Source organism: Carassius carassius, chromosome 43, assembly GCF_963082965.1.
Source record: "Carassius carassius chromosome 43, fCarCar2.1, whole genome shotgun sequence".
Lineage (NCBI taxonomy): Eukaryota > Metazoa > Chordata > Actinopteri > Cypriniformes > Cyprinidae > Carassius > Carassius carassius.
In genome coordinates this window covers 1,669,739-1,813,917 of record NC_081797.1, presented here as the reverse complement: position 1 = coordinate 1,813,917, position 144,179 = coordinate 1,669,739, and the positions used below count along the sequence as shown (strand labels likewise).

Genomic DNA, 144,179 nt, shown 5'->3' with positions numbered 1-144,179 from the left:
GTAGATATAAGTAATGATCTGCAAGATTAACCACAATCTGATGTGATCCGACCAGTGATGGAGTACTCGAGTCCTGGACTCGGACTCGGACTCGAGTCACTATTCTTTGGACTCGAGTCCGACTCGACACTCCATTCTCTGGACTCGTGACTCGACTTGGACTCACGGACTGATGACTCGTACTTGGACTCGGACTCGAGGATATATAAAATCGGACTTGAGCATTCATCATGTTGTTTTTGACTAAAAATGTTATTAAAAAAATTATATAAGGTGTTACACTTTTTCTGTTTCGTGCCCAGGACCGGCCGGGATCTATTCTTTTCCCTCACAGACACTGCTACCACTCGCTCTCTTTGCATGACAATACACTCACTGACGTCACTCACTTTACTTTCACTTTACTTTTTTTCCAAAGCGCTCGGGCACTTGCGGGAAAGGATGAGGCTGATTGGTTAGTTCTTGTCACATGACCCGCGGTGCGCTTGCGGCATTCTGAAAAGTTGAGATGTTTTTAACTCGATGCAGTGCAGACGCGATTGGAAAAAACGAGCGTGTCGCTTCCATTATGAGCGCGCATACCGCACGCTTACATTGGAAATAACGAACTTGAGCGTGCAAAAGACGCGATATGTGAACGGCCCTTATCGTTACACGTTGCTCTCTGACCAGTCACGTGCCGTCACACACACACATTCACTTGACACATACAAACGCACTCACGTTAAATCACTCGGTCACTCACACACAAACGCTCTCTCTCTCTCACACACACACACACACACACTCACTCTGTCTCTCTCTATCTCTCTCTCTCGGCATATCGTATTGATTTTTATGATATCATATTGATTTTTATGTTTTAAGTATCTTTTAATTACAGTGTCCTGTAAAATGCACATTTCTTTTTTTCGCCGAGTGTATTTCTATAATACAGTGTTAAAGTTTTAGTTCACACAAAAATGAAAATTTCCTAATCATTTACTCCTCCCAATGCCATCCAGGATATCCATGGCATTTTTTTTCTTAAAATATGTTAAGGAAAACATTTCAGGATGTTTTCTTCATATAATGGACTTCAATGCCTACCACCTCAGTTGGTTGCTATTGTTTCCTCAAAAAACTTACATTTTTTTCCAATACGGGACTCAAGACTCGACTCGAACTCGAACTCTGAGACTCGAGACTCGAGACTCGACTGGGACTCGACAGTTGGTGACTTGACTACAACACTGGAACATTTGAGTCAGTTTGGGAATCGTGAATCATTTGAGTCATTTTGGGGATCGCAAATCATTTGAGTCAGTTTGGGAGTTCGGAGCAGGATCGCAAATCATTTGAGTCAGTTTGGGGATCGCGAATCATTTGAGTCAGTTTGGGAGTTCGGAGCGGGATCGCGAATCATTTGAGTCAGTTTGGGGATCGCGAATCATTTGACTCTGTTCGGTATTTCGGAGTGTGATTCATTTGAGTCAGTTCGGGAGTTCAAAGCGGGTTTGCAAATCATTTGAGTCAGTTCGGGAGTTGGGAGCGTGAATCATTTGGATCAGTTCGAGAGTTCGGAGCGGGATCGCGAATCATTTGAGTCAGTTTGGGGATCGCGAATCATTTGAGACAGTTTGGGAGATCGGAGCGGGACCGCGAATCATTTGAGTCAGTTCGGGAGTTCGGAGCGTGATTCATTTGAGTCAGTTTGGAAATTCAAAGCGGATTTGCAAATCATTTGAGTCAGTTCGGGAGTTGGGAGCGTGAATCATTTGAGTCAGTTCGGGAGTTGGGAGCGTGAATCATTTGAATAAGTTCGAGAGTACGGAGCGGGTTCGCGAATCATTTGAGTCTGTTTGAGGATTGCGAATCATTTGAGTCAGTTCGGTAGTTCGGAGCGTGATTCATTTGAGTCAGTTCGGGAGTTGGGAGCGTGAATCATTTGAATCAGTTTGAGAGTTCGGAGCGGGTTCGCGAATCATTTGAGTCTGTTTGAGGATCGCGAATCATTTGAGTCAGTTCGGTAGTTCGGAGCGTGATTCATTTGAGACAGTTTGTGAGTTCAAAGCGGGTTTGCAAATCATTTTTACCTATATAAGACTATCACAAATCATCCATCACTACTTGCTTTTTAAAAAGGAATGTTGAAATTTGAAAACTAATGGCTCTTTTGAACAATTTTTCTCATTATTTGCTAGTGAATCGCTTGAATTTAATGATCCAGCATAAATGACTCACTCAGTTGAATAAATTATTACTTATAATTACTTATAAATTACTCATGGCGATAAAAATGGCCATGAATAGTGTCATACACAAACATGCAATCAAATGCTTGAGAATGTGAAAGTCTTAGCTTGATCTCTATCTGATCTCCTTTCAGAAATAGTCGAGATACAGTGTGTGTGTGGTATTTGGTTTCTGTGAGAACTGATTTTGTGGAGATACAGCTTGTCCTCTAGTGACTCTATCCGTGTGTTACCCTGACAAACACTGCTATAAAGAGCTGCTTCATCTGTGTGTCAGATTAAATAGCTCTTCAGATCCTCTACGGATGCATTACCAGGCCTTTTCTTTCTCAGAGGGTCACATCAGCTATTTTTACTACAGCTGTGAATGTGATGCATTCATTTACTGCAGTCAATTATATATCATATAAAATACATGATTAATCATGCCCTCTGGACTGCACATAAATTCAGTTATTCTTCTACCTCTTTTAGCAAAAATGACTAATTGACTGTAAATTGTCCCTTTAAATATATAAAAAAAATAAGAATTACAAACTGTCATAAAAATTACAAAATAATTACTTAATAATATTAATGTAATACTTGAATGTATTAAAAAACAATACATATTTTTTTAAGTGAAAAATAATTGTATATGAATATTTTTAGAAATAATGAAAAGTAATTTTTATTAAATATGATTAATTTAATTTAAATGAATCATTTTTATATTATTTGATTATAATTATTATGGATATTTTTAGTAATAATGTTAAATATTTACAATTTTTTTTATATATAATGTAAATTTTATAGCATTTTGATTTAATACTAATTTTTATATTGATAATTTAGTAATAATTTAAAATAAATAACATTTTAATAATACATTTTTATTATATAATAATGCCTGTTTATTAAATGTAATGTTTTATAGAAAATGTGAAATAAATAATTGTATAGAAATATTTAAGTAATAATCCAAAATTGTTGTAATTAGGTAATTATACGTTTATCAAATGTAATATATATTATAGAATTTTAATTTATACTAATTTCTATATGAATATTTCAGTAGTCATTCAAAATAACTTGAATTATTTAATAATACATTTTATAAAGTATAATATATTTTTATTATTTTAAATTAATAATTTTTATATAAACATTTTAGTAATCATTTAAAGCATTTTTAACAATAATAACATATTAAATATATATTTATATTATTTTAAATTAATAATTTCTTTATATATATATATATTTCATTAAATATATTTTTATATAATATAATACTAAATTATTAAATATTTAATAATTTTTTATCATTATCAGTTTATGCATGGCAGTAGTTTTATTGAACCTGGAATTACTGTAAACTACTGTAATTCGACACATTCTGTGTTCATTTCCTGGCTGAATTCTGCATGTTTTACTCTTATTGTGCACAAACACAATTTTCATGCTGCACTGCTGTGAGTTCTACATTCTGGGATCCCACACACACACACACACACACACACACACACACACACACACACACACACACACACACACACACACACACATACACACACACAGTCAGAGTCTCAGCCGGTTCAGAGAGAGTCAGGCATGAATGAACACAGTATGTTCAGCACATAAATACAGTACAGGTGGCTGCGGGGCTCACTGTGGCTGTTCTTAATGTTTTTAGCCCTCATTTGTTTCACGGTTGCAGATTTGTTGTTGATCTAGTACACACATGCAACATATTCTGTATTCTAACATTATTATCGTGTTTCTGATTAGAGGAGGTTTTGTTAATGGTTCAGGTTCAATAAAACTATATCAACATTCTGATTACCATTAATAAAATCTTTGTTAATCATCATGCAATCTATCCATGTAAATCTTAATTTTACATATAATATTTCATAAAAATGTATTGTTAATTATTAAAACAATTTCTAAGTAATACTTTAAAATCAAATATATATATGTACATAATTATAATATTATATATATAAACTAACAAGCCCCAATATAGTGTATACGTTTTATCAATAATTTGTTTAAATTTTATATAATTGACATTATATACAGTCAAGAATTTATATTTTCGAATTTGTTTTATTCACTGCATTACAATATATAGTCAAATAAATATTTTTAAGCAAGTTTTCCTTTTGTTTTGTTCATTAGATAACTATTTATACAAATAAATATATTCCAGCAAATTCCTTTACTCCCTCCTTTGTTTTTCAACATATATAATTTATTAATTTTCAGAAAGTATTTATGTTTTTATTTTATAGGACTATTTTTATAATTATATTAGTATTATTATAAAAATTCATTGCATAATTTAAATATACTGCCAAAGAAATTATAATTTCTTCCTATTTTTAAATGTATTTATTTACATTATAATGTAAAAAAAAAAAACATTACAAACATCGGTTTAGATTTTTGTCCATCATGAGGGTGTATTATTTTGTTGTATTTAAAAATGGTATGACTATTAATATTGAATATTACTGTATAATATAATGTTATTCAGATAGTATTTTATTACTTTAAAATCACAAATAGCAGTTACTTCATTTATCTCATTTGAATGTTAATATAACATCCGCATACCTTGAAGAGTATGAATGTTATGAATATTCATAACTAAACAGCAGGCATCATTAGCATGCAGTGATGAGCAGTTGTGTGTGTTTGTTGGGCTGAAATGCCAGAGACGGTATTAGGAAGCAGGATGAGAGTATTATGGGTAATTATTGTGTGTAGGTGTGCTGTCAGAGTAATTACCGCTGATGTGCTTTACTGTGAGGTGTCAGAATCCAGAAGTGTCACCATGTTCTCACAAACCCTCCACCTGCATCAGCCAATCAGAACGCAGGATGGCCTTGCTCGTGTCATTAGTTTGGGCTGGCAGACATTCGCTGTAACACAGACCAGGTTTGTATCTTAGAGACCTCAGTCAGAGTTGTTCTTCGTGTCTCGAGCACAGAAATAAGATTTTGCTGATGTTACTTCTGAATGTTCAGTTCTTTAAACGATTTACAAACATTCTTTCTTGGTTGAATGAACGTTGTGGGAACATTCCATTTTAGAATATTGCAAACATTTTGTGAATGTTACTTTTAAACGCTCTCTGAATGTTCTGAAACAAGTAACATTTAAAAAAAATGTTTTGTGACCGTCCAAATAAAATGTTTGAATAAAAAATTTATTAAGTTTTAAAATAATTTTAATATAAAAAGAAACATTTATAGATATAGGGATATTACAGTTAACTAAAACCATAAAAATAATATTTTTGTTAATTGAAATAAAATAAATAAAAAATAATATATGTAAAAATGTAACTTATTTTATTTCAGCTAATTGACAAAACCTTTCTAATTTTAATTAAATTCAACTTGAAGTACTACAATTACTAAACAAAAACAAAAAAAGTGAACTATGAAAATAGTATTTCTCAATTTTCTCTGAACATCCATTTGTAAAATGTTTAAAAAAACAAAATGTTTCTTGGTTGGTTGTATGAACTTTCCTTTTATTTTTAGAATTTTGCAAACATTATGTGAACGTTACAACTAAATGTTCTAAAACAAGAACGTTTTAAAAATGTTATATGAATCTCCAAATGAACTGTTTGAATGAAACCATATTCAAGGAGGAAATATGTAGATTTTATTCACAGGGAATTCATTTTGTGGTGGAAAGTTGGCACTTTATAACATTATTTCCTTTTAAAGCTCAAATTTTTTATGTATTTTTTCATAATAATAATAATAAAAAAAGAAACATTCTCATACACGATTATTATATTTAACTAAATTTATAAAAATAACTTATTTAATCATTTAAATAAATTAAATGTTAACTGAAAATAAAATATTAAAATAAAAACTTGAGAACCTTGAAAGGTTCTGATAACATTCCCTGCTAGAGTAGTGTTCACTTCAGTTCGACGCTCCCTATGTAGGCTGTAATGTAGACAGCAGGTCGCTCACTAGGTTTATGAACAGAGTTGTGTGAGTGAAAAACGAGCAGAGCTCCACACACACACACACACACACACACACACACACACACACAGAAGCAGGATCTCTGAGCACATATTGAACTGATTTCACTCTAAGGCCGCTGCAGTCAAGACTTTCATTAAATCTTATGTTTCACATCTCAGCAAAGGTTAAATGATATACTTCCTGCGTGTGTGGTTATGCTGCCAATTCATAAAGCCAATTGAGTTTGTAGCTGTATATGTTTTCAGTACAGTTTTTTTTATATCATTGGGTTTGGATTTAAACATTGAGTTCACATGAAAATACATCACATTACATATATCACTAAAACAGGTAGCAAAATATATATAATTATTCAGTATGCAATATTGCCTATTTGGTTTTGATTAATTTTATTTATGGAGAATGGATTTGATGGTGAAACATTGACACTTTATATCATTATTTGCTAATAAAGCTTCAAACTTTATTATATCTAGTTTTTATTTTATTTTTTTACAGTTCAATAAAACTTAAAGTTTTAACCTCAATTAAAAAATATGTTTGTTGATTTAAATTAAATTAAATTTTAATTAAATTTTAATTTCAGGTATTTGCCAAAGCAACATTTCTCATATTCAGGGTTTTAAAATAAATAATAAAAAAAACTTTAAATAGCCTAAACTAAAATGAATGAATACAAATTAAAACATTAAACTATATAGACATATTTAAAATAACAAAAATCACAAAAACCCTAAAATTACTAAAATTTTTATCAAAATTTATGTGAAAACAGAAAATGGATTAAAATAATATCTAATTCAAAATATTTATAAAAACTATAATAGTCTGTGAATGCTGCTAAACAAATAAATAGTTGTGTAAAATAATTTTTTTTTAGTTTTAGTTTATATTAAATTATTATTCCTTAACAAATGTTTTTTTTTTCTCATTTAAACTCTTCTGAATGTCTTTCCCCATAAACATCCATTGCTATAAATGTGTTTTTTGTGAATTATTTTCAGTGGTAATCCACAGCTGTCAACAGAGTTGAACTTGTTATGAACCTGAACTTTCCTTTAAGTCTGAAACACATCTGGATTCAGGATGGCATGAATCTCCAGTTAAACCTCACACTTCTGCCCAGAACAGGAGACACCTGTCATTAAAGCACACGTCACGTGCGTGTTTCTGTTTCAGACCCGTAACGCATGTAAAGCGTCCATAATGCACATTTATCACAAATGCCACGCGGGTCATGAATACATTGCAACACATCATGGGATGAATTCTCTTTAAGACTTTCGAAAGGTCATTGCAAGCCCTAAATCAGTGAAGAATCCCTGGAGATCTCCACCTTAGAAAGCAGACTGTTGCCTCTGAGAGCCACTCCAGAGTTTCACTGTGGAAATCTCTCAGGACTTGGTTTGACTGTTTTGACCTGCGGTTACTTCTCTCATTAAAGTCTATTACAAAGGCAGTGAAGACGTGTTTTCCACCTGCTCTGTTCATCAGCTCCTGTGACTTGAGTGGAAAATACATTCTCTGTGACAATCAAAACACCGTGACGAATATCCACAAGCCTGTGAAATGTATTAGCAGCTTATGTTTCAAGAGCAAAGCACGAACTGTGGTAGGCCATTCTCTCTTTCTCTGTCTATTAACGGCATATTCCACCCAAAAGTGAAAGGTCATTATTTTTTCTTAAAGGGACAGTGCACACAAAAATTCAAATTCTGTCGTTCCAAACCTGTTTGAGTTTCTTTCTTTCGTTGAACACAAAAGACGATATTTAGAAAAATGTTGGGAAACAAACAGTTGCCGCGGAGCTGGGTAATAACTGATTACATGTAATATGAATCATGCAATCAGATTCCAAAAATTAAGTAAATTACATTTTAAAATACTTGTAATCATACTACAGTATTTTATTGATTACATGATGACATATTATTTACACAATAACAAATTATTCATATAAATTATAAATTATTCATAGTTTATTGGTTTCCCCTTATTCCCATGTTTAATTTTATTATTTTTATATCAATATAGTATGAGATTATCCTATTTAAATCAATGTGATAAATTACTTATTTAAAAAGTAATCCAAAAGTAGTCTGATTACATTACCTAAAATGTGTAATGTAATTGATTATGTTACTAACTACATATTTTGTCATGTGATTTTGAATCAGTAATGGACTACTTCTAAGCTATCTACCCAGCTCTCAGTTACCGGTACCCATTGACATCCATAGGACTTTTTTCACACATTAGAAGTCAATGGCTACCGACAACTGTTTGTCACTGAACATTCTTTTTTTTCGCTGTTCTACAGAATGAAGTAAGTTTTACATGTTAGAATACTTAAAATTAGATATTATTAATTGAACTTTAATTTATTTTCTTTTTTTCTCATTCTCTGTTTTTTGGGAACCTCACCCAGTCACGACAAGTACAGATCCAATGGAAACATCCGTCTGGAATGAGATCAATCCTGATGTCTGCACTGCATGTTGAAGCATCAAAACATCCTCGCTATTGCTCATCCTACAGCGCTCGCATTCCAGACATGATTCTTCAGAAAGTCTGTTTGAGGAGAGTGTGTTTGATACTTCACTAACTAATTAGATTCCCCATTATCATCTGCTGAACCATAAAACAGGCTAAGAGAAGTTAGTACTTGCTTGTTTTTTAAATTACTTATATTTCCTGTAAAATAACCTTTTAAGATGTTCCTCGGAGGAATGCATTGCCTCAAAATGCTTCTCTCAATAAAAAAAAATTGTTCTAGTGCAACACTTTTTCATTCAAAGTATGATCCTGGCGGCCAGAGAGATGAGCAAACTGATTACATGTAATCTGGATTACATAATTAGATTTAAAAATACTTGTAATTAGATTACACTACTTGTATCTGGATTATAAATACTTGTAATTAGATTACATTATTTGTATCTGGATTATAAATACTTGTAATTAGATTACACAATTTGTGTTTGGATTATAAATACTTGTAATTAGATTACACAACTTGTATCTGGATTATAAATACGTGTAGTTAGATTACATTACTTGTATCTGGATAATAAATACTTGTAATTAGATTACACAACTTGTATCTGGATTATAAATACGTGTAGTTAGATTACATTACTTGTATCTGGATAATAAATACTTGTAATTAGATTACACAACTTGTATCTGGATTATAAATACGTGTAGTTAGATTACATTACTTGTATCTGGATAATAAATACTTGTAATTAGATTACAAAACTTGTATCTGGATTATAAATACGTGTAGTTAGATTACATTACTTGTATCTGGATTATAAATACGTGTAGTTAGATTACATTACTTGTATCTGGATTATAAATACTTGTAGTTAGATTACATTACTTGTATCTGGATTATAAATACGTGTAGTTAGATTACATTACTTGTATCTGGATTATAAATACTTGTAGTTAGATTACATTACTTGTATCTGGATTATAAATACGTGTAGTTAGATTACATTACTTGTATCTGGATTATAAATACTTTTAATTAGATTACACTACTTGTATCTGGATTATAAATACTTGTAATTAGATTACATTATTTGTATCTGGATTATAAATACTTGTAATTAGATTACACAATTTGTGTTTGGATTATAAATACTTGTAATTAGATTACACAACTTGTATCTGGATTATAAATACGTGTAGTTAGATTACATTACTTGTATCTGGATAATAAATACTTGTAATTAGATTACACAACTTGTATCTGGATTATAAATACGTGTAGTTAGATTACATTACTTGTATCTGGATAATAAATACTTGTAATTAGATTACACAACTTGTATCTGGATTATAAATACGTGTAGTTAGATTACATTACTTGTATCTGGATAATAAATACTTGTAATTAGATTACAAAACTTGTATCTGGATTATAAATACGTGTAGTTAGATTACATTACTTGTATCTGGATTATAAATACTTGTAGTTAGATTACATTACTTGTATCTGGATTATAAATACGTGTAGTTAGATTACATTACTTGTATCTGGATTATAAATACTTGTAGTTAGATTACATTACTTGTATCTGGATTATAAATACGTGTAGTTAGATTACATTACTTGTATCTGGATTATAAATACTTTTAATTAGATTACACAATTTGTGTTTGGATTATAAATACTTGTAATTAGATTACACAACTTGTATTTGGATTATAAATACTTGTAGTTACATTACTTGTATCTGGATTATAAATACTTGTAATTAGATTACACAACTTGGATCTGGACTATAAATACTTGTAGTTAGATTACATTACATTTTAAAATACTTTTTTCAGACTACAGTTACATTTTATTGATCACACAATGACAATAAATTATTCATAATCTGTTGATTGTCCCTAATTCATCTTTTAAGCGTTTCTTTATGAAATACTGCTTATATACATTTATATAAGCAATAGACTATTTTATAAAGTAATATAATAAGTCAAGTGTTTTAGTGCACTTCATGTTGTTTAAAACAATATGTGACACAAAATGTAATACGTGACTCTAAAAGGATACCCCTATGTGTCGGAATTGGTGCTAAAGGGTACCTTGAGCATCAAAAAGTGATCCCAAAGGGTCCTGATCAAGTGTCAATATTAGAACAACAACATGGGTTCAGTTCAACAGTAATGTATGCCATGGAAGAAAAAAACCTAAAGACATTTTCAACTCCTGATGAGAACATTAAAGTTGTGGAAATGCAGTGTGTATGTGTGTGAGAGCGTGGAAGAGAAGCAGGGACTAGTGGATTTGTCACTGGCTATCTCAAATGTTTGAGTTGAACTCTTCTGAAGGCTTTTTTTATATTCAGATTGTGAAAAAGCAGCACGAAAGCATTTCTGTTTGATGTGCTAATATCAACAGCTTCAAAGGGAAGGTGTCACTCGCTCCGTGTCTCTCTTATCTCCCTGCTCTTTGCGAAATGACGCCAGACTTTGGTTATACCTCTGTCTCGTTGGTCTGTCAAGGCCGTGATGCGCCGGAGTCGTTCTCAAGCAATACAAGACAGTGTCGTCTTCAACAGAGAGCAAGTCAGGTGAAATACTGAAGAAACAAACATACTGCACACTAGTGCACATGAGTTCATATCAAGCTCGTTTGTTCTTGGGTCACTTCTTTAGAGAGTTCAATTGAAAATAGCATTTTTGAAAGCAATTTATATTTTCCTTTTTCAGCAAAGAAGCATTAAATTAATCTAAAGTGGCAGTAAAGGCTTTTATGGTCTTAAAAAGATTGCTATTTCAAATAAATGCTGTTCTTTGGAAACTGTCTATTGCTTAAAGAATCCAGAAAAATTGTATTATGGTTTCACGGTTTCAAGGACGTAGCAATATATTAGATTAGATTAGATTAGATTCAACTTTACAAGGCACACATGTTTATATATGTGTGTGTGTGTGTGTGTGTGTGTGTGACTGGTATTCAAGGTTAGTATGTGAACTTTTGAACACCTGGGGGCTCTGGGTTTTCTGTGATATCTGACAAGTTTGCTTTACTTTGAGGAGAACACACAGCTGGGGAGGACGAGTGTGTGTGTGTGTGTGTGTGTGTGTTAGGCTCATCTCTCTACACGCATTTAATGACTCCAAACGTGTCCTAACCCAAAGACAGCTGCATTGCTGCCCAGTTAGTCAACGACTTGTTCCTCCAAGCGAAACTGCTCTCAGACTGCCATCCAACACACCATAATGTCACGTCTAATGATGCAGAACGAATTCAGCTACGTTTCAAAAAACTTTTTTTTTTATATTATGTCTATTTTGATGGCTGTTCCATTAGGTAAGAAAATAATTATGCTGCCTTCTAGCATTATGCACACACAAACACAAAAACAAAAAAACAGAAAACAAACAACACAATTACTGAAATAATCTATTTCATGTTTTTTTTTTCTTGCCCATTATTTGTGTCTGCTGAGTATCATCATGCTGATTATATTGCATTGCTACCACAAATCATATGTGATTAAACCAATGTTCTTAAACAATAGTTTGTTTCTTCTTTAACCAATATCAGTGTTTTAAAATCATAGACTGACGTGGATCTCCAGGTGTTCTGATTTCACACCTGGTCCTCCCTGCTGACTGTGTGTGTGTGTGTGTGTGTGTGTGTGTGTGTGTGTGTGTGTGTGTGTGTGTGTGTGTGTGTGTGTGTGTGTGTGTGTGTGTGTGTGTGTGTGCGCGTGCAGACGCTGTGTTTTGAAGTCCGAGTTTCCCTTACGCTGCTGTCTGTCAGGGTGACGACTTGTCTCCGTCTGTCAGCACTTCCACCGGATCGGCCCTATGATGCTCGAGCGACGAGAAAGATTGCTCTCCACACCACAACTCCTGCAGAACTCAATCTTTCTTCATTACAGGCTTCCTTCAAGCAGACAAGAGGAAAACCTGAACTATTCAATTCTATTCAATTCAAGTTTATTTGTACAGCGCTTTTTACGATACAATCATTACAAAGCAACTTTACAGAAAATTACGTTTCTACAATATTTAGTAGCTTATAAGTGATGACTGTCAGTTTGTGTGCGTATGACAGGATTTTTCAGAAACATTTATACAAGACATAGTCAGCCGGACGATGAACATTATTAACAACAATTACTATATGATGACTTGTATCAATATTTGTTAGTTCTGTTTGTTGATTTCAGGGTAAACATCATCTGAGGTCCTCTGAGGGTCAGCATCATCTCTTCTCAGGTGTTCTGGATCCAGACTGGAGCTTGTGGAAATGTAAATCCCATGGCATAACAGAGAAGCAAATAACTGCTGGATCAGGTCTTGATCATTTCATTGGATGTAAATAATGGCTTAGTTTTAGAAAAAGAGTCAGCTCCCCATTCAGAAAGAATCATCATCTCATTGACTGCTTTCTGCTCTGTCTTATTTTCATTAGTGACTTTCTCAGCAGTTCGGAAAAAGTAATTAAAATATGTATTATCCCCAGACATTTAAGAAATTTGAAGAAAGATGAAGCCAGCTAAATTAAATCATTAAATTTTTTTACTTTAACAGGTATAAAACTAAATAAAATATTTAGAAATGTAATTTTCTTTCATCTAGTTACCAAGGCAACATAGACATGTTTTTAAAAATAAATAAATAAAAATAACAGTAAAATCTAAAATTATTAAGAATGATTAAAATCCAATTCCTAAAACTGTCTAAAATAAAAATGAAAATATCACAATTTAAAAATAAACAAAAATTAAAATATTAATAAAAACCATAGTAGTAGAGTAGTAAAATACACATTTACATTTATTCATTTAGCAGACACTTTTATCCAAAGCGACTTACAGATGAGGACAGTGGAAGCAATCAAAAACAACAAAAAGAGCAATGATATATAAGAGCTATAACAAGTCTCAGTTAGCTTAACACAGTACACGTAGCATGGGATTTTAAATAATATAATAAATAAAAAGAAAACAGATAGATTAGAAAATAATAGAGCAACCTAGTGTTAGAGGTCTTTACACACACATATATATATATATATATATATATATATATATATATATATATACATAGATACAGACACACACAATTGCATAATAAATGAAAAGAAAATTGAATAGAATACAAAAACATTAAAAAGGTAGATAGAATTTTTTTTTAATAGAATTAGAATAGTGAGTGTTAAAGTTAGAGGGACAAATAAAGATGGAAGAGATGCGTTTTAAGCCGATTCTTGAAGATGGTTAAGGACTCAGCTGCTTGGATTGAGTTGGGGAGGTCATTCCACCAGGAGGGAACATTTAATTTAAAAGTCCGTAAAAGTGACTTTGTGCTTCTTTGGGATGGCACAATCAAGAGACGTTCACTTGCAGAACGCAAGCTTCTAGAGGCACATAAGTCTGAAGTAACAAATTTATGTAAATGGGTGCAGAGCCAGTGGTAGTTTTGTAGGCAAACATTAATGCCTTGAATTTTATGCGAGCAGCTATTGGAAGCCAGTGCAAATTGATAAACAGAGGTGTGACATGTACCCTCTTTGGCTCAGTAAAAATTAATCTTGCTGCCGCGTTCTGAATTAATTGTAAAGGTTTGATAGAATTGGCTGGAAGACCTGCCAAGAGAGCATTGCAATAGTCCAGCCTGGACAGAACAAGAGCTTGAACAAGGAGTTGTGCAGCATGATCCGAAAGAAAGGGCTTGATCTTCTTGATGTTGAATAAAGCAAATCTGCAGGATCGGACAGTTTTAGCAATGTGGTCTGAGAAAGTCAGCTGATCATCAATCATAACTCCAAGGCTTCTAGCTGTTTTTGGGGGGGGAAGTCGTGGCCTAATGGTTAGAGAGTCGGACTCCCAATCGAAAGGTTGTGAGTTCGAGTCCTGGGCCGGCAGGAATTGTGGGTGGGGGGAGTGCATGTACAGTTCTCTCTCCACCCTCAATACCACGACTTAGGTGCCCTTGAGCAAGGCATCGAACCCCCAACTGCTCCCCGGGCGCCGCAGCATAAATGGCTGCCCACTGCTCCGGGTGTGTGCTCACAGTGTGTGTGTGTGTGTGTGTGTGTTCACTGCTCTGTGTGTGTGCATTTCGGATGGGTTAAATGCAGAGCACAAATTCTGAGTATGGGTCACCATACTTGGCTGAATGTCACTTCACTTTTTTTTTTTTGAAGGAGTTATGGATGATGTGCTTAACCTGTTTGTTGTTGGCGGCTGTACTGCGTTTGAGCTCCGTCACTATATTCTTTTCATTGACTATTTTTAACTCAAAAATCAATTTTATACATCATCGTTTCCGTTTATATAACGTGTGAATATATCCTCTATTGTATTCTACAACAAAAACAATCAGAGCGCCTCGCTATCACTAGTTTTATTTTGATCTCCCGGGTCCGCTATTAGCTTTTAGCCCGTTAGCATCAGCGGCGTGGTTGCAGCTAACTGCGCTAACATTGCTAATACTCTATTCACACACATTACCACTGCTGTACTCACTGTTACTTGCTTTAATGGCGGATGAATGTCTCCACTCTGTGCAGCTCGAGCTCGAGGCCGTGGGAAAGCAGATTCGCGACCTGGAGGTGAGGCAGGCCCAGCTGAGAGAGCGGAGAGCCGCGCTGGAATCATCCCGGGCTGACGCTCACAAGTCCGGGGTAAGTATACAGTGATCTGCTAACAGTCCCACCACGTCTACTCCGTGTGTTTCTCTGCACAGGCCCGGTGCACCCAGGACGCGATCTTCCCAGATGTCCTTCACTGCGACGCCGGGACACCACGGACCCTGGGTGCATCCACAGCGGAGGACGCGAGCCGGGTCCCGGGCGACGACTTCTCCCCCCCCTGCCTTCGACATCTCCATCCGGAACCGCTTCGCTCCCCTCCGCGAGACAGGACGCGACGCTGTGATCATCGGAGACTCCATCGTCCGACACGTAAGTGCTACGTTAGCCGAAGGTAAAGTGCACACTCATTGTTTGCCTGGTGCTCGTGTTCTCGATGTTTCTGCGCAGATACCCGCGATCCTGAAGGTCGACGAGAGCCCCAGAGCGGTCGTGCTTCCCGCCGGGGTTAACGACACCACGCTGCGGCAGACGGAGACGCTGAAGAGGGACTTCAGCAGCCTGATCGAGACGGTTCGCAGCACGACGCCCGCGGCGACGATCGTCGTGTCAGGACCACTGCCCACGTATCGACGAGGACACGAAAGGTTCAGTAGACTTTTTGCTTTAAATGAATGGTTGTTGTCATGGTGTAAAGAACAGAAACTGCTATTTGTTAATAACTTGAATCTTTTCTGGGAGCGTCCTAGGCTGTTTCGCGCTGATGGATTACACCCCAGCAGAATCGGAGCGGAGCTGCTTTCTGACAACATCTCCAGGACACTTCGCTCCTTGTGACTAGTAAGACAATTCTCTAATAACTATTATGATGAGTTTTGTTCCACCCGCTTAAATGATAAAAGTACTTGTGCTGTAAAAACTATTAAGACTGTGTCTGTTCCCCGAATAGTGAGGTCAAAATATAATGTAGGATCTAGAAAAAATCTTATCGTAATTAAACCAGAAAAATGTAAAGTAAATGAACAAAAACAATTTTTAAAGTTTGGGCTCATAAATATTAGATCACTCACACCCAAAGCAGTTATTGTAAATGAAATGATCACAGAAAATAGTTTTGATGTACTCTGCTTGACTGAAACCTGGCTAAAACCAAATGATTATTTTGGTCTAAATGAGTCTACTCCACCAAACTACTGTTATAAGCATGAGCCCCGTCAGACTGGTCGTGGAGGAGGTGTTGCAACAATATATAGTGATATTCTCAATGTTACCCAGAAAACAGGATACAGGTTTAACTCTTTTGAAATACTTCTGCTAAATGTTACACTGTCAGACATGCAAAAGAAGTCTAATGTATCTCTTGCTCTGGCTACTGTGTATAGACCACCAGGGCCGTATACAGAATTCCTAAAAGAATTTGCAGATTTCCTCTCAGACCTTCTAGTTACAGTTGATAAGGCGCTAATCATGGGAGATTTTAAAATTCACGTTGATAATGCAAATGATACATTAGGACTTGCGTTTACTGACCTAATAAACTCCTTTGGAGTCAAGCAAAATGTCACCGGGCCCACTCATCGTTTTAATCATACACTAGATCTAATTATATCGCATGGAATCGATCTTACTGATATAGATATTGTACCCCAATGTGATGATATTACAGACCATTTCCTTGTATCGTGCATGCTGCGTATAACTGATATTAACTATATGTCTCAGCGTTACCGTCTGGGCAGAACTATTGTTCCAGCCACCAAAGACAGATTCGCAAATAACCTGCCTGATCTATCTCAACTGCTATTTGTACCCAAAAATACACATGAATTAGACGAAATTACTGACAACATGGGCACTATTTTCTCTAATACATTAGAAGCTGTTGCCCCCATCAAATTGAAAAAGGTTAGAGAAAAACGTACTGTGCCATGGTATAACAGTAATACTCACTCTCTCAAGAAAGTAACTCGTAGTCTTGAACGCAAATGGAGAAAAACTAACTTGGAAGTTTTTAAAATTGCATGGAAAAACAGTATGTCCAGCTATAGACAGGCTCTAAAAACTGCTAGGGCAGAGCATATCCACAAACTCATTGAAAATAACCAAAACAATCCAAGGTTTTTATTTAGCACAGTGGCTAAATTAACAAATTACCAGACGCCACCTGATTCAAATATTCCACCAACGTTAAATAGTAATGACTTTATGAATTTCTTCACTGATAAAATAGATAACATTAGAAATACAATAGCGAATGTAGATTCTACAGCGTCTAACACTTCAGTTTCATCCATCGCACCCAAAGATAAACTGCAGTGCTTTACAAATATAGGACAGGAAGAGCTAAATAAACTTATCACTGTATCTAAACCAACAACATGTTTATTAGATCCTGTACCCACTAAATTACTAAAAGAGCTGTTACCTGTAGCCGAAGAACCGCTTCTCAATATCATTAACTCGTCGTTATCTTTAGGTCACGTCCCAAAACCATTCAAGCTGGCGGTTATCAAGCCTCTTATTAAGAAACCAAAACTAGATCCTAGTGTACTGGCAAATTATAGGCCTATTTCAAATCTTCCATTTATGTCTAAAATTTTAGAAAAAGTTGTGTCTGCTCAATTGAGCACCTTCCTGCATAAAAATGATCTGTATGAAGAATTTCAGTCAGGTTTCAGGCCCCACCATAGCACAGAAACTGCACTTGTTAAAATTACAAATGACCTGCTTCTTGCGTCAGATCAAGGCTGCATCTCATTTCTAGTCTTACTTGATCTTAGTGCTGCGTTCGACACCATAGATCATGACATACTCATAGATCGATTACAAAACTATACAGGTATTCAAGGGCAGGCTCTAAGATGGTTTAGATCCTACCTGTCCGATCGCTACCATTTTGTTTACTTAAATGGGGTGTCATCTCATTTATCATCAGTAAAATATGGAGTGCCACAAGGATCCGTCCTAGGTCCCCTTCTATTTTCAATATACATGTTGCCCCTTGGTAATATTATTAGAAAATACGGAATTAGCTTCCACTGTTATGCTGATGATACTCAGCTATATATCTCAACGAGACCAGATGAAACTTCTAAATTATCTAAGCTAACAGAGTGTGTTAAAAATGTCAAAGATTGGATGACAAATAATTTTCTCCAATTAAATTCGGATAAGACAGAAATATTAATTATTGGACCAAAAAACACCACACAGAATCTTGTAGATTACAATCTGCAACTAGACGGATGTACTGTTACTTCCTCTACAGTCAGAAATCTGGGTGTTATATTAGACAGCAATTTGTCTTTTGAAAATCATATTTCCAATGTTACAAAAACCGCATTCTTCCATCTTAGAAACATTGCCAAGCTACGAAACATGTTATCTGTTTCTGATGCAGAAAAGCTAGTTCATGCTTTCATGACCTCTAGACTGGACTATTGTAATGCACTTCTAGGTGGTTGGCCTGCTTCGTCGATAAACAAGCTACAGGTCGTCCAAAATGCAGCAGCTAGAGTCCTTACCAGGTCAAGAAAATATGATCATATTACCCCAATTTTACAGTCTCTGCACTGGCTACCTATTAAGTTCCGTATCAGTTACAAATTATCATTACTTACCTATAAGGCCCTAAATGGTTTAGCTCCTGTGTACCTAACTAGCCTTCTACCATGCTACAATCCATCACGCACCCTAAGGTCACAAAACGCTGGACTTTTGGTAGTTCCTAGGATAGCAAAGTCCACTAAAGGAGGTAGAGCTTTTTCACATTTGGCTCCCAAACTCTGGAATAGCCTTCCTGATAATGTTCGGGGTTCAGACACACTCTCTCTGTTTAAATCTAGATTAAAAACGCATCTCTTTCGCCAAGCATTCGAATAATGTATCTCTTAAATTGTGAGTGTAGTTGCATCTGCATTTTTATTCTTTAGCTTGGGTTAAACTAATTTTACTTTGTTGGATCAGCAGCTATGCTAATTATGTCTCTATTTTGTTTCTATGTTTTGCCACGGGATTTACATCCCGTGGTAACTAGGATTTACACAAGCTCCAGTCTGGACCCAGAACACCTGAGAAGAGATGATGCTGACCGTCATTGGACCCCAGATGATGCTAACCTTGAATCAACAAACAGAACTAACAATTATTGCTACATGTGTGACTGCATCCTATAATTACTATTAATTAATAATATTGATAGTTCATCATCTAGCTGACTACGTCTTTTATTATTATTATTATTATTTTTATTTTTCTAAAATCCTGTCAAACGTGCACAAACTACTAGCTACTACTAAATATTGTAGAAACATAATTTTCTGTAAAGTTGCTTTGTAACGATTTGTATTGTAAAAAGCGCTATACAAATAAACTTGAATTGAATTGAATTGAATTGAATTGAATTGAATTGAATTGACGGTGAAATTGTGATGAAACGATGGGTTTGCTGGAATCAGCAGTTCTGTCTTGGCAAGGTTGATATGTTTGATATATATATATATATATATATATATATATATATATATATATATATATATATATATATGTGTAACATATGTTAAATGTGTAACATTTAAATAAATTTTGAATTTAAAAAATGCAAAACTACCATATTCTATGATGTTTTTCATTGGTTTTCAAACCATTCTAAAATATTTTTTAAAAGTTCAAAAATAAATATAAAAAAAATTATATTTTTATATATTTTTTTCTTTATCAGAAGAATACATCATCATTTCATAACCTTGGGCCTCATGGTGGGTCTGTCTAGAAAAATGATTGCTTAAAATCAATTTCTCTCTCCATGGAGCCTTTGAATGGCATTTTTACCTCCGGAGCCCTACTGTTGCGCTGTATTAAGGTCAGGCGAATAAATCAGAGTTTCTTCTCATCTTAGAGTTAAAAAGGCCACATGACCCCTATTTCACAAGCCTTCATGTGGATAAAGAAGAAGCCCTCGACCTCATCATTTACATGTTTCCCCGCAGGCCTCCGTAGACATTTATTGCAAGGATTAAGCAAACTATGAAGAATGTTCAGAGACTTGACCGGTTACATAACACTATGCTCACATGCACTTATGAGGGCCAGCGTGTTGTAATAACAGGTCTGAAGGTCAGTTATTTCATTCTGAAGAATTGTGCACATTATAAGTACAGTTAAAATGCAATCATCAAGAACAATCACAAACAATTACAAATAAAGTGGAATCTTTGTTGCAACACCCCTTGAAGAAAAATTTAAATTTGCTGAAAATGTCATCACCCTCAGGCTAACCAAGATGTAAATGTGTTTGTTTTGTCATGGGAACATATTTGGAGTAATGTAGCATTACATCACTGTTACCAATGGAAGTGAATGGGTGCTGTCAGAATGAGAGTCCAAACAGCTGATAAAAACATCACAATAATCCACAAGTAATCCATACCACTCCATCTCTTGTGGAGTATAGAGCTGCGTGTTTGTATGCAACAAATTCATCAAGATGTTTTTAACTTTAAACAATGTTTCTAGCTAAAACGCAACTCCGTAATCCATAATATTGCTTCTTTCAGTGGAATAATCCATCTCCTGTTGTCTCTGTTTTAGGCTGTTTTCACCATAAACTGTGCAGATTTCTCTCCTAATTCAGATGAGATGACTTTTTCACTGGAGGAAGCAATAGTATGGATAGAGGACTCATGGTTTAGCTGGCATTATTATTCACCCTCATGTCATTCCAATTCTAAATGATGGATTTGTTTCTCATAAACACATACCTTTTGTCTTCTCCGGAGGTTAACTGATGGACTGGAGTTCTGTGGATTACTTGTGGATAATTGTGATGTTTTAATCAGCTGTTTGGACTCTCATTCTGACGGCACCTATCCACTGCAGAGCATCCATTGCTGAGACACTGATGCAGTGCTACATTTCTCCAAATCTGATGAAATCTCACACAAACTCATCTTGAATAGCCTGAGGGTGCAGGCAGTTTCAGCAAGTTTTCATTTTTGCTTTGGGTGAACTTTTCCTTTAAAAAAGAAAAATAACATTGGTACCGCATAAAAAAATAAAAATAAATAAAAATAAAAAAAGAAGTTATATTCACGGAAAAAGAGGAGAACAAACTATTTTTTTACTTGCAAATTGCTAGTAAATTTCATAAACAATTACAAAGAATTGTAAAAAGTAACAAATTTAAAGATGAGTCAGAGAACTTTGCTCTTGATGAATAATACTTTCTTGTAAACATATCTAAACATACTTAAAACATGAAATACTGCATAAGATATTCTCATCTTTTAGTTCTCGCATTGATTTTTGCTGTGTATACAAGCTCGATTTCAAGTTCACGTTACATTCTCATCTCAAGAGGCGCTAAACTGTCTGTTTTCTTTTTCACACTATGTGGAGGTAAAGTGAATTTAGTTAAGCTATCCATGTTTATCCGGCTAACCTAGTAATATTACACATCTGGTTTAATGACACATGCATTTTGAGGAGTATGTTTTTGCATGTGTAGAATGTGTGCATTCTAATTAAAATGCACTTCTTCTGAAGCACATGTGCATATGCATCAGCTGATTTGTATATTCACTATGAGGTGCTGTGCTCATGCACCTGTCTGCAGCGTGTAACCTGGCACAGGGGTTGAGTGCTGCTTTCATTCTGTATAATATGTAGGTAATTTGAGGTCTGTCAAAGCATGCTTTTGATTCTCTCCCCTCGCTTCACGTTCCACACGCCAGAACCCAAGGATACGTTCTTTTGTTGCCATTCGCCGTCAAATTAGGCCGCGGAGGAGCGAAACAATGCCACATCTGTATGGCATCTCCGCACAAGGGAGCTCCAGTTTACCATCACAATGCTTCACAGATGGCAGTGAACACAGGAAGAAATCAAGCTTGTGTTTTACCCCTTTGTCTCACCTCATTAGCTTCCCCTCCACCCCCACATCAACCTCTCGCTGCTTCCTCCCACATCTCACCGCAATTACCCATTAATTAGCATAGCAAACGGCGTGCTGACCACGGCAAATAGAAATGAGAATGTACATTTATTTTGCCCGGCCGTGACAATTATGGATTGATTAAAAAATGCTGTGCGAGAAAGGCAGAGGAAGAACGAAAGGCTGTTTTGGTAAACGTGATTGATTTGATTTCTGATGTGCCACAGGCTGATATCAGAGTCAAAGCCACTAGAAGGCAAGCCTGCAACCATTAGCCAAAAAAGCGTAAAGGCTAATGATAATGGAAGGGAGACCAGAGGCCATTTTTTATGGATGTCAATGGACTCTTTTTACACAACTGTGATGAAACATTTAACAGTCATCAGCAGCGTAAATCCTAAAGCCATGACCCGGATGGGAGTGAGCTTTAGGGGGGTGTATTTAAAAGTCATTTAGCCTCCTTGTTAGTGCATCCGCCTCCCATACTGGAGACCTGGGTTTGAGGCCCACTCGGAGCAAGGAAGAGGTGTGGCAGTGAGGACCAGGGAGAGAGGGGTTTCATTGGTGCCGTGACCCGGATGGGAGTGAGCAAGGACGAGGTGTGGCAGTGAGGACCAGGGAGAGAGGGGTTTCATTGGTGCCGTGACCCGGATGGGAGTGAGCAAGGACGAGGTGTGGCAGTGAGGACCAGGGAGAGAGGGGTTTCATTGGTGCCGTGACCCGGATGGGAGTGAGCAAGGACGAGGTGTGGCAGTGAGGACCAGGGAGAGAGGGGTTTCATTGGTGCCGTGACCCGGATGGGAGTGAGGTTTAGGGAGGTGAGTGTAACAGTCATTTAGCCTCCTTGTTAGTGCATCCGCCTCCCATACCGGAGACCTGGGTTCAAGGCCCACTTGGAGCAAGGACGAGGTGTAGGAACCAGGAGAGAGGGGTTACACGCATTGCAGTTTCTCACATTCATAAGTATAGACAGTTTTAAGTTAACTTCCGGTCTGTGTTTGTTTATCATTCTGGCTATAGCAGTTAAAGTTAAGGTGATGAGTAGACTGAAGTTAGGCTCAGATGGTTGTGATGTGGTATGTGTGTCCCATACATTTATTTATTTGTGAGTCTCGTAATCAGACTCGTAGATCTGTCGCCACTAATGAGTGATTTACAGCATGCTGCATTGGGAACGTGTTGGACATCGCCTGTTCACACGACTCTTCAGCGTGTCTGTTTGACAGACCTGACAGGTTAAACGCTCCTCTTATTGCCAGACATTATGTGTGCATTTCAAACATGCCTTCATTCCACTGCTAAATGACATCTCTGAAATTCATTGCAAATTAGATTGACATCATAAAATAGATATACTGTAGGCCATTTTAATTGGAAAGTACAGAGGCCCTTAAAGGCAATGATTTAGAATAATTTTTCTTTTTTGTTTTCTCATCACAACTTAATTTTAGCATTATCTCGGTTTTCTTATTTCGCTTATTTCATGATCATGACTTTATTTTCCATTGATCTCAACATAGAAGTTGTTTTTTCTCATTATCACAATAAGCTATTTTTTTCGTAATCTCAACATAACAAAAGCTTTTTCATAATCTCATCATAATAAAAGTTGTTTTCACATTATTATGACATAACAAAAGGATGAGATCTCATGATCGTGACTTTATTTCTGGGATCTCAACACAAGTTGTTTTTTTAGTTATCACAATTACATTTTTCGTAATCTGGACATAAACATTTTCTCATAATCTCAACATAATGAAAGTTGCTTTTGCCCTGATTATGATTTAACAAAAGTTGGTTTATCTTTATCACAAATAATTTTTTTTTGGAATCTTAACATAAAAGTGTTCTCGTAATTTTAACATTACTAAATTTGCTAATGCATGATTATGATTTAAAAGTTGGTTCCTCGTTATCATGATTGATTTTTTCCGTAATCTCAATATACATTTTTTCTCGTAATCTTAACAAAACAAAAGTTTTTTCACATGATTATGACTTGACAAAAGTTGGTTTCTAATTGTCGTTATTTCATTTTTTCGTAATCTCAACATAAATGTTTTCTCATAATTTCTGAAAGTTGTTTTCTCATTATCATGACTAAACAAAAGTTTCTCGTTATCACAGTTTAATTTTTCAAAATCTAAACATAGAAAAAGATGTTTTTGTGATCTCGACATAATGTTTTCTCATGATATTGACTTAATTTTCATTGATTTTGACATAAAAGTTATTCTTGTTATCACGATTAAATTACCTTGTGATTTCAACATAAAAGTACTTTTTGTTATCATAACTTAATTTTCTTGTGACCACAAAATAAAGGATGGATGGATGGATGGATGGATGGATAGATAGATAGATAGATAGATAGATAGATAGATAGATAGATAGATAGATAGATAGATAGATAGATAGATAGATAGACAGACGGACGGACGGACGGACGGACGGACGGACGGACGGACGGACGGACGGACGGACGGACGGACGGACAGACAGACAGACAGACAGATAGATAGATAGATAGATAGACAGAGAGATAGACGGATAGATAGACGGATGGATAGACAGATAGATAGATAGATAGATAGATAGATAGATAGATAGATAGATAGATAGATAGATAGATAGACAGACAGACAGACAGACAGACAGACAGACAGACCGACGATAGATAGATAGATAGGTAGACAGACAGACAGACAGACAGACAGACAGACAGATAGATAGATAGATAGATAGATAGATAGATAGATAGATAGATAGATAGATAGATAGATAGATAGATAGATAGATAGAAAGATGGATGGATGGATGGATGGATGGATGGATGGATGGATGGATGGATAGATAGATGGACGGATAGATAGATAGATAGATAGATAGATAGATAGATAGATAGATAGATAGATAGATAGATAGATAGATAGATAGATAGATTGATTACCATCTCATGTTGTGTGTTTTACTAGAATCTCCATATTGAGATCATGTAATTATGATAATTCCAGCATCATCATTCACATTTCATGAGGTAATATTCCCCTCTAGTTTTGAGGGATGGAGATCCGTGTGTGTAAATGAAGGCTTCTGCTGTTCCTGAAGGTTTTGATCTGTTGGCCAGGAGAAGATGAAGGAGCAGGACGATTGCCTCCCTCACAGTGTGAAAATTATCCCATTAATTCACTTCCCCCGGCTTCTCTGTCCCTGAACACAACAGCACTCCATTCTCTCTCTCTCTCTCTCTCTCTCTCTCTCTCTCTCTCTCTCTCTCTTGTCAGAGCAACATTATCATATCCTGGTTGCCTCGGCAACTGGCTTGGAATGCCTCAATTTTCCCGTCACTTCGGAGACCTGAGTAAACAGAGGAGATTATCATTCCGTGTTCTATTACAAACACAGTGTCACGTCTGCTTGTCATAACGCTTGTACTCTTGCTTTCTATGTTCCAGCTGCTGCATGACAGACATCAGATATGACATCTGGCTTCACAGTTATGCAGCGTGAGGTTATCAATGAAATAGATATAAAATAACAGCATCTGCTGGGAGTAATAAAAACGCTGCTTCTGATATAAGATGGTCTAATGGTTTAATGCTCTGTATTCTTCAGCCTTAGTGAATGAAAATCTAGGAAAATATAAAATTATAAAATAAAAAAAATGAAAATTGTACATACATGATGATGCATGTTATAATAGACTTTCTGTCTATACTTTTGTGCCAATATATATATATATAAATATATATATAAAGTGCTTTGTTACAGAGAAAGTATACACTGTGTATAAAATATTCTCTCTATCTATATGCATGAATTAATATTTAATTATATATATTTATTATATATTTATTTTTTGAATTACCTATATTTTTATATCTGTATTTTCTTTTCTGGACCAAATCAATAAATAAAAATGTATAAATAAATTTAACATCTAGATGGGAGATTTTTAAGTGCTGTTGTTAGAAAGAAATTAACACACACACACACACACACACACACACACACATCAGACAGTTTAATTATTTCTGATTTGTACCGGTATGTCACTGCAAAGACCTTACATGATTATTATACATTTTTAATGCTGAAATGTTAGTTTTTTAAAACATGCATAATTATACAATTATATAGATTGTACAGACGTATATGCATATAGTATGTAAGAATTTTCTGACATTTATATTGGTTATTTTTACCTCTTGATAAAATAAATACACCAGTAAACATTGCTGATTTTCATTAATGAGAGTGAACTTACACATACACAGTATGTTGGTGCTGTCTTTTTTTTAAGATTACACAAATAAAAAAATAAATAATAGTGCAGTATGAAGAATTTTTGTGTGTTTAATGAGTACATTTATGTTGTTGTTTTTTGAGCTCACATAAACGAATAATAATTGTTGCATGAAGTATATTAGTGTGTGAAGTTGTCTTAAACTTCCCTAGTCTGTTCCCTGCAGCTCTGGCTCCAGCTCCGGGTTTTCCTCTCAGTTGAACCGCTCCAGGTGGACTCGTGCATCCAGGCTGTGCATGAGCTCGTGCTGGCTTGCATTGCTTCAATGTCTCTCAGTGAGAGATGCAAACAAGCGTAAAGAGCCATCAGAGCTGTAGTGCGCGCCTGCAGCTGATGCTCTCCGAATGTGTTTGGGACTCTGATCGCTGGGATCTATTGCGTTGAGAATCGAGGAGACTTGCTGTATTTCAGCGAAATGTCGTGTTTCCAGCTGCTTTCTCCGCAGGTTGTCCTGGATCTGGATTGGATCTGAACTGTTCCGATGGATATAGTCCAGTGAAACCGGACTGTCTTTGGATCTCTGTGTGTGTGTGTGTGTGCGCGCGCGCGTGCATGGGTCTATGTGTGTGTGTGCATGAGTCCGTATGAGTGTGTGTGTGTAACCCCAGCACATTTCCTTGGAGGGGTATTTTTTTGTTTTTGGGATCTAACGTTATGTGATGCATCTAGATCGGGCTGGATCTTCTGGGGGGTGAGTTGCATGTTTATTATTACATTTTAATATCTATTTTGTGCAGGAATTTTAGTATTCTCTAGCTTTAGCCGTCAGGATTAGCAATGCATTGACCTCATGGCTTTATTATTCCATGTTTGCATACCTGGAATGTCATTTTTCAGTTACGTATTTCATTATGTTTACTGAAATAGTTATTAGTGTGTAAATCTTTTGTTTTTGTATTCTCTATATTTGTGTGCGTTACGTTTCGCTGGATTTGGTTCTGTGAGCTATCTTGGCATGTTTCAGATGTGTTGTTGATGTTTAATGTGTCAAACGTGTGTATTATTGTGGAACTTGTTGTTGTTTTGTTTATATATGTCTGTACAAGTAAACCAGTCTGAATGCTAATGCTAACGCTAACGTTACTGCTCTTTGTCATATCCGCCGATAGCTCTGCTAGTGCACCTCGACTGTTTTGGAGCGCTATAATCATATTTGACATCGACAGAGGTGATATTTGCGTTTGTATTGACGAGAGGGTCGTGATTGATCTGTTGGGCTTGATTTGTGTGACGGTTTGATCAGTTAGCCGAGTGTGTGATGAACTCGTGCTTGCTAAAGCGGCTAAACAACGCGTGTGTGTATGTGTGTGTGTGATGAGCATAAAAGCACAAGATTAACACACACTCACTGTATTTCTCAAAATAATATGATAATACCATGGTATTCATAACGTACTTTCGAATTGCTTAAGTGCGACTTAACTAACGCTACCATGTTTTTGGACATTTACAATGGTTGTGTAATGGTATTATTGGAAGTGCGTTGGAGAACCCTTTAAAAATACCATTATACACTCATTTTAGGATACCATAACTGTACCCTGGTGCAACCTAGTTTTTGTGAAGGAAGGCACCACCTTGGCATAATCGTTAGTGACTCATATGGGTTTTAAAGGCTGATATAGAGAGCAAGTGGTTGATTTGTTGAAAGCAATTCAATGGTAACTAATGAAAAGTATATACCAAATTTTTGCTGCAATATTTCACTAAAATCCGGTATTATAACAAATGCTGTCGATGCATATTATATAACATTACGTTTATGTGTTATGCGGATGATTTTATCTAAAGTAGCCAATATTGCATTCAAGGTCTACATTTTATCAGTTTATGCGTTTTCTGGGAATTGAATCCATGACCTTGGTTTTGCTGGTGCTGTGCTTTACTGTTGCACAACTCTTAACTGTTATGATGCTTTTAATACTCTTAAGGTGTTTTTGTCATTTTGAAGCTTAAAATCTCCTGTCCCTATAGAGCTCAACAGCGTTTCCCATTTTTTCAGCCACCTTGGTTCTGGAAGTTTTCCCATAGGGATTTTCAAGTCTTTGTTAAAGAGTTGTAATCCACAAACCAAATTGGACAAAAAGACAAAGTTACAAGGCTGTGAACTTAATGGCTTTAATGAGAGAAAGGACTGCAATCCTATGAAGCAATGATATGTTCAAATTAAAATCAATAGAGATTTTATTTAAAGTTTTGAACAAATGGATTTTGGCAAAAAATGTGTTTATATTTGGTCAATTGCAAGCCTTCCTGGGAGTTGGTGGTTGTTTAGGTGTGATTTAATTGTCCCTTAAATCAATATTTTTATAGAACCATGGTTAACAGTTTTTCTTTGCAAATTTTAATGTTAAACATGATTATTTAAAAAATCAAATATGTAGAAATATTGCTGGCTGATGGCTTTAACGGAATTGATTAACAACCTTGTATCTCACAGTAGGTCTGTCCTTAATGGCTTAAAATCATTTCCACCTTTGGAGAAAATGAATGGGGTTTTTACTTCTGGAAGCAAACTGTTAGAGTCAAAAAAGTACATCATTCAAAATTTCTCTGAAAAGTCATGCCCTATATGTTTTGTTTGAGTAAATAATGGCAGAATTGTCTTGGCTGAGTGAACACACTGACAGATCAAAAACTTTGTTTTCAGCAGTACTTTCATAAAGCTGTTTGGTAGAGCGAGGGTCATTTATCAGGAAAGAACAGCAGCTTGATTTGTTTTGGTGTCAGTTTGTCATCCTAAGGCAGTAATTATTATGTCGCGATTAGTTTGCTGAAGGGCAGAATCATCCCTCGAGTGTCTTTCCTCATTCCTGCCGTCAAACCACACAAGTCCTCTCAGAATCTTTGTGGAAAAGCCGTCCTCTTTCTTAACGTGAGCCAGCATTGACGTTTGCACTGTTAGTGATCAGAAATTCAGCCACACATGCATGAAAGCCATGAAAATGTACACTTTGCATTAATAATTCAAGGTCTGTCAGTGCTCTTGGCGTCGATGGAGTGGTCTGAGGTGCTTTTCTGCAGGTTCAAAGACTTCGAGTCATTACAACTAATGTAACATAATCAAGCTCAAATTGCGCAAATTAATGTCTCTTGACATTTGGCAGCTTCTATTTCCATTAAGTCCAAAACAACAGTTTCTTCCAGAATATCACAGTGCACTGCCAAAGATGGTCTGATGTACTGCCGCGGCTCCAAGACTGTAAATATTCTTAACGGATAGTTGCAGTCCTGGATTCTGATTGGTTGATACTGCGTTCAAAAGCGACGATCTTCTAGCAAAATGATGCACCTCTACAACTTATACTTGAGTATATCCTTTCAATGCATGTGCAGAAAATAATAATCAATATTTTTGATGTATGTTGCATTTCTTGTTAGTTCACTGTGGTAGTTGTATTCTTTGTGTGCATTAATCGAGGATAAAAACAAACCCAGAAATCTACCAAAGCAAACCGAAAGTGCTAATGTGGATGAGGGAATGCATTTTGCTTTGCTGTCGAAAAGCTTTACAGTTCTAGAAATAAAAATTCAGTTCCAGAAATGTGTGTATGGAAAGTACCTGACATTTTGGCATGTTTTTAGGGGTTTATGGTTCTTTTTATGAATTGTGCATAAACGCTGATCATTGTGGTGGCTCTTGGCTTAATGCTGTGTGCATTCGAGAGTCGTTGCTCAGTTTATTTTCATCTTAGTTCCTCATTTCAGTGAGTGAAACTGTGCGTCGTTTGACTCTAGAGGTTATGTTACCTAGTTTTCCTATTTCGCTCTTGGCTTTGTGTGGATAAGTGCTGAAAAGCACCTGAAATGTGAGCTTTATAACCTGCCTTTATTCAAGATATAGCCTACACAGGGTTTTTATTCTGTCCTAGGCGCCATCTTCGGTTGTGTTAATGTGAATTGTTTATGATCTTCATTGAGTCACTGGGCTCTTTCATTTAGTCATTTTGAGATTATTGACATCTTGAAAATGCTTATATTATAGTAAAATAAATCTAATTAGTTATTGAACCGTGGTGTCTTTTATTGTAGTGCACTTGGTTCCGTTTTATTAATGCAGTAAATTTCTGAAGCTCAATTTTGAATTGATTTGAAATGAACTGTTCTTTACAACCTTAACCTCCACGAACGTAGTGACTTAATGTCTCAATGCTTAGTAGGGCTGTCAAAATTGCTCAAAATTGACGTTCGAATATTCCCTCTATAAAATACACGAATATTCGAACTATTCGAACATTTGGTTGCGCATGTTATCAATGACACGCATTACGTCAATAACAGGCAAAAATAATACAAAGAGACATAACTACTTGTATAGATAGTCTATTTAAATTTAAACATATATGACAACGTACTACCTACACAAAAACAAGGAAATCAACTAATGGCCAAGACTGCAGACCTCATGCTCTCTCACCCTCACGTTCTCTGCGCATAATGGTTTAAATGAACAAACAAATTTTTGTGCAAGCAATTTAAGGTCGCGACTGTTGTCTCAAATATAGCAGGCTTCATTCAGTGATTGAAACAAATATTATTAATATTAATTGAAGTTTTACAGCATATAGAACTGACATTGAATGCTCCGAGCGAGCTGTGCTGTGGTAAACATGGAACTTTTCCTTGACAAGAAACGATAAATAATCAAACCTCGGATGCATTGCTTGACAGAACTCCCCGAAGCCTGCCCCATCCGCGATACTGATCGGTCTCATGTCCTTACAAATGAACGAAATTATTTTATCCGTTATGGCCTCTTGTCGTGTTGCAGCCAAAAGTGCTTGCGGCGAGCGTTGCAAAGTAACGTGAAGTGTCAAGAAGTGACTGTTTAGCTGGAGTTCCACACATTATGCCATGCTCATTTGGGTGCACATTTTTGAGATGTGACCTCATGTTGCTAGTGGTCGAATGGTATGCTAACTGCTAACTGTATCTTAAATAGCTTGCATACAACTTTATCTCGCGGGTCAACAATTTTACCTCATTTTCTCTGCTGCGGTCAAGTTGGGCTCTGCACTTGCTGGCATCTTCCATGAAGATTCGTCAACTTTCAGCAGTGATGCTGTGCCAGACAGTGCGACTCCTGTGAGGCTGTGACCTGTCCCTGAACCCTCAGGTGCGCTAGCGCGCTCACTCGCAAAGCAGACAACCCTGCCTCTACTACCGCAGGCCTTGTTTCCACATTTTTTTTATTCAAATAATAATTTTCAACTTCGAAATTCGTTTTTTTTAAACTATTCGAATACATATTCGAATTTAGAATATTCGTTGACAGTCCTAATGCTTAGCTATACATATTTGACCAGACAGCTTCATAATGTTTCTTCAGCTTTTAATGCATGTCAGTTACATCAATGAACAGTTTTGGAGGTAACGCATTACGTAAGGAGAATTGCGTAATCATGGGGTGTGCTAGTATGAGTATCGGTACCGAACGGTTCACGGGCAAATTCCAAATGGAAGTGTCATCCCTATCCCCTTAAAGTGGGGACACTTTTAAAAAAAATATAAAATATGTTTATTTGGAACAGTTATGCTAACAACAATAAAAATGCATTTATGACAATAAAACAGTGACATCTTCTTTTTTCTTTTTTTAACATTAGTAAACTATGAAATAATTTTAATGAGCAATATAATAATATTATTATGTTTATTCATCTACAAGGTATGGTTCAGTACTGCCACTGTGTTTTTTTTTTAATAGTAAAGCACTTTTAGTTTTCGTTTAGTATCCATTTGAAAAACTATCGGTGGATTAATCGGTATTGTCCAGTGTGGACCAACCTATCTATTGGTATTGGTAAAATCCACTATCGGATGACTTCTTTTCAGTATTAAAAAAGTATAAAGCATTATAAAAACAGTTAAGCAATATGCATAAGCAATGCATTACTTTCCATATCCATCCAGTATTTTAGAGAGTTACACAATATTGTAATGCATTACTTTTAAAAGTAACTCCGCACAACACGGTCAATTACTATTTTTAAAATTTGACTTACGACTTGTAATGTTGTGTATATTAATTGATGTAGATTTACATTTATTTATTTATCGGTTTGTTGTATTTATGCCAATGTGGAGTGCAACAGCTAAAACTATTCCAATAGTAGAATACCAATTACCTCAGCCATTCCAATTAATCAGACTATTTGGCCGTTTTATTAAAGTATGTCTCTGGAGGCCATGTATCACAGTGATTTAACCCAGTTTTTTAATTGATTTTGGGAAAAACCCATTTGACTGTTCTGCGGTTGGATGGATAACCTGCTTTCAGTACGATTTGGTGCATGTTCAGGATCCAGCAGATGCCTTTTTGGCATCAGGTGCTGCTACGGTCTGAGTTGTCCTGATCCCCAACAAAGCCTCCTGGAGATGAATGACTTGCTGGGGATTTCTTTTCCTGCGGCGAGCGTGGTGAGGTGATTGCAGGATATGTCTGCTAAGTCACTCTCTCCCTCGCTCTGACATTTTGTTATCGTGCTGCCATTTGGTCGGAACCCAAGTGGATTCTAGTGCAGCGAAAGACGAACGCTTTGCTCATCCAGCCTGGAGCAGAGTGTGTTGAATGACAGGGGTGCGGTACGAGTCCTTACACACACTCCAGAGCGGGACGCTGTACAGGATTTTACACCCCTCATAAAGCTTTGTAACTGTCTTGAATGGCAGTGAGTTACGGCCTTGTCTTCAGCTCGCTGTTGGGGGCCATGTTTTGTGCTTCTGTCTTGTTTCCAATTCTAGTGAATGAGGGGGATTTTAGATTGATTCAGTCTTTATTTGGCCAAACTGTGCTCGAATTGGACTTCATTCTTTGCAGATTAAATTTGTCTTAAATATTTCATCATAATCAATGGAAGTTGCATGGAACTGTACTTTACTGTGTTTTTAGGTACATTTGTAAGTTTTCTTTGTCTGTTACCATTTTGTTGGTACTCCTAAAAAGTTTTTAAATGAGCTTTCTTCTGTTTTTTGTCTTGTAAAGCCTGTGTCAACTGCTTCTGTCTGAGATTAATGTTAAAGCTGTAATGCATAAATGGATCTGAAGCTTTTGAATCCTTGTTAAACCTCTTTTAAGGTTATAGACATGCTTTTACAGCCAGCATTATGTCTTTCTTATGTCTTTCTAAGTGTTGTTGTTGTATTTTATTTATACATGGCAATTATGTTAACAGATATTCTTAAAATTAAATTTATAGCTTGTAATGCTGCAACCACCCCCCCCCCCAATATTAATTTACATTTATTTATTACTGTGTATGAAATCAAAACCTTTCAGGTGAATTTTGAGATTATTGCCATCTAAAAAATAGTTTATTGCAATAACTGTTAAAATCAATTAAATATGTAAATAGTTGTTTAACATTCGTATATTTTATTCTATTGCTCTTGGTTCCATTTTATAAAAGCGATGCATCTCTCAAGCCCAATTTTTAAAATTGATTTTGGGGAGTTCTTGCTAAACCTCCACTGTTACAGCTTGTGCTGTTGAAAATCTTGATTAATATAGATTTACTTTAATTCATTTTCTGCATTTATGCCATTGAGGAGCACTATAATGAAAACAAGTCAGATAGTAGAATACCAATACATCAGCCAGGCCAATTAATCAGACGTTATCTGGCAATTTTAAGAATATTGCCATTAGCTGTATCCAATTGGCCAATTCACAGAAGTTCATATTTGATAACTTTTTCATTTAGCAGATGCTTTTATCTAAAGCACATTTTCAGGTGTTCAAATAGCCAATTTTTATTTGTAAATTGAGTAAATACTGTGTAATTTATTGTGCATATGAAATAAAAATTGCATTAGATATTGGTATCGGCATTGGCCTAAGCTAGTTTTATTCTAATTTGGCTCTTGACAAGCATTTAATTTGCATGCTGAGATTTTTGTCTCCTTGTCATTTGCAGATGGTGCTAATTTGTGTCCTTGGGTTTGTTTTCATTGTACCTTCGTCAGTTTCAGGCAGATGTGCTTTTGTTAATGTGCTAAAATCAGACCTGAATGTGTTGGATCTGAAACGCGCAAACATCAGCAGCAGCAGATTTGTCTGTCTATATTTAATTACACCGTTATTTCTGCACGGCTGCACAGTTGTTTTCTTTCTCCATGGTAGTGCAGTCTGACTTGATGGTGTTAATCTTTATCGACAATTTATTTGCAGATGAAATTTGTTTGTGACTTGTGTAAAAGTGCTGTCAAAGGCTGGAAGAGCAGCATTTCTGCTTCACCGCTGGTCCTGTGCACCGTTCATAATCTCAAGATCGTGTGATGATGCCGCCCGGGACGCCCGTCAACCAGCCAAGATGTGAAATGAGCACCTGTCACCTGCTAAGTGCAGGAATATTTAGCCGGTAGACAGCGGGTGTTTTTGTCAGAGGTTTCTAGCGCTGTGACAGATGACTGCGTCTGCATTCATGAGATGTCAAAACATGTCAGGTACTGTGATTTTCTGCTGCAGTTTCATCCTCGTTCAGACCTCAGCCCTGTTTGGTGGTTAAAAGTGCTGTTTGTTTGAAGACACCTGAAAGATAGATTAGCGGGGAATGACTGAGATAAATCATCTGTAAGAATAATGAAAGGAAGCCATTATGGGATTTGTTAAAAGAGAGATTAAAGGATTTCTGTATGCAGTCTTGATCTTAATATTTTTGAAGATAATAAAATCTTTTTAATCTTTACAAATATTTAATTCATTTAACCAGATTTAAGATAAATCAATTCACTGCTTCAGTTTGAATGAATGTTCATTTTTAAAATGAGCGGACTGCACAATGTGACTCTGTGTTGTTACAAGGTCATAAAAATGAAGTTGTCTATATGTAATAGATTGTGTTTAACACACAAAAGAGTGATGATCAGGTCAACATAGAGAAGTATAGAACTTCTACATTGATTTACAAAAAAAAAAACTGCGCTGGTATCGGATTAGATCGGTATCGGCAGATACGCAGAATTTTGTCATCGGATCGGTTCTGAAAAAATGGTATCGTTGCATCCCTATTAATTTTTTTAAGTGAATTGATTTAAAAGAATTTCACAGCTATGGGTTAAATGGCTGTTCATTTTTGTCATGTATATTAGAGTTGGGAAAATATTCTGAGATATTATTCAGATTCTGAGATTTTCCAAATGCATCGCGATTCTTTCTTGAATCGATTCTGAGCTAAGTTTTGAACGGCAGATCTGCATCAATTTATCGTCCCAGCCCTATCAAATATCTTGTATAAAAAAACTGGAAATTCATTCCAGAAATTCAAATATATATAATTAAATTATAATCAAACACATTTTAATATCAAATGACTTAATTGCTAATCGTTTGAAACTTCACTTTAATATACAAAAGCCATTCGACATCATCCTCCATGAAAGAACATTATTTTGCAGTAGGGCTGGGCAATATATCAAACGATATGATCATGCGCATCTAGGCAATACGCAATATCGTGTTCATTATCCCAGATGAATCGCCTTCGTTAATGAATGCGATATTGCGTAGCTTGTCAGTGATCTATGGCACTGTCTATTAAATGCCTCTCGATTTAAAAGCAGGTGATGGCAATTTGGCGGTAATCATGGAACGAGATTTACTGATTAGATGCGCATGATCATATCATTAGATATATCGCCCAGCCCTATTTTGCAGGGAGAACTTCTCATGTGTTTATCTTTATATATTAGGTAAAAAATTTAACTTGTAATTAATAAAAAACAAAAAAATTTAAACCACAATTTTATTTTTTTTAATCTAGAACTTTCAATCCTGCAGACGTCCATATTAATTTACTTAAAGTTAGATTTGAACATGCACAGCAGATCAGGAATGAGCCAGGAGAACTTTAAAGTGCTTTGATTTCAGATGATCTCTGTAGCTTCGCTCACGGCTGCACGTTTGTATGCAGAACGAGTCGTTGGCGTGATCAGGCCAGCGAGGTTGCAAGCTGTCATTGAACTGGCGAGCTGAATTTAAATGTTAACTCAAGCTGTCACGCACTGACATACCATGCACTTAGTAGTCATCACGACAGCTTGACTAAATAGTTTATCTTCCTTCTAGCGCTGATGTTTGAGATTGGCTTCGTCTGGATCTTATCTGCACAGGATCACGACCTTAAAGAAGCACATCAGTCCGGTCAAACTACATGTTTACATTGAGAAAACTATAGAAAAGAAGCACAGTGGAATGCAAAAACCTGTTAAGATCTGATACATGTCTGATATTTAATATTTGCATGTTGCTGACCGGCTGAAAGCTGCATTTATTCTGATTTACTGTTAGTTATAGCTTGCTACTGTGTTATACTTCGTCATTTTGATTTTGAGTTGTCTTTTTGAGTTGACCACTAAAACTGAATGTCTGCATATTTAGCATTTCTGATTATATAGGATAGGGCTGTGCCGATCATGATCGGCCGATCGTTAATGCGCATCTCGTCAGTAAAGCCGGTTCTCTAATCAGCTGTAAATTCCCTCAGGTGCGTGATTTCACATAGAGCAGCTGTTACTACACAGAGCCGTTGTTAACTGAGAAGATGCGCAAATAAACGCTGAAAATGAACGTGGATTTGCGCATCTTCTCAGTTAACAATGGCTCTGTGTAGTAACAGCTGCTCTGTGTGAAATCACGCACCTGATGGAATTTACCGCTGATTAGAGAACCGGCTTTACTGACGAGATGCGCAAAACGATCGGCCGATCGTGACCAGCACAGCCCTAATATAGGATGTTTAAGTCAGGTTTGTACAATATTTTCCTTCATATTTCATGCATCTTTTTGGCAAAGAAATTTAACAATTTGTTTGTTTCACATTTAAACCATGTTGGTAAAATAGTTAATTGGTCCCGCCGATTTCTTCAGCAGCGCTATTCTGGAAGTATTTTATCCATTCGTATATTTCATAGGGATTTTTAAAAACTTTATTATTATTTTTTAAACATTATAACCTAAGCGATGAATCAAACCAGCCAGCTACAAGGAGCATCACAACATTACAAAATTCGATTTGTTGCAGAAAATGATGTGAAAATTGGACAAAGAGACAAATATCCAAAACTGTGTACATAACGGCTTTTGGAGAGAAAGAACTACAATACCATGAAGCATTGCGAATGACTTAATCTAATTAAAAACATAGAAATTTAAAACTATTATTTTAAAATCGTTATAGAAACTATACAAATATGTAAGTATTTTGTGAGTGACCCATTCGCAATACTTAATGGAAGTGGGCGGAGCTAGATTTCTCTTTGGCGCACAGCGCTCACAACTGATTGGTGGAATTTTCTGTTCAGCATTGTGGGCAATATAGTTTTTATCCAGGAATTACACCATTAAACAGAATTATATTTAAAAAGTTAAATTTAATGTGAAATGATGGCTACATTCAAGTAAGAACCTCAGAGCTCATGACAGATTTGTCTTTAACGGTTTATTTGTTTTTAATAAAAATCACAAAAAAGTGTTGTCAAAAGACCTGGTGATTCGGTATCAAGTCGGTACTAAAAAACTATAAAACTGTAGCAGGTTTCTTTAAGTACCAGTGGAACCGAGGACCCAGTCAACCCGGTTCTTGACGCATACAGCGCTATGATTTCCGCGAAGCAGAAAACGCGGACGGAATCTCAAAATCTAGTCATGAAAATTAAACTTACATTTTAATATGGACAGTCAATGAATTTTGCAAAGTTAACATAAATTAATTATATCAAATCTCCATATGGACCAGTATCTGCAAATGTTGGTTGAAATATGAATCCTGCATGTTCTGCACGTCTCTGTGTGAATGAAGGAATGGTTTGTTTACTACATACTATAGACTGAAGTGCGCGACACTTGCAGTAATTTCAGCATCTGCCGTCTCAATGAGGACATAAATACATCAACAACATCACCAGAACTGTTCTGAGTCACTTCACAAGCATTTTACCCTTTCATTTGAGCAAAATCAGTGTCAATTTAATTCACGGTAGCCCGTCAAAATAAAAGTTCATTTTTACATAAAGGCATTGTGCTAGAAATATTACTATATAAAGTAGAATGTATGTGATACTTCTACTACTGTTGAAAAAATTTATAAAACTTTATTTTTTAAAGAAATAAATCACACAATATTTCTTCCATGTTTTAGTTTTAATAGCAAATCCCTTTATTTACCAAAAAATAAAATGTTTTTAAATTTCATTAAAAGAAAAATTAAATTTGGGTGAAACTCGTTTACTGTTTTTCATAATTACTGTATATTACTTGTAGAAAAACTTTAAACACAATTGTAAATAAGTATAAAGAATGGCATCGGTTTTATTTTTAGTAATACAATTTTTAAAAAAAAAAATTTGTGTTTTGCTTTGGTACCGAAATTGGTACCGAGAACCGTGGATTTTCACTGGTATCGTACCGAATACTGAAATTTTGGTACCGTGACAACACTAGTTCAGATAGTTGCCCAGGCAAACATTTCTTATTTTTATTTAGTTCTAAATTAGTCTAACTAAAATTAAAAAAACTTAAACTTATAACTTCTAGCCTAGATATACAAAATATACAAGTAAAGTTACAATAACGTTAACTGAATTAAAAAAGTTTTTTTTTCAATATTTTAACAAACTGATACTAAAATAACTCTTTTTCTGAACAGAAACTTGATCTAAGTTACGTCTTTGCTGAAGGGATTTATCCGAAACCTACGGCGTTCCTCAAAGAGTTTTCTCATTTCTCCTGTCCCCAAGGGATCGTTCTAATTAGAGTATAAATAAACCAGTTGTGATCTGGCATATGTTTCTGTGAGCGAACGTTTTCTGAACTCCCTCTGCGACCGAAAGACTTTCCACAACACGACTCACAGATAGATACCAAGCGTTGCTTTGAGGAAATTCGAGCAGGATGTAAATGAGATGGAAGAAGGACCCAGATGATGTCGTCTCCCTTCTGACTCTCATTTGGCTTTCAGCGGAGAGTAATTTAGGTGAAGCGGAGAGCAACTGCTGGAGGAAATTAGATTGAGAGGGTTTCTGCTGCCGCATCCACTGACCGCCAACTGAACCTGATGACTGACAGGAAAGTGACAGTGAGGGAGAGGAAGTCTAAAGGAAAGGTGCAGAGGTGAAGCGAGGGATAGAAGGAACAGATCTCAGATCACTTTATCTGGCTCTCAGGACTTTTCTCCTGGACTAGACTAAACAGTTTAATGTGGGCTTCATCTGCACTTCATGAATTGCACACAGCTGGTTGTGAATTCGGAGTGCTGACTTCGAAGGCAGCGTCTTGACAGTCTTGATATCTTGTAAAGTGATTGTGCATCACTCAAATAGCAACTTCGCTACATATTTTAATAACAATAATGAGCATTCGTCCAATTTTTTTAATAAGTTAGCTTCTTCTAATAACGGAATTAAACGTTCACTCAAATTAATTGTAAAGATAAAATAAACGATTTCCTTTTTTTTTCAAATTTGCGTTTATAAATGTAGATGTACTTCATAACATTATTTTATTATTAAGAATGCACACATATTTAGTATCAACATTTTAATATCAATATTTTATGTTAATTAATGAAGCAAATGTTTCTAACCCATTTTCTTTTGCTGTGACCTCTGAAATCGTTTTTTATTCATATTTATTACAGTGCCCTCTAGGATTGTCTATATAGTACATTTGAACAGTCAATTATTGTAAATAGTTAATTTAATTATTAGGGATAAAATAAAAGATTAACATATTTAAAAATTGTACGTTTAACATTGTATGCATTATATTAAAATATATATATATGATGCGAAAATGTACTTCATTCTAATGAGCATAAAAATACACAACTTTTTAAAACGGTATTTTCATTATTGAAAGAAAAAGATTGCTTGTGCCTTGTCCACCATCTTTTTTTTCCACTGACTTGTTGCAGTGCTTTTTGGGATTGACTATATAGGCAGCTGAATAACCGTCATGCTATCTATTAAGTGTTGCCAAGCTTTTAAAACCAAGCTTTGACTTCATTAAATTTCAATGGTAAAATGAACTATTTACATCTTTAAAATTAGTTTAATATCTTGTCCACTATATTAACACATAGGCTATGATGTAGAAATGCTAATTTGTTGAACTTGAAGCAAAAAAAAAAAACAGAGCACACACATTTGGCAACATAATCTGTTTTAAATAAACTGTACTTTTACTGTGAATATTTTTCATTATTGAAAGAAAACTAATAAATAAATCTTTTCCACCATTTTGGGCTTGATATTTGTTGCAATTCATTCATTCTTGGATTGCATTCTCCATGAATGCATCATGACATTGTCAGTATTTAGCTAGAGTAAGAAATGTTAGCAGTTTTCAGGAACAGCCAATGGTGCTTTAAATGCTGTAGGCAGCACACCAGATTTTGGGTTTTATCTAGATTTGTGGTGCTTTTACTTCAGGGGTGACAGATTATACAGCCTCGCTTTATAAGGCTTGAAAGGATGGTTTCATTTCTTTGGTCCTCTGTCGTTCAATGCTTGACCCAAATATCCAGAGCTTTCGGCTCCTCTGATTGCTTGAGTACTCCGTTGATTTATCTGTCAAATACTCAGTCAAAATGAACAACATGCCCAAGTGATTCATGTAGGTCTTGGTGTGTTCTTGGTTTTGTGGTTAAGTTAAACGCATATTATATATGCATTCTGTCATATCCAGAATATTTACATTTATTTCAGTAAAAAATTTTAATTGATAATTGTTTGAGTTATAAAAAAAAGAAAAAAATATAGCAAGTTTTCAAATTATTTAAACTTATTCATAAACTTAAGTCTGAACGTTTTTCAGAAATTTCGGTACATCACTATTTGTCATTGCACCAATATTACGATATTATACTTATTTTACTAAAATATTTGAATTGTTCAATGTTTTTTTTTAGTTAAGACAAAAACTAAAGTGAGTTTTCAATTCATTGTAACGACAGGAAACTTAAAATGTCAACTTTGGTTGGAAAATGTGTTGCTTTTTTTTAGTGAGTTATTCAATTTTTTCACTTGATAATTATACAACATTTAAAAAATATCGTGGAATTGCTTTACTTGATGTCACAGCTATTCATTTTCCCACAGAAATCATCTTAGTAAATCCACAAGTTTGGATAACCGATTAGCATTGTGCATGTTGTTTATTGATTGAATAGTTGGCGTTAGGTGATGCTGCGATTATTGCGCGTCGTCGTGAGTGAATCTGCTCCAGCGGATCTGGGTTTGGCTCCACGCATCCCTCTCTGTTTCTCTCAAAGCCACCATAAAGATCCTTTTATCCGTCTCCTCCCCCACAGCCTCACAGTCCTTCCCGACTCAGAGACCAAACATGATGAGATTTTATCTTTCGCAGTCTGTTGAGGCTAGATTTAAGGTAGCTATGATTTTACGTTTCAGCCTTTGACAGTATTATATACCTCAAAAAATGATGTTAATGTATCTTAATATCTTCTTGCCTAAAAGTCACATTCAGCTGAATGGAGTTTGGCGATTAATATAGTTTATATTTTATGACAATACAAGCAATCAAACAGTTAAGAATTGGTATCTGGTGTATATCGCTTTAAATGAGTACACTGTCTGTATTTGGATAAAGTTGGACATCTATCATAATATTTATATTCAAATAATTTTACAATATTTAATAAATATAAAATATTTTAGGTGTTAAATGTCAAAGGCACTTCCATAATTGTGTTTGAGTTATGACAAAAAAACTGAAAATATAAAACAAAAGTCAAGTTTTTTTTAATGCACTTTTCACAGTTTGAACGTATTCACAGGCTTGAATGACATTTAAACCAGTCGCTGTATAAAATGTTGGCAATATCTATTGGTTAATTTTACATTACCAGCACAATCATTATGAATCCATTATGAATATTTGATCAGTCTAGCTGTTGAGGGTTTGTTTTCAGATATTGAGAACATATGCATGTCTTGTGGTCATGTGGAAATCGAAGAATCCTTCCTCTCCGTAATGGGACCAGATTTCCCAGAACCCTTTGCATTGATTAGCATTACTGCATTTATTCCTCATTTGGCAACAAGTGATCCATTCGTGTCTTTTCCCGTTTGCTTCAGGACCTCAAACTATGAAACGTATGATTGTTTCTGTATGAGGATGTTGTTTTGTGTGTAAATGAAGTAAAACGTCTCAGTCCTCAGTCTGGCCCTATAACTTCTGCCCTCCAGCTCAAATCTCTATCATGAATCTGAAGCCGTTTTAGCGTCAGATCAGACGTGTGATTGAAATGCCCTCTCAGTCATTGTTATGAACTCCTGGCGTATTCCCCTGTGGGAGGAAGACAATTATATGCTTCCTCTGAGCTAGGTTACACAGCAGCAAGGGTGGAGGCTACTGAACACAGCCTGCTGGGAGCTTGTTGGTTGAACACAGGAATCTTCCTGTTTGTGTCTGTCGTCTCTGAAGGGATGACTGCAGTAGATCCAGGGGACAGCTGGTCGGCTGGTGGGAACCTCTTTAGTCCAGTTGCCTTCAGGACTTTTGTTTGTAGTTACTGAAACGCTTGATCATTTTGAAGAAGCATTTCTATTGTTGTAAATAACAATCCAGTGTTCAAAAATTGAAAGGGATTCTAAAAAGTTTAAATTAGTGTCCCATAGGGCTGGGTTGAAGAATGCGGCAACGCAATGTTCTGTTGTTGTAGATAACTGACCTACATTCCAGTGTTCAAAAATCCGAAAGCGTTCTAAATATTTTTAAATTATAGGCCACAGGGCTGTTTTGTATCGGTGTGTACAAATCAAGAAATCGAAGTTGTTTAACATAAACACGTCTGCTGTGTAAGTGTTTACTATTGTATATCAGTGATTTTGATTTAAGAAAGTCCATCATCAAAAGAACATTATAATCTACTTTATTTTTGAGTGTTAAAACTAAATTTCTTAAATTTCTTCTTGTTTTACGCTGGGGTTGTGTGCCATTTAGGATTTAATTGACGATGTTTTTAGTTCAATTCCTGCATTTGAGTTGAGGTACCAAACCAGATACAGAATTGCAATTCCAATTTCAATGAAAGGAAAATTCAAATGAATCCGATTTCATATCTTTGAAAATATCTTGTCCTGAAATTCTTTCAATTAGTTTGATGTTTTAAAGAAAACAATTAAGAAGTCTAGAAGTTTCAGATAGTAATTTTTACTGTATTTTACAGAATTTAAGAACTAAGTATTAAATAGAAAAGCAAAGTTTGTCTTTGAAAGCTTTTATTTATTTATTAAATCTTGAAAGGCTTTTCATAAAAAAATATTAATATCTTGTTCTTGTTTAATTTTACAGAACCATATTTTTTTTTACTTTTTAAAATGCAAAGTTTGTTTTGGATTATTATTATTATTATTATTATTTTTTTTTTTTTGAGAAAAATCTTTACCTAAGAAGTTTGAGATGTAATAGTATAAGTGAGGTCTGTCTTGGAAAAACCGTTTGTTTGATAGTTTTAAGAAATGTAAGAAGCCTTGATGATTCAGAGACTGAAATTCCAGCTATAAAATTAGAATTTTATCATATTAAATAAATTAATTAGTGGAGGATAACTTCATTACCCAGAGTACATTTTCTAGATTGAATTTCAGTAAATTCCTCTTCTTGTCATTCCCTGGCAAAAGAGAAATGTTCTAGAAGCAGTTTAAGTTTTCAGTGTAAAAGATGTTTACAGTATGAAATGTATTTATGTCTTGGTGATTTGTCTATGTGGTGCTTTCACAGTGGATGTGTCATCTGTTGTTGGTTTGTCAGAATATCTCGACAGTGCAGCTCTCTTTGTAGTGCCATGATCGAACACAAACTGATGAGGAACTCCAGAGCTGGCAGCAGAAGGTCAAGAGACGTTCTTGCAGGGAGCAAGATAATGAACAGCAGTTCTTCATGAGAGACATTTCTAAAAAGACGTTCCTTAAATTCACTCAGCACCTTTGTTGAAGCTTTGCTGACATCTAACAGCTCAATACCGCAAATCCTGCTTTTCCTTTCACCGTATTTCACAGATGCTGTGCCATATTTCTGCTAGAATGGACAGGAAGTAACGCATGATGGTGTTTTTTTGTGAATGGGTTTTTTCAGGCGTGGCTCTTATGGTTAGCTGATTCACTCTGATTAGCTTTAGCTTGTCTTTTATCAACAGTGAGTGTTTAAGTGTATGAATTCTATCATTATCAGTTGTGAAAGTTGCTCTCGACTGGAAGCTTGTTTTGAGAGTATCATATCAGCAACGACTGTGTCTGGATTGGCATGTCCATCTCAAGATTCAAGATTTTTTTTATTCGTCACATACACAATTATATAGAGCGTATATAACCAGCAGTGAAATGTGAGTGTTATGTGTTATCCATTGTTATCCATCTCAGTTATGCGTGACCGGCCTGTAGATTGGGTGGAATGTAAATCAGTCTTGGTTGTAGAATTATTTCTCAAATGCCAGTCAGGCTCATGCTAGAAAAAGGGCTTTGACTGGCTTCGTTTTGCATTTCTAGCATAAAGACTGAAGGTTCTTTTGATTAGTTATAACAGTTTTGGCTTCAGGTCCAAGTACGCCAACTGCCCCCCCACTAAAATCTATTTCAGATGGCTTAATTTTTGCTCTACTTTAGCAAGCAATGCTTCCTGTTTTCTCACTTTCAATTCTTGGAAAGTACATACAATTTGTGCAGTATTGTTTTTACTGTTAATAGTACAGTTGAAGACAGTTGAAGACCATGTGCAATTTATGGAGCTACTTCACTCATAATGAAATTTCTGTTGTTACTCCCCCTCAATTTGCTAATATGACCAATTACATGGAGAATGTTGAACGGACCAATTTGATTATATTTTATGGTGTTTTTAATCCAATTAGAATGAGCTGTTGGTTAATGAAAATTGGTATGTATAAAGATTCCTAAGTTATCTTTCGTTTTGCACAGCATAAATAACAACATACAGGTTTGTAACCAGTTAAGACTAGTTTCTTTATGAGTTAAATAGGCACGGTTTTGATCATTTTACTGACTCTTGGTAGATGGGCCAGATAGATGCAGTTCTCATAGATGATTCATTCTCTCGTCTAGATGGATCGTAGGAAAGCCGTGTTTTTTTTGGTGCCATTTTTATAATATTTCCATTCTGGTGTCAGTGGGATGGTGGAATACATCCGTCATGGCGCAGCTGCACTTATTGTTTTGTTGGCTTCATTGCCCCCTGTCACCATCCAGCTGGGATTTAGTTTGCCAGCCTTTCCCATCTCCTTGTTCGACTGCAGGAAAACAGTTTTCTTTCTCCGTGCCAGCCGGTTAATAAACCATCAGCCAGAATGTCTCTTTTCTTTTGTTCAGGCTATTGACCTTGGGTGGGAGATTGGCAGAAAGAATTGCACAGTTCGCAAGATTGTGGTGATAACTCTATTTATTACAGTGTGGGCCTTGTGTTAAGTGTTTTTAAAAATATCACAGCTTCGGAATATAAATATATAAACACTGGTAATTGTGGTTGGCATTAGTGTTTTTTGGAATCCACCATACCAAAACCTAATGATTGCCCTTACAACATGTACATTAATAAAAACTGTGAAAACTGTGGTGAAAATGCATTATAATCAGTGATTCTTTGAAGTCTTTGAAGTTAATTGTATTATTTTAAACACTGAAGTCTGACATCTTAAAAAACGTGGAGAATTTTTTTTTTGAGTAATCTTCTGAAATATGCTGTTGGATGTGTTACTAAATTAGTTATTGTAGTTATTAGTTAAACGCTGATAGTCATTAATCGTAACTAAATCTTTCATAGAGAAGTTGAGTCCAAGTTCATCCCATTCAAAGTACTAAATCCATTAAAGATAAGAAGATAGAAAACTCAATCTCAACAGACTGGTTGTTTTTCATTCAGGAGTCGTGTGTAACCAGATCAGTTCAGTAGATCTGTTGTTTGATGGGGAAACACTTTCATTGGTTGTGTGAGCGTTTCTTTTGGTGGATGTTGGTTGAAGACATTCCTCAACAGACCCCTGACTCCTGCTGGGGCCCCACAATCTGTATATCATTTGTTTGTTCGTTTTTTTAATTCAATATTGAAATAGGGGTGTGCGATTATGATGATTTTGGATCTTGGACGATTTAATTTGACCAGCAAGTGTCCCTCACAATAGCGGTTATGATCGGAAGAAGAAACTCATTCAGGTTTAGATCCACTTTTGAGTAGGGCTGCTCCGATCACGATCGGCTGATCGTTATGTGCATCTCGTCAGTAAAGCCGGTTCTTTAGTCAGCGGTAAATTCCCTCAGGTGCATGATTTCACATAGAGCTACTACACAGTTACTACACAGAGCCATTGTTAACTGAGAAGATGCGCAAATCCACTTCATTTTCAGCGTTTATTTGCACATCTTCTCAAAAATGACTCATGTTGTTCCAAACCTGTATGAATTTCTTTCTTCTGTTGCAAACTGAATTTCATTACCATGTTAGATAGATTACATTTTGTTTCACCTGACTGTAATTCAAATTTAGGCAAAATGTGCATAATACTTAAACATTATGCTAAAATGTAAAATCATTTTAAAGATAAGCTTAATTATCTTTATGCAATATTTCTTTCTTTTTTTTGTTTTCAGTATAGTTGAACATGACTTCTATTCTTAGATTTATCCAAATAATGGCTCAAAATTTGTGCCAAAACCTTTGCATAAAATGCATTATATAAACTTGTTTTGCAGTTTGTAATTTACGTTTATCAAGATATGAAATCTACATTCATGTTACCCATTTTTCTGTTCCATTGTTCCATTAGTTTCCAATGAATCATACTGGAAATTTCTTTTCCAACCTTGTGCTTTTTATTCAAGTGCTTGTTTTAGCCTCAGCATGAATTAAACATGGCCTTGTAAAGGCAATGCTTTGCAGTACTGAAACACTTGGAGCTGATGCTCATGCACCTCAGAACTCACTTTTTGGAAGTTCCCCTGTGTTTTGGGAGTGTTTTTATTTTTGACGGCATGACAAGAGAAGTTTGGAATGGGCTCAGCTCATGATCTGCAGAAACAGTGTTTGGAGGGGTAGAAATTGGTTGGGGTGAACCTTGGCTTGAGTTTTAGCATGTGTTCATCATAAATTTATTGGCTTGAACAAACACAATTGAGCACACAGCTTAGCTGCCGCCCATATTGTGGTTTGCACAGGCACTTTTTAAAAAGTAAATTTGTAGAACAGAAGCTAAAGGTGTTAAAAAGAGTCCCTTTCTCTAGTAGAGCGATGGTTATCGTTCTTTTAAAGCATGCAAAGAAGCATGGCAAGCTATTTTCAGGAACTCAAAGGCCCATCGTATCCCATGCATGACACGTCTGCGACGGTATTTCGGAACTCAAACATGCGTGACTCTGAAAGGTCTTCATAAATAACACATTCTCGTAATCATAACAGATGGCAGTCTGTTGTGGTTTTGGTTTTGTGTGCCTGAGATTCTTCTGGAAACCACATCTGAACCCAACTCCATATCCCACCCCCCCCGCTGGGCGTGACCCACATGACAAATCCCAATTGCTTCCTTATAGTGACTGCTAGGCATATGCAAAACTGCATGTTTTTTAAATCTGCCAGTCAGTGGATTGTTTAAACAACAGTCTTGTAGAGTCAGACTCTTTCTTAAAAATATACGTTCTTTATCTCTATCAGTGGTTCCTTGAAGAACATCAATTGAACTACAAGAGGTTCTATATGGTGTAAAAAGTTTCTTTAGATTATTCAGATGTTCACTCTTTAAAATAGGGATGGGACGATAACCGGTTTTATTGATAACCGTGATAAAATGTGCTGAAGGTTAGTAATATCGTTTAAAAATGATTTATCATTAAAACCGTGTTTGATTATCGCGGTTTTAATAACTCACTATTAAATCATGTCCAGCCAGCAACAGTCTGACGCAAGCGCAGCGCACAATGTTTTTTTTTTTTTTTTTCGAGAAGGAATGGCGAAAGTCAGTGACTTTTCTATGCTTTTCTATGCTTCTACACTTTTCATTGTAAGGAAGGAAATGCCACAGAATTTAATCTTTCTTTAAATTAAGTGCATAGAGTTGCTTGTTTTATTAGTTGTTTGTTGATTATTAAATATAAAACTTGCTGGAATGTTTTCAGTGTGAGCATCAACTATTTTTGAACACTTTCATCTCGTTTCAACAAAACCGTGATAATATTGATAATCGTGATAATTTTAGTCACTATAATCGTGATATTAAATTTTCATACCGTCCCATCCCTACTTTAAAATAAATATTTCAAAAGGGGATTTTGCAGAAATGCCATAGAAGAACCATTTTGGGTTCCCCAAAGAACCTTTCTGCCATTTTCTTAGGATAAAGAACATTTTAATAATCTACTTACCTTTTACCACTCTAAAGAACCTTTTGTTCCAGTAGAAAGATTTCATGGTTGTTAAAGGCTCATCTTGGAACCATCAATTCCAATAAAGAACCTTTATTTTGAAGAGGGTAGAAGAAGCCTTTTTGGTTCGCAAAGAACCTTTCAATGAACACTTCTCAAAATATTAGTTTTGTATATATGCATGTGTGTGTATATGTACTTTCCATTGAAAAAATGTTCTTTACACTCTTAAAAATTAAGGTTGTTTATTGGCATTGATGGTTCCTTGAGAAACTTTTAAAATCAATGGACTCTTTCCAATGGACAGTATTGGAAAACGTTTCCTTAGATTATTAAAATGTTGTTCACACTAAGAAAATCATGGTTCTTTTAAGAACTGTTGACTAAAGGGTTCTTTAGGGAACCAATAATCGTTCTTTTTATGGCATCGCTGTAAAATCACTCTTTGTAAGTGTTGTATTGTCCATTAAATAAGAGAAATTGGCTTTAAAAGTTGGTGAAATTGTCATTGTTTTTGGTGTTTGTGACTGTGCTTTAAAATTCGAGAAACCTTTGGATAACGTGTTTGGTAGCATGCAAAAAAACGTCATGCTGCATTTCTAAATTTACAGCTTTGCACTAATAGTTTTACGGTACTAGATAAACAAGTCCGTCTTTACCAATCCACCATCCTGACTCATCTTAGCATGAATTGGGGTGAAAGGGTTGGTTATTATGCTAATTTACAGTGAGTTTTTACAGTGAACTTATCGTTATTTAGAAATTAGCTGAGAGTGTCTGACCCTAAAGGCCTAAGCTTTTCTCATCATCATTTGAATAATTAATTGATTGATGATTTGTTTTCAGAAAACAAAACTGATTGGAAGGACTGAGTCAGACGAGGCTTGTGTGTTTGTGTAGCCTGTCTACTCAAGTCTTCTCCTGCTGTGTTTGGTGTATATTTCTGTCAACATGTTATCTCTAGGCCTCCGCTGGTGAACTGTCTTTAATTGCCATCTTGGCAACAAATGGCTTCACTTCACCCAGAGGGTTATTTTGCAGCAATTACCTTTGTATAAAGCATGGCACTTTACACCTTCCTCAAATTACTTTAAATTAGGACCTACACGGGACTTCAAATTAGCTTTGTGTTGTCACTTTTTGCAGCAATGAAAGATGCAACCATTATTTAAGAACATGTTAAACATGTTGGTATGAACTGCTACAACAACAAAGTTTTGTTTGATTGGCAAATAATGCTTTCAGCCAGAAATGTAAGTGTGAACACTAACAGGGTGAAATGGATTTGTTAAAAGAAAAGCTTTCTTGTGAGGTACAGTAGTTTTTCTCTGAACTATAAATGTGACACCCGCAGTACACACTTGACTTTGCCAACGGAGGCGTCTTTGGCATGACATTATCTTTCCACCTTCAATAGACCGTTGTCACACCATGATTGCTCACTTTAACTTCCCACACGTTTGTACACTTCACCTTTGTTGTGCATTAGGTTTATGGCAGATGACTTGGCAGTCTATTGGATTTGACTTCAGAAAGTCATTTAGTCATTTTCAGAGGCCCAGCTTTTAATGTTACAGTTGTTATTGTAAGCATTAGCTTTGTTTTATTTATACATTTATTTGTAATTTTTTTTATAATTTAGTATTAGTATTTTTTTTAATGTATGTATTTCTATCAGATATTAAACACACATGGTTGCAGTCTTGCAGTGCGTTTCATAAGCAGTCTGCAGCAGTGCAGCGATTGATTCCACAATCACTTAAGTCACAGCGCATGTTTTATGATAAATATGAATACAAAAATATAGTAATTACACCATAAATGCATTTAATTAAAGTCTACTGTGTTTCACAGTCAACATAGGCTATGGGTTTTTGGCTAGGTTTAAAGGAAACGAGCAATAATAGATGGCACTCGTGGAGGTAGGAAAACAAAGTTCTTTATGAACCACGGGATTGCTTCTAATATAGATTTAAATGCAAAATAAAGGCAATAGAGCTGAGTGTTTCTGTCAATGGTAAATTAGAATTTAGAATGTTTGTGATAACAAGATAAGTATTTGAAATGTTTTGCCACTTGCTTGTGCAACTGTTTTGTGCTGTGCGTGAGCTATTATTGTGCAACAGCTGCATGAGTGTAAAGCAAAAATGCACGGCATGATTGAACGTTTAGGTGAGATATATATACATTTTTAAATGTTTAAAAAATGCTCCCCTCAAATAAAAATGAAAAAAAAAATCTGCTCTCACAAGAGTCACATATAAGAGGGAAATTCCCACATTTACAAAAATGAAATCAGCAAATATATATATAAAAAAACTTTTTAAACTTAAGAAACATTAAACTGAAAGATTTTTTCGTTTTACATTTTGTTACAGGTTTAATATTCTATTATGTTTTTATTGCTCTCTTGAATATGTTGATCAGAAAAACATAAGTTCTTTAATGTTAGAATTTTCTTTTGAATATGAAGGATTTTATAGTTGCAACTGTAGCAGCTTAGTTTAATTTCATGTTTAATGTTTAATGTATTTTGAGACTTCTTGTTGTGTTTCTTACATTGCTCAAAAGAGCAGCGTTAACATTCATCAGAATTTCTCCTTTTGTGTTCCCCGGAAGCAAGTCCATCAGGGTTTGAACTGACCCGAGGGCTTTGACAAAGTTACCGTGAACTGTTCTTGATTTTGTGGGATGAGAAAGCTGCTGAATTTGCCAGGAAACCATGCTTGTGAATAGTAGCACCATGATGTGGCTCCCCCAGCAGCCTGTTCAATCCATCTGGGAGCTTGTCAGCCTCCACAGCCGGGTACACAGTGTGCCCTGCGAACAGTATTTCTGTCCTCTCTGTGAATAGGCTGGAAATTATCTGTGACATGAAGCCAGCGCACTCCTTTCCAGAGATTTCACGTACCATGGGAACTGTCATTCGAGGTGCCAGATAAGTTACTCTTTCACACAGGCTTTTGGAGTTTGGAGTTTGGAGTGAAGCATCTCCCCTGCTTTATTGGTGCACAGGGGAATTGAGATGGAAGGCTAAAGATGTTTCATTATTTACACACAAGGGTGCCATCAAAGCTTTGCTATCTGACAAAAACAGCTTCTGATTAGAGAACCGTCCAAGCGAAAGGTCAGTTGCAGGCCGGGTCTTCAGGGCATGTCTATAATCGACGACTCATCAGACGTCTGAACCCAAACGGGCTGCTCTCGGCCAAGGCAGAACGGTACATTGCGTACGTCCACAAATTGAAGTCCCATTGCGTTTCCAGACTAGATGACATTTCGCTGAGATGGAGTCTGGCTGGCCCTGCAGGATGCTTGATTCCCGTCACCTGAAGCTTCCTGCACTTTTCTGTTTCAGTCAGCAGTTCAAGCACACAATCCAATTACACGGTGGAACCTCGGTGTGATAGCTAGCGCGGAACAAGAGCCCGGCCCCCAGGCACACTCTAAGAAATGGCTCGTTAAGAAGCCCCCTTTTCCTGCCCCTGTAATTGAGTATTTGGCTTGGCTGAGTTTGGCAAAGCTGCAAAATGTTTATGGGTTGAGGTTGTGCTTAACTCCTTTAACATCTGGTGGCTTGTCATAAAGGCATTAACTGCTAGATGCATCAGTGTTGTGAGTAGTGTTTTGATAATGCAGCAGATCCGATCTTTTTTTTATGTTTAACATATTTGTGGTGTTTCATAGGAGGATATTATTAAGCTTGGTACTTGTTTTATATATATATATATATATATATATATATATATATATATATATATATATATATATATATATATATATATTAGGGCTGATAGTAGATTTTTCAATCTAATTACATGTGTCGGTTATTTAATCGAATTAATCACAAAATCAATTTGACTGAAAATACCCACAAAAGATTATTTAAAGCTATTTTTGTGTTAAATGAGAACGTTTCAAGTAGACATTACAAATTGTAGGCTAGTTTTAGGAAGGAATATTTAATTTGATTGCACACAAACATTTGGGCTACAATGGCCTAATAAACTATGGAAGGTAAAAGATAATCTGAGAAATATCTCAGTATTTTTGTTCATGTAATGAAATTGATTGGTGACTAAAATGGCTGTTACCAACATTCTTCAAAATACTTTCTTTTATCTTCCACAAAAAAAAGGTCTGAAATGACATAAGGGTGAGTAAATGATGACAGAATTTACATTTTTGGGGTGAACTACCCTTTTAAAGTTTTTATATTTTTATTGTTATCTTTTTTTTAATGAAATTATACTCTAAGAAATTTAATCTGCCAGCAGGTGGCAGGAAATGAGTTTTTGAGTCATTCATTCATTTGATTCGTTCAAAGGCGGATTCATTCAGGAATTCAGTGAATGTTTCTCTTCATGCATGGGCCTTTGAATCATTGATTCACGTGATTCGTTCAAAACGCTGTTTCATTCAGAAACTAAACACTGCTGTGTTGCTCAGAGATGTGCAACAATTCTACGATGGCTTTAAAGGAATTTGTTCTCTGCAAAATTTAGCAAATTTTAAATATAACACAATATCAACTTATTATTTACTGAGCTGTTGTATAAAATCACATTTAACTTATGAAATCACGGACAAAATCAGCACTAACTGAATTTATGGAGTTGTCAATAGTCAGCTATATGAAATGTAAGATGATGAAGTTGACTGACAGTTTTCTAATTTAAATTTAGACCCCCCCCCTGCCCTGTTTCTTAATGTTTATTATCCTAAAGTATAACCTCAAAATGAATAAATATTAACCCAGTACTGTGCCTCAGTTAATTTACATCACATTGTTTAGTTAATGATCAATAATTGTGTGGTTAATTAATGCCGGTCACACTTTTCTTTTGCAGTTCAGTGTTCCCGCCAGGCTCGTGTGCATTAACCCCAGATTATCCCTGATTAGTATGTTGCGAGCTTCGCCTCTGTGTTTGACAGTGCGATCAGTCGAACAGGCCCTGTCTACAGATCTCAAAAGAAAAAGGCAGCAGTGGGGGAGAATTCCAAGAGAGGAAGATAAAAACGTGAGCAGCGGCTCTTTCATCTGGTGCAGTGTGTAATATAAGTGCTTCCCTCCCTTTCACCGAGCCCAGGCTCTTCAGAAAGAGCTGTGATTTAGTCTGACGGAGAGCCTGTCAGTTCCGGCAGCCTTTGAAACTGCTTTTTTTATTAGAGAATCTCAATTACTCAATCACCGAGAGGGAATTAAAACCCAGAGGCAGTTCTAGCACCGAAGGTACAAGTGCTTTTCAGTCAGGTCAGAGGGTTCTCTTGAGTAATTCTGCGTTTCATCTTTGTTGTCTTCTTTTAGTTGTTGTTGTTTTTGTTGTTTTTATCCCATTCCTGATTGTATTCCTTCTTTTATCTGGTTTTCATCATCAATCAGGGGCGAGAGAGGTATCGATCCTAGATCCTGTCATCTCTGCGAGGTGTTTGCACAAGTGCCCGTTTGAGTTTCAGCTCACGTTTTTCTATCAAGCGGAGGCGCCCGCAGTGGATGCCTGTGTTAATTAGGCCCGTGTCATGTCGGGTGGTGTTGGGAGCGTGGAAAGGCAGCTCGTCTTCCCTCGAGCACTCCCGCTGCTTGTTGGCATGTAGCAGGGAAAGCTAAATTAGTTTAGTGCCGTTATTTACGGCCCCTGGTACCTGAGTGTCGGGGTAATAAAAAGCACAACCTGTTCTAGAGCCACTCGAACATTGTGTTTTTGGGTTCTTGCTTTACCTTCAGTTATACTTGCCAAGAACGAGGGGAAGCACAACTTAATTACACTTCTCAATAAACCGTTTTTCTTCTGGCGTACTGATTGGTTATCCATCAAACGACATTAAAAAATAAAACTCGAGCATGTGCGGCACGTCCTTGTCTGGCTCAAATCAAAAGCTTTGTCTCTTTGCCTTTGGTTTTTGAATGGGGAACAGACAAAGGGTATCTTTTTACTCCCTTTTATAGTAATAGTGCTGAGCACAGTTTCGTCATTCGGTTCCTAATTAGGTTGTGTGTGAGAACTGTGGCAGTCGCTTGCATCATCAGCCATGATGGGATATGAATGAGTTTTGTAAAGCTTTGGCTTTTCACATTATTGGCAACTTCAAATACCTGGGGTTACACTAATGCAGCAGGTCACTTGTGTGCATGTTTTAACTAGTAACCTGTTATATGATTTAACCGCAAGAAATATATTTCAGCTTGTGGTTTTCTACCGTTTCTGTTATTCCAGACTTCTTTTTTCAGGTTTATCTGTATATTTATATGTTTGACTATTTTGTTACGGATCATTAAAAAAAGTTTATCTGCATTAAACGGATAAACACCCCTTCTTCCGGTTATTCGCCAACAATGGCCAGCTCTTCATTAAGCAACCAATGAGCAACTTCTAGTTGACTCTAAGCATCACTCTAAACCTAAATAGTAGAAAATATTTGATCATCCAGTCTTTTCCTCTTTAATGAGGTAAAATGTCATTATAGATGACACTTTTTGGTGTTGTTTACATTAATCACCTCCAAAAATGACATCTTTTGAAGTTCTACTCTGAAGGTGTCTCTAGATACATAGTGGACTGATGAATGACCCATTTGCCAACTAATTTTCCAAACAACCCATTTGTCAGAAAAACAAAGTCCTGCCCAACACAAATAAAAGTCCGGCAAATCTGGCAAAAAGAACAAAAAACTGATAATTTAAAAATGCCAAATATCTGCAAATTTAAACCAAGTAGCTATACCTTTAATGAGGTAAAATGCTGTTATGGTAGCTCAGAAATCCTTTAAAATAACATTGATATTGTGTTGTGTCATGTCATTGTTGTTGCCTGTATTTATCACCTTCAAAAATGGTATCTTTCGAAGTTCTACTCTAAAAGTGTCTCAAAACGCAGAAAACTGATGAATGACCTTTTTTCCAACAAATTTACCAAACTCTCCATTGGTCAGAAAAACCCACCCAAAACTAGCATCGTTGGTTGAGTCTGATATGTCAGGATGCTCATACGAGCAAATCAATGTTTGGAAAGAGTTTTCTCTGATTCTTCAGGAAGTCAAACAATCAATGAGCGACTTCTAGTTGACTTTCAAACTCCAATAGAAAATATTTTTTAAAGTAATGGTCGATCGATATGGACTTTTTTCGCTTTCAAAAGTGGCATCTTTCGAAGTTCTATTCTCAAAGCTCTTGAAAGTGCCTAGAAAAGCAGGGGACTGATGAATGACTGATAGTGGAAGTCCGTCTTGTCTTGGGTTCCAATGGCAGACGTTTGGAAAGCTTCCTGCAGGACACACTCCATGTTCCCTGGTGGACTGACGGATTACAGCAAACCACTGATTAGTGTCCTCTCATTCAACCATCTGTCTTCACGGCTATTTAAGATGCAGCTCAAAGCCGGACTCATCCTTTTCAACTTAAGTAGTGCTTAGTTTTATTAGACAGCCGCCAAACTGTAGTAGTGCAGTTAAACCAGTTTGTGGTTCGTACAGTCTTTTATGTGACCACTTTCAAGTATTATGGACGATGACTTTGACCTTTAATCTTGTCCGTCTGTTCTTTTTCTGTTTCAGATTAAATTAATAATGTAGAGCTTTTTAGCAGAACTAGTTATCTGTGTTTGTTGATGGGTTGTTTGGTGTTCTTAAGAATCTCTAATAAAATAACGATTTTAAGCATCTTTGACATTAAAAAGACTTCTGTTTCTATGTAGAGGTCCCAAAGATCATTGAGATTTGGAAAGTGTTGATTGTGTAATTCATGCCCATGGAAAGTGATAATAGTCAGGGGTGCACATAAGTGGTTCACAGGTCAAATATGTGACCAAATTAAAAATGCACTGTATAAATAAATTCTGACAGCACATTTGCGTACTGACATGGATGTCAGCTGTTAATGCACAATCAACATTTTAGAGTGACAAACTGTACTTTATAAGATTTTTATTCAAATTGAAAGCATGAATCTAGGCTACCAGCTACCATTTTCAAAGCACAATGCAAAATTTTCATTTTATTCACTGATGCTCTTCAATCAGCATTGCTAAACCCGGAAGTTCATATACTTACTTGCCGGCAACCTGCTCAAATAAAAGCCTGCTGATTTTAAGGTTGAAAAAAAAATTATATATATATATATATATATATATATATATATATATATATATATATATATATATATATATATATATATATATATATATATATATATATATATATATATATATATATATATATATATATATATATATATATATATATATATATATATATATATATATATATATATATATATACCCATCATAATAATATATATATATATATATATACCCATCAACAAACACAGATAACAGTATATATATATATATATATATATATATATATATATATATATATATATATATTAGAGCCCGACCGATATGGATTTTTGGGGGTTCATGCCGATGCCGATATTAACTCGAAAAGAGCCGATTTATAAGCCGATATTTTGATTTTAAAAATAAACTGGATATTAGACCCATTTCCTGTAAACTGCACTTACACAACATTCAATAGCAAAATATCTGCCTGTTCTATGTATGTGGGCTGTATAAACCATTTTCCAGAAGGGATTATATATACATATATATATATATATATATATATATATATATATATACATATATATATATATATATATATATATACATATATATATATATATATATATATATATACATATATATATATATATATATATATATATACATATATATATATATATATATATATATATATATATATATATATACTATATTTACTATAAAATCATTTTGTATTTAATACTTTTTATTTTAAAATGTAATAGTATTATCACACTTTATTATTTTATTTATTTAAACAAAAAAATAAATAAAGTGAAATAATATTATCACTATTATTATTTTTTTATAGTTTTATGTAATGGCTCACACTGTCACACTATGTGCAGTGTGAGGACCAAACCAAATCTAACCATAACCTTTAGTGATAAGTCTACAGACTAAGTACTTAAGCTGTCATCCAGCAACATTAGTTTATTAATAAATTTATCTTTTATGTTTATTTTCTTGTATTTCTTTTCGAACTGAGATGCTGAGTGGTTTGCATGATGACCACGTGAGATGATTTATCTTACAAAAGTTGCTGTAAATGCACTGTCAACATGCTAAAATAATGTTAGCATCAGATTTTTCAGATTTAAGTTTTAATTTCAGTGACATGAGCATTGCATTACATTCAATGTGCATTGATGTTGTAATAAGTTTACAAACAGATTTTAAAGACCCCAGTGTTATGATTTAATCTGAACTGTAGCTGATTTTAAAAATAAATAAAAATACGTGTCCTTCATGATTACCTTGAGTGGTGTAGGAACTTTGACAAGTGGACAACATTGTAATTATAGTGCTGCCTTAACTAACCAGAATCCAGACAACCAACAACTAGATGGTTTTGAAAATATGTAGTTTTGCACATCCTTAATATCTTTAGTATTCACATGTGAGGAAATGAATAGCAATGCTGTTTAGTCTCAAAGCGAGTGGCATTAGGGCTGCAACTAACGATTATTTTGATAATCGATTAATCTGTCGATTATTTTTACGATTAATCGATTAATCGGTTTATGTACTTATATTTTAGTTTTTCCCATTCCCCCCCCCCCCCCCCCCAAGTAAATTATTAATAAAGGGTCTTTATCAATCAGCATAGAGTTTAAGAGATTTAAACCATTTTGCATTGTCATATCCTCTGCAATTTACCTCTCTCATTCAGTCATAATTAGGCTGCACGACTGAATTATGAACTGGTAAACGACAAACTGATCACAGAACATGTTTGTAAAGCTTTAAATGTTAACTGTTAAAAAGCAATGTTATCAGCTTTTATGACTAAACATTTGCAAACAACATTGTACTGGAGAATCTGCACAAATAAAAGTCTTAGGCCGGCGACACACTGGATGCGTGGCGCAAGCGTCTCAGCCGCGTGGCGTGTCGGTTTTTAATTCGGCTCCCATGTTAACAGGTTAGAGCTTGCAGACTGCCTGCGTGAGACGTGCGTCTCAGGCGCGGCTCGAGCCGCGCGGAAAACGCCTGCATGCTAGAAATAGAACCGACGCCCATTTTTACCACGACACGCGCGCGTGTTGGAAGCGTTTCCAGGCAAAATATAATAGGAAAATGTGTTTTTATGTCATTTTGTACACAAATACATACGAATTCATGATATTTTGATATTTGAAAGTCAATAGGTTGACATAAATTCAGATATAAATGTAATTTAAAAAATAAATAAATAATTATCGATTTTCAAATATTGCACCTGTCAAACATAATCTATTTAGCCGTCAATACTTTTGACGGTGTCCTTTATCAGTAGGCGTAAATGTAGGTGTGTAAAAAAAAGTTGATATTGTTGTCATGAAGAAAAGAGCCTGGTCTGTCAGCTGTCTCCCTCTACAGCATCAGCGCGCCAGGCACGCTTCTGGTGTGTAAAGACACAGAATCCGCCACGCTTCTGGGACGCTTCAGACACGCGACGCTCACGCCACGCAGCCAGTGTGTCACCGGCCTTGGGGGCCGTTCACATATTGCTCCTAAAAACGCGTGGAAAACGCTAGGCGCACCGCTTTCTCCTCCTTTTCAAAGCGCTCGGGCAGTTGCGCCCCTGAGGCGTCTGCCTTTGCTAAGCAACCATGACATGCTCTCTCCTTGAATACGCGGAAATTTCAGCAAAGGATAAATGGATTTGCAGCTCTAAAAATCGCTTGCAGTAGCTCTGCTACTAAATTTATTTCAAAATGGAAATCCATATACAGCTATGATCAGCTGTTCCTTCATCTTGGCTGAGCTTTAAACGTTGTTACGGGAAAGGATGAAGCTGATTATTTAGTTCTTGTCACATGACCCGCGGTACGCTTGCCGCATTCTGAAAAGTTGAAATGTTTTTAACTCGATGGGGTGCGGACGCGCCTGGAAAAACGGGCGCTTCGCGACCGCATCGCTTCTATTATGAGCGCGCATACTGCGCGCCTACATTGGAAATAACGAACATGAGCGCGCAAAAGACGCGATATGTGAACGGCCCCTTAAACAGTTCAGTAGTGCAGAGTTTACAAGTTAATCATCTTTTTTGAAGGCTCAAAGTAAAGTACTCCCACATCCCGCTGAATGCTGCAGAGACGCTGTTTCAGGAAGCACGTGACATAAAACGAGTCCAGCTATTGGCTATTCGCTACTTCTCCTGTTGTACTGGCTGAGTAAAACCTCCGGTGGCTCATTACTGCCACACTTTGGTCACCACAGATTTGAAATATGCACGAAATGAGCCGCTTACGGCAAATAAGTTATTTAACAACGAATCGATGACTAAATTAGTTGACAACTATTTTAATAATCGATTTTAATCGATTAAATCGATTCGTTGTTTCAGCTCTAAGTGGCATGTTTGAGTCATTAGGATTGGTGCAGTCATTCATTGAGGTATTGATGTCAAGTGTTTCCAAGTAGGGCTGTGCAAAAAATTTAATTCGATTTTCATGCGCATCTCATCAGTAAAGGCGCTCCTGTAATTAGTAGTATATCTCCAGCATGTGTGTTAAGATCAGGGTTGCCAGTTTTCCACAACAAAGTCTGCCCAGTTGCTTCTCAAAACTTGTTCAAAACTAGCCCAATCGCATTTCCAGGAGGTTCCCCGATAAACATTGCGTCCCGGGGTTATAATACACGTTTTTTGCCAGGGTTGCCATGGTAAAATTTGCATTTTAGGAGCTAAATATCCCTAGTTAATGGGATTGGGGTCGCTTCAACCCGCGGACACGAAAAACAACCGCGGACTTCAACAACAGTAACACTGGTTCAGGTGGAGCAGCATTTATGTTCATGGACAAGCTACACAAAATCACTTTCAAAATCGGCAATGAATCGCCTCTGATTTTGAAATCGATTTTTTGTGTAGATTTTCAGTGTACTACGGCTCTGTGTAGTAAAGTCCAACCAGTGTTGCCAAGTCTGCGGTTGTTTTTCATGTCTGCGTGTCGAAGCGACCCCAATCCCAATAATGTGATGTTTAGCCCCTAAAATGTGAATTTTACTAAGGGAAACCCGTCAAAAAAAAAAGTGTATTTTATCGCCCGGAACAAAACGCGATTGGGCTAGTTTTGAGAAGCAATTGGGCAGGTTTTTTTTTTTTTTTACCTGGCAATCCTGATCTGAACGCAACTGCTGGATATATTCTAGGAGCGCCTTTTCTGACTAGATGGGCATGAAAATCGCCTTCGATTCTTTGCACAGCCCTATTTCCAAGTGTGTTATGATGCAACGTCTGTTTTCTGGCAGTGAACTGATGGTGACGATTATTCAGCTGTTTGTTTTGTCCTGAGTCATCTAAAATAATTTTTCTAGTCTAAAAAGATTACACGCCATGTATTTGTAATTCATGTTCAGTGGAAAAGCTTGCAAAACCTTTTATATCTTTGGGCCTTCACGGGTTTGTGATGTAATTGAAACATTCACTTTGAGAACTGAAAATTTAAGTCAGCATTTCTAAACCCATTTTCTAATAGCAGTGTGCTTGTCAGTTGTTCTTAAAACATTGTATTTTACTACATTTCCTAATTTCTTACATTTTGTTGTTGTTTTTACTCCTCCAGGGCAACAATGTGGGTTACTGGAAAGGGGAAACCAACAGGACCCTGATGCTTGTGTAAATGTGCTTCCCAACCGCCTCAGTTGTCTGAGAAGGTCAGACCTCCCTGTGGCACACTTAGGCCGCTGGCACTAAGATGTCCCTCAGTAGTGACACTGCAGGCGGGAAAGGTGTGGACTCGAATGCGGTGGACACTTATGACAGTGGGGATGAGTGGGATATTGGTGTAGGCAACCTGATCATTGACCTCGACGCCGACTTGGAAAAAGACAAGCTTGAGATGTCTGGCACTAAGGATGGGAATGGAATGGCTGCTGCCTCGAGCGCCGTAGCGGCATTGCCCGACAACATCAAGTTCATTAACCCGGTGCCTCCTCCACCGATTAAGGACAGCAAATCCAAAGCTAAGCGTAGCAAGAATTCCAAGGACAGTAGCAAGTCCTCGACCCCTGATGGGGCCAAAAAGGATGCCCAGGGACGGACTCAAAATGAGGCCTCTGGGCCAACCGTGGGAAGTGGCTCCACAGCTTTACCCTCCGGGAAAGGTTCTGATAAAAGTATCAAAGCCTCCCGTAATGTTCAAAGTGGAAAAAAGGACAAGGAGGGTTCTGGGAAAAGCAAGAAGGAAAAAAATGAAGGGGTACAAGCTGGGAACGTGCTCTCTGAAAAGGACCCATTGACACAGGTTATGCCTTTAGGCCAGGCACGCAATACCCCGTTTGAGGTGATGCAAAATTTGGACCTTGTTGGTGCTGATCAACTAGGGAATATTACCCTTGATACCACTGGAATAGTCACACCTTTGGCTATCAAGAGTGAACCAGAAGAAGTGGAAAATAATGACTGCAGGACCATGAAGAAAGTGAAAAGCGAAAAGGTGAGTCCACTTGTGTTTTCTTTGCTCTAGATTGTCTGGTGTTCAGTTGGTATTAAGTTTTTATTCATATAAGAATCTGGTTGATTATTCTAAACAGTGATTTATAAAATGCAGTAGAAGCTGGAAGCTTATTCTGTTCCCACTTTTAGATGTGAACCAGTGACTTAGTGGCACCTGACATATCCTGGTGTGCCAATTTTCTGGCTGCATTTCCTTTGGCACTAGTCCATTTTAAAGAGGGGAAAACAGGACATGCTTAGTTTGGTGGTCTAGATTTCCATTTAGTAATGCATGTAGCACTGCCAAAAGAGATTTAGGACAGAGGCCAGATGTCCAGAGATACCAGACCATCAGATCCCAGGATTTGTGTATAAAAACAGCTGTAATGCTAATAAGATAATTGTACCAATTGTTGTTAACCAAATAACTATCTTGCCAACTGGTTAAGCCTTAGGCCCAATCCCAATTCTACCCCTTAGCCCTTCCCCTTTCCGTGTCTCGATTCTCTTTTGTTTGGAGGGGAAGGGGTAAGGGGAAGGGCCAGATAGCCCTTCAAACGAACATTTTTCGGGACCACACTTCAAACTAAGGGGTATGAATTATCTTGGCAACATGGCTGATATAGCGAACAAAAAGACACATAAATTTAAGCTTTTTTGGCATAAATAAAGATTTTAACGAAAAGTAATCATTTGTTTTATGTTACATTCAATTGTGAGTTCATATTAATGGTCATGTTACTCAAAGACATGTTTGCAAAAAATCGCTAATATTTGCTAACGTCATATCATTACAGACTGCATGATAGTGCCACAGCATATGTCTGATCAGGGCGATAACTGCCGTAGACTAATCCCCCCAATAATTATAAATCGCTAAACCATTTTCTCAAATATTGCCTATTCAAGAGAGAAATAGAGAGAGAAATAGAAGTTGCGTGTATTCGCGTCTGTTCGTTTCTCTTTTTCTAGAGTGAGTTTACTTAAAAACAGCGATTGTATCCTCTCGTCGCTGGAACATATAATGTAGCGATTCAGTATTTAATAGGGCTGTCAAAATTGCTCAAAAATGATGTTCGAATATTCCCTCTAAAAAATGCACGAATACTCGAACTATTCGAACATCTGGTTACGCATGTCGTCAATGGCGCGCATTACGTCAATAACAGGCCAAAATAATACAAAGAGACATAACTACTTGTATGGATAGTCTATTTAAGTTTAAACCGAGCGCCAACCTCCCGCTCTCTCTCGTGAGGCCAATAAGGAAGTGACTAAAACTGCAATTCATCGACTGGCCGCTTGAGGCTGGCTGCAAAAGGGAGTCAGTTCCATAGACTCCCCATGTTAAAATGCCCAACTTTACAGCAGGAAAAAACATGTTTACAGCCTGGTTCAGAAAATGATTTTGGTCTAAATAGCTAATTTTGCCCTTCATGACAACTGTGAGGGGGGTGAATTTTTTTTATAACTCATCCGTTTAAATTATATTAAGACTTAAAGTTCTGCATAATTAAGGTCACTTGAGTGACAGTTGGATTGCCGCTGCTGACACTGCCGTCGTGCTAGGTGGGTGTGGCTTCAGCAACTAGCTCCTGCCTTTTTGCCCATTTTTGATTGTCCGGCAGAGTTGCGCGGTGATGCGCTGCCAAGATGGCGACGGCCCGCTCTACACACTTTAGGCTTCAAAAACACACTTCAGGAGACTACGGGTGACGTCACGGACACTACGTCCATGTTTTTATACAGTCTATGGTTTAAACATATGACAACGTATTACCTACACAAAAACAAGGAAATCAACTAATGGCCAAGACTGCAGACCTCACGCTCTCTAACCCTCACGTTCTCTGCGCATAATGGTTTAAATGAACAAACAAATTTTTGTGCAAGCAATTTAAGGTCGCGACTGTTGTCTCAAATATAGCAGGCTTCATTCAGTGATTGAAACAAATATTATTAATATTAATTGAAGTTTTACAGCATATAGAACTGACATTGAATGCTCCGAGCGAGCTGTGCTGTGGTAAACATGGAACTTTTCCTTGACATGAAACGATAAATAATCAAACCTCGGATCCATTGCTTGACAGAACTCCCCGAAGCCTGCCCCATCCGCGATACTGATCGGTCTCATGTCCTTACAAATGAACGAGACGTGACTGTTTAGCTGGAGTTCCACACATTATGCCATGCTCATTTGGGTGCACATTTTTGAGATGTGACCTCATGTTGCTAGTGGTCGAATGGTATGCTAACTGTATCTTAAATAGCTTGCATACAACTTTGTCTCGCGGGTCAACAAATTTACCTCATTTTCTCTGCTGCGGTCTGCGAAAAAATTCGTTTTTTTTAAAACTATTCAAATACATATTCGAATTTAGAATATTCGTTGACAGCCCTAGTATTTAAACTGTATTTAATAAAAGTCGGGGGGCAGCTTTGACAAGTTTATTTTCTCCTGGATGTGTGAGCTGCGTGATTTCATATATGTGTTTGTGTCAGTAAGCAGCTCATTAATACCGAACGATAATTAGGCTCTTATGCAAACCAGGACATCAGTATATGTGTGTATTGTAAGAGCTAGACGACATACGATGACATGTGATGGCATCGTAGTTTTGTCCCAATCCTTAGGGGAGTATTTTCTCCCCTACCCCTTGACACTCTGTTTCAAAGGACAAGGGGAAGGGGTAGGCGGAGGGGTAGGGGAAGGGGTATAAAATAGAATTGGGATTGGGCCTAAGTCTGCCTTTTTACAGAGATCTTGTTGTGAGATATCTTATATTTACATGCATATTTTCTGTCTGATTGAAGTTCTTGGTGTTCTGTCTTGTTTAAATTTAGCTGTTGGCTGATTGTAGGGGTTTTTTCTCGAGTATTCATTGCACTCGATTATCGGCCTACTAGTTTTTAAGGAGTTTTGGCAGCTGGTCTAATTTGTAGATTGATCTCTCATGTTAAAACAAGTATCCATGCCTCGACAGATAGTTTTTAGAAGAATGTAGAGTTCAGCATATTCACCACGGAAGCATCTACCAACACCCATTTTCTATTGCAAATATGAGATCCAAAGATCAGCGAAGACTAATGTATTGGTAGTCTTTGAAGTCATTAAATTCAGAGAACTTATTATATTGCACTGCTTTTAGTTGAACAATTGACTAAGCTGGGCTTGTGCATTACAAACGGAGAGGATAGACCAGCGTATCTGCTTACAACAAATCTGTGAAATTCCTTGCTAGTGACTCAGTCAGAAGTTGTTCATACTCACAGCATTGTATTCCCTACATAGTGGGCCTCCGGGGAGCCATTGAAATGTAACACTTGGACCCCTTGCTTACTTTCAATTGTGACAGGCAGCCAAATATAGGCTACTGGAAAGAGCAACAAGGGCTTTTCTTTAGACAGAACTGATGGTGATCTCTTTGTAACGTCTTTGAAAAAATGTTTTATGTGGATAACTATGGCTTGAAATTGAATGGTAGAATGTTTCAAAAGCATTTGACCATATTTTTGTGTGTGTTTTTTAAGTTTTAAAGTAATTTCAGTTAGGGTTAGGCTGATAGACGATGCCATTGTTCATCGCTGATTGCTGATAGCCAGCACAGTGAATCCCTCCTCCCCCGACCGTTTTTAAATGCACGTTCACTTTGTAGTTTCACTATCACTTTCGAGATTCGCGGTCATAGGGGCGGTTCTCAGGGACTGATTGAATGCATACCTTGAATGCAATGCAAGTAGCTTTTTTGGATAAGTGTCAAATTCTTAGTAGTAAATTGCATGCCATTCGTTAAAGATTCACGTTTGCATCGACTTGCATTGTGTTCCTGATTGTGTTTTTGATGTAGTCCCAAGGGTAGTTTTCCTGCTTGATTCTGTCCTGGTGGTTAGAAGACCCAATCTGAGCTTTGTCCCTGGTAGAAAGCTTTCTGTTGGCACTATAGTGCTGTGCAACCAATGGCCCCCATTCATGACTTTCTCTGACTGCTGCTATTGTCTTCTGGTACATTCCTTAAACAAGCACAGGGGGTTTGCTCGGGGCCTCGGGGGGGAGGGACGACAACAGCTCAAACAAAACATGAAATACCTCTTCCCTTTTAAAAAACAGATCTTGAGGTGTGAAGAGGGGATGCTATCGAGTGTCAGGAAGGGGGACCAGATTTTTAACCATCGCTAAAGTGGTTTTGCATTTCCACATCCCTTGGTGCAGGCGGGGCACCTTGGACTCGAGCCATGCGATGGAAGGGAAGACTGGTTTTCCCACCTCGCATGGCCATGCAGGAATGCAGGGGCGATGGTACCTGCGTGCCCCTTTCGGACTAGCATATCCACTAACACTGCATACACAGTCGTTATCACCCTGAGAATATCATGGGCTAATTTAACCCCTCTCTGCAGTCAGTTGATGAGGGCAAGCAGCCTTCTTTAACAAGCTGTTTCCAGTCTTGGAATGAAACAAAATCTATGATGATGAGGTGCATAAGAACAGAATCACAATTTTGTCATGTTATGATTTGATGTATTTAAACTTTTAAGTAGATGATTTAGTTTGGATTGTCTTGTGGTTTTTGCAACTTTGTTTTTGGCCTTTTAGTTCTGTTTTGAAGGAAGTGACTTACATTTAGTCATTTAGTAAGTCCATCCTTAAAAATATTCTTGTTTGCCGTAACCCGACCGACCCTGTCAATTTAGGACTGACTCAAATTTTTCTTTTTTTTTTTGCTTTTAGTCCGACCGACTTGCCAGTTGTACATTTGCGTTAAGACCGACCAATTGTTTTTTACTCTTCAGACAACTAATACAAAAGCAATAAAATAATATTAATTATATTTATAGGCTGCGGCTGCAGTAAACAAAATGTTCGCAGTCCCTGTTCAAAGTAATACGGGTTTGGGCCTCATAATACATCTAAAAAATTTATTAAAACAGCTCGACACCGGAAAAAACATCTGGAAAAACTGTGCCCAGATCTTTTCCCATCCCTTCTCCCGTCTAGTCTAAAACGGTGACCGTGTCGACTGTGACTTTATGTTCGAAAATCTATTGCACTAAATGATTGGACCAACCAACACAAGTTTCGAAAACGAAAATAGGAAATTGATCTTAACGACCTTCTCTCAGAGCGCGTCTTGGTTTTGTGTTTTTTGTTTTTTAGGAGCACGCGTCACACAGCAGCTGCAGCTTCGGACACACACGCATAACAGCAAATAATTCTTCTGAACAATGTTTCTCTTTTTACTACAGAAATGTGAATTCTGCCAGTATTCATGTGGTTTTGTAGGCAAATATCAACGCCTTGCATTTTATGTGAGCAGCTATTGGTAGCCAGTGCAAATTGATAAACAGAGGTGTGACGTGTATTCTTTTCGGTTCATTAAAAATTAATCTTGCTGCCGCATTCTGAATTAATTGTAAAGGTTTGATAGAATTGGCTGGAAGACCTGCCAAGAGAGCATTGCAATAGTCCAGCCTGGACAGAACAAGAGCTTGAACAAGGAGTTGTGCAGCATGATCCGAAAGAAAGGGCTTGATCTTCTTGATGTTGAATAAAGCAAATCTGCAGGATCCGACAGTTTTAGCAATGTGGTCTGAGAAAGTCAGCTGATCATCAATCATAACTCCAAGGCTTCTAGCTGTTTTTGAAGGAGTTATGGTTGATGTGTCTAACTTGATGGTGAAATTGTGATGAAACGATGGGTTTGCCGGAATCAGCAGTTCTGTCTTTGTAAGGTTTAAGGTGATGGTCCATCATCCAGTAAGAAATGTCTGTGAGACAAGCTGAGATGCAAATAGCTACCGTCGGATCATCAGGATGGAATGAGAGGTAGAGTTGAGTGTCAGCATAGCAGTGGTATGAAAAGCCAAATGTATGACAAAAGCTAGTGATGACTTAAATGCAGTCTTTGTTTTGACAAGTGTGCAAATTATTATCATCAAAATTTGACTAATGTTGCACTATATACCAGTCTCAAACTGGTTATCGGCTAATATTAGGGCTGTGCAAAAAATTGAATGCGATTTTCATGCGCATCTCATCATTAAAGATGCTCCTGTGATTAAAGTATTTCGCCAGCACGTGCGTTCAGATCAGGGTTGCCAGGTTTTCACAACAAATCCTGCCCAGTTGCTTCTTAAAACTAGTCCAAAACTATCCCAAACGCGTTTCCAGGAGGTTCCCCGATAAAAATTGCTTCCCGGGGTTAAAATATACATTTTTGGGAGGGTTGTCTTGGTAATATTCGCATTTTAGGGGCTAAATATCACGTTATTTGTATTGGGGTTGCTTCAAACCGCGGACATGAAAAACAATCGCGGACTTTGCAACACTGGTTCAGGTGGAGCGGCAGTTACTACACAGAGCCGTAGTCTACCGACAACTAACACAAAATCGTTTTCAAAATCGACAAAGAATCGCCTGCGATTTTAACATCGATTTTGTGTAGATTGTCAGTGAATTACGGCTCGGTGTAGTAAATGCCAACCAGTGTTGCCAAGTCTGTGGTTGTTTTTCATGTCCGCGGGTCGAAGCGACCCCAATACAAATAACGTTATATTTAGCCCCTAAAATGCGAATATTACCAAGGCATCCCTGCTAAAAAAAACTTTTATTGTAACCCCGGGAAGCAATTTTTTATCGGGGAACCTGGAAGCGCAATTGGACTAGTTTTGAGAAGCATCTGGGCAGGATTTGTTGTGAAAACCTGGCAACCCTGATCTGAACGCACGTGCTGGAGATATACTTCTAATTACAGGAGCGTCTTTACTGATGAGATGTGCATGAAAATCGCATTCGATTTTTTGCACAGCCCTAGCTAATATGTATTTATTTATGACTGATCTTGGATACCAAACAATAGGCCTAATTGCCATCATATTTTGCCTATAATTATTTTTTCCATCATATAATTAATTTAGTTTTTTTTTTTTAATCTAACAGTTAATAAACAGTTAGGTCTTTAGCCAGTCTCTAAATTTGTATAAATTTAATTCATTCAGCACATGTTTTTTTAATATATTTTATAATGTTTTGATAATGTTTCTAATAGTAATTATTTTAAGAGTTCTATTTATTTTTATTTTTATTTTATAGTACAAAATAGTACAGAAATTAAATTTCTTATATTTATTGGTTATTTGCCATAACATTTGTATAATTGTTGATTTATCATACTGGCCAGAATTTCAATATTGGTATATGCCTACATTTTTTAAATTTTATTTTAGTTATTATTATTATTATAATTGTTGTTGTTGTTGTCTTTGCTATTATTATTATTATTATTATTATTATTATTATTATTATTATTACTATTTTTTTTCCTGGTCATTCCTAGTCTTTACAAATCAAGTCATGCTCTTTTTCTCTCTCTCTCAATTATTATCCAGTTTCATTCAGAAGCAGCTCACATTACAGCCATTAAATGAGTTGTGAATGCCGTTTCACATTGAACATGTTGTAAATAACATGTCTACTGTTGACACTCGAACCATTTGTTCGTCTGCATCCCATGCCATCATTCATTATAGCCACGTTGATTCAGCAGTCTGCATTCTAACCCTAAATATAGAGGCGATCGCTTCGAGTCAGTGGAAGTTGCTCTCAGACCTTACGACACACACTGAATTTGCCCCAGCAGCGACATCAGAGCTCATGGCCATAACTCTGACTGACGCGAGTTGCTAAGTTTATTGCTCCATCGGATGGTGATCCAGGAAATCCTTTCTGAGGGTTTCGTTGGGTGTGCGTATGTTTAATATTGGGAACTTTGCTGCCCATAAACTGTGTTTTCCAACATCTGGATCTCCGCTTGAGTCGAAAACAGGCCGGCCGTGGGTTCACACCCGTTGTTATTGGCTCAGGCGAGGAATTAGCTGCCGTTGTAGACTACAGCTCAGTGGATTTGTTAGACGGCCAGTGAATAAACCATCTCAAGATAATCCAGATTTAAAGATCTGGCAGTGATGCAACCCTTTTGTCTGCACACGAAGGTATTGCCGCTTCATAAAAGCCACCTGAAAATGGAGTTTATTGCTCTTTACTGTTTTCGTTTGCTTTAGTACTCAATAGCTAACTTGATGTTAATGTGGTTTTTGTAAAGCCAACTACCAGTCAGACTTTCTTCACAAAATGCAATCTAGTTAAACCACACGATTCTATTGCGCCAGTTTTTTGGCGCTTGATGGATTAGTTGTGCTTTGCAATTAATTAAAGCTTTAAACTTGGGTATGTTGTAAAACCATTCAAGCTTTACTCTGTACTGTTGCTCTAAAGGTGACTTTTTTTTAGTCTTGTCCCTGGGGATCTTAAGCGTTCAAAAGTGCACATTTGTAATCCCTGGAGAGACATTAAGCTTTTCTTCAAGCTCTTGGCAGCTGTTTTTGTTTCCTAGAACCTTATCAAAACACACCAGTTTTGGCATAAACGACCGATGCGTTGTGATTAGCGTGACATACCACAAACTTATTTTAAACCTGGTCGACAGAAGCGCCACGGTAATGGTGCATGGTATTTCAGTACCGATCTGTCAACCCACACGCTCTGGCACGCCTTGCTCCATTTTAAGGGATGCTGACAGGAACACAGATTGATTTATAGTTTCTCTTTTTCTTCCTGTCAGAGGGTTGATCTTATGCTCGTAAATACCCAGGTTACTTTTTTTCCTCTTAACACCTCTTAAGGTTTCATTATTTGGTGGATACGTGTTCCCCGAGGCGATCTCTGTATCGCAGGGCTTTCGCTGCTTCGTAAGGCTGTAGTTTTGGCATAATCCTGGCTGACATGCCAACAACAGGATTAGGTTTATCGTTATGCGATGGCGTCGTGCCTCTCTTCTCTCTCTCTCTTTTGCAGACTATCCACGTTTTTCCTTGAAAAATTCACATTGGGCTGCTTGGGCGTAATTGCTACATCCTCGCCAATAAATCCAGCGGGAGATAAAAACGGGGAGGTGGGAACCGGTGAATCGTGATGGCCTTTCCTCTCTCGCTCTCTCTCTCTCTGTTTTTTTACTGCTTTGTTATTCAGCCATTAACTCTGACAGTCAAGTCATCTTTTTTTCTTTATAATTAAGCAGTGTTTGCTAAGGCAACCGTCACTGTTACTATTACTCATCCTTAGTGATTTGAACAACATCATTGATTTCAGTTCAGCATTAGAGGTGGGGTTGGGATTTAAGAACTAGTCTTAGTCAGAACCAGTTCTGTTTAAGAAATATTGGTAATGAATGGTTTTCATGACATTGGTTTTTGTTAACCATTCATCCAACAGCACGACCAGTGATGTGTTATACATGTTATAATATCTCTTTTGATCAATTGTTTAATTTATTTTTAGTGACAGTCTGGCATTTAGTCCAAAACCAGTCCAAAAGACTCTGTCTTAAATCCTTGAGTTATAATTCTTAGTTTTTTTTAATAAATTGTAATTTATTAAAAAAGCATTGCTTTTGTGTGACCCTTAGACGAGTGCTGCTCCTTCAAAAATACTAAAAGTATAATTTTAGTACTCTGCTTAATTTTTTTAAGAGATGTAATTATATAATTGTAAATGTCCTTTACGAATTAAGAACTGGTCTTACTCTGAACCAGATTTATTTAATGAAAAATATAAAATCTCAAAATAAATGTCAATTTTTTTGTTTTGTACATTATATTGTTATGTTGTCTAAAGCTAATTTACAATTTAAAAACTGGTCTTACTTTCAATCAGATAATTATTTAATTAAAAATCTTAAAATGTGCATTTTCTTTTGTTCTGTACTTTTTTTTATGTCTAGATACGTTTTAGTGATTTTTTTTATATAAACAAAATAGTAGCCTATAGAATTGTTTTAGTATTCCTATTTTGTTTAATTACCATTTTATATTTAAATTATTATTTAAATTGTATTATTAGTAATTATACTTTTCACCATCTAAATCAAGTTGCTCTTAATTTATTTCATAAAAACGTAAATTTATAATTTTCATGAAATGCGTTTACGTCATCAATTCATATGCATACAAAAATCGCCACTATTGTCTGATTTGTGATCGGCTGACTCTTGAACTGATTTTATTAAATTAATCAAGCTTGTGATGGTCTCAAATACAAGAGCTTCAGTGTTTTGTTATAATTAAGTGTTTTTTTTAATAAAGTAAAAAATTAAGCATTTTAATACTAATTAAAACAGAGATTTCTCCTTCAGAAGTACTATAAAGTAGTGTTGTCACGGTACCAAAATTTCAGTATTCGGTACCGATACCAGTGAAAATCCACGGTTCTCGGTACCAATTTCGGTACCAAAGCAAAACACAAAAATATGCTGATTAAAAAAAAAAAAACTTTTTAGCACTATATAATTATAGTTCATATAATTATTATCATATAATTATGAAAAACAGTAAACAAGTTTCCACTCAAATTTAATTTGTCTTTTAATTTATGAAATTTAAACATTTTATTTTTGGTAAATAAAGGGAATTTGCTATTAAAATTAAAACGTGGAAGAAATATTGTGATTTATTTCTTTAAAAAATAAAGTTTTATTATTTTTTTCAACAGTAGCAGTATCACATACATTTTACTAAATAATAGTAATATTTCTAGCACAATGCCTTTATGTAAAAATTAACTTTTAGGCCTAATGAATGCATATTTGTCATTTGAGTATTGATAATACTACTACTAATTCTACTATCATACTAATGTATATACAATGCACTATGAATTGATGAGTTGCTGGGCTCATGAATATTAATCACGTTGTCTGCGTTCGGTCAAAATGATTTGCTGAAATCAAAACAGGGACGGCAAGAGATCAGTGCCAGCCAATGAAATTGCCATTTGCGCATTAGCTCCGCCCACTACTGGAGAAACCGGTATGTCTTCTGCTTGTTCGAAAATGAATGAATAATTCTAAATGAACTCCATTATTTTGACAGGAGAAGACAACAAAGAATAGTTTACATATAGCGTGTCGATTCAGCGTGGTAAGACTCTCGCTCTCTCTCTCTTTGCATGTGTGAGAAACAGTGCTATCAGTAAAGCGATGGTGAGTCGTGCGCCTTCACAAAGAGTTTACAGAGCGTCAAATACAGGTGCGCTGTGCGTCCATTGAGATAAACTGAAAAGTTCAGATCGCTTGATGGAGAGAGAACTCTGAAGCTCAGATGCTGAAATGAATGCAAGCGTCATGCGCTTCAGTCTATGTAGTAAACAAACCAGCACGTCTCTGCCATTCATTAATTCACACAGAGACGCGCAGAACACGGATTCATATTTCAAACAACTTTTGCGGCTTAACATTTACAGATACTGGTCCATAGGGAGATTTGATTTGATTAATTTATGCTTTGACAAATTCCATGACTGTCCATATTAAAATGTAAGTTTCATTTTCATGACTGGATTTTGAGATTCCGTCCTCGTTTTCTGCTTCACGGAAATCATAGCGCTGAACCCTTTCTTTTATTGTCTATGGCTGAACCGGGTTTGAACGGGACCTCGGTACTACTGGTACTTAAAGAAACCTGGTACCGTCACATTTAAAAAAATTTAGTACCGACTTGGTACCGAAGTACCGGGTCTTTTGACAACACTACTATAAAGACTACAATTGTGAATCAGAATCATTCACTTCCTCGGGATTCCCATCCCTTCCTCAAAGCAGCATGTCTCTGTTGTTATTGAATTTGTTCATTAATATTTAAATTATATAAACAAATTGACACTTTGCAATCTATTGAATTTGGTCTCAAATGATCAAACATTTGAATCTTGCTATGGTGGAGAGGCCTGCGAAAGCCATCAGTGAAATGTGAAACAAAGCCCCTTCATGGCCGCCTTTCCCCTCCCTCCAGTTTTTCTCCATTTTTCTTTCTCTCCCTCCCGTCCTCATGTGCTCGCTCTGTATCTTAGCGAGTTTGTGTGTGTGTGTGTGTGCGGCGAGCCGAGGGGGAAGGGAAAGGAAGAGCGAGCGAGAGAGAGCAGCTGTCCTTCGCTGTCAACCAGAGTATTTTCCAATGCGCCTCGTTCCGTGTCTCTGTGCATGAGTAGTGAGGAGAGTGGAGGGGAGGGAGGGTAAGATCCATGCTGCTGCGAGGAAATGCGGTTTTCATCGGAGAGATGCCATTCAGTTTTCTGTTCTTTGCCGTTGACAGCGTTTTAGCGTGTGCATGCATTGTACATTCAGCAAGAGTGGCGGCCATGTTTGAAAGGGCACATAAGAGGAGGAATATACTATAAGGTTAAGTTTTGCAGGTTTATTTTTCATGTTAAGGTATCTAATTCGAAGACAACATTACATCTTTAATAATATATCTGGTAGTGTTGGGCGATGTGCTCCATAATCATATCGTCATGTCGTCAATCTGTGAGATCGCCAATACACGATATTATCGTGCTAATTAATTTAATTATTTACTCCGTTTCATAGCCGAATTCGCGAGACAATGCTAAATAAATTAACTTTCTCCACCTCTTCAATAGCATTTTGTCTTGGTGATGTAAGCAAGGCCATGTGGGCGGGGCAGTGACATAATTTCCTGCTTTTAATACCTTAGGATAAAAATCAACTGCTGCCCTTCATTATTTCTTGCTAAGTATTCAATTAGACTGGAAAAAAAGCCAAAATATTGAAGTTAAATGTCAAAAGCAGTGTTGGGAAGGTTACTTTGGAAATGTAATAGGTTACAGATTACAAGTTACCCTGTTTAAAATGTAATAGTAGTGTAACTTTTTCAATTACTTTGTTAAAGTAATGTAACTAATTACTTTTGAGTACTTTTTGATTACTTTTCTAAATTTGTGAAAATTAAAGAATAATAAATAAAAGCATATACATCAACTCAAATACAGTTATCTAATAAGCATGTGACGTATTCTGTGTAATAAACTCCTGAAACATTGGTGTTTTTTTTAAACTGCTGTCTCTGTATATGATGATAGTTTTCTCAAAATAAGTAAAATGCACATGAAGTGACACAAAGCAGTTCTAGAAATTGTGTTTATGTGCTCGTGTACTCCTATATTGAGGCGGCAGAGGTTGAAAACACTGCGAGGTTCAGTAGGCCTATGTGTAGTAAATGAAACCATGTCTTTGCCATTAATTTACAGGAGGGGCGGACTGGGAAAACAATCTGACTGGAAAATTCAAACTCATACAAACAAATTCATGGACAAAACTATTTTTTGGTACGGACCTGACATAAAAAAAGGTTTAAATCTTTAATTTGGGGACATGCAAAATAATTAAAAGTTCTCTCCTGAACTGCACCTTCACTTCCATTTTTCTCTTCAGTCTCTTTATTTTGCCCTGTTATCCATCTCTCTCGTGACTTTAATTCTCAAGATTGAACAAAACTATACTTTACAATACAATACACTACAATATCTTTATAGAAAAATCCTAAAACTGTACACGAGTCATGTTTTTCCCTTACAAAAAATTACCATGCTTTTATTAGCCTATATAAAGGTAAAATAACCTTGTTTTTTTTTTTGCAAATGGATTTGTATTTATTTTTAAATAAATACATTTGTAAAATAATTTTACATTTTTGGTTATCACAGTTAAACAATAGTAACCATTTTCTCTGGATTTATAGTTAAATATTAAAATGTTAATTTTCGTAAGGGTTGTGTTGTCTGTCGTAGCTCCTCGTAGAAATTTTTTTTCAGCTAAATTACTACTGTAACATTACAACAGATGATATAGTGAAATAATGATGTCCTTTATATAGTATTTTGAGTGATGACTGATGAGCAACGTGCTGCTGCTTGATCAAAAAAGCATCTTTACAGATGAAACTGACCTGAAACCCTGAACAGTAGTTCTGCTTCTCTGCTCCAGCAGTCCACTCTCTCTCTCTCTCTCTCTCTCTCTATTCTCTGTCTCTCTCTCTCTCTCTCTCTCTCTCTCTATTCTCTCTCTCTCTCTCTCTCTCTCTCTCTCTCTCTCTCTCTCTCTCTCTCTCTCTCTCTCTCTCTCTCTCTCTCTCTCTCTCTTGCATTGATTACTCTGAGTCTGATCCAAACCGTTTGGCGGAGGCGCGGAGAGCGCGCGAGTCATGACTAACACTTCATGACTTATTAGAGATTAAATTATCAAATGGCGGATTCGCAAATGATCGCTTTAGTACATTTGGCAGGCAATTATACAATAATGATATTAAATAGTGGGGCAAAATCGGCTGCCAGGCCACCAGGAATTGTCCAGTCCGCGCCTGATTTCCACAGACACGCAGAATGTGCAGGAGTCATATATTGCATTTTTGGGGCTTAATATTCACAGACACTAGTCGATGTCATGTTTTGATTCAAGTGTACTGACCTACTTTTTATTTAGTCATCCAAAATGTGGCATATTCCTTCCGCGTTAGACATTCCGTTTTTATTCTACGAACCAGACTGTGTTTCCGCATCCCGGAAATTATTAGGGCGGTATGTCTCAGAATAGTCAGTGCAATTTGGGAAAGAAATCAGTTAAATCTGTATGTGGATGTGTGTAAATATTCAAATGTTATTCCCATTTGTAATCGTAAAAAATTTCATAAGTAACTGTAATTTAATTACTCATTTTTTCTTAGTAACTGTAACTAATTACAGTTATAATAATTTTGTAATTAAATTACGTAACGCCGTTACATGTAACTAGTTACTCCCCAACACTGGTCAAACGCCACTTTTGTTGTTGTCATCTTCAAAAAATAAAGAGAAAAGACATGATATTTGATCAAAACGTGGTTAAAGAAATCTCTTTTTGGCAAGTTTTATTTTAGTTTATTTTTATTTAAAAATGATTTCAGTTTTACATTTTTACGATTTAAAGAATTAGCTTTTCATCAACTCATGAATCACTTTCAGTTCCCTCCTGAACCACCAGGGCTTTGCGACATCATTTCCTACTTTTAATACCATCAGATAAAATCAAGTGCCGTCCAACATTATTTCTAGCTAAGTATTCAATTAGACGCATAAATACGGCAAATTAAGGTAAATGTGTCAAACACCATTTTGTGTTATCTTCAAAAAAAGTGTAAAGAAAATAGATACGTGTTCACTCAAAACATGGGTAAAGGTGACTCTTTTTTTTCAAATATGTCAATTGTTTTAATTACAATAAGTTTTTTTATAATTTAGTAAATTCGCTTCTTAACAAATCGCGAACCACTTGCAGTTCCCTCCTGAGCCACCAGGTTTTGCGAACCATAGTTCGGGGAACCTTGATCTAATTATATATTTTTTTATTTTTGTAATAATATTTTGCAAAATTCCCTTTCTCCACTTCTGCAACAACTTTTTTTCTCTTGCTGATGTAAGGCCATGTGGGTGGGGGAGTGACATCAGCCTACTTTCACAATCCATTTCTCATTTCTTGCTAAGCACACAATTTAGCTCAGAAATATGTCAAAACATTTAAGTTAATTGTGTTGAGTGCCATTTCAGGTTGTTGTCTTAATTAAAAGTGTAAATAAAGAACAAAAAATACAAGTGTTCACTCAAAAATGGCTAAAAAGAGAGCAGGCCAGTGTAAAAGAAACCCATTCCCAGCTTGTTTCTGAGATCAGCAACCTCCCTTTTCTCATCCCCGTCCGTCCCCAAGTTGACAGCGGCCAGGAAGCCTGTACTCCATTAAAAACAAAGCTTTTCCAGTTGGGAGAGAAGGGGAGGTCTGTCTTTTCCTGGAATGTCTCCTTGTTTTGGGTCTCCTGCTCCTCCTGGTCCAAGGCTCCAATCTTTTTGTGTCTCTTCCACAACGAGAGATTTCTCGCCACACTGTAAATCCTTTACTGGTGTTTACATGAGTGACGGCAGTGACCTTTTCTCATCTCATTTCTTTCCCTGTCTCTCACATTTGCCCCCCCCCCCCCTCTGTAATTCCTCCCCTTTCTCTCACCCCTCATGTAACTTTGGCACAGCGTCTCGGCTCTTGAACGGAGAGGCTGTTAAACTCTCTCACCGCACAATTTGTGAAGGCTGCCCCTGGGTATTTTAGGCCCCTGGGTTAGCGAGCCAGGAAACGCCCATGCTGTCCCGTCTACAGCTCAAACAGAGAGAGAAAGACTCGTCTGAGCTGCAGTTATGAAAGCAAAGGACATCCAGACAACAAACACCACCAGCTAGGAGGGTAAGAACTCAGGAGACAAAACTGTAGCGTTCAGAAAACAGACAGACTTGACTTCTACATTGAAGACATTTAATTGAACTGCAGTACTAAAATGTACTTCTATTTTCATTGTTCTCAGTGCAGTACTTCTGCTCTAGCAAACCCAACATCGTTTGATTGAATGCAAACCGCAACAACAGGCTAATCTTTGTATGTTGTGTTTATATTTCCAGGAAACATGTGGTATTACGCCAGAAGCGAATGGTGCATGGAGCGCAATTATTATCAGTAAAGAGATCTACACTACAAGCTTTGTGATAACAGAGATAGCTTTGTTGATAGAGCGATCGCTTCCAGTGTAGATTGGGATTATTGAATCCATCTGGTGAGAGGCCGTTCACATCTAATTGGAACAGGAAGAGATCTTGAGACACGTTTTTCAAATTTGAACTAGTTTTAATGCAACACTCCGAAGACATTGATAGACCAACACTTGAAAATCTAAAGATTATTTCCCGTTGTAGTATTATTTTCGAATTCTGGGTCAAAATGACCCTAATTGGATTCAATACAATTAATCAAAAATCACCGCATGAAAATAAAAAAGAAACCCAGGTAAAACCTTAAACCTTTAACATTAATACTTTTAAAACTATTTTAAATTGTTGAAAATTTAATCTATTTTTTATGATTTTTGTGTAGCAAGATCATTGGTTTGATTCTTAGCAAATTAACCATGCTTATACTGATAAAATCAGCATCAGTCTATCTTTATTCGGATAAAAGCCAAAATTGTCTGACAAATTTTCACAAAATGTACAAAAATAAATAAAAGAAGATCCAAGGTTGACTATATTTCCGACAGTTCGATTTTGTGTTACGTGTCAAATTGACCTGCAGCATAGTCTGATTGAAAGGGTCTTTTAAAAGGTTGCAGTCTTAAGTTGGAGAAAATCTAATTTTCCTAGCCCTTTAAAAATTGTTCGTAATTAAAATTGTTGAAGAACAAAATTAGAATCCTAATTTTACTTGGACTGACTTCTCAGGCTTTAAACGATCGTGTGTCCCCGATAACCCTGTGAAACGCCTTCTCTCATGGGCAGCATCTATAAATGGGTCAAGACAGAGGAACTTTGTGAGTCAATTCATTGATTGTGTGCTGAAAGGAGAACATGAGCATATCTGTTTCATACTCGACATCTTTGTGCTTTTGTGTGACTGTGTGCCACTCCCCTCATCGGTTCACACTGTTCTTGTGTGTAAACAGCGTGGTGTTAACCGAGGTCAGGACTACACAAAACCACAATGTTTTATTCATCTCCTTCCTCTGCAATCCAGCCACTGCAGGCCTGATCCAGCCTCACCGCAGGCTGTCACATGCTCAGACCGAGGAGGCCATTGCAATGCATGCAAGCCTATTGGATAAGTCCAGACTGGCCCCCCCTCAGAAGAGGTCTATGCAGCAGTGTTGTATTCGCATGCTAATAAAATAATATTAGTATATAATATAAATGAGTATATAAATCTAATTAACACTTTGAATTAGCATTTTTATATTCCGTTTTCATTTTTTTCAAATTACATTTATTAATGTGCTTTTGCCATTTTTATATTTTTTTGTTCTTTAATATTTAGATTTAGCTTTAATTTGTTTTAATTTTACTTCATTTGTAGTCATTTTTGTAGTTCAGCATTTTCATGCAATTATTTAATCTAAAATTCTTTAATCCGTAAACAGAAGCATATTTCTGTTGACTGTTTATTCGACTCAATTTATTCTCCACACAAACATCTGATAAACCGTAATAAAACCAATCTCTCGTGCTCTGTTTAAATGCCCTATATCCGTGTCTTCATGAACAGCAAGCCTTGTTGTGCAGATTTGCTTGAATTTATTTCCGCCCCCTTTGTTTTTTGGTCTAGAAACCGAATCTGACATCAGATTATTTATCAGAGAACAATTGGAGCCTTTTAGGAGGAGGATATCACACTTAATGCCCTGTTCAAATCTGAGCTATTTTTAAATAAATACACAGCTGTGGAAGAGCTCTGGAAACCACTAGGGGTTTGTGGGTAGTCATCTTTTTATAAGCCAATTGGTTATCACAAGCTTCCTTATTTCTCTCTTTAAGGAACTCTTAAAGAAACTCAAATTTAATTTAAGATTGTCGCGGACTATTGTGTTAAGCGATTGTTTACTAACAGACACTATGCTAATTGCCAGCTAATAAGCATCTGCATTGAACCCTGTTTTCGGCGTCTGGTGATCTGGCGCTGCCCATGTTCTCATTTACAACACACACACCTCACACTGATAATGAGCTCGCCTGGTGTCATATCTCCCTCTGGTTCTGATGTATCTGTCCAGTGTGGTGATTGACTGTGGAAAAGCTTAGCTTTCTCTCTGACAGGTGCGCTGGCAGGTTAACAGGCATCCGGTGAGGTGCCACTACACCAGTGTCTGTCTGGGCCTGATGAGGTCGGCCTTGGATAGAAGGCTGCTTTAATGAGATTACAGCATTGGTCTGAAAGTCTAACACTATTGAGACTCTGAAAACAAAGAAGTAATGTGGAGGTTTCTTTTGCACAAAATGATTTGCAGCAACAAAGCGACCTAAAGTCAGAGTCAGAGTTGGCGTTGTGTTGTGTTGTGAGTAGGAACCAACAGCACAAGAGATTTAATTGCTGTCAGTCTGAATGTCGCTGCTGCTAAAGAGTTCTGGTTTTAGTAAGACAGACACTATTTATCCAAGTCTGTGGTGTTATTTTTTCCCTGACAACTCTAGAATGTAGACCTTTGTGTGTGTGGCTCTCTGTATGTGTGCAAGCTGGGAAGGACGATGAAGTGAAAACATCAGAGTCATGCCTTTTTTATGTTGTGTGTTAAAAATGCATCAGGCATAAATGTTTAAAGGTAGGTGCCAGTTCGGTTCAGGCTCTCTGAGAGTTTGCTGGTGCTCTCACCTCATCTCTCCTGACAGGACCCAAACTTTACTGCCAGACAAACTAAAAGTTTTGAGAAATGCTATATGAATTCTCCGGAGATATGGCAGAGCTTTGTTTATAACCCTTGTTCCACTTCCCTTTGTATGTCTGAGGTTTTCTATTTTTTTTTTCTCTTCCATGTACATTTAAGTGATGATGACAGCAAACAGTTTTGGTTTGACAAAACAATTTTAGTAAAAGGCCAAACACAAATTTTGTGCAAGTATGCAAATGATCTACATTTGACCACTGAAAAAGTGTCATAGCATTACCATTTTTTGAACGTACTCTAGTATGTTATTCTTGGAAATACTTTGAACAAAGATACCATGGTATATGAATATGCTAAGTATTGCCATCACTTGAAAAGTACTGTTAAGCACAGTTTCAACCTTTCGGTTTTTCACCTGCCTTTGAACTCTTAATTTATGTCAGTGACCTGTTTTTGGTTTTAGGTTTTCATGTCATTTCTGCCAGTCCTTTGGTTAACCTGTTAGTTGCTCTGCATTATGCAACCGTGCAGTTGAAAGTGCTGTTCTTATGAAAAGCGTGCATTTATATATTCGTGAAAGGACTTTCAGTATGACTATGTTGCACAAATCTGACAGCTCTGGCAAATTTCACCGCTGTTCCTCTCTTATTCTCTTACTTAATTGTCCTTGTATCCATAGGGCTCTGAAGTAGCAGTCAGGGGAGGAATGAAGGGATTTATGAGGTGTTAGCATTGAAGAGGCCCCCGGCCTCCTGCGCACTGTGTGTTAAAGAATGTCAAGCGTTCTGTGAACTACGTCGCTGTGAGAGCTGTTCCACGCAGTGACTGCTCAACTGTGGAATGTGTTTTCAGTTCACGGTTTTTTTCCCAAATCTGCGTGTCCACGTAGTTCCTTGGCTTACACCCTGGACTGTGAAACAAAGCGATAGTCTTTGTCTCTTTTGGAAGAAAAACATATCAATTGTTAACAGTTGCAAGAAATTCAGTGTGACAGAAGCCATCGCTTTGGAAAGAAGATTTGTTACAGCCCCAGTGAGTTTGAGAAAAGCCGAATGTGTGATTGATTCAGAATTTGAGCTTGAGAGCTGAACTGCTATGAAAGCCTCACCCTGAAGCCCTTGATCTATTCAGAGTCCCGTATGATTGCCCATTAACCTCCCCTCTCTTTCCAAACTCAGCCGGCATCTGAATCCTCTCGAACTCCACCTACTTGATGCTTTTGCACAGAGGATTAAACAAGGAGTGCTTTGGTTCCCACTTGGGGAACAGTGCAGGGGCTTGCGTGCCTGCACCCCACCATCGACAGCAGCCTGGGACACAAAGCGGGCATGTGTTCTCCGCCAAGGGACCTGATGGCATTTTTGGGCCTCTGAGTCTCTCTGGATTAACGCCCTGGAATCTTGCTTCCTGGAAGCAGCGAGCCAGACGGGCCCCCGCCAGCGGTACCTTGTTACATGCTCAGCCATCCATCTGTAGATGCTCTATCAGGCCTTTGTGAGGAGGACCTTGTTCTGAAATTGCACAGATATTCAGGGGTCCGTTCTTCATACCTTGCTTTATAAATCTGAGATGATTTAAAAGATTCCAGATCTTCTAATCATGATAAGTGATTTAACTAAAGAACTATTTTAGTTCTTTAAATGAATTTGCTATTTGATTAAAACATCTTTTTTAAATGGTCTAAGATAACTATGCGTTCTTGTGTTCCACGAAAAGGGCATATGTATTGATACTCGATTGGCTGGTGGCAAGGCAGAAACGTAATTAAATTATATAATTAAAAAAAGACACCTTACAAAAAAATTTCTGGAACTTTTTTAAGGAAATATCCAAGTGAACAAAACTACATAAATGTTATAACATTAATGAAATGTGCACCGTTTTTAACAGAGTTAACAATGTATGAAAAACGGACCGCTGGTATCTGATTGATGTTTTATTCCAAAAAGTTCTTCCATGTACCACTGTAAATGAATTCTCGGAAGAGCCACAGATTAGAGCCTAATATCAAATGTCTGCAAAGCATTTGTAACTATGGTTACCAAAAGACGGAGATGAGATTCTGAAAGGAGGGGAGGTGAACAAAGAACTGAAACAGAAGAACCTGTATAATGTATTCATTATTTTTGCCAAGAACCTTAGACATTGACTTGAAGAGGTTTTATATGGCCTTCACACATTGTGCATTGAACAGGGTCAACTGTATTTGGCCTAATTTATTGCCCCCGTTACAGAATAAAAAACACTAATGAATTCTTACTCCATCCTTAAAAAGTTTCAAATGCATGACCTCAGGTTTTCTCCGGAATTCCACAGAGTTTCTGGCACTCAGCCAGTGTTTCTCGCCTGGCAGAATGAGAAAGGATTTGACCCCACAAATCACTAAAAGCTGCTTCCACCTTTGGCAGAGAAAACAAAAATTCCCACATCTTTACCCCTGCATGTGTTCTGAAAAACCAGCATCCCTGCCTCCCACATCATTTTTGGCATTCTTACGTTTCATCAGGCTCTGCTGGTTGGTTTGAGGACGATTTGTCCTTATTACATAACCAAAGTGCCCTGTGGTTAAAACCACAATGGTTTTTCCTATCATTCCTGGCAGAGCAAAGGTGCTGAGACCTAAAAGATAGACCACCTGTGTCTGACCACATTTGTGACTGAATTAACTTGTCTTATTTGCGGTCCGGTAGGTCAGCGCTGTTTTAGTTGCAGCTTCTCTGAAACCCAATGACGTTTGCAATCCTAGAGTGTTTTCATAATTCTTTGGCAAGCACATATTCCTTGCTCTTTTTTTTCAATCTGGATTGATTGAAGTCTTAACTCTCTTGCCCTGTTACTCTCTCCCTCCCTCGTCCAAACCTCACCCCCACCCCCGAATCAGAATTGATTGAAAGCAGCTCTCTCTCTCGCTCCTGGAGTGCTTGCCTGCAGGCTTTCCTCCAGAGTACACTTAAGGACTTTTCCACTCCTCCTGACAGGCATCAGTAATCAAGTCCTTGTCCTGATCCAGGAAGCGTGTGTTGGTATTCAGGCCCTGGTGTCTCTCTCTGGCTGCCGCTGAGATCCGATCAGCATCCTTGTAATTCATATTCGAAACTGTCCTTGTGCTGCACCCTTCTCTGGGGAACCGTCAGAATAAATCTGGCTATTCATCAAAGTTCTGTAGATCTGCCTGTCTCAGCTTGGTGAAAATGGAGATGTTTAGACATATACACCAGATACAGTCAGCTGCTCAAATTCTGTTCATTTTGCGGTATGAGAAATGCTTGAATGTGTGAATATTTGATGAGGTCTCATCTGGAATGACAGGCAAAAGTAGTAGCTATTCTTTGTTAATCAAGATAAGAGAGATATTAAAGACTTTTACTTGATGTGAACTGACATCTTTGCAATTAGAAAAAGAGATAAGCAAGAAAATATCTGAAGGATGGAATTAACCCTCTGGAGTCTAAAGGTATTTTTGGGGCCTGGAGAAGTTTTGTCATGCCCTGACATTTGTGCTTTTTTCAGTTTCTTATCAATATCTGAATGGGTAAGTCTAATCTCACTGTAAACAGCACAAACTGGGCTGTAATAATATGTAAAATGCATGTATGTACATGATTGTGTTTTTGAGAAAAAAAATATTATGCGTGGTTAGTGAAAAACTAAAAATGTTAAAACACTTGAAAAAGGCAAAAAAACACATAGAGAACAATGGTTCCCGGGATTTTTGAGAACTGGAGCTTGTAGCCTAGAATTTTTCTTTCTAAATGATGTGAAAATCATCTTGTTTACTCACTCACAGAGAACAATATATTGATTTAAATTTTCTAAGACACTTTTTGTTGGTAAAAGTCATATGCGAGTAGGCGTAAACTATCATGAATATCATTGTGATTTACACCTGAGAAGACAAAGGCCTGCATAATGAGCTGCATAATGAGCTGCATAATGAGCTGCATAATGAGCTGCATAATGAGCAGCATAATGAGCTGCATAATGAGCTGCATAATGAGCCTTTCAGTCATCTGTGCCACTGAGAGGAAGGAGTTACAAGAAAGAATGTGAGAACAAAATAAATCTATATAATTTTATGTTTGTAGTTTATTTAGAATATATTTAATTATCCCACAACATACTTTATTATCTACTTGGGGGAGCAGTTAAACAGTTTATCAGGAACAATCAAAGCTGACTTTCAAACAAATTTTTTGGCATCAATACTCCAGTCACACAATTCTTCAGAAATCCTTTTAACAATCTTATTTTCTACAAAAAAACATTTATTGTTGTTATTATTATCATTTTTTTTATTATTATTAATGTTGAAAAGAGCTGAGAATATTTTTTTAGGTTTTTTAGGGGGAATAAATTGAAAGAACAGCATTGTTTTTACATTTGTTAGCCTACAGTTATTTATTTGTTACATTTATATTATTTACATCAAGCTTTTGAATGGTATAGTATAGTATATTGTTATTGAAACTTCATAATGTTTCACTTGATTATATATTTAGTCAGGAATTATAGCTTGGAAAAAGTCTTTGGAAAAAGTCTAACTAGTAAAATGTTTACACGTTATGTGAAAACTAGTACAAGTATATAAATAAATAAAAAGAGACTTATGTTTATGATCTCTGCTGAATAAAGTGCTTCATTCTTTTTTTCTGAGGAAATCCATTTCTCAAATCCTCAACCACATGACATCTTTTTGGGGTGAATTATGTCTTATTCCTCTCATCGCGAAGCAAACAGTAAAATAAAAGAACTTGAAGAACAGTCTGGCTGCTTTTTCTTCTGTGTGGGCGTATTCAAGCCGCCCGCTTCAGTTTGAATCTGAATAGAGCGTTCAGTGCGGGGGCGTGTATGGAAGTAAAATAATGACTTATGTCTTTGAAACAAAAAAGCATGCTGAATAGCACTATCTGAAAAAATAATGCTTTGAATTAACAGTACTTGCATTTTAATGCCTTGTATTTCCAGGGCTTGCATCTTTAGGTCCTGAAATTTAATATAGTTGTTCGTTTAAGCTGTGAATAATTTAATTAAAAATATTTCACACACTTTTTCATAATTAAAAAATCAATAATTCATATTCACGTTCCAGAATTCACTTCCAAAATATTCAATCGGTTAAAAAATACGATGTATAATATTCAACAGGCAAATTTCGGTCCATTTTATTTCACTTTCCAAATTCGCTTCCACAAATTCAGTGGTTAAAATTCGGTAGATAATTCGCCCTTTCACATCCGGGAGCTGCAGGAATAGCAGTAGAGCACTGAGGCATGATCTCCATCCGCTGTCAGTCGCTCACCAGCAGGTGGTGCAAGCGGCTGTTAAATAAGACCAAAGCAACAGGTGGATTAAGTAATACAGTTACAAAAACTGATCTGCAGAAATTAAGCAAGCGCTAAGTAGAAGTTTTGATTATCGGGGCTTGTGGAAAAGCTGATTGTGCGTATTTCAACATCTTTGCTGTTACCAAGTAAGCAGCATTCAAAGGAGATTATAATGGTGTTTTACCCAACGCTGAAGTACAGAACTAACATTACATCTAAGAAAGACATATATTGCTTTCGGTTGTTTAGTTCAGCGGTTCTCAATTCCAGTCCTCGCGCCCCACTGCTCTGCATATTTTGCACGTTTCTCTTTGTTAACACACCTGATTCAGATAATCAGCTCGTTAGAAATGAACTCCGTGCATGAACTGTTCATTGCTCCCTACTCCCTGAGCAGGGGAAATCTGTTGAAGTTTACCTCACATCGAAACATTCATTCACTGATTTGTGCTGTGCAGCGTCTTTAAACATGGACAACTGTGACATCATATACCTCTGTAAATCAATACAATTTAAATTCACGTCTTGCACACTTCAATGCACTTTGATTGGAACATATAGCTACGTTCACTTCGAACTGGAATCATGGCTGAATATCCTGTGATGTCCACTTCGCAGGGCATTTATGTTCGAATAGAACAAATGTCTGAAGCGCTAAGAGAAACGTTCAAAATGTGCAGAGCAGTGGGGCGCGAGGACTGCAATTGAGAACCGCTGGTTTAGTTTACGTAACTTTGTGTCATGGCTTGTGCGTCGCTGTGCTGTAATACTGGGGATCCCCTCACGTCACACTCCAGGATTCCCCAATGACGAGTAACGCTTCTCAATCAATTAATACTGTGATATAAGACCTCAGATCTCAGAATACATTTTATTGATGATTATGCAAACTATATAGACAGTTAAGCAGATGTAAATTATGAACGAACGTTCAAGGTTTCATGCGGTTTCCCTCAGAAATCTGTTAAAGAAAAGAAAACACATTACGTGGCTCAGCGCACTAACAGTGACAGCGATTAAAAGACAAAACTCACATCTTACTGATGATGCAAACTATATACAGACAGATGAGGATATGAATGCAAGTTACGGAACAAGAAAAACTGCATGTTATATATATATATATAAAACATTAATGCCTTTTATTGCCTGAAGATATTAAATTATTAAATTCGGCATCTAATTAATACAATATATTACTGTATATTATGTACATTTAAGCAGATGAGCCTCACAAACCACAAAGTTTCACCAGATTTAACCTTTTTTTTTCGTAAAAAAGAAAACCAAGCGCAGTAGTTTTATGTTTGATATTTGCCTAAGATCCTTTAGGGACCGTCTGCAAATTTACCTCAAAACGAAACGTAGTACAATAATACAGTAAATTCAAATTAATCAGTTTACAATAAATTAATTATTTACTCATACTGACTAAATATATATGGCCAATAACTTATTTCTTTTTATATGGACACTACACAAATATTTTTTTATATTCCAGTCAGTGGAATTGTCAGATGGTCCCTTGGGTGCTGTAGCACGTCAATAATTTCTTCAGTTTAAATTTTCAGAATTAAGATACCTAGATTGTTTTTAACTCATTTTTTTATGTTAATATAAATTGGTTGCATATTGTTAAAACTAATCATGGTTGATATCTTTGTGGGACTGTCGACTTTATAGATCAGTGGTAATGGAAATCAATTATAAAGAAAATGCAGCGCATTTGATTCTTTTTGACCCCATTTGCTTGCCTGTATATAGTTTGCATAATCATCAATAAAATGTATTCTGAGATCTGAGGTCTTATATCACCGTATTAATTGATTGAGAAGCGTTACTGAGGGGATCCCCAGTATTACAGCACAGCGACGCACAAGCCATGACACAAAGTTACGGAAACTAAACAACCGAAAGCAATACATGTCTTCCTTAGATGTAATGTTAGTTCTGTACTTCAGCGTTGGGTAAAACAGCATTATAATCTCCTTTGAATGCTGCTTACTTCGTAACAGCAAAGATGTTGAAATACGCACAATCAGCTTTTCCACAAGCCCCGATAATCAAAACTTCTGTTTAGCGCTTGCTTAATTTCTGCAGATCAGTTTTTGTAACTGTATTACTTAATCCACCTGTTGCTTTGGTCTTATTTAACAGCCGCTTGCACCACCTGCTGGTGAGCGACTGACAGCGGATGGAGATCATGCCTCAGTGCTCTACTGCTATTCCTGCAGCTCCCGGATGTGAAAGGGCGAATTATCTGCCGAATTTTAACCACTGAATTTGTGGAAGCGAATTTGGAAAGTGAAATAAAATGGACCGAAATTTGCCTGTCGAATATTATACATCGTATTTTTTAACCGATTGAATATTTTGGAAGTGAATTCTGGAACGTGAATATGAATTATTGATTTTTTTAATTATGAAAAGGTGTGTGAAATATTTTGAATTGAAATATTCACAGCTTAAATGAACAACTATATAAAATTTCAGGACCTAACAATGCAAGCCCTGGAAATTCAAGGCATTAAAATGCAAGTACTGTTAATGCAATGCATTATTTTTCAGCTATTCAGCATGCTTTTTTGTTTCAAAGACATAAGTCATTATTTTACTTCCATAGGCGTGGTCACATTAGATATAATGAAGGGAGACATGAAAAACGGACATCGCGTTGTTTTCATATGGATTACTTTATCACAGAATATTTGTTCGGCAGCACTTGTTTAGTTTAAAAATAGACATGTCAAGCTTTCTATAGATACCAATCTCATGTCTCTTCGTTGAGTATTCACGGAGTTACAGTTCATTTAAATGACGTGTTTGTAAAAGAAGATCAGCGCAGACAAAGGCTGCAGACAGCGCACCTTGTTTTTATCTTTATTTTATAAGTGCACAAAGTTTTGTTGTTATTATGTCTGTATCCCAAAAAAAGTAGACCCTTTTCAGATTCAATTGATGTATTGCTCTTATCTGTAAGATTAAAACTGAAAGTGTAATTTAAGTTCTTTTCGGGGTTATCAGGAGAAAATGACTCAAAACGCGTATCCGCATTAATCGACTTCAAAGGGTTAAGGTGATTTCCATTTATTGCCCTAATGCTTGTTTCAGAAGGAAGGTTGGAAGGTGTTAAAGTTTGTAATTCAGATGCCATTGACTTTTTCTTGATTTTATTCTAGGTTTATCAGCTGTGGACACTTTACAGGTGCTAGGGTTTCCTCTTTCTCTCTAGGCGAGAATTTTTATGTCTGGACTTAAAGGGAGTACTAATAAATGAGCTAAAACCTTGCAGGAATGAAGGAACTGTTAAGGCCAGTTGGCCAGCAACAGCTGAATGACAAGTGAAAAGATGTATGAAAGAGAGCCCATTCTCTAGACTATTTCCATGATATAGACCTGCCAATATTGGCAAAGTCCATTTAAACCTTGATGGCTTGCTTGTTGCCCTAGTGCAGCTGTTACCCTAGTGCAGCTATCTCTTTAACTTAAACGCAAATCAGGCCAACTTTTTAGCTTAGTGAACAAATTGAGCTCTTGGTTACTGTTTGTCTGCCTTACCAAAACTGTCATTGTTCTGTACACTGAAATAACTTCATTTGCTATTTTCAGCCGAATAATTTCAGTTGCCATAGATTTGATGCATCCCAATGATAAACTTCTGTTTATCATTGCACAGTGTATGACTGTGTTTGAAGTAACAACAGGGGTGCAACAAAAACTGACCCCATAGCCTAGGAAAGGCCACAATAAAGTCCCCAAGCCTGTTCTGGAGGCAAGCCAGTCTATTTCTTTCACTCTCTCTGTAATATGTGGTTCACCTCCCCTCTGAGTGCAAGAAGGAACTCTTGGTTCTCATTTCCTTTTGTCTCTCTGCCCTGCAAATTGATCCCTTGGCTCTGCATGAAATGGTGCAGTTGTGGAGTTCTCAGATTAAACTGTTTTTTTCCTCTTAAGGATCTGCCTCACAAGAGGAAATTGGGTTTGGTTCTGAGCCAAGAGAGCTGGTGCTTGCAGAATGCAGTATTTCATGGCTAAGCTCTAAAATTTCTTCTAGAGTTCACAGGTGATTATGACCTTAACCAGAATTTTAGATCGCACAGTCAAGAGGCTATGGAATGGTTATCCAATTACTGGCTCAACCTGGCACAACCTCTTGACTGGAGTATGGCTCTTGTATTTAGGCCCTGGAGGAGCCAAGTGTTTGGGATCTTCTCTTGGACTTTGAAATCCACTTGATATCAGATCAAGTTAGAAGGCATCATGTGATTTTTAAACTGATCAGTAGTCTTTGTTTTGTGTTTTAGAATCTTATATTTTGGTTTTTAGAATTGGTGTCAGGGGTTCACTGGATTCAACACCTTCCCATAACTCCATGGGCTGTTGAATATGGGCTCAAGCGTGTGGCCAGAATTTCCTCTTGGCTCTGCAGTGTGTTATCTGTTGTTGTAACTTCTCTCTTTTTCCTCCTACTCTACTCTCTTTCTCATCCCTCCCTTCCTCCTGCTACCCTCCTCCTCCAGTCCTCTCTCATTTAGTTTTATCTGGGCATTAGCGGATTAAGTGCTTGAACTAACGAGGTCATCAAACTAAGGCTTCTTTCTGAGAAAGGCAGAATGAAAGTGTGAAAGAGTCCATTTTGTGGATATTGTCTACCCATGAACATTTTGGTCTACCCAAGGGATAGCATCTACCAAAGAGCCCTTTGTTGAAGGATGCTAATGGTGAAATGACACACAAACACTTTAATCTTTAATCAGCCATTGCCTCACTCCCAGTGTCTCTTTATGCCTGTTATTACCTGTCACTCAGAGGGGAGAAAACATCCTTGGCAGCTATGGGCAGCTAGGATTTGCACAATGGTGATTGTAAGCATTGCAACTTTACAGGGAAACTGCAGACCCTAATCCCCCTCCCTCTTGCTTCTTCTCTCTTTGTTCATCTGAACACAGTTCACTCAGGGTTTGCCCTTGCCTGCTAGATGTATTTACACATCACTTCACTCCTCTAAACATTTGAATACATGCAAAGTGTTAGCCAGTGTCAGATTCACAGTGTAGGTTCTGTGGTAGAATCATATGTTCATATTGCTGAAGTGGCTTTGTATAAAATGGACATCTGGGTAACCTTTAATTTGACTTGTTAAAAATGTATATATTGCTAAATATATCAATGCTTTCTTTGTAAGATTATAGTTGTTGTTGCTGTACCACTTCATCCAAAATCCCAATCCAAGACCTGTGGCAATGTACACTTTAGGTAAGAAGATTCTTAGAGATTATTGTCAACAAAGGAGCTTGTTGCAGTGGGCTTCTGGTCATTGGTGATATGACTGATAATGGGTAGTCATGTTTCCCTGTGTGGATAAAAGCGGTGGAGTGAGTCTTTTTCTGTTTCTCATTACTCTTCTATGCCTTGCTCTCCCTCTCTGGGAGGTTGCCCCTCCTTTCTGCTTTGCTGAACAGAAACAGGAAGCCTTTGAGAGGCTATAAATAGTTGGTGCTCTCTCTCTCTCCATTTTTCTCTCTCCCCCTCTCTAAATCCCTGCAGATAGCTCACTGTAAGTGACAGGTTAGTCGTTGACTGGGGATGCAGTATTCAACCTCCCTGTAGCCCATGGCGCACCAGCAGAGTCGGCTGACTGCCAGCGCCCAGCAGATAAACTCTGCCTGAAGAGCTTCTCCAAGCCCTGCCAAGTCAAAAACACCCAGGGCGCTTTTCCCCCTTCTCTCTACCTCTTCCCTTCTCCTGCTGTTAGGCGAACAAGCGGTGTCCTTGTACCAAAACTCTCAACATTCAAGAGCGGTGTCAGTTACTCAGGGATCCTTCAGAGAGAGGGCTGTTTGAGTAGTGGGAAAAAAGAGGGAGCACAAGGTGGGAGGTGAAGTAAATCGAGAATTTGAGAAGAGAGAAAAGGAGGTAAGTTGGATTTTGCAGTCTGTGGTGTTCAAGCTGCTCTGAAAGGCAAGCTTTTGGTTGTTAAAAACAGGTTGAAGAGCGTTTGTGTAAGATGTAAAGTCTGGCAGCTGAGATTTGCAGTGGGGCAGAAATGGTATCACGTTCTAAGGGTCAACTCTGCCTTGCGTGAAATGCTACTCCTCCCATTTAGGCCTCTCATCTTCATCCTCTTTTCTGCTTTGCCCTCTAACCTTAAGTTTTGCCCTGAGTACCGGTAATTGAATTCGTAACCATTAATCATTTTTGTTCTTGACTCTTAACCTCAGAATAGACAAGTCTAACAAAGCATGCATTTTCACTGTTACTTTTCACCAGCTTGCTTTTTGCTGATAGCTTATCTGTAAATGCTACCCCCAAATCTTTGTTTTTATAGTGATTTTGTTTCCTGGTTTGACTCATTTCTTATGTTTCCTTTTTTAGCATCCTGCATGCATTTCCTGATTCTATAATTGTTTCGCTTTTATCTCACAACATAGAGATAGCTTCTGCTATTATCCCCGGTCCTCTACATTGATAAACTCATTGTGTGCCAATGTTCAAGCCGTTGACTCCAGGATTGTTTGTTCAGTCAGATGCCTTGGCTTTAGATGTAGTTTGCCACTGTCTTAGTTCTCCTGATTAGCAGATATCAAGCAACAGCTGGAATAAATGTTATTTAGTGCCTGTGTATTGGTGGTGATAAAAAGAGTCATGTGCACAGTCAAAATAAAAGCAGACCGGCATACATATGATACTGTTAGCAGAAATTGATTTACAGGTGCTTCTCAATAAATTAAAGTGTCAAGGAAAAGTTAATTTCAGTAATTCAACTCAAATTGTAAAACTATTGTATTCAATAAATTCACTGCACACTGAAGACTGAAGTAGTCTAAGTCTTTAGTTTTTTTTAAAGGCAGGGTAGGTAAAAAATGTATAAAAAACTTTTTTTCCAAATTTGTTTAAACTTTATTTATATATCAATACATAATTAAAATGTAAGTACTCTGAAAAAGAAAGTATAAAAATCGAGTGACTGTAGACCTCTCACGACTGTTTTAAAGACAGCTCATTATTTCCATTTACTCCACCCCCTCCCTTCTGGGCTCCTTCCAAAGCCTCTACTACGGCTCGCTAAGTAATGTTATGTTAGCTATATCACGCAGCTACGTGTGCTAATGACACATGCTTCATGAAAAAAATATGTATGATCAAAATACAAAAAGAAAGATTTACCTGTCCAGCAGAAATAAAGCCATCAAGGAGTCACTTTTCAGCCCCTTGAGTTCCCTCAGTTCTCGCCATCGCTGGAAAGCCACGCCGATATTAACTCGCGTTTTATTTCTTTGTTTATCCAAAGAATTTTTGTTCATTGCCTTTTCTTGTACTGTTACTGTCTTCCTTTTTTTGCCTGGTTTGCCTTCACTAACTGCATAGGCTGGTACTGTGAATTTTGCTTGCTGTTTCTCTGCCATTGTTTTGGTATTCCTAGGATCCGTGCCTGTTGAATTCCTCAAATCAAACGTGCACGCGCAAGTGGGCAGGTCATGTGTGGCAAAAGGGTGGTTGCCATGGTTGCGAGAGAGTGACAGTCGCCTAAGCCAATCCTATGTTTCGTCCCGAAATGGAAATAATGAGCTGTGTTTAATACAGATTAAACGGTCTAGAGTCACTCGATTTTTATACTCTTTTTATCAGAGTACTTAGATTTTAATTATGCATTGATATATATAGAAAGTTTAAACAAATTTGGAAGAAAGTTGTTTATACATGTATTACCTACCCTGCCTTTAATTGTGATGATTTTGGCTAACATTTAACAAAATCCCACCAATTCACGATCTCTACAAATTAGAATATGATGAAATGCCAATCAGCTAATCAACTCAAAACACCTGCAAAGGTTTCCTGAGCCTTCAAAATGGTCTCTGACGATCATTGACACCCTTCACAAAGAGGGTAAGCCACAAACATGCATTGCCAAAGAAGCAGTCTGTTCACAGAGTGCTGTATCCAAGCATGTGAACAGAAAGTTGAGTGGAATGAAAAAGTGTGGAAGAAAAAGATGCACAACCAACTGAGAGAAGCGCAGCCTTATGAGGATTGTCAAGCAAAATCGATTCAAGAATTTGAGTGAACTTCACAAGGAATGGATTGAGGCTGGGGTCAAGGCATCAAGAGCCACCACACACAGAAGTGTCAAGGATTTTGGCTACAGTTGTTGTATTCCTCTTGTTGAGTCACTCCTGAACCACAGACAATGTCAGAGGTGTCTTACCTGGGCAAAGGAGAAAAACCGGACTGTTGACATTGGTCCAAAGTCCTCTTTTCAGATGAGATCAAGTTTTGTATTTCATTTGGAAACCAAGGTCCTATAGTCTGGATGAAGGGTGAGAAGCTCATAGACCAAGTTGCTTGAAGTCCAGTGTTAAGTTTCCACAGTCTGTGATGATTTGGGGTGCAATCTGCCAGTGTTGGTCCATTGTGTCTTTTAAAAACTAAAGTCATTGCACCCATTTACCAAGACATCTTGGAGCACTTCATGCTTCCTACTGCTGACCAGCTTTATGAAGATGCTGAGTTCATTTTCCAGCAGGATTTGGCACCTACCCACACTGCCAAAAGCACAAAAAGTTGGTTTAATGACCATGGTGTTGGTGTGCTTGACTGGCCAGCAAATTCATCAGACCTGAACCCCATGGAGAATCTATGGGCTATTGTCAAAAGGAAAATGAGGAACAAGAGACCAAACAATGCAGATGAGCTGAAGGCCACTGTCAAAGAAACCTGGGCTTCCAAACCACCTCAGCAGTGCCACAAACTGATCACCTCCATGCCACGATGAATTGAGGCAGTAATTAAAGCAAAAGGAGCCCCTACCAAGAATTGAGTACATGTACAGTAAATTAACACTTTCCAGAAAGCCAACAATTCACTAAAAATATTAGTTGTTTTTTTTAAAAATTGGTTTTATGAAGTATTCTAATTTGTTGAGATAGTGAATTGGTGGGTTTTTGTTAAATGTGAGCCAAAATCATCACGATTAAAAGAACCAAAGACTTAAACTACTTCAGTCTGTGTGCACTGAATTTATTTAATGCATATTTTTGTATTAAAAGGCAGAAACTTTATTTAATACAAAAGTTTCACAATTTGAGTGGAATTACTGAAATAAATGAACTTTTCCTCGACATTCTAATTTATTGAGAAGCACCTATAAAGGTAAAAATGTAATTCTCACCGTTAGGCATTTTAGGCATGCAAGATGTTATTCGTAAATCTTCTTAACCAGTACCCATCATTTATTTTACCAAAGTACCTAAATCAAAATCTATTGGAATCAATTATGAGTTGAGTTTAACATGCAGTTCACACGATGAGTACTATGTAGAGTTTTCCAAACCAGTCAATTGTAAGGTTCCTATGTAGGCAGTAGATGGGGTTTGAGATCTGCGTCGTCTATCCTGAGATATAAAATATCCTTATGGCTATTCGACTCATTTTGTGTTAAAATATTCATTACAGATCATTGATGATTCCCAAATAGGATTAAAAATTATATTAAATCCAAAATCTGTTTTTGATTGTTGGTATGTGCTGGGTTATCAAACATTTAGACAAGTTAATCTCCTCTGGAACGTTTTAAAGCTAACACCAGTTCCCTGTTCAGTCCACATTGCCAAATTCCAAGAGCTGTTTCTTCTTTTCGGCCCCTTAGGGCTCTTTGTCTTTATCAACTCTTTCTTGACCTACCCCGCCCTTGTTTCACCCCCTACTGCTAGTGCACCAGTGTCTGACCTTGAATGTGGGTTATTATTGTAATGAGCTCTGCTTATGTGGAATGACCTGAGGTCAGGAGGGAGGGACTTGGTTGGCCGAGAAACGTTGGGGTGGTACAGTAGTTTACATAGCACAGATTAAACTTTAGAACCCTGTTCAGTTTTGTATTCAGCAGTTTAAATGCGTAACTTCTGGATGTGAATGGATTTTGTTGTGAAGTAGGGGTTTGTAAGCATTTAGAACTTGAAGTGTTTTTTTTTTTTTTTTGCAGACTCATTCCACTTTGAGAAGCCAGAGCTTGGTCTCAGTGGTGTATTGATGCAAACTATCTGAGGGCGAGATTGTGACCCCTTCACAGAAATATTAAAGGGTTTCATTGCTAGTTGGGCTTTATGTAGAATCTTATGTGCTTTAACATCAAAGTCAATCCAGCCATACATTTGTGCCTAGATTCAAGCTGCCCAATTTTCAAAAACTCATGTTCATCTTACCATTATACCATTATACATCATACAAGTCAGGTTGACTTCTAGTCTTTTGCAGGCCAAATTGTTAGTAGGGGTGGGCGATATGACCAAAATCTTATCGTAAGTAATTAAGTAAATCTTAAATCTTAAGTCATTTTATTTCACAGCAACAAAATATATCACAATATTTACTTTAAATAAGGTCTGTATGTCAATATCACAAAAAAATAATACTAGCCTAAATAAAATGTAAAAAACGCTCACTAAAGACAAGTAAGCAATCAACGAAAATAAATTATTTATATGTATGAGATCACTGCATTTTCTTCACTGTGTAAATTCAACATGTTTCTTATTAAACTCACAAAAGTGATTTAGTTAAGAGTAGTGAGAGATTTTCTCTCTTTTGTTGTTTGATTAACATGAATGACAGACAGCAGGAATAGTAGAATATTAGCTCAGATCCAATATAGCCTACTGTCATGTGTTTTTGTTTTTTTTGTTTGTTTGCTTTCACTTAAGGCCTAAATTATTGAGATTACGAAGGTACTTGCAAAGACGGCATTTTGACATACAATTTTTTTATTTAACTGATTAAGGTCTGTAAAATATCAAAAATTGCATTTAAATGGCTTAAAATCATTTTTTTTTTAAACTGGCATTTTTAAAAATGCATGCAAAAGTTGTCGTGACCACGTAGCACAACAGCGTTACTTGAGTTTGTAATCGCGTTAGAGACTATTGACAGATTTCTTCCAGTTAATTGTTTCTTCTGGTATATCTCCCACCCCTAATTGTTAACCTAAGACCATGTCAAATACGTGATTAACTAACGAAAATTAACTGAAGACACTTTAACGGCTAATCAGATTTGCAATTCACTTTCAATTGTCAGACCTTGATAAGCCAAGCAACCAAGCTTCTGAAATCCACAGATGGAGAAACAAGACTCTGCAGGGTTTCGATTTGCAATCTTGTCATTCCTCGGTTAAGGGTCACACTATCTTGATTGTTATGCTGTCTGTCGGGGAGATTTTCCGCTCGGCTCTTGCTTGCGTTGAGGTCAGATTACTCAGAGCTGTACTAGGCTGTTTTTTTTATTAGGCCACACAAATACATCTTCACCAACACTCCCCTTTCCCCCCCTACGCTTTCTTCCACTCGTTTTCTTTTCTCAGATTGTCTGTTTTCATGCATGGGCTGAAAAGTGAGAGTACCCCAGAGGTGAACTGGCACTGATCCATCTTAGAGAAACTGGGGCAAAAGCGGAGAAAGCCATTCTAAATGCTGTGGTGTCTACAGTACCAGTGAGTAAAAGCCTGGCTTTATGTGTGCTGCGTTTCACACTTGCGTTGTGGTTTAATAATACTTTTACAATCTGTGTTCACAATGACTGTGCTTTGAATGGCGAAAAGTCATTCAATTTCACTGAGAATTGGAGGGACAACAATCATTGGTAATGCAATAATTTTGAAGCCTACTAGCAACCAAGAGAATAAAATATGAATTGATACCAGGATTAAAACTAAATGTTATCGGTTTTCACAGTGATTTTTCTCGTTCTTAACTAGACCATGACTCACTGTCTGAACGTAACTTATTGAGCCATTTGTTGGATCAATTAAAACTGTTGGTTTAAAAATCTAATTTAAGTCATTTTTTTGTGGTGACGGTGCAAACGTGTTGTTAGTAAACTGCTTGTTTTAACAGCCCAGATGTTGTTGTAAAGCATGACTTTTAACTCAGTAGCTTGGAGGTACAGTTTAAAAGTGAACAGTACTTATCTTTATTCAGTCCAACAGTTCAATCTTTATCTGCACATCTGTGGAAAAGAGCAACACATCAATTTATATCTTGAGTCAAGTGTTACTTAATAAAAACAAAATAAATAAATACAAATAAAATAAATGATAATAGAAATTATTATTTCTTAATTATTAATGTTAAAGTGGTAACATTAAAATGTATTTATAATAGTAATAATATATTTATTATTTATATTTTTATCTAATGTAAAAAAAAACAGTTAATAAGTTAATAAGCTAACTAGTTAAAAACATTTTAAAATATTGACTTGTTGACTTTGTTGGTTTTTATATTTTGTTTTTGAAAAAACATTACTGTTATTATATATAATAATAATATTATGTATTTATTTCAATGTGTATATAGTCAAGTCACCTTTATTTATATAGCGCTTTAAACAAAATACATTGCGTCAAAGCAACTGAACAACAATTATTAGGAAAACAGTGTGTAAATAATGCAAAATGACAGTTAAAGGCAGTTCATCATTGAATTCAGTGATGTCATCTCTGTTCAGTTAAATAGTGCCTGTGCATTTATTTGCAATCAAGTCAACGATATCGCTGTAGATGAAGTGTCCCCAACTAAGCAAGCCAGAGACGACAGCGGCAAGGAACCGAAACTCCATCGGTGACAGAATGGAGAAAAAAACCTTGGGAGAAACCAGGCTCAGTTGGGGGGCCAGTTCTCCTCTGACCAGACGAAACCAGTAGTTCAATTCCAGGCTGCAGCAAAGTCTGATTGTGCAGAAGAATCATCTGTTTCCTGTGGTCTTGTCCTGGTGGTCCTCTGAGACAAGGTCTTTACAGGGGATCTGTATCTGGGGCTCTAGTTGTCCTGGTCACCGCTGTCTTTCAGGGCAGTAGAGGTCCTTTCTAGGTGCTGATCCACCATCTGGTCTGGATACGTACTGGATCCGGGTGACTGCAGTGACCCTCTGATCTGGACACAGACTGGATCTGGTGGCCACGGTGACCTCGGAACAAGAGAGAAACAGACTAATATTAGCGTAGATGCCATTCTTCTAATGATGTAGCAAGTACATAGGGTGTTATGGGAGGTGTTTCTGGTTCCGGTTTACCTAATTAATGCAGCCTAAAAATCCTTTAACGGATTTGGATAATAAAAGCATATTAGTATGTTATGTGTATGCCAGGTTAAAGAGATGGGTCTTTAATCTAGATTTAAACTGCAAGAGTGTGTCTGCCTCCCGAACAATGTTAGGTAGGTTATTCCAGAGTTTAGGCGTCAAATAGGAAAAGGATCTGCCACCCGCAGTTGATTTTGATATTCTAGGTATTATCAAATTGCCCTGAATTATAGTAATAGTATGAAATAGTCTTGTATTGTAACGCTGATTTTTTTTATCTTTAATTTTTTTATATACCTATTATTAAAACAACAACATGAATGACAATAGTAAGATATACAAATATTATTACTGAATCACGTTTTAAATGTGTCATCATAAGGGTTCAATATATTAATTTCAGCTGCTGGTTTTTGTAATAGTAAATGTTTGTAAGTGCTTAGGTGGTCTTGTAGCAGTGATGTTAGAGTCTGTTTTTTTTTTCCTCACCATTGTCAGTTCTCCATATTTAGCTCTGAGCATCTGCTGACATACAGAAAACACACACTATTGGTTGCTAGCAGCAGCACACAGGTGTTGTTGAGGTTACCACTCCTTGCTTCCTTTCCAAGGCTCTCTCTTTCGGTTGCTCAACAGATGCACAGAGACACACGCGCACACACTCACACATTCACACGCTTTCACATTCACAGCAATGCATGGACACACGCTCATCTCATAACACCGAGCCGGATACAGGCGTCTTACAGGTAAATAAATTTTAAATGCATATCTGGCGTGTGAAAAAATTGATGCATGTTGTGCTTTTTGTGCTGATTGCATTTGACGTTGTGTTTTATGAAGCGCCATGAGAATGTTTTGTTCCTGTTTTTTTTTTTCTCTCAGCTCTCATAATTGCTTTGTGTGGCACATAGGTATCTTTCTGTTCTCCAGGAAAGAGAGAGTCGCTTCTTCTGTTGTTGCAAGGATGTGTGTCTCTTCATCCTCTTAGCAACAGGTGATCTCTCACTGAGAGGCTGTTGCTAAGGGCCGTCGGATGAAGGGAAACTCCCTGTGATTATCACGCCTTTCCCACGGGGCTCCGCTTGGCCTTCCGCCCACTCAATCAACTGCTGCATCTGATTGGCAACGAGCGCCGCCAGTTAGGAGCCAATCTAATCGTTTGCTTTGAGCCGAGGAGGTATAAAATGTCTCTCAGATGGTGTCATTGTTTGTGGTCTGAACCAGGAAACCGTTTCCCCCAGTGTTTCCATCGATGCAGAACATCGAGCTGCTCGGCGTGGTTTCCAAAATTGATATTCTGCCTCCGCCGCGCTCTGCTCGCGTGGCCAATTGAACCAAATTAACCGTGCATAACGCCTGTCTCTCTGCAGAAGCTTTCAGTGTGTTTCTGCCTGCTGTCGCTGAGGTGTGGTAATGAGGTTTCTGTGGTAAACACGGCTAAAACGCCACGTTCCGTTCACCTGTCAGTTTTTCTCGCTGTCAAACCCTCAGCGGTGGTTTTAACTGTAACAAGTCAACAGCCAGGCTTCTGTCATGATGAAGAGAGCCAGCCTGGTGGAGAGGCTAGTCTACTCTTCACCCTGACAGGAGGATAACAAGAAATCCACAGGGATGCTGTTACCAGGAGATGTCAGGCAGAAAAACTGAGTTTCACATCTGGTTTTTTTCGTTTGATAACTGCACATTTAAAGCGAGCCAAGTACGTTTGGATTGGGAAGAACTAGTCAATTTGTGAGTTCAACTGTTGTGTTTGTGTAGGCTGTCCATTATTTTTAGATTTAAAGGCTAAGTTCACCTGAAATTGAAAATCTGTCCATGTTTTACACATCCTCGAAGCATCCTTAGGTGTATGTGACTTTCTTCTTTCAGACAAATCCAATCGGAGTTCTATTAAAAATAATCCTTTCTCTTCCAAGCCTTTCAGTGGGGTAAGCATGTGTTTGTTATCAACAGTTCAGAAGACGATAAATAAAGTGCGCGCATCTTTAATAAAACGTCCCTCACACTGCTTTAGGGCATGAATAGCGAATCCATATAAATATCCAGATTTCAAATGTAATACACACTTTTTTCCCACATCTGCTGACTGCGGGACGCGGAAAACGTGCAGGCGGATTCTGAAAAAGGGGATAAATTGAGAGTTGTAATCATTTCGAGTTGACTCTGTGGCCATATTTGTAGCACCTCAGTCTTTTCAACTCAAAAACTGATTGTTTAACTCCTATTCAAGTTACGTGGTTCAAATCAGCAATAAAAACTGACATGAACGTTTTAGATGGTGTCAAAAAACATTGAAGGTCACTCCAGCCAATCAGTCCCATAATCTTGGAACTGTTTTTATGGGAACAGGAGGAGCTGTAATGATGTGACAACTTTACCAATTGGTGATTGGCTCTTTTATTTAAAAAGGCTGGCTTATTCCACCAAACTATGCATTGCATGTTCTCCCAGCTGACCATCTACTGTATACGTAAAGTCTTTGTCTGTACTTAATAATGTTGGCTTTTTGTCCCCATTGACATTCATATGTATGGAACCATTCTTCAGAATATCATCTTTTGTGTTATGCATAAGATATAAAGTGAATAAAGGATGAAAGAATTTTCTTTTTTGGATGAATCAACCTTTTAAGAATAGTCACTCCAAATATATGTAGATTTGCACCACGTGCCTCAAAGAAACCACAGATTTTGTAAAACACTATGAAAATGCTTTGAAATGTCTGCTTGGCTTGTTTGGTATTAACAACTGGAAAGCAAAATGAATCTTGGCACTATAAACAAGGCAGGCAGGGGTATGTTGGCAGATGATCCTGAGATGCTCTCTGGCTTTAATGAGACATATGTCTGTTTTGAATCTCCTCTGAATGTGGGTTATGATGTTAGACAAGACTCAGCTCTGTGTACTGGATGGCACTGTTGATGCGGTGGCTGTCTTTGGTTGTTTTTTCCCCTCTTTGCTCTTTTTCACACAGTTTTTGTTCCCCTCGTGGTTCAAGGCATTTTTCTTGCTTTCATTGTTTGAAGATTATGTTTTGGTTCACAGATGTTTCCTTTGCTCTCGATTTAGGTTGTTATGCCTTTTACAGAAGAACCAACTTTTTTGAAATTGTATGGTTTATTAAACCTTATTGAAATATTTAACCAATCCGAATACATTTTGCATATGTGTTTTTGTTGAGCATCATATTTGACACATTATAGGCTTTATGCCTCATATGGTATAGGGACAACATGGACAACAATTTATTCAGAGGCCCAAACTAAGCAAAAATATGCATTTGTTGCAAATGCTGATATTTATATGACCAAAAAATGATTTTAAACAGATCTTTACAACAATATAGCAGATACTAACATAAAATGACATAAATATCAGTCGTCATCACTCTATAGCTCCCAAAAATGTCTTAGTAAGATGATATTTAAATTATGTTTGTAAGATGCTCTTTTTCGGACGCTTGCACTTGCATGACATGGTGGTATAAAAGTGCTTTCCGTCCCGCTGTCCTCGGTGGTCTGGCCAATGTTGACATCTCTGTACGACCAATTTAGTGCCTTAAATGTGGTCAGAAGAGCAGGATCCAGAGGTCACTCTAACTCAAATTACAGACAGCTTTTGGTTTCCATGAATCAGATTTTAAGTCACCCCTGCTTTCTGATTATAGGCCAGTGCAGTTAGAGCCCCATTTGTTTTATGACCTTCGAGATATTACCAGATTCAGCATACACAAGCCTGTTTGCATGCTGGAACAGAGGAATTATTGTGGCTTTCCATTTAGGGAACTGAATAAACATGAGTGACATTACCTTGCAAAGTGTGCAATTATTTGGCTTTTTAATCCACTTTGAATCTGACACATTTAAAGAAAACAGGCCTCCTAGTATCAACATCGCATGAGCGCCGTGTTTTGGCTGGCAGAGTGTGAAAGTGTTTGGGTTTAAGCGCGATTCTCTCTCCGAGTTTGTTTTCCAGCCGTTGATTGGCTAGCAGACTTTGTTTTCTCACACGGTGGAATGCAACGATTCTTTAATTCAGGATGTGAGGCTGACAAGAGGATGTTTAAAGTCTCCTAGCACCTCTTTCTTTCAGTCTTCAACTGACTTGTTTTTTTTCCTCTTTCGTACTCCAGATTTGAACTCGAAGTGATCTGATGTTTACACAGCCCAGATTAACGGCGATAACCTGAAAGGCCTCGTAGACTGACGTACATCTGAACATAATGTGACATTTGTTAAACTATGTCGATGTGCTGAAAGGTGTTGATTGATGATTGGTTTAAAGAATCATAGTGTTCCCTTTCTTTTGGTCAAGTTAATGTTGCTGTGAAACTCTTACTAGCTTTGCTTTCGTGGCGTTCCTTTAGCCACAACAGCAGGAACTTCAATTAAAAAGCACAAAAGTGATAAAAGTAGAGAGATATCAGTTATAAGCCGATATTATTGAAATTTTCAAATCCATTTCAGGTGATTTCGATTATATTTATAGCAGCGTCTAATGATCACTTAATGTTAGTATTAAAATACACTAATTTGAATGTGCATCCTTTTCTGATTTACTGTACATGATGATTCTGTGATACTGTTTAAGTAAGATAAGTTTTTTTTTCACAGCTTTGTTGAGTTGCATTTGCTATTTCCTCATTGATCTCAAATGTCAGTGCTATTTGTGTTCTTATCGCAAGAGAGGAATATCCCGTGTTTTCAACCACAAAGCGCGTCTCTAAGGTGCAGCAGCTTGTCTTGGCAGGCGCTTTTGGGTTTTTTCCCTGCTAACATTTTGAAGTCATTGCATACACCCACCTCTGCGGTCATTCTGTTGTGGCTAGACGTTACTTTGCTCTTTGAGCACGAGGCATCTGCTATTTCCATCGGTGTGTTGCTCACAGTTGTGCAGTTCAAGTTAATGTGTGACACTCGTTTAACAGATGTGAGTTTCCTCAGCTGAGGAACCAGCCGCATTTTGCCTCCCCAAGACGTCAGATCACCCAAGTATCTGAATTTCTAGTACCACTGGGGGACATTCTTTTCCTCCAGTTATTTCTTCAGAGACTTCTTAGTTTCTACGTCCTCCTCAGAGGGTTTGGCAAAATCATTTGCGCTGCTGAAAGAGTTTTCTACACTGGTTGCCTGAAGCTTTCCAGAACCGAATGGGAGCCCCCCTGTTCCTTCTCCATTGGTAAAGAAAGTGTTCCCGAGTCCTTTTACAAGCGTCCTATCGGGTGTCACTCTCGCTTGGGTCGTCCATTGACTCCGAAGAAGCAGATCATGTTTCTTTCCTGTAGAGGTATTCATTTCGCACAATTCTACTTGATAAGTAAAGCCTGTCGTCAGCCCAGATTATGAAGCAGTTTCAGGGTGATTTAAATGATTGTTTCAGAAAAAGGGGGGAAAAAAGTGCAGGATAAATTTTTTGGTTTGTCATTTGTTTGAAAAACTCAGTCTTGTGTAAACCGCAGGATGCCTGGGGTGTGTGTGGACAGCAGGGTTAGTGTACGCCAAACTTGGAGGGAATCTCAAAGAAAACGAGCTAAGAACCGCTAATGGTGTGCGTCAGACCACAAATGAGAAAGTGAGCCAGGAAGCCAACGTTGTTTGTGTTGAACCTCGCCGTCTCTCCCTCTGAGGTTCCATATTAATTTAGCTCTTTATTTTTTCCCTCTAGTTGTTCCACCTCACGCTGAGCGACTTGAGAGACTTAGCGGCTGGTGCATATGGTTAGCGTTTGGTGGTATTTCTGTGGAGATAACACATTTTTGGCTTATGGTATTGGAACGTAAGACTCTGTTTATGCAATAATATATTGATGTAAATATTTTTTCTCAATATTGCTATTTTTTTTTTTATTGATGCATTAATTTCGTTTCCTACAGGCTGTATTAAGATGAACGCTTAAGATTAGCATTCCTTGTCTGCTGTATACGAGGAATGTACATGTGTGTGTGTGTGTGTGTGTGTGTGTGTGTGTGTGTGTACATATATGTACATTCCTCGTAATCGCCTTTAAAGGTGTCCAAATTAAATGCATATTACTAATCAAAAATTGTTTTGATATATTTACGGTAGGAAATTTGCAAAATATTTTCACAGAACATGATATTTACTTAATATCCTAATGATTTTTGGCATAAAAGAAAATTAGATAATTTTGACCCATACAATGTATTTTTGGCTATTGCTACAAATATACCCCAGAGGAGTTGTACATTATAATATTGTGATATGATTTAAGTTTTTACCTATTTTGCTTTTGTTCAATTAATAAAACAAATAAAAATAATCACAATTAATATTAATATTAGGTTATTATTCAATAAATTCTAGCCTGTGCATTAAGCCAGTAACCAATGAATGATGGCATTAGATGATGATAAATGACTCTAAAAAATGTTTTAAATACGATAAAAATTCTAATATACAAATACACTACATTTGAATTTTAAATTAAGTTAAATTATTAAAATATATAAATTCATATTATGTTTAATAAATTCTGGCCTGTACATTAAACTATTTACCAATAAATGATGGCAGTAGATGATGCTAAAGTTATCTAAAAATATTCTAATATAATAGAATAAATACTTGAATGAATAAATATAATAAATCCATTTAAAGAGGTCTCTGTTGCTGTTTGAAGTTCCACACTGGTTTTATTGGCATGTGGCTCTCATTGAGCTCTTTAAGACTTTTCTTAAAGCTCTTTTCTGTCTAGTGTCAGTGGGTTTAACATGACCTTTAGTAGTCCTCAGGTATAGATGTTTGTGGTGTATGTGTAAACAGCACTTAGAGTAGCGTAGCAGAGGACAGGTGTTCAAATGCGACACCCTCAGTCTAATCCTCCAGTAATCCCAGCTGAAGCCATGTGTTCGCTATCTTGCTGCCGACGCTCTAAAGTACAGCCAATGGACGCCATCCAACTGAAGAGAGAGAGCTGAAGCATCGCCCTCCCTTCATAAAGAAAAACACTGGTCGTCCAATAAAATTGTCTCTATTGAGCAAAACGTTTATGCTTTAATGTCAGATGCATTGGGTTTAACTGAGAACTGGAATTAGAGTGCGTGACTCTAACAAACTCTGTGGTCTTGTGAATTTTTAGTAACAAGACTGTAAATTCAAGAGCGCTCACTGGGGAAGGGAAGGCGCACTGAACAAAGCCGTCAAATGGTCCAAAACGGTCCAATATTTCTTTTAATAAAAGTGTATTCCAAATTAGTGCTCTCAAAATTGGCACGTTGATGCAGGCAATGAATTTTCCCAGTTTTATGGCTTTAAAAATATCTACGAATGAATCCCTGCCCTGTCAGCTGTTATACCGTGCTTATAGCGTGTGCTCTAAAGTTGCATGCACAGCCTGTGCTTATTTCATGTTAAAGTGCAAATGAAACTCCGAGCATGCGTGTCAGATCCATGTTGTGCTCCGGTGCGGTAGATCTTAAAGTAACAGCAGCCGTATAACCTTAAAACCCAGCAGCTGTGATGTCTGTTAATCAAAGATCAAAAGAAAACAAAGCAAATCAAAGACTTTTTTCTAGCTTTAAGTATTCATCTATATTTAATTTAGAATGTATTGTTTGATAACTTTATTCATTTTCTGTTTATTTCCTTCTTGCTGAAGCACACAGGCAAATATGACATGACATTGTAATAGGTTTGTGTGAAAATTGTGTTTAGTTCACTTAAATTGGAAATTTGTTACTTTTTAAAGTCTAATAAATGTTAAAATGTATAGCTCTCAATTATACTGTAATGTTAGTATAGTCAACATTATATGTAGTTGTTTCTACTAGGGATGTAAAATATCAATTCATTCCATGATCGATTGTCGTTTAAATTAACGATCAATTAATCGATTAATGGTTAACCATAATGCTGCAAAATGCATCTATTGCAGGCAGCAGTCACACACGCCACACACACACACACAATGCTTTCTCACTTGAATTAATGGGGTTTTAGTCTGAATAAAATGCTAGTAGAAGGATAAAAAAATGAATAGATGTGATTTATGATCATTTGATAAAATCAAGAGAGCGCGTCTGGCACGGAGACCGCTGAATGCGCCTCTTTAAATGGTTTTGTGGTGCTCGTTGTTGTATTTTTAAACACAATTGCAATGTTTTCAACTGACATTGAGGCATTTAAAATAAAATGATCCCAAACGTAAATGTGGCACGCGTGTGACTGCGCTGCGCATTAAGTGAAATGCTTTCATCAGCGCTGCTGCAGCAAAACACACTGTTGCTCACAGTAATTTGATCAGATTTTTAATTTTTGCTTTCCGGTAGGACTAGCCTATTTGTTTTTAAAAATCCAGCATCTAGTGCATTAGATCATGACAGCGCGTGCGTGCAGACGAGGACGAGCGAGCACGAGCATGTCTCATTCGGCACGAATCCAAATGTTTCCATATTCGCAATGTATTTGAATGTTAAACTATTATTTATAATGTAAACTACTTACAAATTCGCTCATAGACGGAAAAGATGATCCTCTTCATATGAGCAAAAACGTCATTGGAACAGCAGAGAGGACCGATATACGGTCGATTTAAACTGACCAATGTAACCTTTTATATGTTTAGTTGACCGTATTTTGATAATCAACAGACTGCGATGTAAGTTTGAATCGCTAGAATATACGTAGGCTCCAGCGATCGAAACAGCTGAGACAGAAAAAAAAAAACCTTTTTCGCAAGTGTTTACTTTCATTTGTGCACACTCACAATAAAAACAGAAGATTTGTGCTCTTATAGGGTTAGGAAAATGTTAGATCATGACCGTGCCTCTGGAGCTAAACATGGGAAAGGAAATTAAAGATTTCATGAATTAAGAATTCGTTCTATTTATTAATTTGTTCCCTTATTTCAGTTAAATCATGGGTTATTTAGGGAACAAAATTAATGAAACATGAACAATTGCCACAAATCAATAAGTCGTAGGATTGAATTAACAAGTTGTAGGAATGAATAAATCTATCTGTCCTTTGTTATCTGATGAAATGACTTAGTTACTAGATTTCTATTGCTTTTCATGTAGAATAACTTTTGTATTGTTTCTATTTTAATGTTCTTTTAAAGTTTAAATCACATTAAAAGCTTAATTAGTACACTGTGAATGAATGATGATGCATTTATATGGTCGCCGTTAGGGATGGGCATGATTAATCGATAATTGATCGTTAAGAATTTCTTCGATCACGTTAATTTGTTATCGAATAATCTAATTAATTTTTTTTATCTAATGCATTTTTTTTTTATCTAATGGAGGTTGCGTTCCTTAGTGTGAGTCTTGAAGCAATTCAATGAATTTCACTGTGTGGCAGCAATTAAATATTTTACCACCAGGGTGCAATATTTGACACCCTACTCGGTTATCTGTGATAAATAGTTAACTGCAAACATTGCGATGCCGTGTATAAGTACAACACGGCCACGACTCAAATGATGTACCTGTGCATCCCGGCAACGTCAGTTCCCTCAGAGCGGGTGTTTTCGGCGGCTGGACTGACGGTCACCAGGTTGCGGTCGCGTCTGACCCCAGATCATGTCAACATGCTTATATTTCTCAACAAAAATCCGTAGACTCGTGCAGAAGTTGTATGCTAGTTACTAAAGTTAGTTATTTTTCACGAGGCTTTAAGTAGAATAATTTGTTAAGTTAGCGTAATTGTTAGGAAGGCTAATATTTGGCCTTTTCTTCTGGCTTGGATAGTTTTGAGTTACATTTTGACAAAACCTGTCAGATCTAAGTATTATTATGTTTTTTTTATGTTATTGTTTAACATGATTCTTTTATTATTATTATTATTATTATTTTGGAACAACTGAGGTCTCTGTTTAAGAACGCCGGCTCGCAGCTGCAGGTTCCGCTGCTTTAGAGCACCGCACATGCACGCGCATATATGTTCGATTTGCTTGAACGTAGTTTAACTGTCTGCCACAAGTTGATCTTGTAATAAAGGTCTCATCGAGGAATAACACGCATTATTTTATATTCATTGCATTTTTTAATTATAAAAATTAAATAATTAATTATATTATAAAATTATTCATGACTAATCGATAGTCGATCGTTAATTCTCCCGACGATCGACTAAGAAAATTTAATCGAATGCCCATCCCTAGTCACCGTCACTCACAGCCGCTCGCACGTGTTCTGATCACGATCCGCAATCAGCCCAACATTACATCGGTTAACCGACCATCAACAGCCTTAATCGATCAATCTCTTATTGACAATTAACCAATCATCGATTAAACGTTTACATTCCTAGTTTCTACATTTAATTTGGAGGCTTCCCATCTTAAATGTGAAATTATTGTAATATACTGTAAAAATATTTTTTAAACTCTAAAGTTAGTTGGGATTAATCGTGCTAAATCGTGAGCAATTTTAAAAATGTGATAATTTTTTTCTTTAATCGATGGAAAGCATTATTACAAATACATTCTTATTGTGATTTGTTTTAATTTTGTGCAATGTGTTTTGCAGGAATCTTAAACCCCTTAACTGTCACCCCCCCCCCATTTTTTAAATAGGCATTAAAGTGCACTATCCAAACTAAAATTGCTGTAATTTATGAACACTTTGGAATATAAACATAAGGTTGATCTCTTTTTAAAGAAGAAAATTAGCAGATGTTGACAAAAGTGGAATCTTTTCAAATAATTGAAGTATCAAAAAGTTATAGAAGTTTAAATGTACTATAAATAATATGCGCTATATTAATTTTATTATATTTTATTTATTATAAATATTTTACATAACAGGTTTTACTCTAAAATTGGTATAAAATTAAAGCCTTGTGTCTAAATAAGTTATGTTATAAATTTGAAGTTGATATGAAAAAAATTGAGGTTCCTGTGAGATTTTATTTAGGGCGTCATACCGCACACAGCCACTGGGAGTCATCAAAACTATTTTGAATTTTGCTTAATGAATTTTTCTCTAGTTTTCTCTGTGAATTTTACTTCTATCTCAAAGTAACCATCAAATATGAAATCCTGAGACTCAGACCTTTCCAATGATATGTTTGTTGCCAAGATTATAAAAAGTTTTGGTTCTAGAAGACCGTAATGCATTATGTTTTATGACACTTGGCCCTGCCCACTAAGGGGGAGGTGACCGCCATTAGATTTTAAAGTACCATTTCCATGGTAAATCAATGTCCGATTTCAAAATGGTTTTCACAGGATGAATCTTGGGCTTCTAAGCTTTCAAATGATATATGATTTATGATGATTACTAAAAGATTTTATAGAGAAAAATACAACAACAAAAAAGAGTGCCAAGCGTCCCACAAGTGGGACGGTGACAGTTATTACTGTGACTTTAAAAAAAAAGATCCTTTATTGGCATTGATGCGACCATCTTTTTCAATGTTAAACATTTTAATAATCTAAAAAAACTTTTTTCCACCTATAAATCATGTTTTGTGCATTGTAAGGTTTAATGGATGTTTTTTTTTTTCATTTTTCCTTCACATTAATGCATTTTGCTGGCACATATATCCAAAGCAACTTGCATTGCCATCATTTTATCCGTTATGCGTTCCCTGGGAATTGAATGCGTGACCTCGGCATTGCAAACGCCAGCTGCTTTATCAATTACAGCCCTCTTCTGCTGCTTGGCTTTGGTGAACAAGCAGTGAGTCACAATAGGAACAAATGTTTATGCTTCTTCAGTCATCTCTCATTAACAACCACCCACATCTTGCCTTTCCGTTTTCTCTTTTTTTTTTCACTTTGTACAGATTTTATATTTTGTTGTGGTACAGAATACACATTCGCACATGAGGGTGTTTACATCTGAAGACGATATGAAATCAAAACCAAACTTTGCAACATGCAAGGTTTGCTTTTAATATTAAATTACACTGAATACAAGTTGGTGTAGAATTTGCATAGAAACTAGTAAATGTGTTAAATAATTACAAAGAAGCATCAAGTAACAAATTAAATTTGACATGAAATGTAAAAAGACTGAAATAGCTCTCCAGTTTTATTCACAACTTTTTCTAGGATTTAGTGCACAGACATCAACTTGCATTGACGTTCTCAAAGTTGAGTTGAAGTCAGTCATTATCATTAAATAGTCTGATTCTTCTGCATGGTTGTTCTATAAAGCAGTTGTTTGGTCAGTATGTCCATTTATCTCGAACAAATTCAAGAGCATAAGGATGCATGTCTACAGAGAAATGAACTAATTACTTTGCAGTAGCTTAAAGATCATTTTAAATGAAATTGGCACATTTATCTTTGGTTTTAATTCATTTTCACCCACCAAAAAGCTTTAATTCAATAGCCCATAATTAGATTATCAAATGGGCTCATGCGTGAAGTGCTGAGTTTGCAGGAGTGTTTGTGAGACCGAATGGTCGCGTTGGGGACGGGTTGAGGAGGAACAGCTGTGGCAGCTTATGATGAACCTAAAGCATTAAGCATCATTGGCCATGAGTAATAAACACAGAGAGCGCTAATGGTTCTTGGCACTGAGGTTAAATAATCCCAAGCTCTGTTCTGTGTTCACATACTTCACCCTCGCCAGTCTGATAATTGCTGTAATTGAACGTAGAGGTTTGACGTTGAGCCTAATGTCAGCTAATGCTTCCATAGCTGTCTGTTTACAGTCACTGTAATTGCATTACTTATCCTCGCATTACTTCTTTAACCATACTTGAAATTGAATGTTAATTATGATGAACTTTAATAACAAAAAAACGTATTCACAACTAACTTTGCATCTAACCAGTTTTTCTTTCATAAGCCTTCAAACTTGTTTATTCAGGTATTACTTAAACCAAATGCAGGTAATGCAGATCAGTACTCAAATAATATTAGTAGTAGTAGTAATATTGATTTCTATTTTTTTTATTAATATATTTTATATATATTAATATATCTCTCGCGCTCTCTCTCTCACGCTCTCTCTCTCTCTGTCTCTCTCTCGCGCTCTCTCTCGGTCTCTCTCTCTCTCTCTCGGTCTCTCTCTCTCTCTCTCTCTCTCTCTGTCTCTCTCTCTATCTCTCTCTCGCGCACACTCTCTCTCTCTCTCTCTCTGTCTCTCTCTCTCTCTTGCGCTCTCTCACGCTCTTCCTCTTGCGCTCTCTCGCACTCTCCCTCTCTCTCTCTTGCGCTCTCTCGCGCTCTCCCTCTCTCTCTCTCGCTCTCCCTCTCTCTCTCTCGGTCTCTCTCTCTCTCTCGCACTCTCCCTCTCTCACTCCCTCTCTCTCGCGCGCGCTCTTGCGCTCTCTTTCTCTCTCGCGCACACTCTCTCTCTCTCGCGCACACTCTCTCTCTCTCGCGCTCTCTCTCGCGCTCTCTCTCTCTCTCTCTCTCTCTCTCGCGCTCTCTCTGTCTCTCTCTCGCGCTCTCTCTGTCTCTCTCTCGCGCTCTCTCTCTTTCGCATGCGCTCTCGCGCTCTCTCTCTTTCGCATGCGCTCTCGCGCTCTCTTTCTCGCGCCCTCTCTCTCTCTCTCTCTCTCTCTCCCTCACAATTAACTCTTTTTTTTGTCTCTCTTTTTTTTTGTTAATGTAACATTAGCCTAAAACATTAGCAGTTAATGTTCTGCATTTCTGTTTTGAGCTTTCGCGTGCGCTCTCTCTCTCTCGCTCTTTCTCACTCTCGCTCTCTCTCTCTCTCTCTCTCTCTCTCACAATTAACTCTTTTTTTTGTCTCTCTCTTTTTTTTGTTAATTGTAACATTAACATAAAACGTTAGCAGTTAATGTTCTGCATTTCTGTTTTGAGCTTTCGCGTGCGCTCTCTCTCTCTTTCTCGCGCTCTCTCTCTCTCTCACAATTAACTCTTTTTTTTTTTTGTCTCTCCCTTTTTTTTGGTTGATTGTAACATTAGCCTAAAACGTTAGCAGTTAATGTTCTGCATTTCTGTTTTGAGCTGCGCGGGCTGAAGATGACCAGTAGAGTGACGCATTTGATAGCAAGTTTTTAATCAATGAGATTAAACTCATATTTTCATGTAGAATGCGCTTCGTTATTTATACAACATATCGTTAATATTAGGACTTCTAGGCTATTTGCAAAAAGGGCCTGAATGCACATGAACATATCTGCGCGGCTCTGAATGAACTCATTTTGTGGACGCGTTCTTCACGAAACAATGTGCAGAAACACGGCAGCTAAACTCTAAAAATTCACAGCGTTTTATTATAATGGTCTTCTCATTATAATGGTATGGGTGTGACAGTCCAGTCATAGTTATTAATATTCTGCATTGTAGTTTGTCCTGCTTGTGCTGTGCGCTAGTACTACAATGAAGCGCTCGACTCAAAACCAAATGCATCTTATATCAGGTAAATAAAATATCCACGATATATATACACCAGCAGAAATGTTTTGAAATCACTTGAAGCCTACCTGATCGAAAAAATCCAGTCTCTGCCTGTGTCAGTTTGAGTCTTGGTAAAGTCTTAAATCCCTCCCAAGATGCTCCTCTGTCACTCACGGATAATGTAAAGTGAAACATAAATCTATGGGGGTGGTTGGATTTATTCATAGACTTTAAAATATTAATTTAAAGCTTTTTTATTTTCAGATTCTTACAGCTTTATCATAATAGGCTCTATATTAACTTATTGGAATAAAACCAGTAGTTCTGTGTGAAATCAGACATTTGAGCTCCCCAATATAGTCAAAATGGCATAATCAATAACACCCCGTGAATATTCGACTGTTAGATTTGTCGTCGAATCAGGCTCCTCGAATCAAAGCATCGATTCTTCGACTATTCGGGGTCTCCACTAGTATTTTCTGTTTCAAACCTTAACATAGCAACTTTAGGTAATCATAACATTAAAAATTCAAATCCAGATTTAGATTTTCAAAGATTGATTATAAAAACGGATTATTTGTTCCCAAAAATGCAATTAATCCATTGAATCAATATAAAAGTAATTTTTCATGTTGAAACTGTAAAATGCACAACAAAGTAAGTTGATCCACATGAAAGCCTCTGAACTTGGTCAATACTAATCTTATTAGTTTAATAGCTTTAATAGCTTGCGTTTCTTCCCCATCTTCATCAATGCATTTAAAATGATACATTTTTGCGATTTGTCATGTGCATCTTGTCAGTAAAGCCTGTTCTGTGAATAGAAGTAAATCTCCATCGCATGCTTTCAGATGTAGCGCATTTAATACACAGAGCCATAAATCACTGACAAGCTATACAATATTTTGTTTATAATTGTGTAGCTTGTCAGATACTGTTTACAATGTGTGGAATGGTGCACTGTGATTGGTTGAGCGGTTCTTTCGCATTTTATCGTCACTCGCTTACTGAATCCTTTCTGAAATCTCCCACAGATGGAGTCTCCGGTCTCCACGCCTGCACCTCCACCGCTCCACCTCCTCGCTCCGGGCGTCAACACTGACATCTCCTCCCCGTGTGAGCAGATCATGGTCCGCACGCGCTCTGTGGCCGTCAACACCTCTGACGTGGCTCTGGCCACCGAGCCCGAGTGTCTGGGTCCCTGCGAACCTGGCACCAGCGTCAACCTGGAGGGCATCGTCTGGCAGGAGACTGAGGACGGTAAGGACTGGAGCCAGATGGAAGCTACGTGCTGTCGGTTAAACAGTTAATCACTGTTATATTAAATGTTAAGCTCATGTCAGTTGAAATGAAGACTAGGGCTGCTTGATTTGGGGGGGGGGGGGGGGGGGGGATCTAATTGCAATTCTTATGCAGTTTGTGATTTACAGTACTTCAGGATTTCTACACTTCTTTGTAGGGATGTATGCACTCTTTGGCAAAAAAAACTATTTTGATTATAAAAATCTGCAGGGAGCCCTCAGAGTTTCTCTCTTGTTGATAACTGCTAGTTTATAAGTGCTTCTCATTACAGTATTGAAAAGACAGTTGGGCCATGTTTCATTTTCAAATACACATTATAAGTGTCCCAAAACTAAGAACAGATGCAGAGATGTGAAACTGAGCCACTCTTGAGATGCTGAAAACACTGGATCATGAGCTGCTCATATGTAAATGAACACAGAGCTGCGCTTATTATCATTAACTAAAACTAAAACCATGAAAAACCCTTTTCAGTATTTAAAATAAAATAACTGTTAAGGAAAATTTTATATAAATTATACACAAATATTTTATTTCAGCTAGTTGCCAAAAACACTGATAAAATAAAAATATTTGTATTTTATAATTGTAATTTTAAATTAAAAAATTAAATGTTTTTAAAAAATTTAGTAACACTGAGATTATTATAATTTAGAATTGCATTATAATTTTTATTAATAGTTTGAATTCTTTTATCATATTTTCTGTGTTCATTTTAATTTAGAATGTTTTAGCAATTTAGTTTATTTGTCCGTTTTATCATTTTTTGCCTATATAGTTTTAATTCATTTTTGTTTCAGTTGTAGTATGTCAAAGTAAACTAAATAATAATGACTAAAGTTTTTTTTATATATATAAACATTTCATTTGATGTCAGTTAACATTTGTCAATTAAATTCTTTTTATGGTTTTAGGTTTAGTTAATTACAATAACCCTGAATATAAAAATCTGATCAAAATACTAACAAAGACTAGTATATCTATAATACTAAAATAACACACAACCGCTGGTTTTATTTTGATTACTCTAAATCCTTAAATTTAGTTTTTTTTCTGCCACACTGAAAGAATCAGACCACATACTTTCACTGAAGCTCCGCCCTCTAACAATGCTAGTTTTCTGATTGGCTGACACTCAGATTCTGAGATTCTTTTTTCTTCAGGATGCTCATTTCTGTCAGCTAGCAGAGATGTTTAATATGTGGTTTACCAAAAAATGCTTGCATATACATATATAGTGTTCCTGTAGCTCAATTGGTAGAGCAATGCGCTATCAAGCTCAAGGTTGGAGGTTCGATTCCCCGGGAACACATGATAGGTAAAAATTGAAAGCCTGAATGCACTGTAAGTCGCTTTGGATAAGTGTCTGCTAAATGCATTAATTTAATTTAATTTAATATAAATCTATAAACAATTAAGCCTGTTTTGTGCAGACTAGGGAGAACACACATTTGCTTGTTTAGCTTCCTGGACACTAATTCCACCTTGGCTTTGAGCTGGAGCAGGTGATTGACAGAAAAGCTGCTGTTTGCCTCATTTCGAAATGCTTTTTCTCCCATAAAACCAATGTTTTTTATCCAGGACTGGTGCCAGACTGTTTAGATCTGCATGTCAGCATTGCGTTGTTGTAGCCATTAACCATTTATGTGTGTTTGTGCTATAAACAAACAAAATCCAGACATCGCAGTTTGTTTTCTCCACCTAGTGAAGCTTAACCTTTCGGTTTTTCTTCCTAAGTCCTCTGAAGTGTGTGTTATTAGCTATCTGTCAGACACTCCCTTCGTGCAAATGTTTTTTTTTTTTTTATAGACTGGTGGGCATTCATAGGTAAATTACCCTTACAGTAGAGATCTTGTTTTAGCAGGCTAATGGTGTTGTATGTTGTAACATGAGCAAGTCTTGCTCGGCTATTTGGCCCATGTCTGTTATTTGAACACCCAGCCATGTTTCCTCTCTGTTACGATTAATGCAGAATGGCTGCAGCTGGCAATTTCAGTCAAGGTCAAAAGGCGCCACGCAGCTCGTACTTTCACCTTCGCCCACTCGTTCCATTAGCTCCGCTAACGCACAGAAATTGTGTTAGTTCACACCACATCAAATGCTTCCTGTCTTCCCCCGGTCTCTTCATATCTCCATCTGTCTCGCTTTACCTCCTGTCCTGATGATTCAGTGCTGAGGTCTCATGGCACAGCGGTTTCCATTTGACAAATGCAGAAAACAAGCCAGAGGAAAGTCTGAAAGCCCCTCCACAGAGGGACACGGGAATGAGCAATAACAGCCAGACCAGCATGCCTTGCAGTTGGAGGCTGTGGAGCTGTTAGAGACGTCTCTGTTCGGATGCCCGGAGGCTTTCTGAGCTCTTTGGAGAGTTGTGTAATGGATGGACTTCTGGGTTATTGGTTCATCTGATCTACAGTGGCTTACATAAAACTAGTGTGGTGTTTATGAAGTTCATACAAGACAGAGTTATCATAGTTTTGAATTTTACATCAAGTATTTTTTTTGCACTTTAATTTCAAAATTGTTACTTTTTGGTTTAGTTTTCACACTGATGCTTTTTTTCTTATTTTTTAACATTAGTCAACTAATAGTGAACTATTTTTATAGCATGTTAGTTGACAGTGCATTGTCTTATTGTTTTAGTAAATTAAATTTACATTAACTGAGATTAATAAATGCATATGGCCATTGTTTGTTCATATTTACTAATGTTAAACAAATTAACCCGTTATAAATTGTAGTGTTAGCACTTTCACTCCATCATTGTTAGTTTTAGCTTCGCTTTAGTGTTTTTTGTTTTCATTTAGCTTTAATCTTATTATACTTTTTAATATTTTAGGACTGTCAAAGTTAAATGCATTTCACTAAACTAATCTGTTTCAATTGCTAAACTAGTATAATTTAATCGATAATGTTATTTCTAAATTGCCAGTCTTTTTTTTAATGCTGGTGGGTTGTGAATTTCAAACTTTGTTTTATTTTTATATATCATTTCTAATTATATAGCTATTTTGTTTTTAATAAGTCATTCAGCAAAGACCGGTAATGGCTTTTGGGGTGAATGTTTCACCATTAAAACTGACAGGTCTTGTAGTTGTAGGTGTTAGAAATCAGAATAAATCACCACAGCTAATAGAAATTTACTTGCACAGCTGGCTAGTTTTTCTGCATCATTGGTGCATGAATCATTCTGCATATGTATGTGATTCTCATCCAAAACCTTGCATTCTGTTTAACTAAAGTCATGCTCATTTGCACCTAAAGTTTAAACAACCTCTTTGCGATGTAATTTGACTACCAAATACTGACCTTTGGGGCGGCAGTTTTTAAAGGGAACTGTGCGGATCAAAGATCGCTCTCTTTCTGGGCTGTCAGCATGAGGAGATGGAAGTGCCCCTGACCTGGCAACCCAGACCCTCCTCCATCAGCCTGTGACAGCTCATCAAAACCAGAGCGAGTAACGGGAGGTTCACGGAGAAGAGACAGTAGATTGGGCAAGGGAGCAAAAAGCTCAGAGAAAGTGACATTTTGCAAGAGCAGCACAGCAACATGCATTTCTGCGCCAAGAGTCTGGTCTCTTGTCAACCCCACCTGCTGAAACTCTCAAATGTCAGCCTCAAATCTTCCAGTGCTTTATGGCTCCTGGCGTCCTCTGCCAGAAAACCATCCCTGAGGTGGGCTGGCGAGACACTAGCTTGGCTCTGGCAAAACCACCGGAGTTTTTTGTTTCGATTCTTGAATCCGGGTGGCAAACCTCTACACACGCATAGCAGGTTCTTTCTGTCTTTTGTGCCAATATCTCCAAGCAAGTTTTCTCTTATTATTAGAAGTTTGCCATAACCAGTCCTGTTTTCACCATCCTCAAAGCATGATGTTCTGGTGTCCAAATAAGCCTTAGCCACAAACCCTTTGTCTCTCCCAGAAATAAAAGGGATTTGAAGCAGGAAAATGGCGAAGGAGATAAGACGAACTTTGTTCTGGAGAACAGCCAGACCTTTCCAAACAATTAGAGGTTGTTTACTTTGCTGTGAGGAGGTCCTTGGAGCTGTCTGAATGCTGTTTCTCTTGGTGGCACATTTCCACCTCTCCAGCCGGCGTGTCTGTCATAAACATGGTGGCGTCGTCCAAATCCAGAGCAGAAGTGTAGTGCCGTGGCCATTGTCCCCTTTTCCGAAAGAATGTAATGAAGACAGACACTTGACATGAGGATGTCAGCTCAGGCAAGCCGGTCTGGAAAAGACACAAAGAGCCCTGTTGGGCTGTCATGTTTGCCCTGGAGAGAGTGGTATTCATTCCTTTTCTTAGTCTCTCTTGTCTCTTTCTTTTTTTCTGTCAGTCAGGCGGACTTCGCCAAGCAAAGCACATACAGAATGCCAGATCTAGCCTGTCACTTTCTCTCTCAGCTTGTGGTGAAGCCTCAACTCGGCCTCGCTCTGCTTTTGGTTTTGTTCCACACTTCCCTTTTCGTCTCTTCCTTTTTTCCTCAGATCTTCCATCAAAGTCTTTCTCCTCCTCGTCTAACAGCCCTTACATCTCGCAGCGGGGATCCAACTAGCTTTCTGGGTTCCTGTCAGCGCTCGGCAGGCTGTCAATATTGGACAACAATGACCAGATGCGGCTCGTTCTCGCTCGCATTTCTCCTCTGGCTTTTGCAAGCTGAAAATCCGAAACCGATGAAGACATGCCAGCTAAGAATGACCTCAACAGTGTTGACGTTAGTTCCTCAGAGCTGTCTTCTGTAATGATAAAGTGATATCGCCTGGGAAGATGGAGTCTTTGTGAGAATTTTTTTCCAGGTTTGAATGGCACGTTTTGTTGTGTACCTTTCACACTCTTAGGATTGCATCCACCCGCTTTACTCAAGGGTTTATAATTGCCACCTGGCAACCCTTCGTCGTCCACTGGGAAAAAGTTCTGAGGATGGATGTCTGGGGGGGAGGAAAGTTACTAAACTGTGCCAAATCACTAGTGTAGATATTACAAAAGAAGGGCCCCTTCACGTCCCCTCCTTCCCCTTCTTCTTTCCCAGGAGACCTGCTCAACTCGGTCATGTGACCCAGATAATCAGTAGAGGCAGCCACCGAAGCAAGCATGATCACAACCTCGTAAAAAAAATAAAAAATCAGGTCTTTGACAACCAATTCTGTTCTCAGTTGTTTTAAGATAACTTATTGTTCCTCCACTAGTCTCATGCAAAAACAGATGTCAAACAGGAAAATCTGTGGATGTCTTTTATTAGCTTATTTTCAATTCAGGATTTCCTTCATTGTATATTTCTTAAGTGGTTTGATGATTATTTCATATAAATATTGAAAATAATGCACCCTCATGCACGTATGTCTACATAATATTGTGAATTTTTTTTTCCTATTGATTATTGAATCAAAAAATGCATTAAAATGCAGTACATGCAAGTTGTACAATGTGCATTTATTTTTTACTTTTTTGATGTTGTGTAATCTTGTGCTGTGACTCCAAAAAGGAAGAAAGAAAACAGATTTACCTTTTAGATATATATATATATATATAATAATTAATGAAGATGTGTATACTCATGGCAAAGATCTGTAAAAAAAAAAAAAAATTACACTCATGAAAAGATGATTTTTTTATTTATTTATTGTGATTGTAACACTTTCATTTAGTTGAAATAACTGAATAAACTTTTCTTTATTGCGGACGTAATCTCTCTTGAAATATATTTGATAACCGATAAACAAGGAAAAAAAATAGTTGAAGTGATCGTGCCGGCACACACACAAAAGTGTGGGCTTTGTTTTCAGGTGAGCAACTCATGGCATTCGCTGTTCTTCTGCTGGTGGCTGTTTATCGAACAGTGCTGCATTGCTTCAGGTATCCCTTCTGGATTGAGGGTGAATTGCCTGTATTCGTTTTTAAGGAATCTTGCACTGAACCATGATGTGTGTGTGTGTGTGTGTTTATGTTTATGTTTATATGTATATATATATATTGCTTCTAGTCTTTCTGTTTTTGTCCCTGCGTTCGGACAAATCCCAAATTAATCAGACACAATAACTTCTAAAACTCCCTTTTATATGGACTCTCCCTGACCTTGAGCTCTCGTGAGTGACTTGTTAGCCTTCCTTTGTCTACCCGGTCACACCGATGCCCTTTCCACTCTCTTTCTCTCTATTTGACCTTCAGCCGGTGAAAAGAGGGGCTATGGGGAAGACGAGTTAAAAGAGAATAGGAAAGGAGGTGCTGGGTCAATGCCGTGCAACCTGCAGTCTTGCCCCCTCCCCACACCCAGCGGGACACAGGGGCAGATTATGGAGACCATGCTTGCCCATTATTGAAACTCTTTGAGGGAGAAATTAGACTGGTGACCCAGGCAGTGAGGGTCCCCCCCCCCCTTCTTTTTTGGGCTTGTCAGTTCTTTGTTGCCAATGGGATACTCTTTGATGAGGCTATTGGGGGAAGGTTGGACTAAGGGGCCTAAAGCAATAGCAATGACCCCTTTATTGCTTGGAGGCAAGGGCGCTGGGTGGAAATGGTATATAAGATGACAAGTGCACTGCTCTTTGGGTAGAGGGGTGGTAGGATCAGACTTTCATTCTCCCCAAGTCATTGCCAGGATTCTCTTAAAGACTAACCCAAAGAGAGTACTCTAAGCCTCAGTCTCTGAATTTACCATGTTTGTTTTTGCTATTTAAGGAATCAATCCATTCGATCTTGGGGATTCTTCAGGTGTGGTACGGAGGGTCTTTCTTCTGTGCATCAACATCCAGTCTTTTTAAGCTCCCAGTCCCCCATGTCAGTTTCATGTAATGTAGCTTGTGGTTATATGTAAAATTGCTACCTGCCTTTTAAACAAAAGCAAACACAAACAAGTGCCCTCAGTCGACTAGCGTCAATCATTCAGGGCTTTTTAGTGTCTATTTCTTAACTCAATGAGACAGCAGGCTCTTCTCTTAGCCCCGAAAATGTGCCTGGAGTCTTAGTTTGGACTTGTCTGGCACACCAATTTGCTTCTCTTGGCAGCTAGACAGCACAGAGGTATGCAAAATAGCCTTTGAGAGCTCCGCACTGCAAGTTGGAAAAACAGCCAAGGCAAGCACAATGAAGCAAGCGCTCTCAGCTTGTTCGCCGTCACGTTTTCCGTGAACAACAGACTTTTCAGAAACAGAAATTTCACCGGGTTAAGAGGCGTACAGAGAAAGTTTGGGCAAGCTCTTGCAAAATCAACAAACAATGACATGGCACTTTAACATGTTGATGGCTGCAGTGAATCTGTCACGTAGAATAATCTCAAAGCGTTTGATTTAGCTCAGCATGCTTTGGAGCGAGTGCTCCACTTAGGCCTGCGGTTTGTTGCAAACCAAGTGTCATTAAGATATGTATTCTTGTTTGTCAATCCGTGCAGATAACCATTTGCAGAATTGCAAATTGCATAAGATTTAACTGGCATAGAGAGGAGGGAAATGTGTAATGTTGAAAGAATTCTCCAGATAAGTGGAACCAACTGCCTGAGGCTCCCTTCCCTAGAGAGAGGGGGAGAGTTTCAGCTTGGTTAATGATTGGGCGGCTTTTGAGAGTGAATAAATGGCTGTTTCATGAGCAGATGGAAACATGGTTGGGTTTTAGGTCTCATTGTTTGTAGCCGGTTCTAGCAGCCCTCCAATCCTCAGTTCTCATTGCTTCACTTGCGATTCACGATTAGGAGTGCTGTCTTAATCTGTCTGCGACCAAACCTGTGAGAATGTTAAGATGATTTACAGGTTATCTGTGAGTAATTACAGATGAATGAAGGCATAGGGTGTGGGGAGGTTTTTACTATGCTATGTTCATAGCACTGTGAAGTGAGGGATTAAGACTACATTGTATTTCATACTTATTGTTTGTTTTAAGGCATTGTGTTAAAGGCTTCGTTTTCTTGGTGTAGCATGCAGAGTTTTGGTACTCAGAAAATTCTGAGAATGACATTTCTTTGCATACACAAAAATAAAATAGCTATTAGAGAACATACTGTATGATTTGTCATTAGGTTGTCATGAGAAACACCCAGACAACAATTGCTATGTTTCCATCCAAAGACTGGAAAATCAGTTAAAACATTTGCGAATAAAGCACCATTTACATCCAACAAGTCAAAGACAACAAAATCGTCAAAATTAGTCAAGGTATCCCATCCCATTGTGCAAAGTCACATTACTTTTTTGAGGCCCATGGAGGAATTTATTAGGTATTAGAACTTTATCTTAACGAATAAAATGTTTATCCTACTCAACTGTGTGCAAAAGCTTTTTATGCACATTTGGCATTTCCAACGTGTATTTTATTTTTATTTTTTTTTATGATATTCCAAAATGCACTTAAACATAGGTGGATGGAAACATAGCTATTGTGTTAATGTTTATGGTTTCAAAAAAGAACCTCAAGAGAAATTTCTTAAAACACTTTTTGGTTCCCAGAAAAATAACCAAACAGGAACCAAACGCTAACATGAGGGAATGTTCTGTCTGCTAGGAAGATCATTTGTGTTTGGTAAACATAAGGAGGCTGTCGGTCTGAGCAGGTCAGGGCTTCCATTTACAGAGTTAAGCACCTACTGTGGAAATATGAGCCATGCAGGAGAATTGGCAGCCACACCTGCAGTTATACAGCGCTATCTCTTATCTTATAAAAACTAAAGTAGTGTGCAGTAAAGGTCTCCGGTGCAATGGTGCAAATGTCACTTCAAAGCTGACGACTAGTGCTCAGGTTTCGTCAAAGAGACTTGCTGACACTTGGAGGTCAATGGCAGGGAATGTGAGTTACGCACATTCATATTCTCTATACGTCGCAGTGTTTTCCCGTTGGCTGTGGCACACCTGTGTCATAATACTCTTTTATTATTTCTGGAAGTGAGCACACACCTGTTTCCCAGCCTATACTGTACTGGACTCTTTCAGTGAGTTTTAATGAGGCTCAGAAACCGAAAGAATCAGACAGGGTTCCAATTACAGCTTCCTTTTATAGGGTGCTGGAATAAGGTCCTTGCGCTGTGTGCCATTAGAAATAATATTATACATTTCAGAAAATGACACTGAATGGGCAAGTTGGTTAACTTTGCAATTCACCTTGCCACGTCGGTGGTCCTGGGTCTGGTTTCAGTGGTAACAATTACCATTCCAACAACAGCTGATGTCATGCTAATTGTTAGCAGATGTAGTGGTATTTTTTTCAGTCGCGTACAAAAGGCCAATTATCGTCATTTCCCATTTGGAGACACGATTTGAGTATTCTGCTCAATTTCCCCACTTGTGTCATTGAGATGGAATGAGTGCCGTTGCAGTGGCTGCTCGCAGTTGCCAGTTGTCAAGGAAACACGGCGTGAAAGGCAGAACTAAACACATGGAGGGTTTTTGTCTCCCTTTGCAGTCGACTGCGTTGTGAAATTTTTATTGCCTGGCACCTCTTGATAAGCTGTTTTAGAAGCAGGCAATTGATGCCCCATTGCGAATAGCGCCTTGCAGCTTGAAATCAAACAGATATCTCTAGTGTGCTTTGTCAGTCACAATGAAAGGTTGCAGAGGCTGTCCTCAAAAGCACCATACATAACAAAAAAAATTGTGGTGTTTAGGAAGGTCAGTTGCTTGATTGAGTGTGTACAGTGGAATTGCATTGTGGGTGGCTGGGGAGTTGTAGAGGTGTGTAAAGTCTTCCAGGCACTTGATGTTTACTGATACAGCATCCTTAAAAATAATAGCTGCTGCCACCTGGTGTTAACCAATGAGGTTCAGTAGGTGTAGGCTAATTTCCTGTCACTCTTTTGGCACTCTGCATCTCTCAGTGTCTGGATTTTGTTGTGCTAAATGTCAAGCAGATGGCACACAACCTGCAGGAAGCCGAGATTGAAGTTGACAGATGCAGATGATTCTTTTTGGATGGATTCCAGTTTAAAACACACACAAAATATATATGGAGTTCCTGCATACTGCAGAATTTTCAGATGGAGGGCATGGGCTGACCAGTGTTCCCCATCACCCTTTCTTTTCCTCTCTCCATCCTTTACTTCCCTCTGCATACTAATATGTTTTTGTGCACCCTGCTGTTCCTGTTGTCTTTATACAGGAGGTGTTCTAAATTTGGACATCTGTGCTGAGGAATGTAAAATCGGCAGTATACTTGTGCCAACAAGCACTCATTTATCTTTTTTGCCAACTCTTATTTTTCTAGATCAAGAACTAGGCTAATGGTTATTGCAAACAAACCTACCTTAAAATACATTTCATAGTAAGTATAGTTCAAATTAGGGATGGGCGATAAATATATGTTATCGATTAACTTCTTTTTAACATCCGCCGACGCACCACTCAGGGCTCCTGTAGTTCACGCGTGTTTGCCATAGAGATACACAAACAACATGGCGGCGAGCAGGGAAGAACTCATTCCTTTTAAGGAAGGTGTCATCCGTAATTTGGAATTGGTTTGGTTTTGCAGCATCAGACGCAGAACAAACAACACACCGCTGCAAAGTGTGTTTAAAGTCTGCTGCTAGCATAGGTAGCAGTACGACCATTTTACCACAGCACCTCAAACAGACACATGCTGCAGAGTGAGAGAGATGTAGCGCCCTATGAAATGAAGAAAACCGTGGAGGCACATGCACATCTGCCAAAAATTAACCTACAACAGTGTTACTTGTTGTGCGGCTTGCCAAGCTTTACTTTGTGGCTCGCATGGCAGTAAATAATACGATTATATGATCATGCAGTCAATACAGATATTTCATAAAAACATTAAAAACAAGCAGGGCTATAACATAACCCATTAAGTAACTCGCACCATATCTACACTGGGCTTGAGTGGCATGATTCCAAAAAAAGACAACAGAACCCAGTGATGTTCAGTCAATGGATGCAGTGTGATGCGACACGATCTCCATCAGTAAACTAATGTCTTGTTCTGTTTATGACACACACTTTTGGCTTGTTGTTTCTGATTGCACTTTAACCCCAAGGGGAAAATCCAGATCACATCGCAGAAGGGAAAATCAAAACAAAATTAAGTTAAACAATTTCTTTGTCATCAGAATATTGATTTTAAGTATGGGGGAAAAATCTATTTAAATCTCATTTTTAGTGGAAAAATCTGGGATTTTTTTTTAGACCATATCACCCAGCCCTAGTTCAAATCCATTTAAATGTTTTCTGACATATCAGCAGGAGACGTACTCGTATAAAAAGTATAATAAATCATTATCTGGGGTACTACTTGTGCACAATGCGCATTTCTTTATATTTAGCCTAACATGTGTTTTACTGTCACTATGGATGAGAATTGTATGATCTCTGAATAATATCGGTCTTAAAATGCAAGATATTTAAAGTGTCCATGAAGTAGGCTTGGAATAGTTCCACTTAAGCACAATCAAATATACTTAAGTATATCTTTAGTTGGACTTCAGCACTACTTCTGCACAATTAAAGTGCATCAAGTAGAAAATTAGTTTGTTTAATTTAACAGACTGTAAGTATACCTGGTTAGTATACTTAAAGTACAATTTTTTTTTTGAGTACATAAATATGTAAATGCTTTTGTAGTATACTTAAGCATGAAATAAATTGATTTCAAATACCTTTTAGTATATTTATTTAGGTCAGTAGATCTTGAGATGATCTTAGTTGTAGTTTTGTCCTTACTGATGATTTGTTTAACAGAAGTATTATTTCCTATATTGTTGTTTTTTTCCTCAGGTATGCTGGTTGTGAATGTTACCTGGAGGAACAAGACATATGTGGGCACGCTTTTAGACTGCACTCGACATGATTGGGCACCCCCACGGTAAGCCTATGCTCTTATTTTTTGTAGGGAAAATTCTACATAATTTTCAGATGCATACGTTCAGCTTGTTATGAAACCAGTCCCTATTAGAATGTGGCACAGCTTTGCCGAAAACAAATACAGCATGATATTAATTTTTTGAACAATAGATCTGTTTGAATTCATCTTGGCCACTACATACTCGACCCTCTCATCATCTCCTCTGGGCTTTTGTGTGTTGCCATTGTAGTAATGAAGGAAACATTAGAGGGTAATGTCTCAATGCCCCCCCCCCCCACCCCCACCCTCGCTGACACCCACTTTTTGAAATGTAACATCATGAAGGAATTGATTTTCTCCTCCTTGCATTGATCTAAAGCAGCACTAGTCCCTCACGGACACAGCATTTCAGTTATAATTCTACCAGGTCCTAATGCCATGAAAGTCTTGCCTGCCAGAAATATTGGGGCTAATATAGCTTGAGGCAATAATAGTGTTAAAGTATGGAGGAGGCTTCTTTTTGACCCTGCAAAGTGTTTTTTTTTATATACAATGCAGACACTCCAACACTTAGCTATGTTTTTTTCATGCTGTATCCTGCCCAAGGTCAGATACCAGCACTGCTTGGCACAAATTATTTGCTGTACATAACGCGGTGTACATTTAAGAGACTCTGCCTCAGGAGGTAGCTTGTAATTTCTAATCGTAATGTTCCAGAAAAGGCTGTATTTCCATGGTGCACTTTATCTGGCGGCTGCAGGCAAACATTACTAACAGCGTTAGCCCCTGGGGAGAGTGTCGGTTAAGATGATGCAGTGCATTCATATAGGAGTGGTTCTTCTGTATGTTTGCTTTCCAGTCACAGCTGCTTTGAGTCACATGTAGTCCCTGGAACAGGTTAAAGCAATTAAAGATCAATGCAAAAGTCATTCCAGTAATTTGTTTTACTATCACCATTGCTGAAGCCTCCAATGACAGATCTGACACGAACAGTGATGGTTTGGGTGTTAAGTTGTGTTCCAGTTAGTTAAGGGGGTGGGACGGTTTAATGCCTGTGCTTGAATCGAGCTCTCTGGTTGATCTCGTCTCTGAGTCTGTGCCTTTTCTGTTGGAGGATGTTATCACACTGCATCTAATCAGCAGCCAGGTCACCCTGGCTTAATCCTGCAGCAGTGTGGCACTGCATGCAATTCATCAGAACAAGCATTGCTGTCGAGATCAGGGGTAACGAGAGGATAAAAACACACAGCACGTTGCTGGCTCTCCAGGGCCCACTGGAGAAGCACTTATAACATCCAAATGGAGAGGCTGGTTTAGTAGAGAGGACATCTCTCATCCAAGAGGATATCTGCAGCACTGTCAGCACCCTTTGTGGTTTGCAGATAATTGTGAGAGGTTTAGGTGGAAAAAGGACAATGCTTATATATTTGATTGATGATTCTGAAAGTTCTTTTTCATGTAGAACGGATTTTTCTGCTCCTCCTGCTTCCTCAGGTTCTGTGAGTCACCCACAAGTGACCTGGAGATGAGGAATGGCCGTGGACGGGGTAAAAGAATGAGGCCCAATAGCAATACGCCAGTCAACGAGAACAGCAACTCTTCTGATAACAAAGGCAGCAACAATAGCAAGACTCGAGCCGCATCCAACAGCAAAGGACGACGGGGCAGTCAGAATTCCTCTGAACGGCGCACCCCACCAAACAGCAACACTGAGGATGTAAAAGCTAGTCCTTCATCTGCTAACAAACGCAAGAACAAACCTGTCTCCGACATGGAGCCCAATTCCAGTTCAGAGGACACTAAAGGTAGCAAACGTATGCGCACCAATTCAAACAGTGGAATACCTCATACTGTTCTTCCCCTATCCAGCATCAAAGCTGAATCCTTGCCTCCCTCTTTGGATCGCAGCTGCCCCTCACCAGTGCTCATTGACTGCCCCCATCCCAACTGCAACAAGAAATACAAGCACATTAATGGCCTGAAGTATCACCAGGCTCGTGCACACAATGATGATGACATCAAGCTGGACATAGATGGTGATAGTGAGTATGGTGAGGATTCCACTTTGCACCCAGAGCCAGGGAGTTGCAATGGTGCATCCATTTCACAGAAGGGATGTGTGTCTCCTGCACGGTCAGTCACCCCCAAAGGCAGAGGATTTGATGCCCAGAGCCCATCGCCATCATCAGGAAAGCTCAGCTCCAAGCAGCCTGGCAAGAAGAAATCAGAGGCTGAGCATGACTCTTGTGTGCCCATGGATGGCTGTGAAGATGGCCCATGTCTTACAGATGAGACGAGCAATGATGGCATTGATGATAAAAGAGGTTTGGACAAAGCTAAGAAGTCTGGCAGTGGAACCAAGGCAGACAAGCTTGCTCAGAAGTCAATGAAGTCTGCAAGGCCCCTCGTTCCTTCCTTACCTCCACAGCAGTTGTACGCCTTACCAACCTCCAGCTTCCCTGCCCCTAATTCTGGCTCCTCTTCAAGCATGGGCTCTGTGGTCCAGTCCATTAGCAAGAGCCCCCAGCTAAAACCCCAACCCAAACCTGCAGTAATTGGAGATTCCTCAATAAACCCAGCCTTAGGAAGCTCTAAGGACAAGAAAAAGAAAGATAAGAAAAAGAAGGAGTGTGGTAAGGAAGGAGACAGTCCAAAAGCCCCTGGCAAAGGAGGGAAACCTGAAGAAGGTAAAAGCCCATATTCTGAAAGCTCAGACCAAGGCAGCAAGAATGAGGGGCTGTTAAATGGATCCACAGATCCACATCAAAGTCGGCTAGCCAGCATGAAAGCAGAGGCGGACAAAATCTACAGCTTCTCTGATAATTCTCCCAGTCCTTCTATAGGAGTGGCCAGTCGGATAGAAAGTGGGGGGATGGCACAACCTCCCACTCCACTTCATGTGGTTACCCAAAATGGGGCTGATAACTCTTCTGTGAAGACCAACAGCCCAGCGTACTCAGACATCTCTGATGCAGGGGAAGATGGAGAGGGCAAAGTGAAGGACAAGTCTGAGGATCAGGCAATTCGGGAAGGTGCCAAGAAATCTCTATTCCCATCCCAACCACCAAACAAAGACTCTACTTATTACCCAGGTTATGAAACGTACTACTCGCCCAATTATGTCAACCCAAACCCCAGTCCAGGAGTTGCTAACACTGTCACATCATTGCAAGATGGTGCAGTGAAGGTGAAAAAAGAAGAAGACCCAGAACCTGGCAATGACAAGGGCAAATCAGAGCCATCTGAAGATCGAAAGCCAGAAATGGGTGCATCCTCTCAGCAGCCACCACAACCTTCAGTCATTCAGCAGCGGTCTAGCATGTTCATGCAGCCCCTCTATTACAATCAGTATGCTTATGTACCTGCCTATGGCTATTCACCTGATCAGGCCTACCATAACCACCTGATGAGCACAAACCCAGCTTACAGGCAGCAGTGTGAGGACCGGCAACGTCAAGCAGCTGAACAGCATCGTGCTGCAGAGAAGAAATCAGAGGCTGCTCATAAGGATAGGGAAGCATCCATGAAGCAAGAAGAATGGAAGCAAAAAGCTTCAGTTCCTCCTACTTTGTCCAAAGCACCAAGCCTCTCAGACTTGGGCAAACCATCCCCACAGGGCAAGCCCAAAGATCCCTCGGAGCCTGGCAAGTCAGTCATTATCCCCAAAGGAGAAGATGGCAAGGGACAGACCCAGCAAGGTGAGGGGTTGAAAATGAAGCTAAGTGAAGCTGGACATCATGCAAAAGACGAGCAGAAACCAGGCATTGAGTCTGGGAGATCAGCTATGGAGCAGGCAATGTACATGTACAGACAGGTATGAAACTTAAGATGCCCCAAGCATTGCTTAAACATTTATTGTTGAATCATTTTCATCACAGTTTTAACCTTTGTTTTTTGTTTTTTTATAAATGTCACATTTTGATAATCCTCACTATGCATTTATCTTCCTTTCATAATTGGCATTTCAAACTCTGCTTTCTTTCCCAGGACCCAGACTCTCGACTGTGGCCCTACGTTTACCCCAGCAAGTACCCCGATGCTCAGAAACAGATTGATGAAGAAAGATGGAAGGATGAGAGAGAGCGGGATCGTGAGCGTGAAAGGGAAAGAGAACGGGACAGAGACCGCGATAGAGAACGGAAAGGCAAAGAGGAAAGGCTGCGTCCTAAAGACGCTCCCTCCAAAGAGGAAAGCAAGGAAGGGGCTGAACCACGAACTTCATCTGCCTCAGAGGAGCATAGAGTCAGCAAAGATCCACGAGCACATATGCAGTTTTCCTCACCTCTGCCGCAGCACCAGTCGTATATGTCTTACATGCACGGATACCCCTATGGCCAGGGTTATGACACCAGCCATCCGGGATACAGGGGGATGCCAACTGTCATGATGCAGAATTACCCTGGTAAGTCCTTTGTAGAGCTAACTATAAACCACAGTTCATTTTACCATATATAAAGGCCCACTATTAATTTCAACCCTTTTCCTAGGGTCGTACCTGTCACCAGGGTACTCCTTTTCTCCATATGGCAGTAAGATGCCACCTGGAGAGGATTGTGAGAAGGCTCGTGCCAGTCCTACAGTGAGTGGCAAGTCAGCATCTGAGTCTAAAGCTCTGGACATCCTGCATCAGCATGCTAGCCAATACAAGAGCAAATCGCCCACGGTGGGTGAAAAGATGTCCCATGAAAGAGACAGAAGTGGGAGCGAGAGGGAAAGAGACAGCGAACGTCCGAGATCTTCACCGTCTCAGAGGATCATGCCTTCCCACCATCACCTAGGCTATCCACTACTCCCAGGACAGTATGACCTGTCCTATGCTACAGGTAAGCATATTTGCCAAGATATTCGCTTTGGGATGTTTGATCGGCGGTGTCCAAAAAAGCAGATCTCATTAACCGCTCTAAATCTGATGATGCGCCTGCCGTGAGAGATTTGGCATGACATGCAGTGACACCGTCAGTCTCTGTCCAGCGTAGGTTAAAATAATCATAATGCTTAAGATGAGCTGCAATTCATATTTCTTCATTAAATAACTTCTACATTTGACAACTTCCAGTGATGCTAGTCTAAGTTGACTTAAAGGGGTGTTCTGTAAAATCAGTAAAGGATTTTCATGTGTTATCACAGAAGCTAGTCTTGACCATGATTGAATTCCTGTTTTTAAAAGTAGTCTTTCAGAAAGGATGATACGTAATTAAGGTGTTTCTCCATCTCACAGGTATCTCCTCTTCAGCCATTGTTGCCAGTCAACAAGCCTCTGCCCCCTCGCTTTACCCTCCAGCACGGAGGTGAGAATGGTAAGAAGATTCATCACTATAGTTATATATATATATACAGTATTTTCCAACACTCTTAAATATCTGTAGCTGTTTTTGCTGAAGAACCATTATTTTGGCAGAGAGTCATTGTTGCTTGGTAGATTCAAAATCTTTAAAGCATATTGTATTAAAAAATAATCACGATTTTCTTGAATTTTTTTTACTTTCAAGAATTACTTTTTTTTTTTTATGGGCCATCATAACTGCATATAGTTAAACAACCCTATTTACCATATGCATTTTTTCATTTACCATAAAGTATTTTAAAGCATGCAAAAATGCTATGAGGGGCCTCCACATACTTTAGGTGAATCGTTCAATGCGTTTACTCTTTAAACTCGGCAGCTTGAAAGAACTGAGCTGCAGAAATGAAAAATCATTTTTGCTGCTATTAAAATGTCTTTATTATCTCACAAACAAGCCTTGGCACGAGAAGTGGATGTATAACTAGGCTACTCCCATGGTCTTTAGAATCTTAATGGGCAATAAGAAGCATATTAAAATCATCACAATATTCACAAGGCAAGTTAATTTTGTTGCTGACAAAATAATATTGCTATATCGTTCAAGCCCTTAATTGTGTTGTATCCCTGACTGATTCCCTGAATTAAGTGCTGTACAGTCTTTGCTGTCCTCTAGTGGTCAAAATCTCCCAAGGCCTTTTCATACTTGACTACAATGGCTGTTTAGTCGCATATAATTAGGGATAAGTATAATTAGAATTTTATCAATTCCGATTCTTTTGTATTCCCGGTTTCGATTCCAATGTGATTAAATAATGATATCATACATTTTATCCAGTGTCTCTTATTTGCAAACCATTTATTGGACCTGAATACCATGAACATAAAGGCTACATAAAAACTGTACTCTTTTTTTGGCCTTTGTGTGCAAAATAGAAATGCATGATTCTGGATAAATTGATTTTTTTTTCGCGTTTTTTTTTTTCCCAATGGAAGTTTTGGTTCTCTCATGATTTTGAAGAAAACACATAAGACAACTAAACAAAATCACCTGTAATTTATGAATACATTTTTCAATGACTCCCTCAAGATGTACTTGTTTCATTACTGGATGAATCGGCGTTCTTGAACGAATCTCTTGTATGATTCGAAGACAAATTTAACAGGCCCTTTTCGTCACCTACTTACATAAAAATCGAATCGATACATTTGAAGTGTCAAATTAATTTTGAAAGGTGATATACTTTTAAAGCACTAGCCTACAAATCAGTTTTTTTGTAAAGGATAAACTTTTATCCCAGTACTTCTGTGATTTGAATGTTTGTAACACTGAAATAATGATAATGCAGCATATGCACGTGTCTGCTGTCTATTAAGTTGTTTATCATATTTGAAAATAAATTATGAAATGAGAATATATAATCCGTTTTATTCTCATTTCCATTCTAGGGAGAAGTAACTGGCCGTTCCTCTGCAGACATGTGACTGGTTCACATAAGGATGTGATGTGGAACTTATGACATCAGTTCAATGATGTTCCTGATTTCTTTATGGTTCTTTTTCCTGGACTTCCCGGTGTCTTTGACCAACACCAACAGAGCGGAGAAAGTGGATGCCCAGGGGAAGCACACATCCGGTCGCCTCCATCTCTGTGCTGCTGGCTACATACTCAGGAGAGAGGAGACACGATCTGTCTGCAGAAACCTCATATGATGTGCAAGCTCTCCGAAAAACATGGACCTACAGAGTTTGGGAAATCTTGAATGGACCTGGATTCAAAGACATTCTGGAAGTCACTACATTGTGTTTAAAGCATGGAGTGCTACTGATCTGGTCTGCTGCTCTAGAGCCAAGAGGATCACCAAGGTTTTTTTGCTCCGAAGGATTCCAGCATCTTTGGTGCCGCTCTTCATCTTCATACATTTACATTCATAATCCATTTGTGGACTATGCAAGTGGATAATGCTTGGTTTTCTCTAAAGTTCATGTTACCATTGCGAAGCTATCGTCAACATACCTGAGAGTAGACATAAACGCACTTCACTGTCTCTAGTGATCATAGTTATGTTTCTTTCTTTCTCTCAGAGTCACTCTATCAGCTTAGCACTGGTTGTTTTGCTGTGCAAATGTTTTGTTCTCGAATGGGCGAATTTGCTTTTGCATTGGTTGGTTCTTGCCATGAATGTAGCCTAGGTAGCTCGTATGGCATTAAAGCATAAACAAACAAGCCAACAGCATTAGTCTGTTCAACACTGACTCGATTTTCAGTTAGGTGACGTTTTGGATTTTCCGGATCGTGGAGGGATGATAAAGCATTGGCTGCTCTCTGACATGCTTAACATGGAGTGTCCCAAAAAGCAGGAACTTTTGACTTCCAGACTGGATTTATGGATTTTTCCGGCCTGTGTTGACCGTTATCATATGCAGACACAAGCCTATCTGCTTCTCCCAGGCTCTAGAGAGTCATTTGGGACACGAGGTGTGTGTTTGCCAATGGAGTTACCAGCCTCTACTGAACTGTGTGTGAACCTTCACTGATACTTTGCTGCTTGCGAATCTCATGCCAGACTGCATGAGTGAAGTCCAAAATGGGGTGAACCTTGAAGGCTTAGAGCGATTCGAGTGAGACAACCCCAAAAGAGGCTCAGAGCCGGCATCCAGCTTCTAGACTTCTTCTACTTTGGGATCCACAGACCTGCGTAGCACGAAACAAGGGAGACCTGAAGAACCGTTCCCTCACTTAATTCTGTACGTCTGCATGGTGTATTCCAGCACTCTGTAAAAGCATTAATCCAAACGGAGAGCAATGCGACACAAGCAGGCGTCCTTCCTTTTCTCCCTCACTATGTGCTTTCTGTATATACCTGTACAAAGGAATTATTTTAAAAGGGTTGTTGGATGCTATCGGATTGTCTTACTCTCTTTCTCTTATGTTTTTCTTTCGGTTAGCCTTTTTTTCTAGCATTGTTGACATAATATCAACGTTTAGCTGGTATAACGGCTTTATATTGAAAGTGTTTTTGATTTTTACTACTTTTCCTACCCCTCTTCCTCAACGTCAAATCGGTCCCACTCTGCTTTGAAACGGTTTAGAAGCACATGTTTTGCATTTAGTGAAATAAAGTCAGTTTTAATAAAACGTCAGGATTTTTCGTCCACACCCCTGCGAAATACACGGCAATGGAAGGAAGCGACAAGCCAACTCCGGTGCTATCTGGAGCTAGTTGTTCCAGTTCCTCATCATGCAGTTATTGTGTGAATCTGAAACTCTCAGGAGAGCATTATTGAAATCTGAGCCATTTAAATCATCCTGGCATGTTCATCGCTCTCTGCTGTATTCAAACTAGATTATTGACCAGCACAGGGAAGAAGACATTACTTAACGTGATTCGTTTATAGTGAAGAGGTGGCTTTTCCCCTATGTTAAACATGACCATTTGTTTTCATGAGACAAAACGGCAAACGTTCAGTATCTGTAAGATGGGTTTTTTGCTCCATAAATTCATAACTGAGCATTAATTTCAATGCCACCACAAAACCCCTAATCTGATTTTAACTAATGTTCATGCTAATGAGGCCTAATGCATTAGTTTTATTTTGTTGTAGGAGAGACCCGGGCTAGATCTCTTTAAGAATTGTTATTTTTTCCTCTCTGTGCAACTTTTCACTTTTTATGCTGATTTAGGACCAGCTTTCTCTACCTAAACCCTAAATAGTAACTAAGAGATATCGCAGCACTGGTGTCAGATCAACATCGAAAGGCTTGCACCAATACGAGAGAGTTAGGATTTTTATATATAGTAATAACCTCACTTTTAGTTGTTCTGTCTTCGCACGTTTAGCCAGTAAACCTGTGCTGTCTGGTGACTTGATTCATAATTGTTGAGGAAAAAGCGCTTGATTGTTTTAATTTATTTTTGAGGGTTCTTCTTTTGTTGTTGCTGTTGTTTTCTCTAGTTCAAGTTTTCTCCTTGTAGAAAGACGAAACGGCCGGTTTTAACAGTTCAAACATTCGTTTATACTTGTCTCAGACGGTGCTAATATAGCCTGCCCTGTGTGATCCTTGTGAGAAGAGAAGAGGGAATTTGCTTTTTTAGTTTTATTTCTATTTTCTGTTTTATTAGGCCCCTCCCACAACCCATCCCACTAATTAAGCCCCACCTATCCACAGAGAGCAGCGGCTCTGTGTCAGTCATCAGTACTTGAAAGAAAGATGTTTACACGTCTTAATTTCTGTGTTTGGAAACACTTCTCTTTGTACACCATCGCTCTCTCTTTCCCTGCCTTCCTCACTGTCTAGCTGGCTCCCACTCTCTCTTCCTGGGGATCTCTCATGTAAAGTGTAAATTGCTACATTTTTTTATACAAAACTGTAACTTGCCTTTGTACATTTAGGCAGAAAATAAATCTTTTTATGAGACAATCACCCCTGTAATCGTCTGTGTTTTATCTGTCTGAAAGAGTCGCATGTGCATTAAAATTGGAAGCTGTCTTCTGAACAAAGATGAAATTTAGTAAAAAAAAACTAAATCAAGCCAGTGAGAGATTTTTCAGGGTTTGTGAACCCCTAGAGGTCTGCAAATGGGATAACAATACTAATTCAGAATTAAATATGTATAATTCCATTTTTATTTTAAATACCTATGGAAACAGAACACTTGGAATTAAGTAAACGTATACAAAATTACTTGATTGCAATAACTTGCAAAGATGTCTAAAATTAATTCTGTTCTATGATGCCTCTTTTTAAATAAATATGGTTAATATAATAACATTATGGTCCAAATGTTTATTCTATTCTTTTATTTATTTATTTTTATTGTGTAAAAGTTCTCTAATTATATTTGTTTCTTTGAAGAATTATATTTATATATTCCGAATTCATAAATCATTTTGAGTTTATTACTGTTATTATTGATATAATATCCTGTAATATTGTTCTTACATGCCAATTTATCCTGTGTTTTAATAAATTAGTCTTTTTTTTAAAAAGGGGGGGGGGGTGTAACTCTAGACTACGATTTTATTCTCAACATTCAACTGGAACCATAAACCCAGGCCAATCTGAAAAAATATCCAATAAGAAACGCAGAGTAGATGACCTTAGAGAAAAAAAGAGCGGGAAAAAAAACTATATTCCAAACGGACCAAATCAACAACAGGAATTGTATTACCAGGCTTTAGCCAGAAGAGGGCTGTCTTTTACCTGCTTTTAGTTGATCGTATTTTTACACAATTGTGTGCTAAATGTGCATCTGTTACACTAATTTTTCGAGATTAAAACAAATAAGTTTTTTTTTTTCTTTGACATGTTCGTATGACAGCAAATAATTGACTGTGTATGAGTGCGGACGCCATATTTAACGTCTCGCCCATAGACATATAAACACCTAGACGCCTCATTGGCCGATCGATCGCACGTCATCGTCGCCGCCATATTGGAGCGGGCACCTCTCATAACTCTCACATCATCACAGAAGAAAACATACCTGACTCATCGACAGATTGGACACCTACAAAACCGTCACACGATAATAAAAACAGATCTCGGGGTGTTATCTTTCACAGGTAAGACTCAGCTGTAATTTCTCGATGTTTTTGGTCATTTTAACATTATGTTGACAGCTTAATTAACCACCAGTGTCTTTTCATAAAACTGTGAACTGATTCTATGTATTCTTTTTTCTTCCCTTTTAGCCATTTGCAAACAGGACAAGGACAGCCTTAAGGAAAGCTGAGGGAAGCTGTTCTCTGCATTTCCAAGAGACAGGACTATACCTCCCTAGACTAGTGTTGTGTTTGTACTAAACCCAGAGCAGCCCTGAATGAATCGACAGAATGACCCAGCTCATATTCTAATACTATAGACTGCATTTAAAAAGCTTTGCACAGGCTGTTTAATGCTGATAATGTACTGCGTGTGTCTTTACACAAAAACTACATTATGTAAAAAAATTGATTATTACTTCATTTGTCATGTGTGGACTATATTCCATAGGGTTGCACAAATCCCTCTGCTTAGACAGTGACATCACTATTTTGGATTTACCTTTAGTACAAAGTGTGTGTTTGTGTAAAGCTACGTTAACTTATGTTATTCATACAATACCTACTCACGAATAAACATCAAATAGAAAGCCGGCTGCAATGAATTTCTGTGCAAAACAGCTTTTACTACAAACACTTTCACACAAGAACATTGTTATCACACAAGAACATTTTGATAGAAAACAAAAAATATTTAAAGTAGATAAAATTTGAATAAATAAAATGGAAATGTCTACATACTATTACTACTGTACACTTTGCAAATAGGACATCAGCCCAGTCAATGAACAATAACCAAGTGGGCTGCAATGAATGTCTGTGACAGCTGACAATGACAGAGGCACGCAGGGTTTTTTTCCACTGGAGTACTCACGTGAAGGATGAGTGCACAACTAATAACTAATATCATCACGCTATAAAGGGTTGGCTTGCGCTGGGTGCGCCCCTCCCCCTATAACTGTTCAGTCTCGCGGAGGAGCTCATTTGTGTGCATCTGTGTGAAACACGCATAGGAAAAAAGAACGGCTCCCCTCCACCCGCGACTCGGCTCCTATCGTTCATGTTTATGAGCCGTTCAAAAGAATCGGTTGGTTCGCGAACGTCACAACTCTAGTTCGCGAACCCGCTTTGAACTCCCGAACTGATTCAAATGATTCGCGAACCAGCTACGAACTCCCGAACTGATTCAAAAGATTTGCGATCCCGCTCCGAACTCCCGAACTGACTCAAATGATTCGCGAACCCGCTCCGAACTCTCAAACTGATTCAAATGATCCGCGAAGCCGCTCCGAACTCCCAAACTGACTCAAATGATTAGCGAAACTGCTCCAAACTTCCAAACTGACTCAAATAATTCGCGAACCCGCTCCGAACTCCCGAACTGACTCAAATGATTCACGCTCCGAACTCCCAAGCTGACTCAAATGATTCGCGAACCCACTCCGACCTCCCGAACTGACATAAATGATTCGCGAACCACAAACTTACTAAAATGATTCGTCAACCTGCTCCAAACTTCCAAACTGACTCAAACGATTCGCGAACCATCTAAGAACTCCCGAACTGACTCAAATGATTCACGCTCCGAACTCCCAAACTGACTCAAATGATTCGCGAACCCGCTTTAAACTCCCGAACTGATTCAAATGATTCGCGATCCCCAAACTGAATCAAATGATTCGCGAACCCGCTCCGAAATCCCAAACTGACTCAAATGATTCGCGATCCCCAAACTGACTCAAATGATTCGCGATCCCGCTCCGAGCTCCCGAATTGATTAAAATGATTCACGCTCCGATCTCCCGAACTGACTCAAATGATTCACGATCCTCAAACTGACTCAAATGATTTGCGATCCCGCTCCGAGCTCCCGAATTGATTAAAATGATTCACTCTCCGATCTCCCGAACTGACTCAAATGATTCGCGAACCTGCTCCGAACTCCCGAACGGACTCAAATGATTCGCGCTCTGAAACTCCCAAACTGACTAAAAATTATTCATGCTCGAACTCCGAACTGACTACAAAAATATTATTATTTTACTATTTACAACTGCCTTCAAATATTGTAATAAAAATGTAACTTCGAAAAATAAAAGGAAAGTTTGTTCAAGACAGGCAGCATGTCACAAAACGCTACAGTACTCAAATTGTGATATTTCAAATAGTTTGAAGCATTGGTAAAGAAAGATCGAAACTGGCCTCTAATATTTGTAAACAACTCCAAACAATTTTAACTTCAGTTCTTACGACTTCACAGTTCTTACTAACAATAAACAATCTGCTCAAGTAAGGCAGCATGCCTTAAAAAGCTGCAGAACTCCATTTCAAATTTTGGTGCCATCAACAAAGATAACATTAAAACTGGCCCATAATTTTAAAACCAGATACAATGTAAGTCACAGCTCTTCACAAAAAAAAAAAATAATAATAATCTTCATTCTGGACAAATGAAAGAAAAATCAAAATGTACCGATTCAACCAACAATTTGTTCTTGAGAACCTGTATTTTGTGTGACAGTTTCTGTGCATCAAGTCCCAGCAACACTTGAAGTGTACTTCAGGTCTGAAGGATAACTGAGATTCAAGCTGTATATGACTCCCAAAAGAAGAGCACAAGCCTTGGTGACATCGCCAAGATTCTGAAGAACTTTCACTCCCTCAACAATCAGTCCAACATCCAATGGTGGGTCACAGGCTTCTGCATCTTCAGGTCTGATGATGTAAATTCCAATTACAGTATTGGCCATGTCTCTCTCGGAATTCTCAAAGTCTGTGTCCTACAAAACACAAAAACAGTAACACTTTGTCACTTTAATTGCATCAAAAATGCAGGTTGTAAATCTAACATCACTTAGTAATACATCTAGAAAAAAAACAAATAATCTGAGAATTCTGTATCAACTCACCATTCCTTAATGTTTCACATCACTGACTTGCAGGGACTTACAAGACTACTCTACTGTGTTTGCTAGGGTGGTCAAAAGTACAGGCTTTGGTACTGAAATTTAAAAATGTGATGAAACCAGCATTTTTCGCAAATACATCACTACCGCTTATTGGCAATAGTGTTCATGTGCTCAACAGATATGACTGTGATGCTCTTCACCAAGTGCTCGCACAGATCAACACAACAGTACTAATTTCAGTACTGACTGGTACCGAAGTCGGTACTTTTGACAACCCCAAGTTAAATATATTTTGTGTATATAGATTTCTTGATTATATTATGTGGAGTTTACCCATATATGACCCCTGTATTGTATTGTCTAGTGATTGGGGGGGGCGGTACTCTAAATATTTACAAAAGACTGTCTGAGAACACTTACTGCATACTCCTTCATGAGGTTTTAGTCTTCATTAAGATACACAGAAAGTGCTCTTAGAATGCAAGCTCTCCGAGTTGAGATAGTATCATTCTGTAGAAGAGTAGAGACATTACGTATAGACAATGGCAAAATACTGTACTTAAGTGGACATTATTTACAAGCAATATAAATACAAATAACTAACCTAGTCGATGGTAGCCATCAGTTTCCAAATTTTACGTCCTGCAATTCCTCCTTTTCTCCGGTAGATGCTGGCCAGCTTGCTTGTGTAACCATCCAGTTTTTGACATAAATGTTTGAATAAATGGGACAGTAGTGATTCGAGTGAACTCAGCAGCAATCTGCAGATTTAAGACACGTAAGATTACAGTAAGGATTGCTTTCATGTTTAAAAATTTTTTTTAGGGTCATTCATTGATATCTGAACACAAAAGCATTTAGGCTAACTCTGCATGGACATGAATAACTAGAGCACAATTTGACATAAGGGAAATTAATTACCATTCGTTTCACCACTTAAAACTATTAAAGAAATGAATAGTTATACCATCATATTTACCTCATATTCACAAAACAGAGCTGGCCATCTGCTTTTGAAGTCAACAATGAAGGGCATCTCTTCAATCACTTCATGTCTTCTGTAGACAAAAGTTTTTTCCATTTTGTGTTTAATAATTTGATGGTTGTCCCTTTTCTGGACCTCAGACAGCAATGCCAGTCGCTCTTCTTCTAGGCTTTGTTTGTTCTCTCCAGCTGGATAATCAGGGTAGAAATTGACTTCAGCCTTCTTTGGCTTTTTGACTTGGTTTGGACTTGTATTTTCACCATGTATGTGTTTTAAAGAATTTATCTTTACTTCAGAACGGCCAGCTGCTCGTAGTGTATGCCGATAATTCGCCATCTTCCACTGTAGACTGATACACTTTGACTGTTCCTTTGTCCTGGAGATGCACAGTTGAGGTAAGATTCAAGAAATCATCAAAGTCAGTATCATGATACTGCAGCCTAAAATCTCCTGTGACACCTCATTGTTTCCTAATCTCAAATTTAAACTCTTCAATAGATTTGGGTATTCCAGAGGGCAGCGTCAATTTCAATGAATTACTATCTCCTAAAACAATTTTGAATTTTGCTGGCTCAGTCATTTTCTGTTTGATCAATCACTCTGAAAGAGAAAAAAGAAAACTGGTCAAGCAGCATGTATGTATGTACCTTTTCAAGCTAACCATACGGATAGCACAAACTTTATAATCACAGAGAGGATAAGGGGTCTGCCAATTCACCCAGCTCTATAAACGAAACATCCCTTGGATGTGGTTCCAATTCAAAGGATCGATAGTGTTCATTATACCAGGAACCTAACTTTCTTGCTATAAAAGCAATTCCATCTTTCAAAATACAAATCTGCACACTTTCTGCAAAATCAGGCAGCCCACTGATTGTTCCATGCACAATGATCATGCCCTTTGTGTACTTTATGCCATCAGAAAATACTGTCTGAGCTAAATTAACAGAAGTGTTTGGGTAGCTTTGTTTAAAAGTGTAAGCAACGTCTTCATGAAGAACATCGACAGGGACAGTTGAAATGCGTGGAACCTCTACAGACAATTCATCACACCGGCCTGACTGCATAAATTGACCAACCATGAGCTGATGTTTCCTGGCCAAAGTCTTGGTGATATTTTTGAAACAGTTTAAAAAAAACTGTGCTTGGCTTCGAATCTCATTGTCCAGAATGGTGAACCAAAGAGACGGATCATCGCTGGATAATGTTCCAGAAAGTGATGTTTTGGCAAAGGCTTTCTTTCTAGAAAAAGTACTTGGAACAGATTGCGGTGTTCAAATATTTTGCTCTCCAAGTATGCAACAGACTCTGTAGTATGCACAGGACACACAACAAGTTCAACAATGTCTTTCAGGAGAAGAATGAGTTCCCAAGCAGGTTCATCCTGAGGTATAAGTTTTCCAACAATTAATGGTATTAGCCGCAGCAAACACCAATTCTCATGTGCATTTCCCCCAATAGTTTTTTTCCTTGAAAAAGTGAGTGGAAGCACATGAGGGCAATTGGTTTTATCTCCCCATTTGAATGGGAATTCCTGAATCAGCTTATTAAGTTGATCAAAGGTGAAATATTTCTTCTTTTTAAATATTTCAAAGCATCCAGCCAACTCAACAGGCAATATACCTTCTAGGAGATCATGGGCCACATCTGGCGGAAAACCTGCAGTAACTTTAAAGTATGAGAGGCTCTCAGATAAAGGACAATAATGTTTTACACCACATCATGCTTCTCCTTTCTTACATGCATCTGCTACATGTACACCATGAATATCTGTGTGTGTAGGAGTGCAAAACCTACAAAAATATTCCCCTGAAAAATTCTCAACAAAACCTGCTAATGCATGTGCACCAAGATTGTCCCCAACCACATACTGCACTGTGCCTCTGATAAATGTTTTCAAGTGACTGACAAACTCACCCTGTTGCTCTAAAGTGATGAGATCGTTCACAAGAGGCTCAAAAATCGTTCTATAGCCATAGGCCTTCACATCATCACTTTTACATAACAGAGCGAGATTAATTGAGGACAACGATGAACTACAGCCTGGTGGTAAGTTCCCTAAGATCCAATAAACTGCACAGATCTTATGCTTTTTGCGTGACGTTCCTAATGGATTACACAGCTCAAAGTCATCTATGTACAGACACAAGTCTCAGTCCCTGAGAGAAACTTA

At 37.6% G+C, this 144,179-nt stretch overlaps 1 protein-coding gene across 3 annotated transcripts; it reads left to right on the top strand.

Moving 5' to 3' along the window:
- Positions 1-26,812: 26,812 nt before the first annotated feature.
- Positions 26,813-134,180, top strand: znf609a (zinc finger protein 609a). 3 transcript variants are annotated; one of them, XM_059536886.1, is made up of 9 exons: positions 26,813-27,245; positions 61,587-62,459; positions 115,251-115,476; positions 127,218-127,305; positions 128,779-131,098; positions 131,272-131,686; positions 131,772-132,107; positions 132,503-132,581; positions 134,015-134,180. In XM_059536886.1, the coding sequence occupies exons 2-8, from the start codon at positions 61,719-61,721 to the stop codon at positions 132,574-132,576; spliced, it is 4,200 nt and encodes a 1,399-aa protein (XP_059392869.1). In that variant the 5' UTR covers positions 26,813-27,245; positions 61,587-61,718; the 3' UTR covers positions 132,577-132,581; positions 134,015-134,180. The 3 variants fall into 3 exon arrangements, with proteins under 3 accessions (XP_059392869.1, XP_059392871.1, XP_059392870.1); XM_059536888.1 differs by lacking the exons at positions 26,813-27,245; positions 61,587-62,459 and adding an exon at positions 78,434-78,570; XM_059536887.1 differs by lacking the exons at positions 26,813-27,245; positions 61,587-62,459 and adding an exon at positions 100,564-100,673.
- Positions 134,181-144,179: the final 9,999 nt, after the last annotated feature.

What these genes read in the sequence shown, in the direction of transcription:
- znf609a (XM_059536886.1), top strand. Translation starts at nt 61,719, where the DNA reads ATGTCCCTCAGTAGTGACACTGCAGGCGGGAAAGGTGTGGACTCGAAT. An exon ending in CTGGCAGGAGACTGAGGACG is followed by an intron (nt 115,477 to 127,217) that starts GTAAGGACTGGA and finishes TTTTTTCCTCAG; the next exon opens with GTATGCTGGTTGTGAATGTT. An exon ending in CATGATGCAGAATTACCCTG is followed by an intron (nt 131,687 to 131,771) that starts GTAAGTCCTTTG and finishes CCCTTTTCCTAG; the next exon opens with GGTCGTACCTGTCACCAGGG.